The sequence below is a fragment of the Xiphophorus couchianus genome, chromosome 5 (genome assembly GCF_001444195.1).
Source record: "Xiphophorus couchianus chromosome 5, X_couchianus-1.0, whole genome shotgun sequence".
Classification (NCBI taxonomy): Eukaryota; Metazoa; Chordata; class Actinopteri; order Cyprinodontiformes; family Poeciliidae; genus Xiphophorus; species Xiphophorus couchianus.
Window position 1 is genome coordinate 14,955,384 of NC_040232.1, and position 144,179 is coordinate 15,099,562.

Here is a 144,179-nt window from a genome sequence, read left to right on the forward strand (position 1 = left end):
GTGTAAAAAGACTGTGGGCCATACCCAGTTCCAACAAACTTGTGACAATCTAAAATAACTCTAATAGCCCACAAACCTCAGCAACTTCTCTTTTTTTAAATGAGATGAAAAATAAGGAACACAAACGTTCAACGCGGAACCGAGACGCTGTGACAAGGAAATGAGGAAGGTCCGTCTCATTTGCTCATGTCTAAATATTGTCTGTGACAACAGAGACGTTGGCCAATACAGCTTTTATTTCAGCAAATTATACATACACTGTAAAAAATGCATCTGTATCATAACCTAACGCTATAAGAGCTGTGATGACAGTGTGGGGTTGGTGAAAGAGTGGCTACAGTGTCCGAGGTCTTCAAAAGATTTGCATGTTATCACAGTCATAAAACGTGTCAAGACTGCAATGTTGTCCAGTTTCTAAGTGAATTTAAAATCAGAATTACAAACACTGGAAGGAAATTTAAAATAACAACAAAAAAACAAAACAGAAAAAGGGACACTTAGATGGCACTTTTCAGATCTTAACAGTTTAGAAAAATTAAGAATGAAGCCAAATAGTAGAGTAATTATTATAAGTTAGCATTAGCTGATCTCAGGTCTGACTTAATAACACACACATCTGAGCTGAGAGATTTTTATTTTACCCTGGAAGAGTTACCCTATAAATAGATAGATACAGCAGATCAGATTAAGCTACTGAAACAATGGAAAAGCAAACGCTGACTATCTTCTTCTTGTATAAAGCTGTCTAAACCAAAGCTTCCTCTATCCAGTGTATATTCTATATAAAACATTTTATATCCAGCAGTGTTTATATGCCCTAACTGGAAGGTATCTCTCTGCATTTTAACTATCTGACAAATTAAAAGAGTGATGTAAGCCATAGTAACGCCATCTTAAATGAGAACCCCAAACACATGGCAGATCTAAGTCAACGTACTGTAATGTACAGGCTTTAGAGTAAAGCCGTCAGTGATCCTGCCAACTCATCACATGTCCTTACCAGCAAAAAGGCACACCTTACAGCTAAACCCCCACAGCCCATCATGGTGGATCTCAAAAGTCAACACACCGCTGGTAATATGCCAGGTGTCTCTAATGTGGCAAAACTGGACCACGCAAAATCTTTTAAAAACATTTTCCACCTTTATTATCGCACTCCTGAGCATTTCAACTGAAAAACAAGCAAACCCGTGAGAGGAAAAAATGTAAAAATTTAAAAGGGCTACATTAACTCAATTGCATAGGTATGCACAGTGTTAATTTAATGTTAAAGCACCTTTTTGATTTCCAGTCTTCTTTAGGTTGCCCTTTCCATCAGTTATAGTGAATCAGATTTGTCTGTAACAAAGTTTAGGTGTTCTATGAGGATTTTCTCCAAATTTGATGAAAAGACAAAACTAAAACGGGTCAGTGAAGCTCTAAACGCGCTGACAGCAATCCTGAAACAGCTGCACAAGTTATTGGCAAGTACAGGTTGCTTTCTGCATTTGAAAAGATTCACCTGTGTTCTCTGTCTATTGAAAACAGTAGTAGTAGGGTTACATGATAGAAGCCTTTTCTTCCCATAAAGAAAGTTATAAACTGACTCATTTGACCAAATCCTTGTGGAAGAATGTTTGATCATGTGACATCCAACATAAATTTGGGCCACAATTTCAAAAGTTAATTTTAGCATAAAAACAACACTCAACACCCATAATGAAACACGGTGGTGGCAGCATCATGATAAAGGTGGATTAAGATTCGAAATACTAGAAGCCAAAGATGAAAAGGAGCTTTAATACACGTCCAACTAAAACAAAATTGAATAATATAGCAGGAGTCCACAATTGAGAATGGCAGAATCCCTTTGAGTTGTCCAGAAGAAAACTCTGGGCAAATAATGTCAAGCTGTGGCATGTTGAAGGAATCCTGTCAAAGAAGACTAAACACTGTAGCTGCATTAAAAGTTCTTTTCGTAAAATATTAGTTCCAGATTGTGCAGATTAATACAGCTGTTTTTTATCACATTTTCCTCAAAACAGATTTTCCCGTTTATTAGTTGAATTATACAGAATAGTCATAACATATGAAAGTCAATGATTTACTGTAGTCCTTTTTTTACATCACTAAAACCAGCATTCTAACAGAGATGTGTACACTTTTTATATCCACCATTTATTGTCTAACAAATGTGCATGGCTCTGTTACTTTCTTTAATGTGCAAGAAATTGAATCTGCTATGCTGTGTGCTAAAATCACGCATCTGCAAATATAAAAACATCAACATCATATTTTCTGAACTCTAAGGAGCTTTCATCTGTACACACTTAAGACCTTGTTTTTATTACAACTGCAAGCTCTTTTCTTTTTTTTCTTGTTCTTTTTCATTTTGAGTTCCTCAAAGGTTTGGCCTTTGCCTCTACAGACGGAAACAACATTACGCAGTATTAGACATGCTGAGACAAATCTGTTTCATCTCCAGTATTCGGCCTATGACGGATTAGAAAAATAGATAACAATAATTCCCTTCTGCAGCAAAAGAAAAAAAAAAACATGAGGCCAAACAGTGTTTTTTTTTTTATTATCCTTTCTGAGCCTGTGATGATTTGACTAGATCTGCCTCTGACAGCAGCTCACATTTCTGATTGTTTTTTGTTATGATTGTTTTGTTGTATACGTTAATTCATCTGCTGCAGCATGTCTAACCCTTATCTTGTTTTTACCACAAAGTTATCGTCACAGTTTAAAAAAATCGAGATCAAAAGAAACCTAACAAGTGCAATATTCTCTTATCTACATCATCAACGTCCCACCTATACACGGGAACATTTGATAAGGATAAAAAGAGCGGACGGATGAAGTGAAGAAGATGGAGGAATGAGGGGAAAAAGGAAATCTCTTTAACAATATGCCTTCAGGCATCAACACACTCAGGCATCGGAGTGTTCCACAAGGACACGAGACACTGAAAGACATGGACTGTCCACTGAAAAAAAGGTCTTTGCACAAGTGACCAAATCCAAACGAATGGACTGGTTTGTCAGATAGTTATATTCTCTGCTTGGTTGAAATACAAGTGTACACGTATACTTTCTAGTTAAACAGGAGGGAAAAATCTGAAACCGTTTTCTAAAATATAGATTTTTTTTCTTTCCTTCAACTGATAGAGAAACAATACACAGAGAAGAGTCTGTAGGCTGTTAGTATGATGAATTATCTGCCTGGGGGGAGGATTCACCTAGAAACGTGCAATTTGACCAAACATACAGTTATTTCATTTTCTTTTTTCTGTCATTTTATATAATGTATATAATTATGACAAATATTCATCGTTTTCATCATCGTCATCGTCCTCATCTTCATCATCCTCGTCGTCCATACCTGCCTGGTCGTTAAGGACGAATGAATCTTCGTCGTCGTCGGTGAAGAGAGAGTCACCGCTGCCCAGGTCCCCCGAAGACTCCAGAATTACACCTAGAACAAAAAACCGAACAAAAAAGAAAAAAATCAATCACTTACATAAAAGATTGTTTACATAGCATAAGTGCATCACTGATTTGTGAAAATGTTCCCTAAATGTCAATGAACAAAACAATTTGCAAATAGCTAGGTACAGTTTTTATTTAAAATTGAAATCTGATTAGGTTGATTATAAGATTATTTCATAAACCAATTGCCATCTACTATGGGAAATGAAAGCATTATTTATCATTATTGGTTTTCAGTATTGCACTCCTTCAATAAACTCTTGGGTGATTCAAATGTTATGCTCTAAAAAAACTCTTTGTACAGACAGTTTGTATTTTTTAAATTAGCTTAAAAAAAATACACCTTTGTGTCCAAAATGAAAATGAGTTCGACACCAATTATGTATGTGATCTGGCAGACGGCTAAAAAAATGAAGATCAAAGGTAGCAATCAAGTTTGGCTTTTCTTTTGACATAAAAATGAGACTTACAACCACAACGTTTCTGTCCATGTAAGTATACTTACTTAGCTGCAAGCAGCTAGCTGTAAGTAAGTCACTTAATTACAGTTACTTAAAGGTAAGTAAATAATGTTACTTACAGTTAAATTCAAAACTTGTGTATAAATAATTTTTGACATGCCTTGTAGACAAAAATGCATATAAAAAAGATATTTATTTTTGATTTTATATATGATATTCCTTCTACATTGCCTCATTATGTTTTGATATTTTACAGAACAAAATCATGTCTTCAGCCATTACCCAAGCGCCCTGAATATAAATATAGACACATTAATTGGACAACATGCTTTCATTTCTTCCACCAGCTCAGAAACCTGACGCTGTGTTTTCCAGCATTTTGCATACCACAGTCTGCAGGACCGTGAGTGCGTGAGCTCGCCACTTCGTTGCCAAAGCGATCCACACACCAACACTGGCCACTGCTGCTGTGACATTGGTGTGGCCTGTAGTAACCCTCCTCGTCACAGGAAGGCAGATACTGACCTGCAGATTTGAGCAGAAGCACACAGTAAGCAGGAGAAGCAAAGTTTTGGGTGGATTTGTTCACCTGAGGGTGGCTTACCAAGTAACTTCTTCCCAGTTTGTTTTTTGCTGATGCTGGAAAGCTCTGCTTTACATGGGGAATCTGAAAGGGAGAGACGGGGACATTGGTAACAAGCTGCAGAGCTACGTACCTTTTGTTTTGATAACGATTTTCCTCACCATGCTGCGTCCGCTCTTGCAGCTGCAATGAGCGAACCATTGTTGTTCGTTTGTAACAAAATATATATAGATTCTCGTCCTTAGTGAAGCAAATGTTTGACGCAATGTCTTCAAACTGAAAATCTTGAATGCATCGTAGTATAAATTCCTTCAGTTTGAGAAACAATTTTTTATTGTACTTTTTCCAAATGATTTTAATTAAAAATAGATTTTTTTTTCATTCAAATGTTTTCTTAAAACCTTTTGAACAAAAGGGGTTATTTTGGCGAACGTGCAGATATTTTTAGATGAGTTCTTGTTTTTTGGTGAGTCTCCTTTATCTTAACTAAACACACCTGATCAAGATTTTGTTTTTTACCTGGTTGAAAGAACTTCAAAATATAGAGCAATCCTATATTTAGAAGCTGCAAAAGGCCTGAGACGTTTTAGTCTGTAGTTTTATTGAAACATAACGTGTCAATACATTATGCTTGTAGAATTGAAGAAGATTAGAAAAAAATTATTAAGAAAATGGTTACTGGAGTCAGGCTTAATGAGAGGAGTAATTTTTATGACTCAGGTTAAGTTTGACACAAAGTTCTCAGGAGTCACATCTGAGAAATGTTCATTCAGCCCTGAACAAACTGAAAGTGACCCACCTGTATACCTCTGGAAGCCCGTGCACCACTCAGAGCTGGTTATGACTTTGTCGGGATGCGTATCAGATGACTTGAAGAACGCGTCGGAGCACGGCTCGTTCCTGTCCAGATACAGGCTCTTGATCTCTGACTGGTCAAGCTGGAGGTCAAAGTTTGTGTCCAGTCGGGAGAACATCCAACCCAGAGGGTCCTTGCAGATTGGTGACGTCCCAACGTCGAACTCTGTGAGGAAGTTTAAAGATGTGCTATGGACCGTCTACGTGAGCATAAATGTCCTGACTCAGTGAAAGTGTGTTGTGACTCACTGTTCTTCTCCGGTTTTTGGATCTTGACTCTCTGGTGGTTTCCATTCTCGTGCAGCACTCTGAACCAATCTCTCAGGCGACTCACCACCTCCTTCAGATCTGATTCACTGCACACTGTGAAGTGTTATTGATTTAAACTTTAGTCTCATTCTATGACTCATTGATAAGCCTCATTAATATTAACAATAAAAAACGCTTTTGCAGAAACTTTATGTAAGTTTTGTTGCCCATACAAATGACATTTCCAGCTGAACGGTGTACCTTTCTTCTCTGCAGAGCCCTGCTCAGGTTGAGGGGGACAAGGACACATGCCAGGGCACTTTACGGAAATCTTCTTTCCGGTGATGCATGCCTGGTAGTCTAGCTTACACTGATTAAAGGGAAACAAAGACAGAAGCAGCACCAGAATGTGAGAAGAGGAAATTAACAAATAATGAGAGTTATAGGGTGAGAGTTGAGAGAAATGATGCCCGTTTGAAATGTGCCTCTAGTGGAAAGGAGGCCTGGCAGGAGGCAACATAATGCAGTCAAGTCAAGTGTATAGCATCTATTGATTTCAGGAACCAAAAGTGGCATTTGTAGTATATACAGTACACCGTTGCAGTTTACATCTAATGTACAGTGATTGTACATTAAAAATGGATGGCATCCGTAGTCAAACAAATCTACAGATGACACCCATTGAACCTGGTAACTTTAGTTGTCAGGCTAGTCTCCTGTGGAAACAGCTCCCAGTTTGATTCTGAGAGGCAGAAACCCAGTCTAATTTTAAGACTAAGCTTAAAATGTTCCTTTTGATACAGCTTATAGACAAACCAGAGATGTTTCCCCAAGTGGAGGAGTGGGAGAGAAGAGGTAGGTAGAAAGTACCGGTCAATCCAGTGGGGAAACATAGTCCAGAAAGTCAGTTCTCCCTGCAGGCCTCATTCCAGGTGTTGGGTTATCCTCAACTATCTCTAGTTATGCTGCCATAAGCTTAGGTTACTGAAGGATAAACTTTGCTTGTGTTGCCTTCCTGGAGAACAGAAATACTGCTGCCAGCAACTAATTGTTCTCACTGCAATTAACATTTTACGTATTATGAACATAGAGAATAATCCTGCATCAGTTCAGCTGTTTCTTTTTGTGTATCTGGTCTGTATGACTTCCAGTCGGTCATGGCAGACGGCTAAACCGTACTAAGCTGTGTTCTGCTGGAGTTTTTCCTTTCCACTGTCACTATGTGCATGCTCGATATGAAGGATTGCTGTAAAGTCAACAAACACAACATGCTCGTTCCAGAGGAGTGAGTGTTGCAAGTCATTGATTGAAAACCTTTAAGCTAGGTTGAATAACGAACAGAACTGTTTGAAAACTAGGATAAATTGGAACATTTGTGTGATTATTTTGAAATGACTTTCTTGATATGACGTTTGTACTGAAAAGATGCCATCTAAACAAACTGACTTGAATTTAATTGAATTACACATAACCCTGAACACACCACTCCACTGTGAAACATAGTGGTGGCTGAATCATGCTGTGGAGGTTTTATTCAGCAGGGACAGGGAAGCCGGTCAGAGTTGTTTAGAAGATGGATGGAACTAAATACAGGGCAATCCGGTTAATGACTGCAAAGGGCTTAGCATACAGCCAGGATATTGGACATTAAAGAATATTCATCTGCTAGAATGCTACTGTACAGTCAACATTCAGGACTAACCCGTATTGAGAACTTGTGGTACGACATAAAAACTTAGATTTACAGATCCTCTCCATCCTGTCCTGACACGCGTCATCAATGTTATAAAGATGAAAGAACAAATATCTTAGTCTTTCTCTTTATGAATTTTATAGAGAAATACCCCAAAGGAATTGGAGGGTGTTGTCGTGAGAGAGATTAGAGATACTAAGCTGGTTCAGATGTGGTTCAACTGCAACAAATATAAACTAAAAATTGCTTCCCTTGTGTACAAAACAGAACAAAAAAATAACAGAAAGCCCAATGAGTGCTGAAATGAGCGGGTACCTTAGTGGAGTAGGTGTGGCCATCACTTCCACAAACAGGCGAGGGGTGAACCACAGGACACGGCTTGCACTTCGACCCAGCACTCGGTTGCAAATTGGCATCTTTAAAACTGGAGGTGACAACCAAAAACATAAAAAGATAATTTCACCAATCGGTTGTCACACAGTCTGCATTTTCTATCTGCTACATAACGTCATGTTCTTCGCGATGGTTTTAGACTTGGAACAAGGATTTGGTATTTGTATATGATTATTTTTTTATTATTATTATTATTTTTGATTGATTTGCTCTCCCAATGTCCTGGGAATTGTGTTGCTGCTAAGAGAGGGAAATGAGGTCAGTGTGGTGTTACTGTTCTCTGTCCAGTCTGAGGCATCCCAGACTCAAACACACACAAACAAAGCCCATTCATATCACTTGGCAGCACTTTATGTCCGCTGAAAGTTAGTGCCAGCGCCTGGGTAACTGGACCAAGCTGTAATGTCACACAACAGTCACAAGAGAGCCTGGCAACAAGGAGACCAGCTGGAAAAACTAAAGAAAACAGTTGCTTTGGTCATTGAGACAATTGAGAATGGGATGAAATGTGATGAAAAACAGGACATAAATTCAACTAATGTTAATATTTTATTCACTCCTATTTCTTTTTTAAAATGTGCATTTTAGAACTTCATCTCTTTAGAAGATAATGTTACATTTGAAGTAAAGTAGAAAATATACAAAAAAAAATGTTCTCCCCCTCTGAGATTTCTCCTGTCCTTGCTTTTTTAGCACATTTAAATAATCAGCAGGCCATCAAACAAAATTTTATTCCAGACAAAGATAACCTGTGTGATAAAAAACAGTTTTCAAATAATTATTTAAAAAACTAAAAAAACTATTTTTATGACAACTGAAGGTAACATATCTACATATGAAAAATGAATGGAAATCAAAACAATGTCCTTGTGAAAATAGAAAGACGTAATGTGGGGGTGTGCCTGTGTGTGTGTGTGTGTTTACCTAACTCTCCTCTGGCTGACACATGAGGCAGTCTTGTAATCCTCAGCTACACACACCTTGTGACGACTGCATTTGATCTTCAGGCAGGGGTCTTTGGCTGGATCAAGAGCTACAAACATAGAACAAAGTTGTATATGATGAGAACTCTGTAAAGTGCATTTATGTGTGCACACTGCAACAAATTGAAACCTCAGAGTTTCCTAGACAGCAGTCGGCAAAAGCCTGCGAGGGTAAACAAAGAAAAAGGAAAAATCCTCCACGGATACACTTTCCTTTTCCTTTTCCTTTTGTTCTTTTAATGCAGCATCAAAGCTTTTGGGTTAAGCTGTGTATTGTTTCTTTTTACTTTTTAATATCTAAGCAACATGAATTTATGTGAGATCTGTTTGAGTTTTTGCTTTTATTTCAGTCACTCTTTCTTTGTATGTTACTAGCTGTCTCTGCTGCCCTGAACAGAACACCGTAACACTGTTAAATATTCTTAGAGCTAAAAACAGATGGTCCTGGTTTTAGAGGTTACTTTTGATCTTACAGCAGCCTGAATGTGGGAGAGTTGTTCATGTTTTTGACTGATGGATCTGATCCTGTGTAAATTTGAGCAAGTATATTATATATATAAGCTGATTTTACATCTTATTCTCTGGGAGATGGTTTGATCTCGGTAGATACAGTTTTTGATCCAATGTCAACTTTAAGCAACAGACCTAAGAGCAAGATCCAAAGCCATTGGCTGTGGTCAGGACAGTCTGCGAATGACCTCTGCTCGAAAGAACCTTACTGTAATCTCAGAGCAGCTTTGGCAGATTATCCTGCCTCCATCCTCCAACGCACTACCTAATGCTATTGTTTCCCTGGCCGTGTGTGTGTGTGTGTGTTGGGTGTGTGTGTGTGTGTGTGTGTGTGTGTGTGGGTGCGTTTGACGATACACTGATAAGTGAGAGGATATGTTCATGTCCTGGTGTGCCTGGATGAGCGCAGGAGATTACCACTGTCTGTAATACAAATAGCAATGAGATGATCAAAGAATAGAAAATCCTCCTGGTTTTAGCTGCTTGGTGTCATTAAATGAAAAGAGTTTTTCTCTTTTCGTAGGAACTTCTCCATCCGATCCCCACTATCGAGTCAAGATGCCCAACAGAATGCATCCTCTCCAGTCCCCAAGGACCTGATGTTGTTGCACTGACTGTGATTTAATCTGCGTCCACAACCTGAGCAGCTGATTTAAAAATAAACGCAAAAAACCATTACATTTTTGTAAAACTGTATTAAAAGGCTATGCACATCATTTAATTGACCTGGGTATTCCCAAGAATCTAAGGATTTTTACCCACATTCACAAAAAAATGACAGTTCCGGCTGCAGCGCTGTCTGTGAGAGTCATGTGACTTCCTCTGAGCGTTGTGATCATACAGCAGCTGAAACAGCAGTCTATAAATTTGTCAAGGTTAATTGCTAAACCTCATAAACAACTGGAAAAGTCCACTGAAATATGTTATGAGAAAAAATCATCAGAGTCAGGTCAAAACAGAGTGAAAACATGCAAACGTTATCACTAGGACAAACTGTTGCAGGTGAAAACTTTATTAGGGGGAGCAAGTTAACTTGTTAAGAAACAAATGCTAATGAACTGCATATCTAAGGTGAAGTGTTGTGACACAGCTTAATCTGGTTAATCCTCATTTAAAGAGCACATTAAAGTTGTCCTGAACAAACACCTGTTTGGACAAAAAACTTGTTTTCTGGCAACAATAATATAGTCTTATAAAATTTCTGAATTTGTAAGACTTTAGATAAGCATTATATTTTAGCCTTACCCATCACACCCACAAAATAACTTGGAAAGTTTATTAATTATATTCAGGTTTGGATTATTTTTTTTCGTTGTTGAAATGTTCTGACTCCACCTATAGTAGCAATTTTTGCTACCAAGACATATCAAGTTTGGAGTTCAAGTAAGAACTTTAAGATACATCCATAGGCAACATAGAAGCAATGTATCATAGTTGTAAAATATATCTTTAACCTGTCAGCCAGTAATCTATGCAACATTTGATGATCATCAAAAGCTGCTTCTAATCCATTTGCATTATATTTGTAATTCTATGCTTGCAGAAAAAAAATTATATTTATGGGCCCAAACAATTTTTTTCATGACATGTGTTTATCATCTACAATACCATCTTGTGTTATAAAATTGGCATTTGTTTTCAAATTCTGGGAATTTAATAACACCTGCAACTCGAATGATGTTAATGAAACCGCAGAACAATTAGAGGTCAGTGAGCTTCTCTTGGTGTATTTTCCTTTTTTTTCATTGTTTCATTACATAACTAAAGCACCCCGGGCTTTGCTCTTTCTCATTCTCACCCACCTTGATCGAAGGGCTTGGATGGAGTCCATGTTCCAGGCTCCTGAAACACATTTAGTCAATAAACATAATCAGAAAAAAAATGTTCAGAGAATATTCTGAGAAGGTATTACTGTTCACTACAAGCACAACAATATAGGTCTTTCAATGCAGAATACCAAAAATAATCATCATACAAACCTCAACTTCCTTTGGGAGAAAGCATTACAAAGACAGAGAACCAGGAATTAATTTTAAAACATAGATATTGCCTTATAAAATAGGCATGTGGCTATCTAGGAAACAAAACCACACATGCTACTGCATTTTATATTGTTGTAGCAATAAGTGTTTACAGGATTATAAAGTGCTGGTTTGAAACTAGCTGCTCATCATCTTCACTTATGATATGTGTTAACTTTTAAATCTTTGGGAAGAATTTGGATTACTTTTTACAAGAAATTAGCCAATGTAATTGCAAGATTTTCATTCTAGGATAAATATGTAAAATGACACACATATTTCAGGTTTCAATAATTACACTGGCTCTTTTGGACACGTGTCTTTCGACCTTGTGTGATTTATTAAATAGAAGGAATTTGGCTAACTAACCTTTTATTAACAAAAATAAAACATTTTAATCTAAAAAATATACTTCAGAACTCTGTAGTTGTGCATGGAACGTTGAAGGTAATATGAGCTAGAGGAATGTAATTCTTAAGAGTAAATAAAAGCAATGATCAGGACGCACTAAACAAAAACAACTCTTGGTGTGGAGGTTTCAGTCATGAAACATACTGGATTTGGAAATGCTGGATATCTCACATTTAAGAGATGGAACTAGGTTCCCTTTGGCAGACACAGACATTGCTGCTTACAGTTACTAAAACCATATTTTACAGCAACAACTCTTTATTATGCAGTGCATTACTTTGCATCAGAGAATAAATAATGAATCATCACTTATACAGGAAGGGGAGGAAAAGTATATTTAATGTTATAGTTCTTGCAGAGAAATCAGAATCATGTAAAAAAAACAATATGACAATATACTGGCAGGTCAGAGCTTTACAAAATCAGAGATTAGGAATCGGCCACAAAGTTCTTATATTGATCCAATAAATTGTCTGTATATAATCGATAAAGCAGCTGGCAGCTAGTGAAGGTACACGGGGACTCGGGTAATATGAGCTGGGAAAGGAGCTCATTAAGCATCCTTTCAGTTAAACTGTAAGAATTTGTAAGCCTGAAACTGACTCTCAGCTCTAGCAGGAATAAAGATACAGTAGCTCTGGTGGTCTACATGTTACTAAACAAAAGCACAAATTGCTGTTTCTAGCAAAAACCTTCCAATAATGAATTTGTTAAATTTGTTAAATAAAATTTAAGAGGACATCTAGATATTATTTTTAGTAGAGTATTTGATAATAATCCCTAAGATTCTAAAGGACTGGATATTATTATTGGATTTTTTGGGGAATGTCTTTTGGGGGAAAAAATAACAGCATCTGTTTTATTGTCATTTCAGTAGAGAATATTGTTTTTAATTTCTAAGCGTCAGTGTAGGCTCTAACATTATCAGGATTTGGAGGGATATGTAAATCAGTTTATCATCAGCAAAAATTTGACAAGATACAGAGCTAATTTGCTGCATGAAATGGAGGAAAATGAATCCTGTACAACAAAATAAGAAAAGGGTCCAAATAATCATCTCTGAGATAATATGTGTTATCGTGGCCTTTCTAAAATTATAGCCTTTTTTCTCATTTACAATACAATTCAGTAAATAACTGCACTTTGGACACTTTATAATCACTAAGACCAACTAACGTGCTTCCTTTAGCCATAAACACACAGACAACATTCAAACACAATCTTACAAACTATTATTGACAACTCCTGACTTTCTGAGAGGAACAGAGAGCCGAATTCAGGTCCACATGCAGCAGAACTGAAAATGTGGTGCAAGTCAGCCTGCTGACAGGTACACAAGATTTATTGTACTGCTTTTTATTTGCAGGCTGGTGCTCTTGTGGGTTTCAGAGTTCCTGTGCCAGATGCTTCAGTTGATAAACTTGTTTTTAAGCTTGTTTCTGAGGACTTCTTACTCACACAGCAACAGTCTGAGAAGCAGCAAATAAAGCCGGGAGACTCCTCCAGCCAGAGTCATCTGGTATGGGACTGAATGTTGGTTGTACCCTTTCCCACTGAAGATAATTTTGAATTTTGTAAAAGGGTTGCAATATAAAAGCTGGAGAGCAAATTGAGGTCTGTTCTGATCTGCTGGAGGCAACTTTTTTTGGGCCTCCTTAGAAACTACTCTCTGTGGCTAAAAGGACTTCAAATAAAGAGAAGGATAAGGACAGAGTCAGCACTGCTCTGACTTTAACAAGATGGAGAGGCCTTGATCTCAGATCCCACTGCTATACTTTAACATTCTGAGGTTCTCAGCTCTGCTCTTTAACACACATCTAAACGCACACAACGGCTTTCTAAAGTGCACAGGTTGCTGTCAAACTCCCAGGCTTTTGTCATCTGAAAAAATTAGATCCTGATAAATCAATGGGAAAAATTCCCATCCTGAGAATTCAATCACACAAACTTGTTAGGGATGAATTATAGAAGAAAGCCTCAGATTCTTGTTGCTTGAGTGAGCACACGTCTGCTTTGTGCAACTTTTTATCTCATTTCAACAACTTCTTTGCTTCATACCTAATATTAATTAAAGTGAAAGCAGAAAAAATAAAAAAAGTTAGGCCTGATTGCAGAAGGGTTGCAAAGGATAAAATTGCAATTGTACAAAAGTACCAGTCATGAGAAGTGTAAATTCTAAGCCATTTTATGTATATATGCCAGGGTGTGCAAAGGCTTTTGAGAGTCAATGTAACACTCATCATCTGACATGGATAAAAAAAAAAAAACTTTAAGAGCCTTTCCCTCCATGTTTTCCTTTACATATGCTCACTGCTATATTCTTTTAAACCTCTTCAGCATAGCTATGAAATAGAGCTTTATCAGGTGAAACATTTGTGTAACTAGATGCTTCACATAAATCTTCCCTGAGGTAGTGACTCAGTTCAGTGCCCTGTGACTGCAGCCCTGCAGTCTAAATCTGGAATGCGTCAAGGTGAGAGATTTGCTGGCTTTTAATAGAGGGCCGAGCCACAGAGAATCCCAGCAGGTGCTGGCTTCTGATTCAAGTGTAAAAGGGGATTATGAAATAGTGAACGCTCAGTTGTTTAGCCCAGTGTGAGTTCAGACATCTCACTCCAAAGACGTCTTGTCTATCTTTGGGTGCCTTCACTGTGTTCTCTACCACAGAGATAGGCTTTTCTTGTTTCTTCACAGGTCTCCATTGTTTCTGTGTTTATCATTCACAGTCAGTCACTCTCATGCATACTTGCACACAGTTTGCCTTCAGAAGTTCTGAGTCCCATTATTCTCTGACCCCAACATGCTCAATACTTAGGGATGATGCTACTCCACTCTTAACCCTAGTCACTGATTAAAGTTTGATAAATAAATAAATAAAGCATCCAACCCTTCAAATTCCTTTAACTGTTTTCAATACAGTTAAAGTCTGACATCCAGGCTGCTATCAGTGCAGCTTTTCATACTTGGTTATTTTGAACTTTGGGGTTTAAGCATTTTCAATTTTAGGTCAACAGTGACACAAGAACTGGAAAAACATTACATCAGAACAGCGGTGTACCACAGTACATAAATTGTATGTATGTATAATGGAGTACTGAGACAATAACATTCAGACAATTATCAGACTATTGCACAATTTAATATAAGTTTGTGGGAGCTGCAAAGAATTTGACTGTAAGCATATGAAGTGTGAAAAAGCCATGACACTATTAAACCAGAAAAGCTTCATATGCTTTGAATGGTTTCTAAATAAAACCTTAAAGGCAGCCAAGTAAAACTACTGCACTATGAAGCTCAGAAGGCTTTGAAAACATAAAACAATGGCGTCTAAGGAAACTGAAGTAAACCTTTTAAGTTGGGACTTGGGTGAGGAAGGTTTAAAATCATCATATTCACTGAAATGCTCTGCTTCAAATAATTCTGTTATGCAAAAACCTACTTGTTAATATCAGATGTTTGTTTTTTTTTAAGTAAAGTTAGGTTGGCACAATTATTTCTGCCTATTAATCTTTATACAAGAATTTTTCCTCCTAAACTATCCTGGCTCATTTTATTTGAACTCTGCTCTGGATACAAATAATTAGTGGCCCCTTACCACTAGAATGGCTGGGTTTTCGATTTCTCCCTAGAATGGCTGAACAGGGCCAAAAGGCCCTGAGTCCACCCTGACGACTCTGATGGCTCAAATTAGCATTCTTCTTCAATTGTAAATGTGGCCGTTGACCGTCAGGCCAGAATGTAGGAATGTGAATAGTCCATGTTGGGGGTGGGTATCTATGATACCTACAACTCGTCATGAAGTGTTTTTGGAGAGATGTGACCTTTTGCAGCTGATCCATGATGTTGTGCTGCATTATCCAGGTCATTTTGCCGAATGTACATAGAGTTCGCAAAACATACAATCTGTTTCAAGAAATATGCAAAGGTTTTTCTAAAAGAAATTAGTAATGTTTTTCTTTGAAATAAAGCTAAGAGGGTATAAAATGACAGTTTAGAAATAAACTAACCAAATTAATTGTGTTGATCCACCTCAAAAAAATCATGCAAAAAGTGTAAGCAAAAGAAATCTGGGAGACTTTGCACATGCAAATTTGCATGCAGCCTTTTGTGCTGTGGAGGATAAATAGGTGACTGCTTCACCTATTTAGTTCACAAGAACTAATGGCATTTATTTCAGTCATAATCTTGCAGGGGGTGACTAAGGTTCCATCACTATGTGACAGCTGGTCAGCAAACCTGGCAAACATGATTGACATGGCAGCACTGAATGCACATGTGCTTTATCAGGCATGCATTGGGGTGCAGGAGAGACGGGTGGACTTCCTGGTTGAGCTTGCAAAAGAGTTCGGTAACTCTCATGTGAGTGAGAAGAAGGCACACAAGGAGAAACTGCTTCGGCAACAACCTTCCACACCCAGCTCAGGCAAAAGGGCGAAGTGTCAGGTCAACCATCGATGCAGGATGCGTGTCCTGAGGCCGAAACATCATCAGTGACCCCTCACACCCCCACCATGGACTGTTCTCCCTGCTGCCCTCTGGAAAGAGGTTCTGCAGCATCCGGTGCAGGTCCACCTGGTTCCGAAACAGCTTTTTCCCACTTGCCATCAGACTGCTGAACTCTTAACTGGACTGCACTCAAAAACTGGTCTCCACTTTATACCTTGCACATGTACAGAGCTAAATAACTTCTATTTTACTGTCAGTCCTGCACTTTATATTTTATATTTAGATTTATATTCATATTTTATACTGTATTTTATTTTACTCACAACATTGGAACCTCAAACATTATCCTGAGCCATATGCAACGAAATTTCGTTCTGTATACACCCTGTGCATTGAAAATGACAACAAAGTCAGTCTAAGTCGAAGTCGAAGTCTAAGGAACAATTGTGCAACTGTGAGATGCGTTGAGGCCATTACCAGGGTACTTCTAAGGTAATGGCCCTAGGTAATGGCCCTATTTACTGAACAAAAGGGCTTCAGTGCAACGGGCTTCAGGCCAGTTGGACTATCTCTAGCCTGAATAGGTATATGTCCAAATGGCCTAACTCCAGCCATTCTAGTAGCAGTAGGAGCAGAAATTTACTTTAAAAGTTTACGACTCTGCGATGGACTGGGGACCTGTCCAGGGTGACCCAGCCTCTCGCCCAGAATGTTAGCTGGAGATAGGCACCAGCACCCCTCCTGACCCCGCTAGGGACAAGGATGTACAGAAAACTAATGGATGGATGGAAGTTTACAGTTGAAATTAAAATCAGGATTGGTAGGTCAAAATTGACCTCTCCTGCAGCAGAGTTTGTGGAGTTATAAACATGCCCTTAGTTTCGGCTTTGAATGAACTCACTGTTTTCCTCTCTGCTTATAAAAAAATAAGCAGAGCAGAGAGGAAAACTGTGACTTTATCTGGGTGTCACTTCCTTTCTTCCTATAAGGAGCACAGGGTCAACTCCTGTTCTTCCACAGCTCAAATCAATTTCGCCTTTCTGCCCTGCATTGTTGATCTACCTATTCAGCAGAGGCCCCTCTGCACCCACCCCATTCTTCTTTCCCTGCTTACTGTCCACCTATGTAATAAAAAAAATGCAAAGAAAATGTCTGTTGGTTCCTTTCTAGCTCTGCAGGCTGAAACAGAATAATGAGAACATTGCATTACAGAGGCCGGGCCCTCCAGAGAAGTGAACACAGCAGAAAGACAACAAAAGTGCTTGCGGTCTGATTCCTTAATGGCTTCAATGGACACATCGGAACAGAACAACGCAAACACAGGAGAACATCCAAACAAACAAATGAACACGAAAGCACTTCCTGCACCCAAATATGGTCCCATTAACAAACCACAAAACACCCAATGTGAGTGCTGGAATCTGACAGCATTAAACACATTAAATAATTGGAGGAGCACTAACTCAACTATAGATTCAAAACATAAATGCAGCACTGAGCACAAGTATTCATACCACTGACAATTTTTTCACATTGTACAAACATTAGTGTACACTGTCGGCATCTGATGTGATAAGACTGGCTTAAGGTAAAACATTATCCTGAAGTTGGGTGAAATGGGTACGTGGATATTTTCAACATACAAATCTGGAAGATGTGAGCACTTATATTCAGCTCCCTCTTAGCTAACACTGTGTTTAATCCCCTTTAACCTTTTCTTACAGCTTCAAATCTTTTGGCTTCACACATCTAGAGACTAATTTGTTTGCCCATTGTTCTTTGAGAATTTGGCTGGATGAAAAGTGTCTGTGAACTTCTATTTTTGCTAGAGATTGGCTACAGATCTGAACTTTTACTTTGTCATTCAGACAGATAAAAATGGTTTCATCCAAACAATTCCACTGTAGCTCTGGTTGTATATTTAGAGTGGCTGAATTCGAATTTGGTCTCATCTGACCTCCTTCCAAGTGCTTGTTCATGTGGCCAATTTTAAATGGGACTTTCTGTGGTTTTCAGTAGCCCCCTTCACATCATAGTCCCACAATTAATACCAACCTTCACATCAAACAAGGCTTGCAGGCCATATGACCATTTAGATCATGTAGCTGGAATTGCAAAGGGGGTGCAGTTTACAACCTGCAGCCGTCTTCTATGGTGGGTTTCTCCTTGAGGAGTTCCCTTGGGGTGAGTCCAGATGCATTCAGTGCTTTAGACACACATAAAGTTGTTGTGCATCAACTTAAGCATATCATTATCATCATCAGGTTCTACCAGTTTATGATGTTTATGATGTATCTGCTCTCAGCGCTCCTGCTTTGCTTTGTGCTGCGTTACACTAGTTCTGCAATCCCATGTTACACCCTTACAGTTTAAGGCAGATACTGATATTTCAGTTTTAGAGGCATATCAAATACTTCTAAAAAATAACTGAAAAACATAAGTGTATCTGAAAGGGACTAATGGCTTCCTTCTCAAAACAACCAACCAAGTGGCTACTTCTCTGATTAATGCACTCTTTGAGCAGCCTCTTAGTTTAGGTGGATGGCCATGTCTTGGTATGCTTACACTTGTGTCACTGTCCTATATTTCCAGACATACACGTACAGAACAAAAAAAAAGAAGACTTTCTTCTGATTCAGAGCATGAAAATCAGGAACAGAAACATTCAACGTGGAAACGAAACAGTGTAACACGGAGAACGCAGCTGGTCACATCTATTTGTGTCCACTAGTTGACATTTGTTCTAACATTGTCAAATGTAAAAAGGGATGTGAAAATAAAGTGAAGCACAACAGTGGGCTCATTGGGTGTGTACCCACAAGAAAAATCCAGGTGTTTCTCACCTTCGCTGGTCTGATTACACCTTTCCTAAATGTACCCCAATTGCTTCTTGTTGTTTCTAATCTGCTGCTTTAAAAATTTTTTTTTACCAACGTCCAAAAGGAGACCTGCATGTTAAATTCTACTGACTGTTTTTCTTGCTAAAGCTTGTGGCATGCATGCTCGCACAAAATACACGCAAATTCATACCAAGGTGCTCTGAAGTGGAAAAGGCCTCAAGCTCTGTACCTTCCCAACATCATTCACACTCCACAACACAAACAACACAGGACACACACGGACACTAAAAAATACATAAAGAATGGGAAAAAGATTTTAGCATAGTAAGTATAATCTCTTCTAATGAGACTGGCCTAACCAGGGCATTATTTTGTTCTCATGGTAAACCATGCAATCAAGTCTCTGTCATCACTTTTTTCCCTTCATTGCTACAATAATCTTTCTCCTGAGTTTATCTCAGGCCCCAGGTCTCGGCAGCCATTCTAACAGGGCTTACAGTAAGTCAGCAGCCAGGCTTCTATCTTGTGCACTTAGTGTGAGATCCAGTGATGGCTTTTAGAGCAAAATGAAAGCAGCATTGCACTACCTGCTTGCTGTATAAACTTTAAGTTGCTCTACAGGCATAGTTTCTGCACATGGTGACTACCCAAGAGTAATTTGGGGAAAGACTTGACAAATTTTGTGATTGTGAGGACCATATATATTGGTTATTGGATCAGCTTTAGCAGCACTGATTGGAAGTGAAAGCTTCATGGAAAGCAAAAACATGGTAAATAATCTCACTGTAGGACAAAACTGAAGTCAGAAGTTATATAAGTGGGATATCTGGGATTTGTCTGCTGTGTGCTTTACCTCCTAGATTAGAAACTCATTGCAGAGTTTTTCTGTGTCAAATAAACAAACAAATTAACTGAAATTAACAAATTCTCTTCTTTTGATTTTACACTACTGCTTGTCCACTGTTCCATCTTACATCAGTGAGGTAGTTTACTTGAAACAATGTCTTGTCATATAACAATAGATGCAAATAAAAAGCCTGAGCCACTTTATTAAGCCCCCGAAAATAAAATTCTAAGTGGTCAATGTGTCACAGAACTACAGTTTACATTGTGTTTGTGTTTAAAGCTTGTGTCACTCCAATCACAGTCAGCCTTGCACCTCAAGGCTGACTGTGCCTTGAGGTGCAACCTCTACAGAGAGTGCAATGTACAACTTGGCAGTGTTGTGACAGGAGAAGACGCTTTGTTCTATTATGCATGGCGGCATAAATCAGACTGGCATCACTTCCAAGTTTTGCCTACCATGCATACATCTGGCTAGAAAATCAACATTAATATTAGCTTTAGCGATATAATTGTACAAGAAAATGCTAAAGCAATTATCTCGAAAGTTTTATTTGGGCTCTGTTTCTGAAAATATTTCAGCCTCGGCAGCTGTGCAGGGATACAAGTCCAAGTGTCTGCAGTGCTTGCAAAATAAAAAGTGAACATTTTCAAAACCGCTGGCATTTACACAAATACCTTCCACGATGTACTGATATGCTACTGGGTGAAAGAGGAGAAAAACACTCCGCCGAAGACAGCAACTGAAACAGGAAATGAAAGATACTAAATACAGTCTATTGCTAAGACTCAAGCCTCACAGTTAAAGCAAGAAAATGGACAAATTATCATATCTACATATTGCCTTATGAGAGTACTCACAATTCTTGTCACGTAGGAAAAATATGGTTTTCTATTTATCGTTTAACAAATAAGAGTCTTTCTTTTCAAAATAACTGAAGCTCATTTACATTTTTAGTGCATGTGAATTTTTATATCTCTCATGCCAAATTCTCAGTTTAGCTATAAACTTTGGATCATTCTAAGGCACAAATATAATATAAATATGCTTTCAACCATTCCATTGTAGTTCTGGCTGTATGCTTAGAGGTCTGTTGGAAAGTGAACCTCTGCCATAGTGTCAAGTCTGTTTCAGCTCTAATATTTCATTATCCTGTATTTAGCTCCAGGCTTTAGATTAATAAAAGAGGTATATTTAAATTAAAATATTGAAGAATAAACACAAGAACACTTTTTGTTGATGTCAAACAAATAAAATAAATATAAATTCTTAAAATGTCTATTTTGTTTATCTCATTTGAAATATTGCTTTATTTTAGTAATAAGTAAAGAAAAAGCAATATAAACAAGCAAATGCTGTCATCCTTGTACAGCACTTTGGTGCAGTTTTATGCCTCTTTTTAAAGTGCTATATAAATAAATTTGACATTGACATTGACATTGACAAAAAAAAACTGATTTATATCTTCAATGAAAATTTTAGCAGCTTTCAAGGAAAACAATCAAAACAATAAAACAGACACTGTCTATGCTTGGAAAAGAAACAAATTTCAATCTTTATGTCCTCATTGTAGACTGTAGAAATTTTCAAAGACAAAAAAATTAATGACTAAAATAAACAGACACAAACAAATTCTAATTAGGGGAATACTGATTGGTGGTATTCACCAACTTCATCAGAACATGCGCTCAACATAATTTGCAGAGCATGCTACTTTGTTTTCTGTCTGACTTTAAATAGCCAAAATACTTTCACATGACTAATCTATTCTTGTTAAATATGTCATTCGCTGTGTCTTCTGTTTTTGCATCCTTCAGGACACTCATTTTTTTCTTTTTTTCCCCAGTCATGCTGTACCCTTTACCTGAACTAAGAGGCTGCAGCTGCACAAACAATAGAGGTTAGCTAGTCTGACTGCTACTGTGCTGCATGTGTCAGCCTAACTTTGAGTCTCTCTATTCCAGCCATATGATTGTTCCAAAATGGAGAAGCTTTTATTACCACTGGCTATCATCTTTTCTGTATATTGAAGGACTATATCAACATTTTCTTCTATAACTATCAAGGAAAAATCTAAATTGCTATAATTTTATTACCCAGCTCTATACTGATTATGTGTGCAGCCCACACTATTCAGCTTTATGGGTTTTTGTTTTGTTTTGTTTTTTAATTGAACCATGCATTCTTTTCCTTCAAGTTCACATTTATACTTTGCTTTATGTTGGTCTATAATATAAAATCACAGCAAAATTTATTGAAATCTGTGGCTGTAACATGACAAAATGTGAAAAATACGCATGAATAGTTGGGCAAGGGGCTATGTCTGTTTTTCTGTCTGTCTCCTTATTTCAAGAAAAGAGGTAACCATAAATAGAACAGGCACATGGCCAGTAAAATTTACTCTCCAACCTTTTGTTCCTGGATGAGTATTTGCATAATCCAATTTAGGACCAGAGGCGTATCACATGGGTCCACCTGTGCTTAAGGGCTTTGCCGTGGCTAGCAGAGAAAACGTCTGTCCCGACACTAAAGGAGATGAAAAATCGAATAAAAAAAGAAATAGAAAGACACTTCTGTATCTCTCTCTGGCTCTAGAGCTATAAATCCTACATTTGTAGCACACAGGAAATGACCTTCTATTGAGGTTGGTGTGTAGCTTTATTTTCCTCCAATTCTTAACCTTGTTGTTTCTCTGACTCAATTCAATGACAATTTTTTCTCAAAAAGATGGTTTCAAGGCTTGATGTGCATGCCGATCCTTTTGCTGCGCATAAAGCTCATATTTGTTATTGTATGTGGGGGGGCGGGGGGCGGGGGGCGAGGGGGTGGGGCAGAGGAGGGGGGCAGGGGTGTGTGTGTGAGTACAAGTTGAAGCATGCACTCTGTTGCGCTTGTGGAGCCATTAAATGTGTAGCTAGAGGCATGATATCTTTTTTTAGCAGAAGACAGACCATGTGAAGCACAGAGCAGTAATTTCAATAGTTTTCAACAGCAGCAGCTACTTGCTGAAAACATCTTGAGAAGCAGCATTCAAGACGCCCGGTGCACGAAACAAGGATAACAGCACTTCTAAAAAAACCCGCAGCATTTTCTTACTAAATGGTTGTTTAATCGATACAGGAATTAGTGCAGAGGAGGGTGATTAATTGCAGCAAACTGAGCAACAGGACCACATGATCAGAGGTATTATCCACCAGAGTCTGCAGGAGCATTAATGCCCTAAGTGGCCTTAGCATGCCAGGTTAATGGTGGCTGACATATAGTCTGCTGCTGAGGGCTTTCAGCAGCAGCATAATCAGCCAGATCACTTCACAGTAAATCACTGTTATGCTGAGAGAAGAGGCAAATCACTGGGGAAACATATGTAGGCTACAGGTAGGCCTAATCAGACACTCAGCCTGTAATATTCATTTAATGATCCCACAAGGATGCCATCTCCAAGAGGACATGATCTACTTTTCAGTGTTTTAATAATTTCTTGAGATTTTTTTTATATCATTTATACAAAACCAAATATAGAGAAATAATAATAATAATAATATATTCACAGCATCCCTGTCTTGGCTTACATTTCTTCACAGACTGCAGTTCTAAGGGCCATCTTTGTAGCCAAATTGTAAAAAAGTTGTTTTGGTTTATTTATACATAATAAGTATTATGCAATAAAAATCAATACATTCTAATTAAGGAAATTGACTTGCAGATGTTTTGTTTCAATTTAAAAAAAAAACCTGAACATTTTGATTAGAACTAAACTGAAGATATTTGTTCAGCTAAACGTCAGATATTCTCATTTGTGATGTGTGAGGTCCAGCAGAGAACACAACGGCTAACCAATGAGACTTACATTGGTGTACTGAACTTGGGGCTGCCTGGTGATGCAAAATTTTTGTTCTAATTCTATTTCAAATGTTTTTATTGTATTCCTACAGAAAACTTTGATCACCTGACTAGTGCAAATAAAACACAGTTTAACCCCCTGCTAGCGAGACCAGTGAGAGACTGCCAAGAGCTGCAAAATTCTCACAAAAAAAATCATTTCATAGTTTGCTTTGTGGTACAGTTTTCAAAAATATGCCAACTTTTAAATTCAGTCAGTTGATTAATTAATATAAAATTATTTTTTTTAGAATCTAAAAGGTTAAATGTTAATTTAGTTAATATTAAATATATTAAATGAATAACGTGATAGATGTGTTTAGCAGAACCAGAATTTAACATAGGAATGAAAATCTGTAAGATTCTCACGGTATGATGACCTTGAGCAAAAATATCACAGCTTCAAGCTATTTACACAAACATTCAAAACACAACTGTATAACATCATCTGATTGTTGCTATTTATTTTCTAGTATTTCTCTTTTGTACAATTGTAACAAGTTGATATTTGCTAGTTAACTAGCCATGCTATCTGTCAGGCTAGCCAGCCCACAGCTGGTTGCTTACCAGACAGCTACAGGTCAATTCCCCCTTTTGGCAATTAGTAACACCCCCCTCCCCCATTTACCCACATGTTCCCCTTTTGTCTCATCCCACATCTAGTTGTGTATCAATGTAGTTGACTTGGATGACAAATATTTTTTTGATTAATTGTGAAGTGAAATACACAAATGGACAAATCTCATGTTTTCTTCTTCCCTGTTTATCTGTCTATCTTGAGTGGTAAATGGAGGACAGGGCTGCTACGTCCTGGAAGGGTCGCCACTCCACCTCAGGGTAACACAGAAACACACATGGCAGAAACTGGCACACACAATCACTGCACCTAACAGCAACTTAGAGAGCCAAGTTATCACAACATGTATGTTTTTGGATGATGGGAGGAAGCCAGAGTATTTTGAGAGAACCGATGTTCATGGGAAGAACATGCAAAATAAAGCAGAAAGGCAGCAGTGCCATGTGTCATCCTGTGGTGATTCAAACATCAGGTAAATTTTTAGATTATATATTATATTATTTTATGGAATTTAACTAAAATCTCGTTTTACACCCTATTTCTAATTATACAGGTTCTGATTCATGTTTGGGGAAATTCACTCTTACAAAATATGACTCTCTAATAGAGAAAATGATTATAAATCCTCATTTATCAAAGTACACATAAGAAGTTCACCTGGAAATTTCAAACTGAAGTATCCAAATAAGTCAGGTATCAAACTGGCAGAGGTGCAAATAAACCTTAAACAGACATTTTGCGGTATGAAACCTAATTATCTTAATTAGTTTCCACTACTTGACTCACAGTATTTTTCACAATTAATGCCAAATGCCTATTTTTTTTCCTTCTTCTTTTTGACTATAGAAGTCCTCTTACAAACAGTGGACTAGCACAGTGCAGCTGCAGGTGGGGGAGAAGTGGTGGCGCTTACTCTATGGAAAAAACTGATGACTCAAAAGTTTTCTTTAGAACACTATGATGATAAATTGTAATGGTTTTATATCTGTAACTTTTATTAACCACAGTAAACTGCACCTCGTGACGCTTAAACAAGTGTCAACTAAAACTGGCCTTCCAGATCCAATTTTCCTCAGGGTTCCAGTCAACCTCGGTCCGGCCCTGTCTCTACCTATTTGGGCCCTTTTCGGCCACTCACAGACAGCTCCATGTCTCTGCGGCCTTGGCTACCTCTGTTAAGCACACAGCTTAAAAAATAATTTAAAAAAACACACACACACACACACACACACACACACACACGCCCACGCACCCCCACAAGCAAGGATCCTCCCTGAATGGTTGTTGGTTTGTTCACAGCCTGAGTGAAGATGCTGATGAACGTGTGACAAACATAGCAGAGGAACCCGTGACGCGTCGCTGAGACAACGAGATGAAAACGAGGAGCGCATGACCTCAACCCAATGCGTGAGACTGTGAGGAGGGGAAAAAAGGGGGGACTTGGGAGGATGGGGGTTGGGTGATGGCAGTGTGTGGGGGGTATTATCTACTAATAAAACCCTGAAACGTCACTTACATCTCTGAATTTATCCCATCTTCCGGTGAGCCACTTATCATCCAGAAAATTGCCGCTGTCCGAGCGAGCGGAGACGTGCCCAAAGGCGACGGCGCACACACACAGCACGGCGACGCTCAGCATCTGCGGATACACAACAACAAGCGCGGAGAGGAGGACGCTGGATCAAGCTGGAGGACATGGCAACCGCGCTGAAAACAGAAGCGCTCCAAATATGCGACAAAGCCAAATGAATCTTGGTGTGAGCATAATAAAATATATTTTCTTAAACCCACCTTGTCGCAGCAGCTGCTCCTCAGACGGTATGTGCTTGACGCCGCTTTCTATCACAACTAATAGCAGCTCTCTCTCTCTCTCTCTCTGTCTCTCTTTCTCTCTCTCTCTGTCTCCGCACCAGCTCTGTCAGCGCGCAGCAGCGGGCGGGGGCGCGCAAGGCACCGTACGCGTGCCCGGCGCTCTGTCTCTTCAGTGCGGAGGTTTACTACTATCATTCTATCGCTACACCGATTCACTCTTAAAAGCCTATTCCTCGTTAAAGGATACACGGCAGTCGCTTTTAATTGAAAATATAATTCAAAACTAACAGACGAAGCAAGTTGGAAAAAGTGTTGAGATTTAAAAAAAATAAATAAATAAAATAAAAGCTACCATTCACTCAGTAAAAGTTTGGATTTCCTTTATTATTGTTCTGCTTTGCTGTGTTTTGCTCCAAATCCCAGCAGGGACTGGGTGGGCTTTGTTTGCGCCAGAAGTGACTCACATTCCCAGCAGAGATCAGCCGCAGCCAGTCTAACGTGACGCAACAAGATAGCACGGCTTCCACGTTCCCAATAGCCCATCCTGATTGATTTGTGATTGTAGGCGCAGCCGCCCGCTGCGGGGGTTAGCGGGCTCTGGGACATGCAAAGTTCAAAACGCAGCTAGTCTCTACTTATATAGGCGGATGGCTTTGTAGTCTTTCGGCAGACACAAAAGCAATTCATTCACATGACAAAATACAACAAGAATAACCAGAATATCCAATTTAAGAAATACATTAGCTTTAATTCTCAAAATAAATAAATCTCCCTAAATTTTAACCTGCTAATTTCCAATGTTGTAAGTTAAAATATAAAAATAAGTCCCTTAACATTGCTGATTTAAAATTTAAAAAGACACCTTCATTCCGTGGAAAATAATAAAATATTAAACTCTGAAGACTTTTTAACTCCAATATCTCAAAAGAAAGGAAGTGTTTTGCAAGGATAAACCTACAAAACAAATTGCAAAATCCAGAAGGGGACACAGATTGCTCTAAAGACTTGAATAAAAACATTCATGAAAAATTAAATTCACCCCACAATATAAAAGCAGGCTAGTTTTGAATTTCTGCATGAGCAAATATATGCAAACACAAAGTAATAATAAATAAAACACAAAAAATAGAAATGCCCAGGGACCCTGAAGAGTTATGAAGCAGGTTTATCTAAAATATGCGCTCTGCATGTATCCTAAAAACTGATTTGAATAGTTGGGTCCCTGTCTAATAAATATGCATCACAACTCAAAGTGAGTCACTTATTTTCCTCCTCATTAAACTATCCAGTGAACCATTGTCTCACGTATGACAGAATAATTGAGGGCGCTGTCTCCTGCTGTTTGGATGGCTTTTCAGTGACCGTTTTTTTATTTTTTCTGTTGCATTCCAGGTTTTATAGGAACATAAACTCTCAAGGTTTTAGATAGCTACCATAGAATCTATTTGTGTCAGGATTGTTTTAAGGGATTTTTTTTTGCCCCCATCAAAATGATTCCAACTAAGCTCCAAACAAATTTAATATCAACCCTTTAATATGTTGTAGATTTTGTCTGGGGATGTGTACATTTTATTGTGGCTGAAGCAATTAAAAGAATACAAACTCCTAAACAAAGTTAACTGGAAATAAAGCACTGTGTATGAAATCCATATTCTTAAAAACTTGATAAACCAATATATGGATAATGTTGTGTGGTGTTTAAATAAAGAGCAACGTGACGACTTTTAAAATGAATCACTTTCAGCTTTGCGGAAGCTTGTTAATTCCAGCAGTCTCCATACAAAGCAGCAGAGGAGAGAGGCTTGCTGGTCAGGTGGGTCATGCCATCATTATGCATCGTTGCCGTGGAAACCAACCTTGACCGCAGCTTCACATCTTCATCTTCATAAGAGGCCGGGGAAAAGCCAAGTGTGTGTGGGTATGCTGAATAAAATGACAGAATGCAGACATTTGAAAGTCAAATTAGAAGTTTTAAATTGTGCGCGGCTGAAGCCCGGGAACAACAAGAGAGAGGAATACAAGCCGAGTGACAAGCTGAATGGTCAGCTGTGAAAGCACGTAAAAGTACAGGTGCAGGCAGAAAAGAAAGACATTTTATGTGAAGCCTGAGTTCATGTCGAGAGGAAATTTGCAGCATGTAAACAGGACGCTGGTAGTAGAAAAGCCACTGTGGTTAAAAGAACAGGAAGTGTTGGTCTGTTCTGAACTCGGCTTTGCTCTCTTTGATCCACAAAAGATGATTTTATCTTAAAACAAAGCATTTAGTTTGAACTTTTTTGTGGCTCAGTATTTAGTTGTGCTTTCTGTGTCGGTGGAAAATGTGTATGTGCGCCTTCCAGCCCGCAGGGTTCATACATTATTCAGTCTGAGACATTAAAGATGTAGATGTGGTCAGAGACATATGCAGCAGAGGCTGCACACACGTACACATGCATGGGCGTGCATACAAAGAATTCTGTTGTTGCTAATGAAACTCTGGAAACATTTTCCATCCCACTGGCGTTAGAATTTCTGTAATCCTCTCAGTAAAACAATCAAGACTGCACATTGTTTTCTAAGTCTTTGATCAGGCCAGGAGTGAAGGATAAGGTAAATAAGAGAGGAAAATGGAAAAAATGGTAGAAAAAAATAGTGGTTTGCATGGGTAAGCGTGTGCGTGTGTTTGAGTAAGGGAGGCAAGAAACGTGTCTTGAGAAGGAGAAATTTCATGGCTCAGTGACTCTGTCGTTGTGCACCTGCTCACCGGGATGGAGGGAGAGAGAAAATAAGATAAAAATGTGTGGTGAGGTAAGGATAAAGTGAAAGTAAGACAAATCTCTAAAAACAATGAAAAGATTGAAGAAATGAAATGATCACAATCATACTGAAGAAATTACAACAACACTGAAATGTATTTCTGGCAACACAATTCACTAAAAATTAAACCATTAAACACAGACTGTATTCAGGTCTTTATTTCTGTTACGTAAGATGTTTTTGTGCTCACAGCTGATTGCTGTTCCATACAAATTGAACCTAAAGAAAGGCATTGAATTGACTTGTTTAGCACATGTTACCATCCACAACCATATTCAATTACAAACTTCTTTATGTGAACATCTTTCTATCTTTCTTTAGTAATAGTTTCACTTTGCTTCTTTTGATGGAAAGAAGCTTTGTGCTTAAGTCTATTCCATCACAATTTGCTCAGGGTGTAATTGTTGTCACGTCAACATATTTTTCCACCTCAGCTGCAGATCTCTGCTCCTCCTCCTGAGTTTCCGGGGCCTCTGCTGCTTCACTGATTATTGCAAAGGTAAACCAAACTTGGAAAGATGAATATTCTTTTTCATTATCTTGCCTGGTTTCTTTTGATTTCTTTTTCAATGATGTCACACAAAGACACAGAGTATTTACAATGTTGCTTTAAAAGTCATTAATAGATGGGGATCCATTTATCTTAAATGATGTGAAGAAGTTTGCAGTGCCATGTTTCCTAAATTGTTTGAGTGCATAGTAAGTCTAGGGTAAATCTGTAACTTTGAAGAAATGAAGAATTTTTTTAAATTGTTTTTTTCTTGTGGAATGGGAAACATGAATATTTTTTCAAATCAAAACTGACATAAAACAGCAAAAGTGTAGTTCATTGTGTGTAAATACTTAGTTCCTTTCTTCTCTCAGAGATATCTTTGCGTTTTTGACTTCACTTTTTCTCCCTCAACCTCTTTATTCTCTCTTTCTTTTCCTTCCTTTGCTTTATGGCAAGCTGGCTCTGTAATCAACCTTTTCAACCATGCCCATTTGGTTTTATCTCCTGTTTCCAGTTTCCCCCTCTGTCATTACTCTGCTGTTAGCTTTTCATCCTGAGGCTAAAACACTGACCTTATAGTCACAAATATCCTCAAAATGGCTGCTATGGAGGACAGCAGTTCTCTTAACCCTGTCTATTCCGTCTCTTTTCTGTGTGCACTCCAATAAACACAAAGCACTGCACAGAACACATTCAGTTGGGTGAAAAGTCAATTATATTTGCTTGCAACATAGATTTTTAAATTAGTGACACTGATTATAATGTCTAATAATCGGGTGAGTTACCCATAATGGAAGAGAGCATACAGTTTTAAAATATTTCAGCATGTAATTCATGTAACATGTCAAAATATCAAAGGTCTGGATTTACCTGCTTGAGACTTCTTCTTGAAAATTTAAGGGGAAAACCTTATTTTCAGAAAAACATGTTTATAATATTTTTATGTTTCAAGAAAATAAATATTTGAGACTTTAGCTATTACAGCAAAACTTTCACAAGTCTAAGGTGTCTCTCTTGACTACTTGACCTTTTTTTTAGTTTTGTGCTTAATCTCTAGATTTAGTGATGTCACTGTTGTTTTTTCTGTTTTTGTACTCTTCCCTGAACACATACCTTTGTGCAATAAGCTAATGTTGTTCCTTTGTAGCCTCTTTGTAAACTTTATCTTAGACTAAATAATGCGAATGAGAAAATATCAGGAAAATTCATCAAGGGCAGCTGAACTTTACTCCAGCTTAATCAAATCTAGTAAAAGAAATTACAGTGTTGTACAAAAAAAACAAAAAAAATAAATAAATAAAAGTTGCAGTCAAATGGCTCTAAAGGTAGGGCAAACTTCAACCAGAATGATGATTTTTTTTTTTTTTTTTATAGATTTCTACCAATTTTTGGAAAACAGATTTGGTATTTTTAGTCAAACCTGCAGGATAAATGCAATTAAAAATCAGAGAAAATCAGAAATTATATATTGTGCTCTCTTTTAAGTCCTTTTTAAAGCTTAGAACACAACATGATGTACATCAGAGACTGTGAGAATCATATGCTGTTGATAAATCAACCTCTGAAACACACACACGTTTGTTTGTGATTTGGAAAAGATTAGTTTGAATTTCCTTGCTCATTTTACTCTTGTGTATTATCTTATGAGAACATTGTTCTTACTTTTAGTTAACTGGGTTTGTTCTCCACCCAGTGGACACTATGACATATTACACCCATAATTATTTAACCATTGTACTACATTTCCTGCAAACCAGGGCACAACCAGTGTCTCCAGTTGATTTTGATAAGAACAAATTAGCCATTAAACCTTCACTGATGCTATCAAGCAGGCAGGAAAAACAGTTAAATGATTAAGATTTGATGTCTTGCGGCTGTGCTTATCAAATCCTCATTCCTCCATGAGATAAATGACTGTCAGACTGTAACTTATTAAATAAGAAGCATGGATGACAGGGTGCATAGTGAAAATAGGAGACATTAGTGATATATGTGATACAGAATGCAAAAGTTAGACACAAACATGTGAGGTAAAAAGCCTTAATTCATTCCAGTAACATTAATCTTATGTTGCAAAATAAAATCACTGGGTGGCATTTTTTTAATGGTTTTTACATTGCTCTGTTAAACTCATCAAAGTTTTGTGACTTTACTTATTCTCAATTTAAGCAAGGGATTATATATGAAAATACAAAGAACTTTTTTGTTTTAAAAAAACCATTCAATTTCTTCCATATCTAAGCTTTATTGATTGCCAAATGTGACATATATGTAAGGTTTATTCTTGTAGGGTGAAGGGTTAGGATAAAGCTAAAATTAGCCAAAATGCTAATGTTAGCCTAAATGCTGCCAGTGGCTAGCATGTTGTCTTACATTGACTTCCTCCATTTAGTGTGGAGGAACTAAATGAAAAAAAAAATAAAGCTTAAAAGCGTATTTTAAGGAAAAGGCACTGCCTGCTAATGTTTGTACTAATGCTAATGCACTGCCATCTGATTTTTACTTATGCAAAAGTAAAAATCAGATGTTTACTTTGTGGCACTTGGTTACCAGAAAATCCGCTCATCTCTTAGCAACAGATTAACAACAAATATTGTTACTGTTTTAAAAAAAAATCATAAGATTTCCTCTGTTCTTTTAAAATACTACTTATCTGATACTACTTAAGAATTGTGCAGTTGGTAAATTTTGCAGAAAAGTGAAAATGTGTTTTGTTTTGTTTTTTGTCATTGATGGTAAACATATTATAAAACAGACATTCAACACAAATGTAAAAATCTCATTTATACTTTGTGGCAGTTTGTTTTCAGAAAAAAATCCACTAATCTTTTAACACTAAATTAATAACAAAGACAATTATTGTTTATAAAACATAAGCTCTTTTGAAATACTGCTTATTTGCGTAGACACAAAAAATTTACAATTGGTAAATTTTGCAAAAATAAAGATCAGATGTTTACTTAGTAGCACTTGGTTACCAGAAAATGCTCTCATCTCTTAGCAACAGATTAACAACAAATATTGTTATTGTTAAAAAAAAACCATAAGATTTCCTCTGCTCTTGTGCAGTTGGTAAATTTTGCAGAAAAATTAATTTTTTTTTTTCTGTCATTGGTGGTAAATATATTATAAAACAGACATTCAACTCAAAAGTAAAAATCTGATTTATGCTTCGTGGCAGTTCGTTTTCAGAAAAAAAAAACGCTCAACTCTTAACAGCAAATGAATTATTGTCTATAAAAAGTTAGCTCTTTTGAAATAGGCTACTGCTTATCTGCTTAGACACAAGAAATTTAGAGTTGGTAAATTTACAAAAGTAAAGATCATATGTTTACTTCATGGCACTTGATTACCATAAAATCCGCTCATCTCTTAGTAACAGATTGACAACAAATATTATTATTGTTCAAAAAACATAAGATGTGATGCTCTTATTTTGACAGCCTAAAGTTATTGTCTGTTTAGGAGTATCAAGAACTTACTTCCTTTGCTCTTCTGCCATCTTGTCTGTATTAAGTGTTCCGTCAAGGTGGCGTCACTTCAGTTCTAAAGTTCTGCTCAGCCGTCTTCTGTGCTGAGTGTTCCGCCATCTCTGTAGTTCTTTACATCTTTGCCCTCCTCAGTGTTCTGTTGCTATGGTAATTAATCCTCTCTGAATACTATTTGTGTGAGTGAGACACAGAGGGGCAAACAAAATTTTATCTCTGTTTTGAGTCTAACTGACACAAAACAGTATCAGTTAGAATTGTTTTTATTTGAATTTGGCTCGTTTTTTGCTACTTATTCGCTACTTATTTTTTGCTACCATGGTTACTCAAAATGCCAACAAAAGTAATACCCCTCACAGGATCAAGCTACACATTTTGAAATATATATTGATAATTTTTGATATTACTTTATTTGATTAGCTGAAACAAAGACAGAAAATGAAAAAAAATGTTATTGGGTAGATACAGTTTCATCACAAAACTGTAATATTAACCATATATTTGTGAAGTTTATGAAGTAAATTTGTGCACTTCATTATTGTATTTAAATGTATGAAAGTTGCTAATTGGTATGATCATTCCACTGTGTACTCACGTTTGTCCCAAATGAGTGTATGTAAACTGTTCAATAGGTTGTAGTAATTTTTAAACATCTCTCAGAAACTGTAGTAATACTCAATATTTGTTAGTTCATTTCAAAGGTAAAATCCCTTCCTTGTTTGACTTTGAAATTAGATACATTGGTTTTCACATGCATTGTGATTATCCATATCAAAGCAATTCTCTAGCTTGTCCTCTAGATGTCAGTACAGGACTTGAAGAAAAGCTTCCATTAATTCATTTTTAAGTTCCACTTTAAGAAAGAAAACATTTGCTGTGGTGCGGCACTCTTTATCTAGTTTGGTGTTGTTCCACACAAAAATTTTAAAATTTGAACTTTCAGGGAAAGTTTTCTGCCTGTACAAATTATATCTTGGTCTACATGAAACCTTTGGACTTTGGTGCCAGTTCTTCATCCCAACCCAATGTAATCCAAACACATCTGCTCCATCTTTTTTTTTGACCATTTCTTCCACCTTTCTCTTTTTCTTGTCCCACACACAGACACAGACGTGACCACCACGACTCTCCATGGGAGAGTTCCACTGTGCTCTGTAGATTAGATGTCCCAGGGTGATAAACTATTGATACGAAGCTCAGGTAACGCACCTGATATCTGAGGGGGTTGTTGGGGTGAAGGAGGGGTAGAAGGAAAGGGGAAAGACAATAGCATTGTAGGAGGAATAAAACAGTAAGAGGGGGGAAAAATGTGTGAAGCACATCATGGAGTCACATCTGCTCACAGTTCCCATACAGGCCCTTTTTCCACTGGAGTACTAAATGAACGCTGAGACACGTTGACCAATAGCTAAGCAGTATTATGTGATGACTCATGGCATTGGTGAGGAACTGGGATGGAGAGGACAGCAAATACATCGAAAGGGATGAGCAGCCTGCGGCTTTGTCTGTGTGTGCGGGTGTGTGTGTGTGGCAGATAACAAATGAATTACTGTTGGAGAAGAGACCTGTATTTGTGTCTTAACTACACACATCACGGTCCTAGTCTCAAAGGCATCCAACCCCCCCTCATCACTCCCCTGAAATTGCTCTGCTGTCCCCTTTGTTGTACTGCTGCTTGCCTACAAGTATTCATCATATAAACAGTGTGACAGTTAAATTTTAGTGTCAGCACTGTGACAAAGAACTCAGCCTTTAGTTCTGTCATCTTTACCTCCTTTCTGCCTGATAAGCATCATTCCTTTTCTTGACTTTTCCCAGGTGGGGAGTTAACCCAATCCTCCCAATTCTTGTAAATACTGCATCAAGGTTTGGTGTGCAGTTCTCCTGATATAATACACTTGAGCAAAAATAATGCAGAATTTTCACAAAAACTTAAAATGAGAATGTTCAATATTATCTTTTTTTTTTTTTACTAAAAAAAGCCAAACTACTTTCTACTCCTTCCACAATTACATATAAATTATGACTTTTTTTATCACGTTCCTGTAACAGACTGAGTTATGTCCCCTTAAACAAATGACAAGTGCAAAATCTGTTTACTAAAGAGGAAGTATACGCTTCAGAATAATACATACAGATGAACAGTTTTGAAAGTATTTATAAATAAATTGTAAAACAATTTCTGCAAAGTCCTGACACATGACAGAAACAAAATTGCTCAAATATTTGGGGCTTCTCTAGTGTGAATTACTGCCTTAATGTGCAGCTGCATGGAGGCAATCAGTCTGTGATAATGCTGAGTGTTGAGGAAGACTAAGCTGCTTTAATGGTCACCAACCCATCTTTATTGTTGGGTGGGGGTGTCATCATCTTACGCTTAATAATACTTCACAGATTCTTTGTGTGTCTTGGGTCAAGCAAGCTTGGTAGCCAGAGGCCCATTCAAACACAGTGACCATTAAATCCGGTATTGGTGCTTTTGGTGGTCCAGCTGGAAAATTAAATCAGCATCTCTGCTAAAACTTGTCAGAGGAACAGGTGAAAGGCTGTTCAATTTCCTGGATGACATTTGTACTGACTGCAAACTTGAGAAAACACAGTGAGCCAACTTCAGGAGGTGGCATGGCATACAACAAGAAAAAAACATCATTGTAGCCCATGTTCAAGTTATGTCTGTTTGTAGAGGCTCTTGAAGCAGTAATTTCAGCCAACGTCAAATCCTTGTGAATCTCAGTATGACTCTTGAATGAGGTTTTTTAATAATCTTCTCAAATGTGCTGTTATCATTGTTACTTTTTGCACATTTTTTACCACATTTTTTCCTTCCACCTAATGTTTCATTAATCTGCTTGCATACAGCGCACTTTGAACATCCAGCTTATTTAGCAAAGATCTTTTGTGTCATTCAGTCTTAAAATTGCTTCTTTTGTCTTATGCATCAAATATTCTGATAAACTGAATTTTGGGATTCTATTGGCTGTAAGCTTTAGTTATCTAAGATATCAGATATATATATCTTTCCACTTGTTTCTTTAAATGTGCAAGAGCTCTCTATTTCAGGAGAATTTAATTGTGACCCTCTGATCGATTTTGTACCACCAAAAACACAAGAAAAAAATACAGAAAAAATGCACGACACTGTATGCTTTTCTTTTAATAAGGTATGACCAAGACCCTTTTGGTGTTTCGGTTCTGTAATAATTTGCAGATACAATTTCTGCAAATATCAGACTACTTTTTTTGACTTATTAAAATGTATTTTATTGCTCAGCAGGTATATAAAAATAATAATACAAATAATTTGATTGCACATGTGTACTTTCAGTTTGGTAATTTTGGCTCATATAGCAAACAGCTTGGAATCCATAATATAAGAGTTTCACTTTTTGAATTGAAATGATGAAAAGTATTTTTTTTATTTTAAATATTGAGAAGCACATGCATACCAATGCTGTTGGTGATGAATGGTTTAATCTGAAAATTACCATTTATTTATTCATGTGGCTCAGGTAGAAATGTAGCACTTTGGACCTTCTTTTCTTTCAAAGGAACTTGTGACCTTTAAGCTTATCCCAATTTCCAATATCAGCAGCCATGGAGTGACTTACAGAACAGCCTACCTGTGCGGGGTCTTACACCCAGCACTTACACCTGAGTCACCCAACCACTCAGTCGGTGTATGTTTTTTCCTTCTGCCACTCCCTTTGTTTCCATCTTGCAACACTGCAAGTCCCGCCTTTCACCACCCCCTGAAGGAGAGCGAGTTTCACGCTTTCCTCTGCCATATTCGATTCTCGGGGACCCATTTAAACTTCAGCTAATGTTTTTTTTTTCCTGAAGCAAAGCCTATTCTTTGGTTTTAACACTTGAAACTCCGCACAGTAAATTCGGGACTGCAATTTTACCTCTCCTTTCTTTCTCCTGACCCGAAAGTCTTAAAGGTAAGGCCATTGAAAGTGCGATTTACAACAGGTGTACAGCACAGTTTGCCTATAGGTAACACAGCCAAACTGTTCGCCCCCATTCTTCTTCTTATCTGCTACGTTTAATTTAAGTAGTTATTTTTGTCATGAGTGAGGGGAAACTACTTTGTTCCCATGACGCATTTGTCAGTTTGTTTATTTTATTTATTTAAATTGCGTTACAACCACATCCTTGTTGCAGACTCTCAGGTGGAGCCAGGGTTTAGTGTTGCATTCAGGAACTTTACGAATCATCAGTACCCGAAATTTAGCCATCAGCGATTATGTAGTGCTTTTTGTGAGGGGGGGTTGTGTGATTTTTACATTTACCCTTAAAGACTTATGTTTTAGTCCATAACGATCACTGTCTTAAACATTGGTTTATAGTTTGTAATTTTTCTTTGTGTGTAAAAATCCCACTTACTTGACGTAAAAAAAGTATTTTATGTCTGGTAAAGTGCCTTTACTTGACATACAGTAGATGGGTATTAGGATACCTTGTCTTAATCAGGGCTAATTGAAATTGTGTGAATTTTTCCATGAATGACACGAGATGTTTTCTAACAGCTTTTGCCTAAATGTCTAGGTTGTTAGTTTTGTCACTGCATGTATTCGTTTAATGTTGATGTTTGAACGTAACAAACTGATAGCAAACGCAGCATTTTTGACGTCCTAAAGTCATCGGTAATACTTTCAAAACTACGATAGCGATCACCTGATGGTACAAACAAATTGTTGCTTTCCGTCTTGCTGGCCTATGGGTGTGTTAACATTTTCTACCATGCAACGAGAGTCGCATGTCAGAGAAATTAAACTGACACTATAAGTATTTCAAACGATACTAAGATCAGGGTTAAGAAATTGCCCTGATAAGAAATTTAAAAAAAAATATTTTATTTATGGCCTTTGATTTACATTATAACCAGCGAAAATGTGAACGTCACAAAAATCATGTGCCTTTTACAACATAGAATATAGCAACTTTTTTTTTAAGTAAGATATTTCCGCTTGAATTCTCTTTTAGGTAAAATGTTACAGCGAGATCCTGAGATTAGGATACAAATTAACTTCCAAATTATTTCACTCAACAAATGATCTTTAATGAATAATCAACCCGTTTTAATGGTTGGACTAAATGCCACTGAACTGACACATACCAGACCTTTTTATTCAGTACAAAGGTCACATTCATTAATATAGGACATGCAATTTTTACCATTAAAATCTGTGACAAAGAACAATGCACCCTGCCTATATTATTTTTCAAGGGAAACATTATAGTTAAATCCCAACAGTAAGATATGCATTATTTACTATTTCTGATGGAAACCAGTCTTTGCACATGCTAATTAGGTATATGTTCACATATCAAATTCATTGTATTTTAGTACAGAAGTACATGAAAACAAGATGAACAAGCTAGTTGGTTGATTAAAAACAATCTATCTTCATGTAAGTTAAAAATGGGCCTGCCAAGCTAAAATCTCACAATTAAGTCCCTGCTTTTATTAACTTGATTAAAAAAAGATAACTTAAATTCTGAGTTTATACATGTTGTCATGATAAATACTTGAAAGTGCAACCCGCAGTCGCAGATAAAACATTGTTTTTGTGGGAATGATGGAGCTAGTAATCGTAACTCACAACTTAATAAAAATTGTCTGCTGCTGATGCTCTAAATACCTACTAACTTTTTCTTGGTAAACAAGACACAACATTTATATGTTCAGCATAGGTCTTTGGAAGTAGCTAATGTATGGCTGGTGTACTTGACTGCCTGTAGTGACTGAAGTATTTCAAAGGCTTTGGCCATAATCACCTAAAAAGTGTTACTGTCAGTCTTGCTGACTTGAAATGTCCAAGACAAGCAGAAATTGGAGTAAGCTATTCATGCTAGAGTAAAATGTGTAATCCACCTACTTAGTGTGAGCCGACTTTTATCCTTTGGTTATTCTTTGTGGCATTACTTCAATAATAACAAATGTATGTCTCAGAGTCCTCACAAAGCCAATAAGTATTTTTGATAATATGAGTTAAATCCATCTTGACAGGATATTGACACAGGTATAAGATACTTTTGATATGATGACCTAGAGTAAAAATAGCACAGTACCACAGTAATGATAGCTGGATTATTAAGGAAGTTGCGTAACTTGATCTAACTGAATTGCTTTTTCCAACAATTTGCCAGTCAGCTTTTAGCTTGTAGTTTTGCAACTGTGTTACCCTAATAAGAATAATTGGTGGTGGTTCTTTAGTTTCCACGATGTAACCTGAAAGGTCCTCCGTCAGCTACGTTTCTCTTGTACAGGAAACGTGCAGCAGCTTGCCGTCATCCTGCTAATCGACTGTATACAGCGATAAGTGGGGAAAAACAAGTTGGTCTCTCTGGGTTAGGGACATTCACTATCACCTCCCTGAAAGGACTTTGAACTAGAGGATTAGCATGTTGGACAATTTTGGTAGTTTGGAAATCACAACCTTCTTAAAAACTTGTGTACCTTGTGTACCGATCCACATCTAACCCTCACTGCTGCAGATGAGGAAATGTTTTTGAAAAATTGGTTTTGTGATGGAAGAGATCAGGGAAATTATTAATGTGCACCTTCTTCCTGTGTGCCTAATGCTAGCTTGATTGTATTCTAAAATAATTTGGGTTATTTTGCTAACTGACCTGGGTCACACATTGACTGATTCAGGTCTGTGTTAATTTAACACACTAACAAAACTATATTTATATAGCTACATGCAGTCTGCAAATAGCAATACGACTACTTTTTAATCTTCCTTTGGCCTCTCACCTGAAAAACAGTTTGTGACCCAATACTTTGTTAAACTATTTAACTCTTATCCCTGAATCATAAAGCCACCATTGGGGTTATCGATGTTACAAGTGATGCATCTTGGATTGACAATACCTGTTGGACTAGTTCTTGTATTTTGATGACTGGTAGTTTTAAATCAGCAAAAAATATGTTAGGTAAGGACAGTAGATTCATAGATTTACGTGAGTGGACTCCTGCAGCTAAATGTCTAGTAGCTTCTTTCTAGTGCTGTTGTCTGTCTTTGGACAATTTTAATATTTACAGGAGTTATTTAACCATAGACATAGGTTGGCCTGTGGTTGTCTGTCTGTCAAATGCTGATGAAGCTTTAAAAGATAAGGGCATGCTGAGAGATCATGTTGCCATTACAAACAGTGTCTCATGTGTCATGGCATGGGAAAGTCAGGTGTTTTTTCTTTCCACTTCCATTCTGTTTTCAAAACTATTGAAGATGTTATCTGCTCTGGTGTGTCCTCGTCTTGCTGTTGAGTGTTTTGTAGTACAAGTAATTGGACACGCTGTCATATTGCTGACATATATGCTGCCGGTGTTTTAAAAACTGACCCTTGGAATAATTCTACACTGGCATGTTAATTATTTTTTAAATAAAATTTTCATTATACAGTCATACACTGATTGCAAAGCTGACATGATTTCATTCTTATAACCCACTTTGTTTTTGTGTGTACGTGTTTCTACGTACTGTGAAGACACACCACACCTTTGATAAGTCTTGTTGAATTTTTTTTACAGTACTGAAAAGATAGGAGCCTGCCACGTGTTTGATGTCAGATCTGACCTTCTCAGAATACACAAGTAAAATTCACCTTTTGCTACTGTGGAAGCAATTCTGCCCCAAATCAAGAAAACATCATTATGGGGTTTAATTATAGTATGATAAAACAGGTTATACATTTCTTTCTTTTGGTGTTGTAATAGATTTGCTTTTCATTGAGACAAAACAGGAAGTTACAATATGGGCCAAGTATTTCAATGGCTTAAATAGAAAAGGTTTTTAACATTCACATGTATATTGTATGCAGATTAAGCCTTTCTGTTGTACTGTTGGACAGATATATATCATGGAGCTAAGGCAGAAAAACAACACAATTATGTGTCCTGTGGCTTTTTTTTCTTGGTACAAAATACATTTTCTGACTGCAGGGTGCTTGTAGGGTATATTTTGTTTGCTGACAAACTGGTCATTAGTTACACAAAAACTGCCAATTACTGTGAGATTTTTCTGCTTTCTCTTCGTCAGTGAATATGTCTTTCAGAGAGAGAACTTCTGCAATAATTTTATACAAGATTGTATGTTGCTAATGTTGATATTGGTAGTTTTTCTTTTTTTTTTTTTTTTTTACATATATTGATTTTAATTGTTTAAATCCATGACTTTAACATACTTCCATTAAAGAAAAATGTTTAATGGTTAGATACAGTTTGGAAGAATAAATATTTCTTCCAAACTATTAGAAAATTTCACAAAATTTCTTATCAAACGATCCCCTTCATCCACATGAAGCTGCCTCAGGGTAACTAGACCCAATTGTTAGTAATTTAAGTCATGATGCATCAGAGTCCTGGGTAGATGGCGACTGGTTTCTATAGTTACTGTCAACAGTCTGGACTTTCAAGTGCTTGTTGCAATATACTCTGGACAGTGAAAAACAAAATGGGGACCCATCTTGAGTCCTCTTACAAGCCACAGCTGTTTGCAGAGACGAGTCGCATACTGTCCACAAATAGACAACTTATTCACTTCATAGTTTACATACTACAAAATAGATATTTGGGTAGCAGAAATGATAATTCTGTCATTTCATGCAGATAAATGCTCATGCTAGTGATAGCTCTTATACATCTAGTAATAAAATATGAAAGACTTGATATGCTACTGGACTGACACAAAGAACTGATCATTAAACACTTTTGCTTTGGGTCTGAGTCTTGCTGACATATCATCAGTCTCTCAATAGATGCTTTAAGGAATATGCAAAGAGCCTTTTCAGTATTATTCATATGTTTCGAGCTGCATTTGTCACAACTCCAAACTTAAATGTATTTAATAGAGGTTGGATTTGATAGACTGCAGGGTTTCCCACAGAAAACTTGCTAAACCCGGTGCTCAAGGTTTAGCAGTCACCAGTCATTGAGCCATCCGCCATGTTTTTGAGTTAAAAAATGTTTAAACAGGAAATTTGAAAATGTCATTTGATAGTTATTCATTTTTGGAAGACTGAAAGATTAATGCCTTAACACCAACTATAAAGTCTTACAAATGGCAATCATTAAAAAAAAACCTAATAAATTAATAATGCAAAGCCTCATGGGGCAGAGGTAAAGCCTGGTGGCTTGCCAGGCTTAGAATACACTGAGGGAAATCCTGGACTAAAACCAATATAAGATGTAATTGAAAAATATTGTTACATACTTTTTAAATTTGTGTTTGTTGTTGTTGTATTGCTGAATTGTATTGAAATTTTGTTGCAACTTCTAACAAATTGCCCTATTTAGTTCTGTACATCCTCCCATCCATTGAGTTTCCTCAAAAAATTATTTTCCATCACCATGTTTCACTGTGTTGATGATGTGATGTGTTCAGGGACATGTTAATGTCATTTTGCATGTAGGCCAAAAAGTTCAGTGTTGGTCTCAGTTGACTAGAGCAGTGGTTCTCAAACTTTTTTCAGTGATGTACCCCCTTAAAAATATATTTTTAGTCAAGTACCCCCTGACACGGGCAAAACATTTTTGGAATAAAACAGAGGTACAGTGCTGTAAATACCCTGTAAATACTGAATATAAAATTCAGTGTATGAACACACATTTATATTTTATCGAACTTTTTACAAAATAATTTTTCCCAAGACTTATTATGAGGAGCCTACTGATTTTTTAAAGATATTTTGAAAAGCTTCACGTACCCCCTGCAGTACCTCCACGTACCCCCAGGGGTACGCGTACCCCCATTTGAGAACCACTGGACTAGAGCATCTTCTTCCGCATTTGACATTTTCCCTACATGACTTAAACCAGCCTGGAACACATAACTTCCTGAGGCTTTCTTTCTTCAGATTTTCTTCTTTCTACTGTTTCCCAAGTCCCTATTTTGTGAAGTGTACAATTAACACTTTTCCTCTGAGCTGTTTCTACCTGAGCTATGGCTCTCTAAAGCTTTTCATGGACCTCTATCCTATCTCTCTGGTTAATGCTCTCCTTAGAAGGCCACATCTAGGTACATTGTACTATACTCTTTGCATTTTAAAATGATGGATTGAACAGTGCTTTGTGAGCTGTTCAAAGATTGGTATGCTTGATTGTATTGGCTCTGATAACTCTGATTTTATTGGCTCCTTGACTTCATCCCAGACTTGTATGCTGTGTTCCTTGGTTTCATTGATGCTGCTGCTTCTCTGATATTCTGTAACAAACCTATGATGCCTTCTTATAAAAACTGAATTTATAATATTAAAACATTAGATAGCTAAATGCTATCTAATGTTTAAGCATCTTCTGAAATTATCACTTTGGATTTTGTTTTGGGTGTATCAGAATACAAGGGGCTGAATTTATATTCATGTCACATGTTTCATTTTCATTTCTCTCATCAAAAGGCCTTTTTTTCCCTGGTCCATCACATAAAATTTAAATAAAATAAATTGAAGAGCATTGTTTCAACATGACAAAATCCTAAAAGGTAACTGCAGGAAACTGTGAACATTTCCTTCTCATGTGGTGTTTTTTTCTCTTTTTTTTCACTTTTGCTAAAATCAGCATGTCCTCTAAGCTGAAGCAACCTGTAAAATATAGGGACGTTTAAAATAACCAACATAATTGAAACTCGTCATAAGGTGGTTAATCATTAATACAAATGAGAGCCACAAGGAATGAAAGTGGGCCTGTAGGAGCAGTGACATGATAAAGGCTCTTTGTGGTTGTGTTTGTGAATAGAGCGGCCGGAGGTTTAACTGGAGTGACGTTGGTACTACCCACACCATGTCAGCGATGGCCCTGCACACACTGGAAGGGTTTAATCCAACGACGTCAAACCAAAACAGAAGCTTAAAAGTTCTGAGACATAAAAGCTGCACAAATCTAAATGTTGAGTATGTTTGGAAGCAGTTGTTCCATTTTTATTTTCCAGTAACCATATTTGAGTCAACAGTTGTTTTTTGTTAAATTGACCAATGGAGCCGATGATCAGAAAGCTGACAGAAAAACTTTTGATTATTGAGGGAGGTCAAGTAAATTAAATCTGTCTAAAGGAAAAACAATTAGATGAATGATGACACATCTTCTCTGTAAGGCTGAGGTCTTTGTGGAAGAAACAGAAAATGCATAATTTACATTGACACCTTCAACGTCACCCTTTAAATGATTAGATAATGATAAAAGATGTTTTTTTCTCACCCTCGGTAGCCTACCTGTAAACTTAGCATTATTTATTGGGATGCTCAATCCTTTGCATCCCACAATCAACATACTTTAGTTAGACTCATTGTGGTTACACTATCATGATCAATCAATCAATCAATCAAATTTTATTTGTATAGCACATTTCAGCAGCAAGACATTTCAAAGTGCTTTACATCATTACAAACACAGAAACACAATGCAATATAGAATCAATAATCAAAACAAAGCATTAAGTCAAGTTCCATCCATAAATTTGTAATTGATTACATTTCAAATACAATTCTAAACAGGTGGGTTTTTAGTTGAGATTTAAAAGAAGTCAGTGTTTCAGCTGTTTTACAGTTTTCTGGAAGTTTGTTCCAAATTTGTGGTGCATAGATGCTGAAAGCTGCTTCTCCTCGTTTGGTTCTGGTTCTGGGGATGCAGAGCAGACCAGAACCGGAAGACCTGAGAGGTCTGGAAGGTTGATACAAGAACAGCAGATCTTTAATGTATTGTGGTGCTGAGCCGTTCAGTGATTTATAAACTAACAACAGTATTTTAAAGTCTATTCTTTGAGCTACAGGGAGCCAGTGGAGGGACTTTAAAACTGGTGTTATGTGCTCTATCTTCCTGGTTTTAGTGAGAACGCGAGCAGCAGCATTCTGGATCAGCTGCAGCTGTTTGATTGATTTGTTGGACAGACCTGTGAAGACGCTGTTGCAGTAATCAATACGACTGAAGATGAATGCATGATGCCTTTTAGCCAGTGTTACTGGTCTAGCTGTGTTCATCAGAGACTGTGAAACTTGTTCTTTTATGTCAATATACCTACAGTATATAATATATATATGCAGAGAAGGCTTCATGTCAGGCTTTTTTTTTTACTTAGTTCATTCCTTTTCCACCATTTTTGTGTATTGCTGGATTGATGAGAATGTATTCCTGCTGTTTTTCTTCATTCATCATAGAACATTTATTTAGAGGACAAAAGATTTCCAGGTTCTTCCACAGACCTCTCTGCTGCTAATTGCAAAGATGTTCTGTAGGGTTTAGTTGATGACCATTGAGGCTGATTTTGTAGTCACTCCTGTGGGGATTTGAGCAGCTTTTGGATCATGCTCTTGCAGAAATGCCAAATGACAATATGTTTACAGTTAAAATACCTGTAGTGTTTGGCAAACTCCACACATTTATGTTTGTATTTTGTAGAAAATATGGAGAGTTGTTTCAGTCAAAATGAAATCACACTGGTGTTTATTTTGTGGCACTTATTTTGTAAAGCAACTTCATGTATTTCATTAACTTATTTTTTTAAACTCCATTTTAATTTCTGGTCCTTTTTATTTCACATTTTTTATATTCAACCAAGGGGGCAGAGTTTCCTCTGTGTCTGTGGGTTTGGTCAAATGAAGCAAACATCAGCATCTTCATGAGTTTGTAGCTTGTCCTCGGGCAGCTTGCTCAAGTTATACGGGCTTGAGCTGACGTACTGAACCGGCCGGTGTAAGAGGCAGAATATCTTTGGAGTATAGGAACTTGTCTCAGTTTATTTATAAGCTCTTGACAACCTGAAGGGACTGATAAGAACACATGAACATAGCCTAATTCCCCAGCTTCAAAGGGAAAGAAAGGCCTGTCACCTGGCCTGCTGATGTGGCAGAAGCAAATAAAAATCAGATGTTAAATGATGTCGCTCAGTTTCATTAGCAAACCAGCATGTCAGCTTCAAGTTCTCATGTTGCCATTGTCGTTGTCATGTTACCTGTTAAGCAATTTTTGTTACTGGTTACATGAACCCAACTGATTCATGATATGGCGCTGGACAAACCGGGCTTAGGGGAGGGGAACACTGTGCTATGACTGGCTGTTAAGGTTGCAGGGACTAATTGTTTGAATCAGATATGAATTCACTTGGTGACGTTTTGCACCACCAGACTCACTCCAAATAGAATATCCCCCTGAATATAGGAATGTGAGCTTAAAAGAGCCTGAAATAAAAACAGTTAAGAAACAAAAGTCCATGAAATATGTAAAATACCTTTAGAAAATAAGTCTCCCAAATCAAACACCATTATGACATGAATAAACAATAAAATGGATGCATAAATCCTGAAATAAATAAATAATTCCTGCTCGGAGAGAGTTAATAGGTTCTGTATCAGAGTTTGCCAGGTAGTTCTCATGAAAACTCAGTGTGACTTAGCTCCTTTAGAGCCAACTTCACCAACATGGATAACTTTATTGAAATTATGTCTTTTTCAAGGAAATACTAATTTTGTTTATTTATGATGAGCATTGTTCTATTGTTTGTAATTACCGCATTTTTTGTATTTTCTAAATTAAAATGTAAGATAAATTACATAGTGTTGTACATAATTTCTGTTCTTTTCTCCTTTTAAAAAGACTAGAAATTTTATGTAGGACATTATTTTTTAAGTATTTCTTTTTCTGCCATTTTTATGTTCAACATTGCAAACATATAATCTACTTTTTTCTTATCATTTTTTATAGCCATGTTGTTGCTATCGTCTCTGCTGCTCATTATCAGCTTCCTCACCTGGAGTCCCAGTGCAACACGGGCCGCTAAAATCATCGTGGTCCCACCCATTATGTTTGAATCGCACCTCTACATCTTCAAAACGCTGGCGACGGCGCTACACCAAGAGGGCCACGAAACACATTTTCTAGTTTCAGAGGGCCGGGAGGTCCCACCCTCTCCTCACTATCATCTGCAGCGCTATCCAGGGATCTTTAACAGCACAACAGCTGACAACTTTCTCCAGACCAAAGTCAGCAACATCTTCTCCGGCCGCTTGACATTTCTCGAACTGTTTGACATCCTTGACCACTACTCTCAGAATTGTGATGCTGTTGTTGGCAATGGTGAAGTAATGAACCGCCTGAAGGAGGCCAAGTTCGACCTGCTGCTAGTGGACCCCAATGAAATGTGCGGTTTCGTTATTGCTCATATCTTGAGCGTGCGATATGCTGTTTTCAGCACAGGCTTGTGGTACCCTGCAGAAGTCGGAGCCCCGGCTCCGTTGTCGTACGTGCCAGAATTCAACTCACTGCTGACAGACCGCATGTCCTTAATGCAGAGAATTGCCAACACGGGCGTCTACCTGGCACAGCGATTTGGAGTCCATTACATTGTGTTACCAAAATATGACCGGATTATGAAGAAGCATGGAGTAAAGCCTTACGCAGCCATGGCTGACTTGGTGCAGGGGAGTAGGCTGTGGATGCTGTGCACTGATATGGCTCTGGAGTTCCCAAGGCCCACCCTCCCCCATGTCGTCTATATAGGAGGCATCCTCACAAAACCCCCCAGCCCACTACCACAGGTCAGTACAAAGATGCATTCTTATGGTGTGGAAAATCTGTTTCCCCTTGTAGATTTCCTCAATTTTGCTTTTTCGACACACATTTTACAGATCATTAAACAAATAATAATGACAAACAAAAATCTCCAAAGTGTAGCTTTAAGATGATGATTTCATTTATTAAGGATAAAGGCTATCCATACCAAACTGGTCCTATGTGAAAATATAATTGCCTCCTTAGTCTAGAAACTGGTTTTGCCATATTTGGTGCCATCATGCCTTTTTATGGGGGAAATTTGTCCCACTGTTGTTTGCAGAGCTCTCTTATTCTTGATTACTGTTGAATCGTTCACATTTCTCTTAACTGAGGCAAGTGACATCTGAAACTATAAATGTCATTCTGGGTTCTTTTGTGTAATTCTGGATGAGTTGTTGATGAGATCTTGGAATAAGTTTAGTAGACTGGCCGCTTCTGGGAAGGTTCATCACTGTTTTATGATTCCTTGATTTCAGGATGATTGCCCTCAGTGTGTTTTGCTGGAGTCCAAAAGCACCATAGATCCCTTCAGCTTCTTCAAACCATTTTCAGAATAATGGATGTTAATGAGTTTGTTTCTAATTATTAATTGAGTTTCTGTTGATCAGGACATTATGTTCTGCTTTTTGAAAACTTTTAGCCTACTTCATGTCTGTCACTCAGATTCTATTAAACACTTTTCGTAGTACTACAGGTCAGGGAATATTCAGAAATTAAGCTCAGCTGTCCAGAAGAAAAAGAAACACTAATTAATAATTTAACAAGCAGAGCAGTTATATTATCACATACAGCCAGATTGGTGTTGATTGCTCTTTTCTTTTATGAGATGAAATTATAATTTGAAATCAACTTTATACAGTTTCTAATATTAACCTTAATCTGATATTAAATTGTGCTTGATCCTAATCTGCAAAGGGTGAAATACTTTTTACAGCAGCATACAAAACATGCGCTAAAAAGTTACTGATTTGAAAAAGCTACAGTTTCTAAACCATTTGAATTTTTCATCATGCCATTGTTACAGTTCAAAGTTCCTTCATTAAAATGCCAGAGACGGTTCTGCAGTGAGTAGAGTTTGGAGCAAAGCTGCTCCACACTTGCGCCACTCTACTTGTTTCAGAGCACCACCAGCCCATTCTGGTTACATTGAAGACAGCCGGCTGCCTGAGAACTTATGGGCTGCAAGCTAAAGGGCAACACCAATTACTGTTATTAATGTCTTTTGAAAGTAGAGTTGGTATAATTAATGTCTGTAGTATGTCTATTTTAACCAGAGTGCAGTCAATTTAACTGAACCCTGATTATTGGCCAACTGATATTAATATTAAGCAGAGGCATTTTTATGATCCTGATAAATTGGGGACTTAGTTCAGTCCAGAAACAGGCACCTTTACAAGAACAGTAATATAGATTGTAAATAATTTCATATTAAAATAATATGGATCATACCGTTACCTGTCCTTGGATGGGTTTTTGTATGTTAAACAAATTAGTATAATCTTTTTACTTGTCTGTTTTTATTGTTAGCAGCCTGAGTAATGACTAAGAAAATGTGCTAATTTGCTCAAATAAATCATAACCGCATTTTGTTAGTTATAAAAAAAATTAGACTTGGAAACTGATTATGCATCCTCTGACAGATTGCTCACAGAGACTCATTCTGCCTCATAAATATGATCACTTTATGTAAAGTTCCTGTTTAGCTCCGGTGATGTGTTCCACTCTTCAATTTCCAAGTTCCTCATTCAGTTTTGAAGCACACACTGTCCAAAATAGTGTCATTGTTTTGGTATAAATTAATTCACTATATTCAACAAAACGAGACTCGTTAGATTTTCCATCTAGTACACATCCAGTGATACGAGGCCAACGAAAAACCTCAGTTATTTGTTGGCCTCAAGAAAGTCAAGCTTGTCGAAGGGAGATGAAAAAGTAAGAAGTTTTTAAAAGTACACATTTGTACTTTTTAGGATTTCCACATTTGATCTTGTTGGGGTTTATTAATTTGCTCTGTAAGAGAAGAAAATCTTGTTTTTGTAAATATCCACAGAAATGTTTTAGATCAACTTAATGAGTTAAGCTTAATAAATCCATCCATTCTGACTCTGCAGAGGAAGCAACTTTGCTTTTGCTTAAGTAACAGCAGAGTTGCTTCCTCCACAGATTGGGCTTTTTTCACCTCTCCCAGTTCCAGCTGGATCTCTCTGACTCAGGAAAAAAAAACCTTCTAATAATTATCTCAATGCTGAAGCCTGAAACTATCTGCAGAAGGAATATCTGTGACTTTCTGGCTTTTACATAAAAGTGAAAAGATCAATGTACAAAATTAATTTTAACATTGCTCTAAATACAGTAATACTTTGGTATTTCTTTACAAGAATATTATCCTGTGAGAATCTCATACTGGCCTGTAGAGGAACTACATACTGCAACAGAAGTTGTAGAAATGCACACTTCTTACAGGCAGTGCCATAAATATCCAGAGCTAAGTGCTTGTAACCATGGCACTGAAATATAGTGCTGCATGAAGACTTGAGTGTAACTACGCCATTTTGGAAATGTGTTGCCTCACATGCAAAATTTGTTTCTTGCTCCCTCATTGATTAAGGAAAGGTTCAATGTTTTGAAGTAGTACTTTGGAAAATACTTTTTTTCCTTCTCACATTGATTTTTTTTTCTTACTGATATTTCTTTAGTATCATCAGTCCCTGCTGGTTTTAAGTTACAAAATATATTTACAGTAAGGGCAGAGGCAAGAACCTGTTCTTGTTGTTTCACAAAACAAGCTAATTTGTTTCTTTATGTTCCTAAAGTTGTCTAGCATTCAAGTATGATATTTTTAGGTTTTTGTTATATAACACTGAGTTTCACACCATTAGTAACTTATCCCTGTTAATTTTTTTAGGTAGTCCTTTTAGCTTTTCTTTCAAAACGTTGAGTATATTTCTTCTCATTGTTTTTTATCACTATGTATAGCTTATCACATCCTGCAACAGACTGAGGCTTCATGGCCGAAGTGGGGGTTAGGACGGGCTAGAGCTGAATGCATATGGTAAATCTTAAACGGATGATAATGGCAGCTATGGGGAGCAGAGGCGGGCGGTGACGGGAGTTAGTTCAACGTTTGGGCATTGAGAGCGCAGGCCGTCGGTATCTGCTGCTGGGGGTTTTAGGAATGCCACTCGAGGCGAATAGGGAGCATTGTGCCGTACTGTGTGGAGGGAGTTATAATGGAAGTGGACGGAGAACGCGCTCATTGTTCTGAGGAGAACTCTGGGGACAGTGGGACTCTTTTTAAGAGGTCACTAAGGCTGTGTTGTAGGGATGGCAGGGCTGTTCCGCAGGGACACTGGGCCCAGTGTGCCCATGAGGTTGCTCCGTGCCAGGGCCGACCTGAGCTGCTGCAGCTGGACCAACAGTCCCTTTCCTCTAATTGTCCTGTTCTCCTGTGACTTCAACATCCTTAATTAGTCTGTAACCACTGCTCATCAATACAAACTCCCATAACAATTTACCTGTGGTGCCCTCCCGAATGCTTGGCAAACCCCAACCAAGAGGAACAAGGAAAACTTAAAATAAATTCATCTTTTTTTGCTGTAGCTTTCTTTATGCAATCTCTAGAGATATTTGTATCGACCTCTCTTGACATTCTGCTCACTAGGTGAGGTGGGAAGAAAAACAAAAGTTGTTCTTCAGTCTTGGTTGTCTTTGTTTTGGTAGTTTTAAGACTTGAAAGTATATCTCTGACTGTAGACAGGTTTACACCAATAGACATTTCCCCCTCAATTCACATCCATCTTTCTCTAATCTGGCATGTTCTTTTGGATTTCTTGAGTTCCTTTATGTTACGGGAACCAGGGAATTTACTGAAAAATAACTATTTCTTAACACTGAATAAACGGTCTCAAATCAAAAGGTTGGATTTGTCATGAAGAGATTATACTACTGCAATAAAATGGTTCCATATTTGTAAAGGGTTTTAAATAATGTGGGTTGCCATGTATATTTTACTTGAGAAAATTTCTTAAAAATGTTCTAAAAAAATCATTCAAATAAATATCTATTCTCGTGAGCCGAAATGGAGAACCTCTTCAGTTTTCTTTGAGCTCCTCCTCTTATTATTCAGAAAGAATTCATCGTGTAACGACATCCTGTAATATGACAACCATGATTCCAAGTAGCGGGTGTGCTCAGAAATGAGAACAAGTCCCCTGATGAGATCGAGGAACCAGTCTTTGTCTTCCACGAACACAACCTGGACAGAAGTAGTTCCCTGCCTTTATGTCCCAATGGGGCTTACTGCTCAAAGAAATCTAGTTCAATTAAAATTCAATAACAAATCTAAAGTCCCACAAGCTTTCTACTTTGGTTTTACTTCTTACTATATACTATATATAGTTAAACAATGGTGGAACTTTATGCCAGATCTGACAAGTAAAGTTTTAAAAATGTATCCAGAACAGAAATGTTTTTATAAATTCTTTTTTAAATATCACAAATGTGCTAAGAAGCAGTTTTGAAAATATCTACAAAAATGTTTACAATACCTAAAAAGAAAGAAAACTACATTTTGCTGGTTAACTGGTGTCAGTTGAGTAAAAGCTTAGCATTTCGAGAAAGACAGATTACACACATTTGTTTGTCTTTTTTGACAAAGAAATACAGCTTGTCATTTTTCCTGTGAATATTTTGCTGTTCTAAACACAGCACTAGTAAAACAATTTTTATTTAAAAAAATTATAAGTTTTTTGTCATTCATTGCTCTCCATATTTTCAGAATAACTGGAGATATGTCTTTGTTAGTTGACATTTTTACGTATTTTCCCATTCATTGTGCAGTTTCTTAAATCTGCTTGTTTTGTTTCATCATTACGATTTCCTCAATTCTCTCTATGAGCTTTAGGATCTGTGACACTGAATTATTAACCACTATACACCTAAAAGTCCATTCAGTTGGTCAAATCTATTATTTGACCAACTGAAATAATAGATCTTCTTTTGCAACTGGACTTTAAATTTGATATATTGTGCAGCTCTTTTATGCAGTCCTTTTTTAAAATCTAAACTTGTGTAACGTTCACAAACAACATGATCTTTCGTAGACGGTGCATCAGAAAATGTATTTAATTTATTACATAGAGATGATCAGAGTAAAGGTTTTAAGCTAAAATTTAAATATTAAATTTATTCTCAAAAGAAATATTACTGTCGTTGGTACCAACTAGAGACTAAACACTTACGCATTCCAACATCGCATTTGCTCTTCAACAAAGTTATTGATAAAATAACTTTTCTGAATTTGTAAATCTAGAAAAACATAACTGAGAAATAAATCCTCTCCTTATTTTTACTATCACTTTATTATTGTCCCTGTACGGAAATTTTCCTTGTGGTAGTTTGAAACATTTTTCCTTAATGTCATCAATAGTATCCAATCAATCAAACCGAAGATGGTAAATTGTAACATTGTTGCAGCTTCGGCTCTTTGGATGATTGTGAAGAGATGAAGAAACAAAGTTTGGGTTATAGATTAGCATGCTGTTCTGAATGTGTAGCTTATTGTGGCTATTCTGTCTCTGTCCCCTCAGTATTTTCAGGCCCTGGTGAACGACACGGCAGAGCATGGCTTTGTGGTGGTGTCGTTTGGCGCTGGAGTCAAGTACCTCTCCCAGGACATTGCTCACAAACTGGCAGGAGCTCTGGCCCGTCTGCCACAGCGTGTCATCTGGAGGTAATGCTCACATGCACACGATCATCTGTCACAGAATAATGTTTGAACAGGATTTTTTTTTTATACTCATCATTCTTGATGTCACATGACGTGGAGCCCCGTAATCAGCTATATAGCTTGTCAGGAGCATTGTAAAATAAAGGCAATGCTTTGTTCCTCAGTGCCGGGCTATTTGCTAAGGTCAGAGTCCGGACCCACCCACATGTGCGTAATATCTGGAGTCATCTCATGCGCAATGATCTCATTTACTGAGACTTGCCTCTGCAAAATCTAATGACTTCAATTTATAACAAAGAAACAAACTTCATTTTAATTACTGCATCAGGTCACAAGAGTATAAAATGCTGGATTAGTTTATTTTCTAAACTTCCTCTTTGCTGGTGTATAGTAATACACATGAAGACTGATAACTACAGTAATTGCCAATGTGCTTTGGTAAGTATAACTTACATAGGCAAAGTAAGGTATACCTTAGGTAAACCATTGGAATAAAAGCATGAGACCTATTCTGACCTTTAGTGTAAGTACAATATAAAAGAAGAAATAAAAGTTTTTGAGCAAAGAGAGAAATGGAGGGGCTGTGTTTTCTAACCTCTGAACATGTTAATGCTTAACTCTTATCTTTGTATATTTAGAAGGTCGTTAGTCATTGACTACAGTGACACAGATTTCTGAGTTGTTCTGATCCTGTACAGGATTGGGAAATTCATCATTTCCCAATCCCAATCTGGTCTTCAATATAATATCATCTCCCTAGAAATCCAACAGTAATACACATCATTCTTCCTGACCTTCCCATCTGAAATGCTCTGCTGACCTTTATTTAGGAATATTTGTGAGCACGAACATTATCAGCTCCAATTTTAGGGACAACCTATATCGATCATTATGTTTTCTTTCACCTTTTCTTTAATGTTCCATAATGAATTGTATTATAAGCAAGATTAAGATTAAGTTTTGTTGATGTTACATTTGTTTTTTGGTCAGCATATAACATACAATAACTAAGTATCTATGATTAGGAAAAATAATCCCACACTTTTTTTTTCACTCACATTGTTGCTTAGTCTTTTTTTTTTTTTGAATGAGTGAATCTTTGTTTAGACTTCACACATCATGAATAAACACACAAGAAGCAGTGAAAGGACAAAGTTCAAAGTTGACAAACCACATTCCTAACTTTGCAAAGATAGGAAGGACGACAGGGAAGAGAATGCCTTTTCTGTGCAGGAGATAAAAGAAACAATACATGTTAAACGTGTTAGTGTTGCTTGGCTTGTGATTTAAGAAGCTGATATCAATAATCTTGAGACTAGATGTGCTACCCATTATTTTTGTTCTTTTATATGTATAACAAGCTCAGTAGTTCTCATAATTAAGATGCAGCATGCTGTCTTTCTCTATTTTTAATGTAAATATCAGGTTTAAATGAGCTAAAAAAAAATTTTCTAGATTACTATAATTTAGTCAACTAAACTAGGGTTATTTTGGAAACAGGATTCCAGTGATAAAATAACGAGAAGCTGATGTCAGTTACGTAGCACCCAAGGAAGTTGACTGTTTGTTGTGAACATGACCCTGATGAGACAGTTTTTTTTATGGTGCCACAGGAGAGAAGTATCCCAGTCACATGGAACATGACACCTTTTATTGCTCCAATTTACTAAATGTTCCCATATTTACACAGCCAAGCCTCACATCCACATAATGGTCACATATGCCTTATTCAACTGCAGGGTAGTTTTTGTGTGGCAGCATCACATTTTAATTTTTTAGTTTTACATACAATCAAAATTAAATCCATGAACTGATGCATAAATGAAGACAAAGAGAAGATTTTGTTTAAAGGCTTTCAGTGTTTATTAAAACCAAGAGGATGTAAGAGATGGAGGACCAATGTGTTTGAAAGGAGGATCAAACCAAATGAATTGTTTCATTGATAAATGCCTCCATGAATGCCGGCTTTGATTGGCACGACAATGAGACAAGGCTTTGTTGACTCTGGATAAAAGACTTTGAGTCAGGGAGGGAAGCAGACAGAGATGGACAGATGGAGGTTGTTTTGTAGCATGCATATGCATCATTAACGGAAATGCTTTACACGCACACTCTTACACATCCACCGATCTGCTCTGCTTGCTTTCACACAATGCCAAGTGTTAAGAGTCTGGGTCATGCAGTTCAGTCACTCTTTGCCAGTTCAACCTTCTGCAACCTTTTGTTTTCTCAGATTCACCCATTAATAAAATGTGTCTATTTTTACTATTTAAACATTGTGACCATTCCAGGTATTTTTCAGAAGAGCGGCATACTTTGATTAACAATTTGATTTGATAGTGGCAAACATAACAAAAAGTGCTCAGCTAAAAAAATTTTTTTGTTATATTCCATATCCCTCTATCATGGAGGGATAGGGTTACAATCATGATCAGTTCCAATGTGATCAAAGATCTGTTGATACCTGTGGGTACTGTTACTAGTGCACAACACCTGTGTGTATTGCTAAAAGCTCCTGTAAAGTTGTATTGATGAAAATAATTTATATGCTCTGAAGAAACTTTAATTTTCCCAGAAATGCTTTGACTGCCCCAAAGAGAAAAGACTCAACGTTTTATGGACTCATCAGACTAAGATCTTTCTTTTATTTTCTAAGCAATTTGTCAGACAACCTTCAAATACTGTAAACCTTTCTGGCTCAGGGATTATGGTATGCTGGTGTTTTTCATACTATGATGTTTGGCCAATTTAGAATACATAGAATACCAGGAATACTTAGTTTGAATAGCAGGATCATTAGTCGACGTCATGCTACTTGAGTACCCATTATTCTTCACCTGTAGCTTGCTGAAAGAAAGTAAAAAATATATTACTCATTATCTGGTCAAAAAAAGCTACATATAAAACAACAACCTTATATTTTAGCTTTAGATATAAATAATAGTCAAGTACAGCAGAGTTAATTACTTTTGATTTTACATTTTTTAGTTTTAGGTTTTAGAAATGGTAGAAAACATTATGATTACTTTATTTTTGCAATTGTTTTGAAATAGAAAAAAAACAAAAACAGATTGATTATGACATTATTTAAAAATTTTTACCAGGTGCAGTTTGCAATATGAATAATTGTTTTTCTTGTTTACAATGACCCAGACTTTATACATCAGTCCTCCTGATCCAGACAAACTATTTTAATAGTTTGTCTGGATGTTACGTAGTCATAAACATCCAGCATCTGATAGGATGGCCGGGAATTTCTGGAGGATATTTTTAATTTATATTTTATCATTTTTATTTTGTATTCTTTAAATGTTTCAAATACTTGATGAGCAATGTCTTCTGTTTAGTAAGTTGAATTTTGGGTTGTAAGCCACTAAATTGATGAGAGTCCTGTTTGTGTGTTGTTTGTAGACCAAGTTTGTTCATGCTATCAAATTTGTGTCTGTTTTTTTACTTGCAAATCTTTAGAAAATTTGGCCTTTAGATTGTTAATAAAAATAGATTGTTAGACCAACAAAAGCATGTGCGTGCTCTACAATACATCCCGCAAGCTGCACGACAAAATGTCCCACACACCTCACTGGCGATACCATAGATATAAAATGACAGACAGATTATTATCAACAGGTATTAGGAAATTGCTGAAAAGACTGCTGCTATTTACAGTGCTAGTTAATATTAAACCCTAATACTAAAGAGATGCATTCCATTCACAGTTCCTTCATAACTTGGGAGTCATCCAATTCTTTAACTAAATCTTTGTGAAACACTATTTTATGAACAATGTATTTGGATAGGCAGAATTTTTTTTCTTATCCTATCATTATCTAAAGAAAATAAATGGTGGTGAACACTGCATGCAAACTTTATACGTTTTTCACATGGAAAACTATAGATATATTTTTAGGGAGGAAAGAACTTCTGTACATATAATAAAATCCACTCATTAATAATTTAAAAGTTTACACTGTGCTAATTTAATCAAATAGGATTTGATTTTACCATGGATTTACTTGCTCACATGCACCACCTGGTGGCTTTTGGTGGAAAAAAGTAGCTACAAAATGTTTAATATTGATATCAAAATCCATCAAGAAAATGTATATAAAAACATTTGACAAAATGTAACATTTATTGCTTGTTTCATCATTGATGAATGTATGTTTTTTATGATGCAAAGCACTTTAAACTGCATTGTTGCTGAAAATGTGCTATACAAATACATTTGACTTGACTTGATATAAAACAAAAAATCTAACCCGAGTCCTTTACTCACTGATTAAATAAGTTAAGGAGACACTGACAATATCCACAAATCGTTCTGGCATTGTTTTATTGTACGTACATAGCATCTATTAACTGATACATATGCAGCTGAGCTGACAGGCTTGTTAGTGGTTGGTCCATGAGGCGTGTGGTTATGCGAACAATATGACATCATGAGTTATTACTTTAGAACTTGCTTCTGATGTGAGTAATGTATTAATATTTTCCTCTCTTTGTATATTGAGCCTCTGTGTGAATGTATAAAAAGATGTTAAAACAACTGTGAACTTCATTGAATTAAAATGTACCTTGTTAAGAAGTTTTGTTAGAGCTTGCAGAACATAAATCAGTTTAATTATATTGTGCACAATAAGGGGATTAATTTAATGGTTGCTTGTTTGACTGTACACGGAAACCTTAAAAACGCATGTCAAATCTGAGTACTTTCAACAATATTTACCTTCTAGACATTTTGGATAAATACCTCTGCTTCAAATCTGAAACAGAGGTTTATTTAAAAAAAAAAAACAGAAGGAAATGAATTTTTAGTTTGTATTGTTAGGACCTTGATTTGTCTCTTAGCATCTCACATGGCTGACAAAGTTGGCATTATGCAAATAATTTCAGTTACTCCCATTGTGTTGTATGTGCCACAGACATGGTACATTTGAAAAATATTGCAGGCTGGAAATTAACCAAGTCCGAGTATGTCTCTTCTGAATTACTTGCATCAGTGTCGGGTCCTTTCACTATGATTTTCTTTCTTTTCTTTTAGATTCTCTGGAGTTGCACCCAGTAACCTTGGCAACAACACCAAGCTTGTTGATTGGATGCCACAAAATGACCTATTGGGTGAGTGCATGCCATTTATGTTTATCCTGGTTTTGTGTACTGTGTTGCATGGTCCCTGAAAAGAACATATCATCATAGAGTTGACCTGAATTCAAAGTCCAAATAAACAGACGCTGTAAAATACTCTTGTCAAACGAGCTTGACAGCCTTGGCCATGCTGACATCTCTATGAACTATGGAAAACCCCAGGAGTGCATTAGTAAAAAAAATAAATACATAAAGTAATAGTTAAAATAGAGTTATAGCTGGATATCTAGATAGCTGGATAAAGGGACTTGCCCGGTTGTACCTGATAGACGTTTCAGAGACTCATTAGCCGCTTTGGTGGTAAAATCTAAATGTGAATGCTATCCGTGTTCTAAAGATGTGTGAACAAAGGCAGCAAATATTTACACATTTCCATGTTTGACCTTTTCAAAGGTCAGAGTAAGTAACTATGTTGGCACAAAGGGAATACATGCTTAGGTTTGCTTTGTTATTATAAAGAGGTGTCCAGGTATTCAAACAGGCATGTGATAAAATCAAGATTTTATGGAGAACCTTTTGAAATAATGTTTTTAAAAGATATGTTCTACTTAAAATGAACAATCTGTTGCATGGCCTGAGAACTGTACATATTTATATCAAAACAGGACTGCAGGAAACACAGCATGTTAATAGTTACTAATGATTTCAACACCAATGCTTCCTACCATTCAGGCCAACCTCATACTAAAGCCTTTCTGAGCCACGGGGGCTTAAACAGTATCTATGAGGCCATGTATCATGGGGTGCCAGTGGTGGGTGTGCCTCTCTTTGGAGACCACTATGACACCATGACTCGTGTGGCAGCCAAAGGGATGGGAATCATGCTGCACTGGAAAGACATGACGGAGGAAGATCTCTATGCTTCCCTCAGCACTGTCATCAACGACCCCAGGTTGGACTGATTTAGGTCTTCTCTGTTATGTGTTCTCCTTACTTGTACATTTCTTCATAAACACCTCATGCAATACTTTGAAATGTATTAAACTTTTTATTTATTTTGATTTTATGTGATAGACCAACACAAAGAAAATAATTGTGAAGGAGAAGAAAAGTTATTATACAATAAAAATCTGAAACCATTAGACAACTATTGGTTTTGTTCTCATAAAATCTAGGGTTTCATTTATAAATATGGCATATGCAACAACCTGGGCCTGAAACATTTCAGGCCTGAGGTGCTGATACACTCTTCAGGAGGCAGTGGCTACTGCCTCAGGTGTAGCCACTGCCCAAAGTGCAGAGAAGGCACGTTTTAATAACACTGACACCCGTAAGCGCTCCGTTGTGGAGCGAACCTTCTGCTTCCTAAAATGCTGGCGGCAGTCTGTAACTTGTATTTTCACACCACTACTGTGGCTACCAAAAATGATAGCTTTTCAACTCTCCACCTCACTCACATCAACTTCTGCCTTGTGAAATTGTGTTTTACCCATTTCTCTGCGGTTTCCATTGTTGACCATGAAATAACATTGATTTGCTGACTCATTTAAATGCACCAACATTCATGAAGTAGTTTGCATTCGCCTTCCATGGTTGAACATGGGTGTGTAGGGGACAGAACCTGAGGCGGATATAGCAAACGAGTTGCAGCTGTTATTTATATAGTTGAAATTGGTTTCTGATGTGTGTTCTCATGGTCTCATAAATCAAGATTTATTTTGCTGTATGCCATTTTCAGCTTTTGGGTGTAGGTAGACTTAGACCCTACGTAAAGTTCTATGAATACCCTTACATATAGCTAGCAGAACAAACTCCAATGTTTAAAGAAAGCCAAAGGAACTCGCAGCTTTGTAATGTGGAATGGTGTTCTCTGCATCTCTTTTTTTCATAGTAGGAGTTGTCCCCATGTTTTTTGTTAACCCCCAACTCTGCTGTCCTCCTGTTCCCAGGTACCGCCAGCAGGCTCGTCTCCTCTCCCACATTCACAAAGATCAGCCAGGCCACCCAGTCACCAGGGCTGTGTACTGGATCGGTTACATTCTCCGTCACAATGGCGCTAACCACCTGCGCTCGGCTGTGTATGAAGTGTCCCCCTACCAGTACTTCCTTGTGGACGTACTTTTTACTGTTGCAGCTGCCGGCGCTCTCATAGTGTTTTTACTGCGTAGGTTGGTACGTCGCCTCAGGGGCAAGGCCAGTGACCACAGCAGAAGAGTAGATGGCAGCATGACCAATGGACACTGTCACTCTGAGATCATCGCCAACGGGAAGCACAAACGCAATGGTTCCTTGAAAACCGAGAAGAAGATAAATTAGTTTCTGAATGGCGACGTGAGGAAGAAGTTGCCCTAAGGACTCAGTTCTAGGTTTGGTTCATTGCTTTGATAAAAGCGTGGAGCAAAAGCTGTTCTTAGGTCTGTGTCAACGAGGCAACTGCTACTCAGAGCAAGCACAAGGCTGTAGGAGGATACACTGCGTTGTGTGGGGACAGCAAGGCATCGGGTGCTCCGAATCTGTGTGTATGTGTGTGTTTAGATGAATGTTTGTGCTATGAGGCAGAATTAACAGATAAAAAAAACTATAACAGCAGCTACAGCGAGACACTGCAAGTTGTTTTTACGGATGAAATAAAGGAAGGACACATCTATACGAGCATCTCATCTACTCCATGTTTTCTGCTGTCTTCCTCAGCAGAGGGAGGACCACCAAGCCTTCATCCTAGGAACAAAAGCAACAAATCAAACAGCTTTGGATTGATCCTTTGTTTTAAAGTGTCTGGTGATAACTGTAAATAGAAGAAAAATCTATTTATTGCTGCTCGAATGCATTTTAATGATGCACCTTTTTAACCTTGTCCTATTGTTTAATTTATTTCATCTGTCTGTCAGAGATGTGACAGTATGACACTCCTTATTCTGAGATCACATCTCTCTTCGTATTGGTGAAACAAGCAACATTGACAGGAGCAATCATAAATGTGCTCTGGGTTTGTAATGTAGTTGCATTGTTGAATGCACGTGTCTGACTCATCCTTGTCAACATACACAATTTTCCCTTTTCATATGGTAGTGCCAGCTTGTGAATGAAAGGAGCTCAGTGTCTACCAAACTCTGCTTGACCTCACTGTGTGAAAAGGTGATTTTATTAGTTTCAGCTATTTTTTTTTCCCATTAATTCTATTAGCCGATTGTGTATAAGTGAGCAGAGCCACGCAGTCCCATGCAGGGGAGGATGAGTCAGAGCATTACTCATTTATGATTGTTGCTACTGTAGTCCTGTTTCTTCATTCTGCTTCCGTAATCTATTTATTGCAGTAAAGATTTCTTACCCTATTGCCATTTTCAGGGCTACACTTGACTTTGTACATCATTTCTCCATTATTTAGTCGTTTCTTAAATTATGTGTACTAATTTCAACTCATCACAATTGCTAGCCTTAAATTACTTTTCCCACAGTTTTACTTTGATAAGCCTGGAAGACATTGCTGTTGCCGTCCATGTGCAAACCAGCAGACTTTAAAGAACTTATTATAATTTCAATGCTTGAATGAAAGGCTTTATATAAAATCTACAGGGCTCTCTAGATTATTGGCACCTCTACTAGATATTTTTAAGCAGCTGTTGAACAAATTATTCTTACGCTTTACCATAATTTCTCAATATATGTTTGTCATTCTTCAAGATTTTTGTATAATTATTTAGCAATCATTTACCCGTTTCCCTTTAGAGTATGTGTATGAAGTCACAGAGGCCTGTTTCAATACCTGATGGTGTTTTTGTTTATTTTACATTTAATTTCTATGTATAAGAACTATTCATAGGTAACCCAAAACTTTTTGTTTCCCTGGAGAAACAACTATATCACCTAGATGCCATTTTCTTTTTCACAGTACACAAAACTCTTCCAAATGGAAAAGAACATGTTATTTGAGTAAGACCAATGTGTTTTGATCTATGCGAGTAAGAAAATAAGCAGAAGAAAACGGCTACTCATTCAAGCTTAAAAATATCAGCACAGACAGTATTAAAAATTTGAGAAAAAACTCAAACTGTGACAAGCAAGGTCACTTAGGAGAAAAAAAGCATTAAGCAGCACAAATCATGCTACTCATCCCAATCGAAGTTGACCAGTGTTTGTAAACTTCACAATAATGAATGACTTCATACTTTCTAGGAGAATGTATACGTAAAGCAGGGACCCATTTCTCGTGGCCACTCTAACAAATGGGGAAGGGGGGGGGAAACTATTCCTATGTCAGAAAATGGGCTTTAGTTGCACCATATTTAACCCAAACTCATCTTCCCTCTGCAGTGGAAAAGGTTGGTAAGAGAAGAGCTACCAACATTAGTCAGCAGTAAACTTTTCATGTGTCTGATTATGCTACTTACAGTAAAAGATCAATTATTTTCTAACTTTTAAAAAAAAAAAACCTCTTTACCAGGAGTGCCAATAATTGCTGAGTGCACTGTATGTTTCCCCATCTTTTCTGAGTTTTATCATACATCGTTAATCTTATTATGGGAATGAGATTTGTTGATGTTTTTGTTCTATGAAATTAGAATGTGCAAACAATTGTGTGTTTTTAAGCTGTCTTCTGTTACTTTTTTTTTTTCCTTTGTCTTGTTTCTTGGCCTTCTTTAGGAACAGATGGGTGAAACAAGATCAAAAGAAGCCATAGTGTAAAAGAATAATGATTCTTTTACAGTTTCTTGTAATGTGACACAAGCTAAAAGTATACATAGAGCTGGGAATATTTGGGCAACAGCAACCTCTGCTCATTGGCATCCGGTATAGTATATGCTTTCTGCCCAGACTCATATAAGCCTCAATCACAGGTAAAAGCTGGGATCTGTGACACCCTCCTTGCTTTTAGTAAAAGATCCCTGAAATAAATTTCTCTTTCGTTTCAGTAGGATAATGTCACTCTGAACATTTTCTGAAAATCCAACCTTTAGATTGAGAGCATTTATTCTAATGGGGGCCAGGGGTGTGGGAACACTTAACTGAATTATAGCTCCAACAATTTTTGGCACCCCTAATATTTCCTATATGGTTAATTTCTATATTTGATTTACTTCCTTTAGAACCGTTTGTAACCCCAAACTTTTTGTTTTTCTGCAACAAACAAATCTGACACAGAAGCCAATTTCTCTTCAAAGCCGGAAAAACAATGGAACCTAACGCTACACTAATCCAGATAAATAAAAACAAGATGATTACAAGATGATAGCTAATCAGCTAAGTTCTTATAAATACCCAATCAGAGCAATAATTAGAGTATTTTAAAAACATAGAATTGTGACATATGTATTGAAATGAGGATCCAACTTTTATGCAGAGTGAAAAAGACAAAAAGGGAAATAAAAATTAAAATTCTCCGACACCCACAGTTGTAAAACTGCAGCAAATGTTCAGAAGTTGTTCTAAGCATCTTACACAAATTTACCTGGGGTGGCAATAGATTTTTTTAGGGTGCTGTAAGTGTTAAACTAAAGAAAATGTTCATTTGAACAACATAAAATAACCAACTTAAAGGGGGGAAAAACTTGATCTCTCTCTTTCTGTTTCTCTCTTTCTCTGTGAGCTACATTTACACTTGCAACACACATCCAAGCCCTGCTGAAAAACAACAGACTCTTATACTTGAATCAACTTTCTCAATAATCATCTGTCATGATATCAGCAGTCAGGCTCTGGTAGTAGGTGGCGTTGTAGGTGCTACACAGGCTATGAACAGGGTCTGAAGTTTAGAAAATGTTTGATATTTCTTCCTTGTCATGTTTGCAGTATTAATATTGTAGCCCCGACCTGTAAAAGAAGCCGTTGATATTTTTCTTTAATGTCTAGATTCATGTCACTAGTTCTGTGAAGTTCGTATGTCATCAGTTTGAATACTGCCTCCGTTGGTGCACATACTACCCTCTCTCATTGGACCTCAGATGTAAAAATTCTCCTTTGTCTCTCACGCTGTTTAGATTTTGTTTTACCCTCTTTATGGAATTATATCTTTTCTCTTTTTTTCCCCCCTTCCATGCGTGTCTTATGTTGTAAATAGAATGTGAACAAAATACTAACGCTGAATAAAAGTCAAATATTTTGTTCGCAGACCTGATGGAAACCTTCTTTCCTATCTCGCAAACATGGAATGCAAACTTTGGGTGTGGAATGTCGGAATGTGGCGCTATCTTCACTTACAGTAAACCTGCAGAAATTATTCACAAATATTGCTTCATTGCAAGTAAAATACATGTGGTTTAAAAGAAAATGTAGGGCTAAAAATGTTGTTTACTCAATGAAAACAACTGAATGTGAAAGAATATTTTAACCGAATGCAACTTCACTGATAACGAAAGCTAAAACCGAGCCTTTCTCAGTTCGTTGTTGCTCTCTTCTTCACAGACTTTGTCTCTGCCTTACAACAGTTGATCGATTGTTTTATCTGATAAATTAACAGAGAAGCAGATAATTAGGATGCAGTAAATCTTAATTTTCAAAAATGCGTGCCTCTAGATGTCTGAATATGTTCGCTGTCCTACAAAAATATTAAACCTCCTCCTCCGGCTTAAGTCTTCTCTTTCAGGATTATCTTATATTTTAGCTCCATCCATCTTCCTATCAGGTCTCACCACCTTTCTTGTCCCTTGTCCAAAGCTGGAAGAAAGTATCCCCACAGTTTTAAAACCTAAAACTGCTTTGAATTTCTCAACTGTCCCTCACCTGTTTGCTGCATTCCTTGGTTTTCATGATGTTGCTTGTTCACTAATGTTTTCTAACAAACCTCTAGGTCTTCCAAGAACACCTGAGTTAAAGATACACACAGATGGACTGTTACAGACTCCTGAAGACAATTGGTTCCTCTGGATTCTGTTATGTATGTGAATTCCAACAAGCATTTTACTGCTCTGATTCACAGTAAGGCACTACTTTGTGTTGGTCTGTCACGTACAATCTCAATAAAATGCTTTAAAGATTGTGATTTTAACATGAAAAAGCTGGAAATGTTCAAGTTACATGAAACTACATATTCCTTCTCTGGACTAAAAGCTGGTTTCCTTTAATATATTGACGGAACAAAAATATTTAACTTTGTGAGATGTGACAAGATGTTCAGTGGCTGCAGCTGCTGGAGCCCATCTTCGTTTGACAAGGGATGTCTAGGCTTTCTGTCGGGAACTGTTACCGAGCTGCAGGAGGCTTTTGAAGGTATCAAATGGTTGAATCATCTAAAGTGGCCCAACTGCGCACACACATGCACACAAGCCAGGCAGATAGAGATAGGCTTATCTAATGCTGTTTGCTCGTGCTGAGTGAGGCGGGGGTAACAAAACACCCTGCCTGGTACCCTACTTCACTCACTGGCCCTGTTAATTATTCACCCTGCCTGGAGGGCCCTGTAGACCTCATACACACACACACACACGCCTGCACACACACACAGCATGTCAAATGCATCTGCAGTATGTTTAATTTACGTTCTTGAAGTTGTTTTCTTTTGTTGCTGCTGATGGCCAATTCAGACACTCCTGTTAACTGAGACAGGAAGGGGTAGGGCGGGGATTAAAGGTCTGGACTGTTAAAGAGGAATGTGATATCACAGAAAGCACAGAGGGCATCATTCATGACATCCTTCATTCATTCTTGGCCTCATTCCCCTCCTCACATCTTCTAAGTGCCTATTATCTGTTTTTCCTCCTCAGACCAAAGCAATTAAACACTTTGTGCAGAGCTAAGTGGGCGCACATCGTACGGGGCGAGTAAAGTCCCCACTCCTAGCAAAAGATCTGAGTCGTGGATTTACCAATAGTTTGACAACAGGGCTTGCTGCAGTCCTGCAGGAGGCCAGGCTTTAAGCTTTTGTGTGGGTTTGTGTGTTTTATAATGCCCGTGTGGTGTGGGCCAGATTTGAAATTGTTGACTTAACCAAAATGGCCCTAAATGAGTGATGGGTTTCCTTCAGTGCTTATCTGTCTCTGTCGCAGTATATTCCAAGAGCTCTACTTATAGATCCAGCCAGAAATGTGTAATATTTCTTCAAACGGGTTTGACGGGACAGAAAGGCTTTCTCAGCACCGAACTGACCTTGACAATGCATGACAGCAAAAAAAAATAAAAATGACAGGGAAATATTTTGAGATGATTTTTCAAATAAAATTAGAGCTTTTTATATTATAAAAGTCCTTTTAATATTTAAAGATGCATGATGAAACATTTTCCTTTTCGCCTATTTATTGTCAAAACTAATTTGAAAGATTGTTTCTTAATTTTAATGTACACAATAAAGTTTCAAAACTTGACTGTTCTTGTCAGCTGACAAGAACAGTCACTCCTCGTGCACGGAGAAGCTGGCAGGAGGTGCAGGTCACTATGGAGGAGTTGCAGAGACCCACAGCTCATGCAGGTGGGAGAAACTGTCAAAACAAGCGAGACGAGATTTGGTTTGCATGGCACAAAAAAAAAGCCACTGTTAAAAGAAATTCAACAGAAGATCCATTTGGGGTCTGTTTTCTGGCAGTGCAGAAAACGTGTGGAAGAAGGTGCTCTGGACAGATGAAACCAGGATTGAGGATTATGAGCCACATCACAAAATTCTTTACGTTGTAGAAAACTTAAGACTGTCCATCACTTAACGCAGCATGTCTACCATGAATAAGGTGGTTTTAGCATCATCATTAGCTGTAGGTCCTTTTGTGTTGGTGGTCTCAGTTGTTAAAAGAAATGGGCATCTAAATTCAGGATAATCATTAAATCCGTATTTAAAATGTTTTTGCATTACAGTACTTAGTGTTTTCTTGCATATGACTAACAGCACTGGACAGAGGTGTGGCAGTGCGTTAGATATGTAGTGTGTTCTGATACCTTGTTCCCTTCCAGTAGAATTTTGCAGATATAAATTTACAATAGTATAATATAGTAATAGTTACGTCATCATGCAATTATGAGACTCACTGTCATTAATAAGAACACCCTTTCTGTGGATGTTAGGTTGAATGGTGATTTTGAGCTGATTAGGGACGACGTGTAAGCAAGCATGGAGTACATGTCACCCCCTTTACACTCATCCATTATTCTGAATAAGATGAAGCATGTACTGATAATGAAAGCACGACTTCTGGTGCATGTACAACATTTTAAAATAGAATCAAGTCAAATCCTGCAGGCTGCTTTCATGTCCACTAGAGGGTAGTAGCATGTCATAAAAAATATTGAGTTGTAGCACTTAGTTTTTATTTATTTATTTGATTTATTTCTTGACTTCTCTAATAACTGCTTCCCTGGTTTGACTAAATATCTGAAGAGCCTGTTGACTAAACTTCCAACTCAGATGCTAAAAGTGCAAAGATCTTACAGTAGCTGTCATGAGAAAAAGTGTGGCACAACATGTGAAGTGTGCCTGTTATTGCCATTCTGCTCCTGCGCGTCAACAGCTGTAACTCCAATTGAAGCTCCCCTCCTCCTGTAAAACACTCTTTGGACCCACTCTCAGCATGACAGATGTGTCCGTCGTTGGGCAAAGAGAAGCCTTCAAAATCAAAGGGCCTTCAAGTGAAGATTTCAAATAAAAGTTAAATGATTCTTGTGGAGAAACGGGCCCTCTTCGGCTGCTTCAAAGATAAAATTGAGCCAGAAGGCGACGAAGGAAGGTAATAAATAATTGCAGCCAGAAAAATATAATTAGCATGTGCTATATTTGTGCATGCGGGCCTCATATATGGCTGTATAGATAAATAAATCTGTGCATGTGGTGAAATGTGTACTTTTTATGCACTAGCATGCGTGTGTTGGTGCACATTTGTATGTATGTGTTTGTGTCGGGGGTGTTTGGGATGGATGAAGCCCTGTCACTGTGTCTCCATGGAGATAAGAGAAGCCCGACAGGCTGGCAGAGAGAATGACAGCTTTTATATCAATCATGCTGACTTATAACTGTACGCGTGTGGACAAGTGTGTCTGAGCGCTAAGGGGTTAGGGAAGGGTATTAGGCTGGAATCAAAAATAAATCAATGTCATGTGGTTTGTAAGTCAGCAACTGTTGTCAGTTTGGCCTCACCTCTTGCTGTAATCTCTAAACTCCAGTGACCACGCAGCCCTACACACACACACACACACACACACGCACGCACCCCCCCACGCCCACACACACACATACACACACCCACACGCAAGCTCACCCCCACACACAACAAACAGATGCCAGCATGTGTCACCCATCTCTAAGTGCCTGGACAACGCCCAGCAGGAGACGCTCAGCCAAATGTTGCCCTGGATACATCTTTTAAGCTTCTCTGTGATTCAGCTCTCTGATTTACTTTCTGTTCCTCTCTGGATATCTCTTTCTTTTTGTTTAGTTTTTTTTTTTGTTGTTGTTGTTTTTGTTTTACTATACACCCACGACATCTTCCCACTTTCTATCTCCAGCCTCTCCAGCCTCCATCTCCAAGCATCCTTCCAACCCCGGAGCCTGGCTGAATCCGTAAGCTGATGCAGCGTATCTGTGAGGAATTGGAAATTCAATTGGAGAAAATCAGGCTTTTGAGTTTGCAGCCAGATATTTAATTAGGGGAGTGAATTATAGCTGTGTCGCTGCAGGGACGAGGCGCAGAGGTAATGTGACCGAATAAACAATAAATAAGAAAAAAGAGAGAATAATCACAGCTTTCCCTAACATGCTTGAAGAAAATCTTAACACCTACTCCTGCTTTTGCAGAACTTTCCATACTGCCTCACTTAAACCAAGAATAAAACATGTTATTCTGTACTATATGTGTTCGTGTGTTTAAACAATTGTTTCTCTAATATTATCTGAATTCTTTCCCCGGTAGCGGGTCTCAGCCCGAGAGGCCCACAGTCAGACAAAAAGATAAAGAAAGAGAGGGGACTCTGGAGATAAGACGGGGCTGAGATAAAAATCTAACCTCCACTGTGATTAGGTACTGCCCTCGTAGGCAGATCTGCACTGATAAACACACTCACCTAGAAAATCACCCACACACCTTCATACCATTTAAATTTTGTAATATGTTTGATCCTTATCAGTTTCATTTTGTTTCATTTTTTTCTTGGTTTTCTATCTGTTTTTGTTTTATCACACAGTGGCACTCACATTTACTGCCTGCTGTGTAAGAAACCTTAAAAGAATGCTGTATACCAGGAGCAAAATACGTATTTGAGTACATTTACATCTAAATCCAGATATTTATGTGTGATGTGTAAAAGGAAAATACATTTCACCGTCTGACATTTGAGCTTCATTCAAATATTTTGAATATCACTTCTTTCTGCTAGATGTCTTAAGATATTCAATGCTCTCAAATCATGTTATTTTCTTATTAAGCTATCAATTTGTGAAGTGTACCAGTTATTCCTGGAGTAAAGCGTACACACAGCATGATGCTGCTGTACTTCAGTCTTGATGCTGTTTCCAGGATTTTATTGCTAATGGTAGCAGTAATGCTACCATTATCACTACGGCTTTACACTTAAGCTTTAATGAGTGGAGGAAAAGGACTCAAAGTACTGGAGAAAGTAGTATAATATAACTATAATAAAAGACAAACTAGTTCTGCAAGTATTAGGACTTCAGTTATTTAAACCCCTACTGCCAACGAACTTGTCTTTGCTCTCTTTCAGAGGGCAAGGACAAGGCTGCTGCCTTTTGGTTTGTAGATTATTTTGATTGCACATTACAACACTTTAACCACATCTTCCACTCATGGATACAATGCACCACCAATTTTACTGCCCTTGCCTCCTGTTAGAAACTTCAATTTAACCTTAAATAAATACATACTTAAGAAATGTTTATATAAAGGGTGTTTCTCTAGTTGTTGTGGCCTTTGCGCCGGATAATAAGAATTGGGGGTTCGTCCGAGATAACCAAAAACCTTACCAGGTTCTCAGATGTCCCACATCGGTAATCAGCACTGCAAAGAAAAGATAAATGCCCAACCTAACCACAAAAGTGTTAACAATTGTTATATTTGGAACTGATTCGTAAGTCCTGAGATGGTAGTTAGTGTAATAAAAGTTGGAGAACCACTGCTCTAAATCTCTTATGCTCTCATCTCTTCAGCTCCCCCTACAGCTTTTGTACTGAATTTATGTATGGGAACAGAGGTGCTAGTTAAAGTAGATTAATTTATAATCTAGTATAAGGATTGCCAACAATAGTCCTAAAGGCACATTGCCCCGCATGTTTTAGGTGTTTCCTTGCTTAGCACACCTAAATTAAATTGATACCTAATTAACAGGCTTTTGCTTAGCGGTAACTATCTGAATCAGGTCTTTTGATGGAGAGAAACATATAAAACAAGCAGAAGTGAGAACCCAAGTTGGGTATGACTGGCCTATTGAACATGCTCTGTATTGATTTGATTATCTGCTTTGGATGATTATCCTGTCAAAAAAAAACCTAAAACAACTGGCCACTCATTTTTAGTTTATGGACAGATGCTAGTAGACTTTTCTGAAATCTGGTGCCCTGCAGTCTTCATCTTCCTAAAGCTTATATCTCAAAGCAAAGAAGTCCATAGCATCATAGATCCTCTAAAATTCTTAACAGCGAGTTTCCTTTCCACATACATGTCTTATGTTACCCAACAAACCCACCCACCAGTTTGTTGCTGAAGAGCTCAAACTTTGTCTCATCTGATATAAGGCTGAACAGCTGAAATGAAAGTCCCAGGAGGATTTTAGCAAAATTTTCATAACAGAGTTTGAGATGGTAAGATAGAAAAAGGCCATTTTCATGGCATGTCTTCTAAAACAACTAGTTGGCATGTAGAGTGTGCCTAATAGTTTCAGTGGAGACTTAGTGACTCAGTTCTTTAATGGTAAACTTTTGAAAAACAAGGATGGCAGTCGACATCTATGCATATGGAAGGTGTAATGTTCTGTTCTGTCATACTGCCGTCTTCAAAGAGGCCCAGACTGATATCTGTATTACTAAACCTGTCCAATGCAAGGCTTTCAAACATAACTCATTTTACTGCTCAGCGGTAAAGCATGGGATAACGTGGTTATCTTCTCTTATATCATAATCTGTTGCTCCCACACACTGATGCGTCTGTGGCGCATGTGCAGACACACGTCCATACATACTGTCGTGCCTCCATCCAGTCAGTCAGCTGGCTCTCCATCATTGCCAGCTGTAGCCCCAGTGCTCTTTGGTTGGTTGCAGGTTGATGGATGAGTCTCCCCTGAGCAGCTCTGTTAAAGCGCCTCTCTATCAGGCCGCGAGCCCGCATGGACCCTCACATTTGATTAGATCCCAACGGAAGCCAGTTGCTCCCCGTCATCACTCATACAGCACACAGGCACGGGAATGCAGTGGCAACGGCTGTAGCCAGCGGAGCACGGCGCTTGACGCGTTGAGGAAGCCATTTCAGTGCGAAGAAAAGATATTATGTGACTCGTGTACAACTCTGTTTCATATGGGTGGCAGCAGAACTTGGGTGGAGATAGTAGGTGGAAGAAGAGTGTCATTTTCATTCTTTGTAGGTCGTGTTCGAAACATAATGCCTTATGCGCGATTCGATCAATCAAAGTTCTCCACCTAAATGTTTAAAAAATGAATGAGAGTGAAGACAATTACAGCACTCCTAAAGTAAAAAGGCTTCTGGCGCTCTGACTCTCTCTCCCTCTTTCATCTTCCATCTCCTCTCTGTTGGTATTTACATGTCAATGACTTCTGTGTAAGTGCCTTTCTTTCTTCTTTTCTCTTTTTTTCTGTGTGCTATTTACATGTCATTGCCTTTCGCTGCTTGGTGGCACTGCGTTGAAATGAAAGTAATTTGCTCTCTGACAGTCGGGCCATTTTACCAGCTATTACGCTCATCCATTCTGGTCAGTGAATATTAATGACAATGAAATCATGGAGCTGTGAAGAAATTTTGCGAGCTCTCGTGTTAGTGACGCTGGTGTGGCCTCCGCAATCACTGCCCCATTTACTTCCATTTACATTTCTTTAATTTATATGCAGAATTTCCTTTTCCCCTCCCCAACATCTTGTTTTGAAGTGAGTTAATTGTGTCAGCAAGAGTGTGGAAACTGAACAATTCTTTGACATCTAAATTTTGTAGCAGTTTGGATAGTGGTAATAAATGTGTTTATGTTTGTTTTAATGCTCCACAGTCACCAGCAGAGCATTGAAGTTTTCATTGCGCTTTCATTGCACTTCAACTTTATTGTGTTTTGTCATTTTACAACCACACAATTTGATGAGGTGATTTCAATCAAATTTCATGGGCCAACACTGGGTAGCTTATACTTGTAAAATAAAAGTAAAATGGAAAAGGGACGTGACTTTGCATTCAACCCTCTTTACTCTGATACCGCTTAGATAAACTCTAATGCAACCAATTGCAATCAGAAGTCACTTGATTTTTCTGTTCTGCGAATGCGGAACATCTATGAACATCAATTGTATGTCTTGTCTCATACCTACAATTTAGCTACAATGTAACACAACAGCACAGACTATGGAATCAGATAAAGTGTATGATACATTTGTCATGAGATTAAGATCCACCACTGACCAAAAGGACATTGACATGTAAAAGATAGACATGTGAGAGACACTGGAAAGAATACCCATAACTTTGGTACTTGTATGTGTATGTGACCGTATGTATGAAAATGAGATTCCTTGACAAATCTTTCAGTGCTGCCTGAGCTTTAGAAATCACATTTTGTCAATGACATTGGTAGAACCCATTGACTTAATGTATTTTTAAACTCCACTACATCTGCAATGAAACAGATGAATGCACATAGAAATAATCCATGACTCATTTAAATGTCTTGTTTCCAGTTACATAAACACATGTTAGCTTAAAATAAAACACCCTGGCAAGAATACATATCTGTTTTAAAATTTTTTTTTTTTTTTTGCACCTACAGTATGTTTGTAGACAAAAGCAAAAATATCAAAAACATCAGTAAAACTAAAAAAAAACTCTGAAAGCAATTTGTTGTGAATTTCATATAGAATTAAGCCATTTAAAAGCCTCACTGTGTCATGTCCACAGTCCAAAACCTCTCATAAAAAATAAAACCATCCTTCCTTGAGGTTTTCTTCTATTTCTTTTTCTGTCGCTCTGTACCTTTTATCAACCACCAGATATACAATGCTAGTAAGTGGAACTAGAATGCTGTGTTATGAGACAATAGTGATCATTCCTTGTTGGATTTAGTTCTACACTTTGAATAAGCAATGCTTTCATCTTAACATGGTACTCAACCCATGGTACAATTAACACTGGTGACACTTGGGCTGCACTTGTTTCTAGCTACTTATGAGAAGTTTTGGTGTCAGCTCTTTACAGGGTAAACAAAAATGTAAAGTAATAAAGGCATAAATAAAGCAAATAAGATATGATAAAGAGCTACGAAGTCAAAACATCCAAAAAGGGAGTAGTTCTAGTACATTTATTTTTGCTTCAGATACCCTACCATAATGGTCTCGATACAAGCACAGCGAAGAATGACAACGAAAGGTGAAAGTTTTCTGCCACTTCACATGATGCGGTAGCACCAAAAGTTGAACATTTTTCAACTTTCTTGTGTTGCGTTACCTGCATGCATAGAAGGAGATGTGACATCACATTTAGTACGCTGTGTTTATGGAAACAAATACTGATGTTACACATGATGGCATATATGTCTTCATAATGAAACAGCTGAACAATTTATACCAAGAAAAATTGTGACCAGCTCTATCAGGGTTCTTGGCAGTAAAATTTGTAAATATGGCTGTGGCAACTTTTTTTCTTTTGAAGAAGACCAACGTAGTGAGTTCCTTGTTAATCAACATCACTTACATGTAAGAAGCGTTGCGTTGCACAAAGTGTGATTAAAGAGTTAGCTGAAACTAGCAGCTCAAAACATTGGAGGGAGCAAGCAGTTATCAAATATTAAACATGCTTGTTTTCCCCCACTGTTTACATTTGATCTCACAACTTCCCGCCTCCTCCAGTGCAAACGTGTCACAACCAATGATGTAAAAGTTGGAATAAATACAACATAACTGTTCAGACTGAGGTCACTTGGAAAATCATCAGATAGGGCAACATGTGTGACTGAGGATCACATATGAAAAATGCCTGGGACTGATTTTATTGATTTATTTTTTATTTATACGTATTTGTGTTGTCGTCAAATATGGGTTGAATATGGGAAAAAAGTCAGATTGAGCCACTCAGTGTGAATGTAACCATAAACATTTTGTTCTTTTGAATGACCTGAAGAGCTGCTAATATCTGGAGGTCATTCAGAGTTGCCATGGTCCTTCTTGGGTACTTCTCTCAATAATGATCTTCCACACCCCTATTTTACTTAGGGGTCTCTACATAAAAGGGGCTCTTAAAATAAATGCACAGCACAGAGAACATTTGTATTGGGAAATTTTTTTTTAAATCGTGCAATTTTTCTTCTACTTCACATTTATTTGTTGGGGTCTATGAGAAAAGATGAGAACAAAGAACTTAAACTCAATATATTCCACAAAATCACAATTTACCGTTGTGATGTATCAAAATATGAAAAAGTTCAGGGGTAACTAATTTCTGAAATTTCAATGTATGAGATCTGAAATAATTTATGGGCCTCAACAGTTTGAAAACCTTTGCATCTCCAGTAAATTACTCCCAGTAACAACCATTTCATGGTGAAAATTAGACACCTCCCTTTGTGGGAGTGCAGACAAGTCTCAACTGATAATCCAGTTTAAAAATAAAGGCTAATTTCTTTTTAATCAGTGGACTGGACCAACAGTGATCCAAGGTGTTGGATCACTGTTGCAGAAGTGATTTGAGGATAGCTGCACACGCGTCAAGCAGGTTTGATGAGGAGGAGGAGGGACCTGCAGTGTCGGCAGCTCACATGCCTGGATGAAGAAACGTTAACACACACTTGCACACCAACTCTCTGCTGTGTTGTTTTTTTAGAGTTCCATGGGTCATTAATGATTTAGTCTTACTGGCAGGACAGAAATAAAGACTGCTTATCACTGAAATATTGATGGAATTTTATGAATTATTAATAGGGCTGATTTCTGAAATAAAGATGCAGTTGACCTGCTATTGTCAGAGGTGAAGGGGATCAGTCCAGCAGCTGTGTTCTACGGATGGTGTCGATGTTTGTGTTTGCTTCAGGTTTCATATATATTTTACTTTCTTTGTGTGTGTAAGTAAAAGTGTGTCTCCGTGTGTCTGATCCAACACAGAAATAGTCTGTTGAGAAATGCATTTTTGAATGGGAGCAGGTTTTACTCTGCTCATTCATTCTTTTTATGGCTTTACCTTTGAACTGTAATCCAGATAAATTGTTAGAAGTCACTGAGTCACAGTCTGAGTACTACATGTCGCAATCATGTTTCCAAAACAACCTGGATATTATCATTTGGTTCTGAAAAGCAGTCTCTGACTGAGAAAAAGAGATACTGGATATACATTTTGAAAAGGATTTTAAAAAATACTTAAGTTTTAGCTCCCCTAAGATATTTTGTTTTAACAAATTAAAGTCTTTTTACTTGACCCAAATAAAAAGCCTTGATTATTTTTATAATGTAAACTCTTTGGAAATTCTCCTACATTTCTGTGTTTTCCAGGTCTAAAAAAGAATTAAATATTTTTCAGTAACAGTTGCGGTCAGAAGATTACCATTTATCATGGGAATAAATATAACATTTAATTTTGGGCTTTAATTATAAGGAATGGTGTTCTTAAGTTGCAAAAGCTCACTTTGTCTCCTGCTAACATACTTCTTGTCCGTGTAACTGAATACCTTATATATTACCTTTATATTTCTTTCATCTGACCATAGAACTTCTCAAAAATATATTTGTCTTGTTTATGTTGTTCAGCAAAATTTGCTGAAATCAGCATGTTCAAGTAAAGCTTGAACATGTTGATTGTGGATCTGTGGCTTCCTTCTTGATTGGGATCCTGCAAGATCATAGAGTGAGCAAGACTTACATCGCCAAATGAACCAATTTCCATTTAAATGAAGGTTAAATTTCAGATTTTGGCAAAGTGACAATGTATCCAGATTATCTGTAGTGTACTGCATAATTTCTCAAGCTGCATTTGTTGAAATGATTTTAAAAGAGTTGACAAGATTGGTCATTTCTTTCCCAATATGACTTTCCAGTGAGTAAATCGTTGTCATTCTGGCAAAGTGAAACTACCAGTTGTACGTAGTCTATCACATCTAATATTAATCTGCAATAACTTAATGTAGATAAAACAAAGCAGACCTAATTAATAAATGGAGCAAAACAGCTAATTGTAAATGACACTCTACTTGTTGATTGTGTATTAAAACAGAACCACAGCCTCTACAAAATAAAGCAAATTCAAATCTAAAAAGTTATTTAAAAAATTTGTTTAATTTTCAGATGGCAAGAGAAGCGCTGTTTCTGTGATCTACGTCAGAGACCATATAATATTACCTAAAACTGGCAACAACAGCTGAAGTTTTGTAGATTCTCTGATCCAACCATCTAGCCATCACACAGTATGACAAACTTTATCATATCCTTAAGTCTGCACATTTTCCTGCTTTTGACACGTGAACTTCAATGGCAAAATGTTTACTTGCTGTCTAATACATCCCAACTACTAACAGGTGCCATTTGGTGTGCTGCTGTCTTCCCTGTCAGTGGCCATAATGCCAACCTGGATAAGTGTTCTCTCTTACATCAGGGAAGAGCAAAAACATGGTATCAATATATTATCAGGATCCAATTATCAGTGACCTTAGCTCAGTTCATTTTAGCTTCCTTTCTAATTAAGGCTGTCATTGTCCCCTCTAAACTCCTCACCCTATTCCATTTCTATTTTTACAATAAGCTTATTAATGCACTGATTTTTTACCTTCCAATCTTATCTCTCACTGGATTTGTATTTGATGATGTGTTGGCAATGTGATAGATCGACAGAGAAGTTAAAGCGAGGAGTTTGGCATGAAGATGGAAGCAAATGAGACAGTAATACATGTTAATGACTCACAAAAATGAGACCCTGGAGGTGAACAAAAAGGTTCGGGTGACAGGAGAAATGGCAAGTGAATGTGCACTTCAGTGAAGGACAAAGAACAAAAAATATGAATATTCTTCAATATTAGGCCTGCAAAAAAGTTTGCTGACTTGTCCTTTTAATAGGTCATGGATGGACACATGATCTTTTGTCAAGGGAATGTAGAAAGGCAAAGAATAGAGAGATAAGAAACTTTAGGAAGTAGAGATATGAGATAGTCATATCTCAGGAATATCATTGAAAACATTGCATTTTAAATTAAATGAGAAACAGATTCATTTCACACAGACTGTCATATTTCAGATCAAGACAATGGCTGTCATGAAAGCCTGAATCTTCCATGGGTTTCTTAAACGTGCATGAAAGAATCAAAGCAACACCCCGGGTATGTTTTTGATGAGGGAATGTCATTATAGTAAAGTTCCATAAAGTCCCTTTAATGGAGTTATTAGTTTTTCTAATATGGACAACTACCACACACTTAGACCATGTGCTAGCCATTTGTGTGCCCCAAGCACAAATGCTTTGCATAATCTTTGCATAAATTTTGCTCCAATACCTGGTTACAGCACTCTGAGAACAACCAGCTTCTTTAGCATAAACCTATTGTGGAGTGTCATCCTCTGTGTAAATGACTGTCTACCAGACAGCTATCAAGCCTGCAGTGGTTCCAATGTTTATTTAGGTCATGACATGACCATGACATAACAGTTCTATATTAAAAATCTGATTTTTAATTCACTTTACACAATAGTCTAATTTTCCGAGAAGTTGAACTTTTGTGTTTAATCAGCAGCACACCATAATCATCAAAATTAAAATAGGGAAAACTTAAATTGGTATCGCTCCACTTGAAACAAATCTAAGCTTCTGGTTTTGATTTGAATTACTTTTTTATTACCTACTTCACTGATACGCCCTGCACTTGTGTTTGAGCAATATAAAACTGAGTCATAACTGTAAGAGTTTGTCTTACCCCTATTTAATATAAAGTAAGCCCACAATATATTGCTGAAAGTCAGGGTTTTGAGTAGCATAGATCCCAGTGGAAGGGTGCAGCATTTGTAACTTTGTGCAGCACGGTAAAGTATGTGTTTCTAAGTGATGAGGATGAATCCCAAGCCACCAGCTAATGGTTCCCATAGATTTATTGGAAGCACTGGGGGTACTTAGTTTTAGCCTCATGAGACAGGTTGTAATACATCATCTGCTCAACCAGGCTACATACGTCAAACTTTACATCAAAACTCTTAGAGAGACTGTCGGAATTTACATGGGAATGTGTTTGAAAAAAACAACCAAAAAAATAAAACCCTTCTCAAGCACAGTTGGTTGTTTAGCATCCAGTTCTGATTTCAGATGATGTGAAAGCCTTATGTCAACCTGTGAAGTCACAGCACTGAGCATTTGGAGCTTTCAGGTGAAGTAGTTGTCTCTCCAACAATAGTGTTTTCATAACCAGCCAACTGGGAGGAGATCTAAAGAGGGAGGCAGGAGCACTAATCAATAGGAGAGGGCGGACTGGTGTCAAACGGCAAAAAAACAAACAAGCCATTATCCTGACACACACTCACACACAAGAGATACATTGGGTATTTATTTTAAGATAGGTCTAAATGCATGTATTGCACAAGGTGAGATTGTTGTTAAATTTGTAACAAAATGTGTGCATGTATGTGAGGGAGAGACATTCTGTTTTTGGTCATTCTTCATCTTTTTATGCTAACTCTGATTACAATAGCATAATGCCTAATTATAAGTGTGTTACATTAAACCCTAACCTAAAACAAAAGCATTTAGGCTGCAATCCAGCCTTTATAAAGTCATCAGACTCCAGAAAGACAAAATCTTCTTATAGTTTTGGACCAAACAAATGCAAGTCCACACATACTCAGTGTTAGAATTCAGAGAGATACCCGTAAACTTTTAAGAATAAAAAGTACCATAAATCAACTGCTCCTTAGTGAGAAACCAATAATACATCATATTCAGAAGAGTCAGGTGTTTTTCCATTAAAGTAGGAGTATTAAACATCTCAAAAACAGCATACTGACCAATATATCTAAATGAGGTGTTTGGCTAATGCTCTGGCTAATGTGCTGTTTTTCAATGGCTTAAAAAATAAAACAGCAGAAATAAGAAAACCATGTCTCCAAATTAAAGATGATCTTATTGCTTTGTAAGCTTCTCATGGGTAAATTTAAACATCTGAGTTAAAGGAAACGTGCGGCTTTGTTTTAAGGCAACACCTGAATCATACTGCTTTGTTGTGTGATATCAAAAAGAGAACTGGATCATCCTTGGATTCCTGAAAGTCCTAACTTCGTCTATTCTAACAATTATATTTAAGTATAAGCACCAAAAGAATGTCTGGACAACATTCTGAACAACATTCAGAAAGGGCAATGGTTCTATGTCCCAGAGAAGAATGTGTACCAACACCAAAACAAGAGAAGAAGACCTTATGAAGATGCTAGCTACAGGAGGTATGACAGTGTTATCCACAGTGAACACAAGATTTGTACCAACATGGGCTGAAAGACAATGCAAAACAGAAGAAGCCATTAATCCATAAGAAACAAAGCAGACATATTGCAGCCTGCCAGTAAACTAAGGAACAAGGACCTTCCTTTTGGATAAATGGATGTTTTGCTGCAGGAAGGACTGGTGCACTTCACAAAATAGCATAAAGCTTTTCTTAAAGCACAAATCATCTTTCAAGTGAACATACCACTAGGTTAGTTCTAGAAAATGTTTGGAGGTGACCTTCACAAAATCCTGATCTCAGTCCCATAGAAAATTTCTTGGCATAGCTGAAAATGTGTGTGGGAACAAGGCAGCTCACTAATCTGAATTAGTTACAAACAAACTGCTGTAAAAAGCGTGTGTAAATAGGATTTTTTTTTATTAGCAAGCAGAAATGATTTTTACTGGGCTACTAAAGTGTACGTAAAGACCCAATACATTCTCACTCCCGACTCGTCATATATTGACGAGTTGGGACCATGCATATTGACGCATGGTCAATATGTGACCATGCGTCACATATTGACGCAAAGGGAGTACCCTTCACGTCAATATGTGACGACTTGGGAAGGTTCCTTCAGCGTCACATGTTGACGAGAAAGGAGTACCCCACGCGTCATCATTTGACGCCGACACACCTTTCCCTGCGTCAATATATGACAAGTAGGGAGTGAGAATGGGTTGAATTCATATATGTCATCACAAGCTGCTTTTCTATTGACCATAAAGTTGTGAAATTGGAATTATGAAAATAAAGGTGCTTAATGGAAACACTGCAATTTCAAAGAAACTTACATTTTTTTGATGAAAAGTTATTTTGCTTTAGGATTAGGTGGCTTTTCAGCCATATTGAAATTTGTGTATTTTGCAAAACTGCAATGAAAACACCTTTTGGCATGACACAAGTCATGCCAGTTTGTATACAGCAGCAACATGCTTATTTGTAGGCATTAATCTCTTTGGAATATGTGTAGCTGGTTCCACAAGAGGTCTCACAGGATCGCACAGTTCATCAAAAGTTTAGTTTGCCATTTTAAAGTGTTGAATCCATTGCTCTGCAAAATTACCATCTGCAATTTTCCAAAAATGCTGCATACGTAGAGGCTCCAAAGTTTAAGGGACTTGTCACTCCATTGTCAATGCCATCATCTCCTCTGATGGCAGATGATGAGCACTATTGCTGTGGCTGAAATACAAACATTTTTCAAGCAAGTGGCATGGTACATTCATTGATTAGAGAAAAAAAACTTTAAACTTTCCACTGGCACAGTCATCAGTCAGAGTTGGGCAAGCCGATTTCTCTGAGCCTCTCTAAAACTAAATTCCTTCATCTCTCCTACTTGTAGACCCTCTGCTTGCATGTTTGGGTTCACACTTTCAAAATGATTAAAAATTGAGCATGCTTGTAAAATAAAGTTGATTTGCATGAGCACATTACAACTCACTCCTGTTCACCCCTCTGACTGCTCTGCATCTGTGTGGGCATCTGTGCAAGAGCCGTTCACATGCTAACCGGTATGTATGTGTCAGCTTTTTTTTTTATCAGTGTGGGTGTACATTTTCCCTTTTCCAAGAAAAACATGGTTGAAATAGAACACATCAAATGCGATCAAATGGCATAAACTCTGATATTACTTGTATTGATCGAATCTATGTGGTGGCACTTGGAGGCCCCCAAAGCATGAATCGGTGCATGAGCGTGTTTAAGTGATTTGTGCTTTGTCTGATGTCTATGCTTGTCTGCATTTGTCTACTTGTGTGAATGTGTGTTAAAGTTTGTTCTTAGCAGTGCTGGTGACAGAAAAAGAGAAAAAGAGAAGCGTTATTGATTTTTAGCCTAGCTGTGCCACAGCGAGAGAGATCTGTTTGGGTGGAACTGTGATTACCTCCCTTTCCCCATGTCCCTCTCTTCTGTTACCTCTCTTCACTTAGCATACGAGCAGGCGCTCTCCATCCGTACAATCTCAATCGTTGGGTCTAAACAAAGCGTATGATGTGCTCTTGCTGTCGTCTATTTCTGGATGCCAGCATGTCTGGGAGAGAATATGTTTCAAAGTTTCTGCAGCTTAGAAATGAAGTGTTTATATTCTAAGTATACCACACTTTCCACACAGGGATTTGTGGGTCTGGGTTTGTGTGTCTTTGCATTCGTGTTGCTGTGCATACACTTTCTGAAACAATGACAGCAGTATGTAAGGTTTTAAAAGATTTTGGAGCGTATCAGTTGCTTGGTTACCAGAATCTGTTTGGTAGGTTGCAGTTTTTGCATCTGATATTGCAGAGACATTCATGTATATAGTGCTATGAAAAGGCATTTGGCTTCTAGTAGGTTTCTTTTATTGTTGCTTTTTTTGTAACATATATTTCAGGTCTTCAAGTTCTAATATTGGACAAAGATAACAAGAATAAATACAAACAACAGGTTTTAAATTCTAATTTTATTTGCTAAGGGGAAAACATATTCATACCACCCTTACTAAATCTGATTAATAACTTTTGTTGAGAAGCCGATCACTAGCTACAACCAGACCTACTTGCTATCAGACCAATAGAATCAAGAAACATAATGGAAAATTCTAATTGAATACATCTGAACTAGCCTAAAGGATCTTAAAAATGCCCTGATCCAATAAAATTCCAGAAGAAGAAATTTTCAAGGCTTTGTGACTTCAGTGAACCGCAAGAAATGCCATTATTCAGAAAATGTGAAACCATGGAACAGAGGGGAACCCTCCCAGCAGTGACCAGCCCACCAAGAAACCTTCTGGAGCATATTAATAACTAAACCAGGAGGTCACAAACTAACCCAGGACATCGTAAAATACAAAAGGCCGCTGTTTTATAAAACATTATCTGGCATAAAACAAACATTACATTTATGAAAAAGAGCATTATACCAAGAGTCAAACCTGTTGATGAAAGTGTAATGATATGGCGATATTGCTTCAGGACTGTGATGACATCCTGTCATGGAACCATGAATCCTGCTTTCTAGCAGAATGTCTGACCATCTGTTTGCAACCTTAAGCTTGAATGCACTTGGATCATGCAGCAGGATAATGATCCAAAGAAGACCAGCAAGTCTGGTTTTGAATTGTTTAAGAATTGTGTAAAGACTAGTGAGCCAAAATTGATCAGTGACATAATGTGGATTGATCATTGCCACCAAGTTTGGTCCAGTTTTGTTTTGAGGGGTAATAGTTTTTTTTACATTGGGCTACCTGGGTTTGTTTAACTACACCAGCATTTTAAGTATGACTGAAAATCCCCACAAAACAGAAATCTATAAAGGGGCAAATACTTTTTCACTGCCAAAAGTATGCTGCAAAACTTAAGCCAGTCTGTTTAACACAAGGGAAATGACGGAACCGAAATCAGTGTACAACAGTTTCTCAGCACATCTGTCTTTCTCTCTGTTCACCAGCCTCTTCCCATGCTATTAAATTGGAACAGACGGCTACACAAAGCCAATCTGTGTTTCTCACTATGCGTAGTCAGATAAACAGATAAATGATTAGTTGTAACAGAGGAGAGGGAGTCTTAGTGTCATCATTATGAGTGAGAGAGGGATCAGGATTAAAAGAGCAGCATTGTGTCTACCAGATTATTGCTTCAGTACAAGTGTGTGTGCATTCTGCATGTGTGGTTGGCTGGTTTTCTCATTACAGGATTAAAGAGCATCTGGTTCAATGTTCCCACTCAACCCTGCCATTCAAAATCACCGGGGAAATAATACTCTGTTGTCTCGCTTAGGTGTGCTTGAGTGTATGTCATCCAGTTTCCTACGTACCAGCCTTCACACATGCTGTACACATGACTGTCCTTGCATGCCATCTGGGAGATCAAATATGGATTGGATTGAATTGAACTGGACACAAGCAGAAATGAAATTGCCGTGTCTTGAGGCTGTGTCAGGGAGAGTTGAGACGATGTGTGCTCTTGGCTCTCAGAGCAAAAAGAAAAAATAAATTCAACAACCTCTTGACTCAAATACATTTCTGGTTATATAATAGAAGATTCAGCAGGATCTGCTGGCAAAATCAGACAGACAGACAGACAGACAGTTTTTGCTAAAAAGCAAGCTATCAAAAAAGATCACTAGTGTATAGTAAAGCTCTTTTGATGAGGGTCCAAACATCTGGAGATGAAGGGCATTTTGTAACACATCCAAACCTGACGTATTATTTAAGATGTTACACTATTACATATCTTGCACATACTGGGACAAAGTGTGTAAATGTAACAATTTTTCTACTGCATAGAAATAGAGCAAGCACATTTTTGCTTGGGTACTATTTCTCATATTTTGGCAAATGTTTTTGGGTCAGATTCAGCTCTGCTGCCACTGTCTAGCCCAAACACAGCGTCCGTGTGCAATGTCAAAAGTTATCTGACGCCTTGAAATTGGCCTCTGTTTCTTTAAGAAGCTCCTGCTCTTTCCGACGTTCCACTTTCAGCATGACATCATAACAATGTCTTCCCTGATGCCATTTACAACCATTCTTAGGAGCGTTGGACTGAGAAGTAGCTCATATGGAGATGAGTGTGGACAGGGGTGTTCTGTGAGGCAGAAGTTTGGCTGGTGACTGCAGCCAAATGTCTGCTGCAGTCTCCAGCAGCTTCGTGGAACTATGCAGCGCTTTGTGAGAGCAAGCGTTTAGACTCCCTCGACTGGCTGCCACAGGAGGTTTAAGGATTCCGCAAACATGAATGAAAGAATCAAAGCAGCACTCCAGGTTTGTTTTTGATGAGGGAATAATATTATAACACAATAAGAAGCTAAAAAAAAATGTATCCTACATAATACCTCCCTTTAAGAAAGCACTATTATTTTTTTTTCTCATTTTCACTCACCAACAGTAAATAAATAAGAGTAACTACCATTTCATTTGCAAAAACTGTATTTTTGTTGGCAGTCTGCACAGCAGTGATACATCATAATGATCGCTGATAGTGGTGTCATGCTAAAATCAGTATTTTCGTTTGTTTGTGTACTTGGGAGTGTTTATTGGTTTGCCCCTATTAATCAGAAGCTATCACTTGTGGCTAATGGAGATAGATTATCAAGCGCAGAGACGTGACTGTCTCTGACAAAGCCTGCTTTCTGTGTGTGTTGCTTTGTGCTGCCGACATAACACAACAACTGTGTGACTGTCTGCTTGATGATTGGAGCCACTACGGTTTGTGTCACCTATGCTCTGCAAAGATGGTGAGGGTGTGTTTGTGGAAACACAGGGGTTAAACACAGTCATTTATTGCCATCTGTGTGTGCGTGTGTGTGTGTGTGGGGGGGGGAATATAATTAGTTTAGACAATGCTTGCACTCACTCTTCACATTTATTCTCTAAACACGCAAGGTTTTAAGAGCACCTGTTCAAGCTACTTCAACATGCCCCGAGGTAGGAAAGACTTTGCCTGACTTTAATTCCTCAGAGATACCTTTACTATCTTTGCTGCACAGTGTAAAATATAAGCAAAATACTAATATTATTTCTCTTCTGCTTACTTGAGGAGTGTCCTTGCAAAGCTTCCCACGATACTGCTTGCCCATTTTGCATCATGGAAGGGGATTATTCAGTCCTGCAAAATTAGCACATTGAATAATAATTTTTTTTAAAACTCAGCAAACTCAAAATCTCATTAATTCAACAGAAAAATGAATGTTTGCATTTGAGCAACAAACTGTGAATCATCCTTAGGTGCACACGATCCCTTGCAGGTGCCCTCTCTTAAAGAAACACGCACTTGTGTAAAGCCATTTTACTTTCATTAAGCGTCACTCAAAATAAATGAGAGCTCTCATTTTATTGGGTTCTGCCAGACTTGATTTGAGTGCCTCTTCAGCATAGAACCTCACATCAACAGGTGCATTGGACACTTGGATCTCCCTCATCCTGACACCAGTGATAAGAGAGCGAGAGGGTGAGCTCTATTTCACCCATTGCTCCTACATCGCACTTCTGCTAAAATGTGTGCATTCACTCCAGAGGTAATTTATTTTTTTGCAGTAGGGATGGAATGCAAAGACAATGTCATGTGGAACATCAAATGAAGATTTGCACACAGCAAACACTAAACTAGGGTTTTTCAAAGTGTGGCCCAGGTAGCATTTGCAACCACAATTCAGGAATGATACAAATTTGTCCAAAGTAAGTGGTAAGAAAAGATTTAAAAACATTTATGGCTGAATTTTCATTGGTTTTGTAAGTGTCACTAAAATGATTTATGTCATGAAAAAATTTATGTTTATTTCTAACAGTTAGGGTAATGTATTTTAAGTTGTTTGGTTCACGTTTTAAGATTTGTGTAAAATGATTGTTTATTATTTCGTGTCAAAACTATATTTTTTTGTTGAAAGTTATCGCGAGATTTATGTATATGTGAAAGGCTGTGAGTCTTAAATAAACAGAGAGGGAGCAGAAGCCTGGAACACAGCTACGTGTAGCAGCCTCATGTCCTGTAGCTGTCAAGGTATTTTGTAGTTATGTTTGTAATATTTTGTAAATTTATTGATTATAGTGTTTTAATTACTTAATATTTTAATTTAGAGTGGACGACGAAATATTTATCTGTTAAAGACCTCTGAAGTGGCAGGCGGCCACGAAGTAACTTTTGTTAAAGCATGTGTCACCTGTCTGTCTGTAAATGTATCTATGTCTAAAGCTTTGTGTTTTATTTCTATAGTTTTCACGGCATTTAATAAAGAGCCCGTCTAAAGAAAGCCGTGCCAGTGTTGTCACTTTGGAGCTACAGGTCTTATCAATAATTAAATACAAATAATAATTAAAGACAAACTAAAACTTAAACAGAAAATGTTAACTACAACACAGTGTATATGGCAAGTTTTTATTACTTATGTGTATTGTGTATTTAGTTTATTGCTACGCAGGTTCAAGTGAAAATGTTACACTAAAGTTTTTATGGCTTTAAATAACTTTGGACCACAACTTTTTTAAACTTGAAAAATGTGGCCCCTTTGGCAAAGAGTTTGGACACCATTGCCTCAAACATTATGAAAGCACTTAAAGTTTTAAAGATGTTCTAGTGTCACACCAGTTGTAACAGCTTTATGTACTGTGGTGTGTTATTTTTAGTGTCACTATGGATTCTTTCCTGCAAACAGTAAAATAGCCTTAAGTTCCTCCCTTTTGAAATAATGTATTGCCAACGGCTTTGGATCATCTCTTTTAAAACATTACCCCCTCTGCTCATCCCCACAAGTGACCATGTCTCTTAGCTCCTCTCACTTTTCTGGAATTTTTCAAAATTTGCCAGGTGTGGGATTTAGCTTTCAGAGAGAGGTTAGTTACATTTTAAACAGGCCATTCATACTTGCAATTAATCTGGCAACAAAGCTAAACTAAAATAATTATGCAAAGAAGAGTGGTCAAAATTCCTCTACGGTGTAAAAGAGTCATTGCCACACTTGATGGAAGATTTTGCAACCAAAGGTGACATTATCGGTTATTAGGTTTAAATTGAAACAACCTTTTTACACAGAACTAGAATGAAATGAATAGCTTCTTTACATTGTTAAAGAAATTGTGTGTGTGTTGTTTTTTTTTTTAAATTACTCAGGTTAGTTTTATCTGAAATTTAAAATATGTTTGTGGGCATTGCATGAGGCTGTGGTTAGAGTGGACAGTGTATACAGAGGTTACAGACTTTGATGTGGCCCTCTTGAGTTCAACTCCCATCCTGGGTCCCTTTCCCACATGTCTTTTCCCCTTCTCTCTGTCCTCTTCCTAGTCTGATAACTTGCACCTGAAACATTTATTTTTTTTTTTAATATATTGCACTTTATGTTTATTTTTGTGAATTTGTAAGCCAAAGCCACCCTAAACAGCCATGTGATAAACCTAGTTTCAGTTTTCATTTTCTGTTTTATGAAACTAACACCACCTGGACCTATTTCATTCCAGGATCCACCCAAAAATTGATGATTCTAGAAGATGCAGTAATATAAAATAGGATTTAACTGTATTGAAGAGGCCTTAACGTGACAATAGATTTACACACACTAGTCACACCAGGAGCATCTTGACTATGCATAACATCTCAGATAAAACACAACGTAACATATTTAAAATTGTGAAGATTCGGCATCATCAGGCAGAGTACAGGCTGTCAAAATATCCATTTGACATTCTACTCATGGCTGCACAAAGAAGAAGAGTATTAAAAAGTTCTCCAATGTTGTTTGGATCACTAATGGTATTTTAAGGTCATCTACAACAACAATCAAGTTTTCTCGTCTCTAAGCTAACAAAGTAATAATAATAATATATCTAAAAAAAACAACCTCCTTACTTATTGTTCTGTTGTCTTCTTTCAGCTATTGATTGCCAGCTGTCTTGAGGGTATAGGCAGACTTAGTGATGACCTTTAAAATCTGTGTGTGTGCTGTAGATTGAGTATGTTTGTGCGTTATTACCTCCGTGTCCAACCTCAGCATGTGCTCTCTTTGTGTTCTGTCATGTTATCATATTTTCTCCTGTTCTCTTCATCGATTACCTGTCATCAGGATGAAAAGTGGACTTTTGTTTCTCGGAGTTAGCAAATAGCATGCTCTCCCTCCTCACCCGTGTCACTCTGTTTCATTTTGTCTCCCTTCTGCTTGTCTGACTTATTTCTCAAATACAGGATTTCAAATGTCAATCTCTTCCGTCTTATCTCAATTTTCTTGGACTTTTACATTCTCTTTCTGTGATATTTAGTCACAGTGGTTCTTTATTTTGTCTTTTGAACTGTAAAGTTGTTACAGGGGGCGGCATCACCTTTTTAGTGCACTTAACTGTTTGCCACTTTTTTCAGTTCCTCAAATCCTGTAGAGTAAATCTGACCTGCCATCGCACATTTGTTATGCATGGCTTCACTTGTTTGTGTCTGCTTTCGCATGCCTGTGTGTGCACATGTTTTTTTCCCCCTTTCCCTGCATGTTCTTAATATTGCTGGTATGCACGGCTAAGCACGGGGCAGTTCTCTTACTGGGATGCTAAACAGTAGCAAAAAAGAAGGTTAAGTAGGAAGGTCACCTGAGCATACCAAGGGAGATATCCATCACAGCAAAACAATAAATTCCTGTGGACAGCATGGTTATTTATTTTTATTTCTGTGCAAAGGAAGACAGTTTCTGTAGGTACGCTGGCAGCCAGCCTGAGGGCAACTTGACACATCCACTGCAGACATTTTAAGGCGAACACAGAGTCCCAAAGTAAACAAACTGACTGGGCGAATCTGTTTGAAAAGTTGCTTGTTTGGTTGCTGGGACAAGATTTGCAGCCTCCCTAAATAAGAAGAAACTCTGTTAAAATTAGAGGAATTCTAATCTGCATGCTCTTACAGAGTTTTAGTAGAAGCGTAGAAAAAAAAGCATCAAAAGTCATTTTCTAGTGCATACAAATTGTTTTGTCAGTGCAGTGGCTACAGTGTAGCTAAGGCTACCAGGACTCTAGGGGGCACCATAAAAAGAGGCAAGAGGGAAAAAAAAATAATTTCACCATGTTTTTTAAACTAGTAGGTGATAATATGATTTCCTAATATGAAAATGTCTGCACTAAATTAACTGCACATCAAAAATATTAAATAACTCTAAAAATAATGACTCTTTGCTTAGTTCCGCCCACTCCTTCTCCACTTGTTGGCTTGTTCCGGCCAGCGCCAATGGACGATATGGGATACGGCGCTGGTTGCTACACCGCATGCGCCCCCTTCCTCTCACCTCTATGTTGTTCCTCACTGACGTTCCCGCTGTGCGCTCTTACGCAAATACGTATCTTCAGAAAGCATCATGTCGAAGCGTCCTAAGTTGCCTGGTGCCCAAGGAAGAAAATAAAATAAAAGAAGAGAAAAAAACGTGACAGAAATAGAGGTAAAGTAAAACTAATGTGATGGAATTACCTGTAGCTTTAGGTGTTCAGCAGTGTAGTGTAGCAGCTAGGCTAGCTAGCCAGTCAAACGCGAAGCTAGTCAGTACATAGCCTAGCAAGTTTGTTTTATTGCTTTCAGCTGTCAGCTCAAACTCCACATTTTTATGATAGTTAACACACAAGCCAAGCAACACTAGAAATCAAAATTACACATTTTTTTGCATTAGGTTACAACTGTGCCAAAACATTTAAAACGTGAAACAGAACAAATTGCCTTCATACAACACAACTTGCAAACAATGCAGCACCATTGCTTGTCACTGATCCCAGCATCTTTAAGCAGGTTAAAGCAATCAAGACAAGTCAACTGTGTGAGCTCATTTCATAACAGCACGCATTATACTTAGCATCATTATAACTTTCCCATATACTATTGAAGTGCATTTCTTAGACTTAGACTTAGACTTAGACTGACTTTATTGTCATTTTGCATGCACAGGGTGTATACAGAACGAAATTTTGTTGCATACGGCTCAGGACAATGTTTTGAGCTTTCAATGTTGTGAGGTTACTCCAGAATAAAATAAAATACAGTATAAAATATGAATATAAATCTAAATATAAAATATAAAGTGCAGGACTGACAGTAAAATAGAAGTTATTTAGCTCTGTACATGTGCAAGGTATAAAGTGGAGACCAGATTTTAAGTGCAGTCCAGTTAAGAGTTCAGCAGTCTGATGGCAAGTGGGAAAAAGCTGTTTCGGAACCTGGTGGACCTGCACCGGACGCTGCGGAACCTCTTCTTCATTGAATCTCAGAAGAAAATCACTTTGTATTTTACATGTGTAGTGAAAATAGGAAATTTCTTATGTTTTTACTTTCATTTATAGACTCAAACTCCTCTTTTTCTCTTCAGATGCATTATTGAGATATTTAAATCACACCCTGGGACCTTCTGCAGCAGCATCAAGTGCTCATTCATCGAACAGAGATATAGGCTGCATGCACCAACAGACCCTAGTGATTGGGTATATCCTCTGAGTGATCAGGTCAGAATATTTTTGGTTGGCAGATAATTTGTGTTTTGGTGAACATTTTTTAAATAAGAAATACATTTCAGTGTTGAGTGTACATAAATGAGTGAAATGACTGTTGGACACAGGGGCAAAGGGACACCACACAGAGTCTTGTGTAGGTGTATTTTTTTGATCTTTTGTGCATTTATTGTTAAGTCACATTGTTTTGTAATGTTGAGCAAGAAAGGTGAAAAGGGAGATGTCTGTTAATGAAGGAATGAAAGTTAAAGAAATGATTCCCCTTAAAAAGGCTATAATATTATATGCAGTTATACTGTAATATCAAATGGTAAGAACCCCTTTGGAGCCAGTAAAGTTGCTTAGAGTTGTATAATTTGAAGAAGCTACTGCAAACATTCCTACTCAGCTTACCTAATTGTGTACACTTTTCACATGATTCTAACTGAGCTGTTTGTTAACCTGATACTAAATATTTTAAATATAATGAAATTCTGTTCCCTCTTCCAGATGTATTCTCTTTATTATTTCCCAGGTAATTATCTAAAACATTTTAGAACAGCAGGATAGCCGATTCTGAACAAAATCTATAACCTCAATCAAACCAAGTCTAAACATAATTTCCCCCTGTGTGTGTGCGCGCTCTGATATTCTACATAATGTGCTCCATGAGCTGCTGGGATACTAAAATGTTAGAGCCTCTAATTATCTCTGAGGCATCAGCAGTTGACTGTTGTGGATCTTTTTAATGACAGTGAAGCAGCCAATTATTGCAGGATGAACTGTCCTCTGCTTCAACAATTCGACACCCATATTTTACCGGTCAGGTGAATAGGATCCCCTAAAAAGATCTTAAGGCATTAAATCTATCATGTCAGATTATATGTGATATGCCAGGACAGGGTTCCAACATTCAAATGGTCATATCTTCTACATATTTTTTATTTCTCTGTGTTTGACGTCATTAGAAAGCTTGGAATACACACTTTCAGGATCTGTAAATAACTCAAAACGCCCCTGGGTAGAATTCTCCTGGTTTTGTCATGCCTAGTCACATATGCTTTCTTTCAGGTCCATCCATCCATCCATCCATCCATCTTCTTCCGCTTATCCGAGGTCGGGTCGCGGGGGTAGCAGCTTCAGAAGGGAGGCCCAGACTTCCCTCTCCCCGGCCACTTCTTCCAGCTCTTCCGGGGGAATCCCGAGGCGTTCCCAGGCCAGCCGAGAGACATAGTCTCTCCAGCGTGTCCTGGGTCTTCCCCGGGGCCTCCTCCCGGTGGGACGTGCCCGGAACACCTCACCAGGGAGGCGTCCAGGAGGCATCCTGACCAGATGCCCAAGCCACCTCAACTGGCTCCTCTCGATGTGAAGGAGCAGCGGCTCTACTCTGAGTCCCTCCCGGATGACTGAGCTTCTCACCCTATCTCTAAGGGAGAGCCCAGCCACCCTACGGAGAAAACCCATTTCGGCCGCTTGTATCCGCGATCTCGTTCTTTCGGTCATGACCCAAAGCTCATGACCATAGATGAGGGTGGGAACGTAGATCGACCGGTAAATCGAGAGCTTCGCTTTTTGGCTCAGCTCTCTCTTCACCACGACGGACCGGTACAGCGCCCGCTTGACAGCAGACGCTGCGCCAATCTGCCTGTCGATCTCCCGCTCCCTTCTTCCCCCAGTCGTGAACAAGATCCCGAGATACTTAAACTCCTCCACTTGGGGCAGGACACCCCCCCTTCTTTCAGGTCTTGGTTTCAAATTCTGTTTAAGTTTGTTCTCAAACATAATACCTTTTCTTCATCATGGTGGATTTTATAGCTATTGTAAATTTGAACATTTCATAAACCTATCTCCTGCAATAGTCTTTTCATTTTATTTCATATTTTATTGACTTTATCTCTGTTATCCTTCCTCTCATGCTGGTGCTTTCATCCATCAGGTTTTTAAACATTTTTTCTGTTTGCCCATCTTCTCTAACAGTTCTAATCATTATGGCTTACCTTGTTATAACAACCCATAGCTCCATATCGCCTTTCAAACTATTACATCTTTATTGACTGTGCAGACATGCCCACATATGCCTGCTAGAAGAGCATAGAAATGAAAACGTATATAAATATGTGCAGGATCATAGCTGGTTTAAATTTGTCCTCCAACATTAAAATTTAACCACCTGGCAGTATGTTATTACAGACCTTTCATGTTTCTAAAAATGATAAATAAGAGACATATTTAATATGAAATGACAGTGGTGAAGTAGCATCTGACTAACAGACAAAACAGGAGTAAAATCCTACAAGGATTTACATTGACATGAACCAACCGCTTATCTTTGCTTTGATAGCCTTTTAGTTAGTTCAGGGTTTCCCCCAGTGTATTGTAAGCATGGGTGAGGGAGTGCCTGGTGTTACTTGCACCCCAGCCAGGCTAAGCGTTGCTTGTTTATTTGAAATAGGGTTAGGCCATTTTCCCATTTTTCACACTCTGAATTGGCTTCGTGTGCTGCAGTGTCTGGTAATGCACTTCTGAAGTTATATACTTTGGCACAAACCTTTCACTCAAACTGGACGATTTGGAAGGTGTACTTGCAGAGCAGCTTCACTTATGCTGGCTTTTATATGAACTCTCCATGAGGACTAATTTCCAGGGAATATGGCTGATGTCAAAAATAAAAGCTTCACCACTTGCTCAGCCTGCAGGTGGTCAAAATGTCCTGAAAATATAATTCAACATACTGTATAGCCGCGCTTTTAGTGGTTTGTGTTGAGCATGCAGTAAGACTGATGTGAGCGCACATATTTCTGTAAACAAATAATTATGTGTGGGGGGGTCTCCATTTATGTCTGAAACATGCTAGCTCAGTATGTCTTCTGCCACATACTTGGTTCTGTGTGTACTCTTGAAACTTGATAAAGTTGATGTAAATAAACCGAACAAGCAGTCAGTAAGGACTTTTGCAGTCAGAGTATTCCTTATACTGCATTTGCTACCATAACCAGCAAATCAACATACTGGACCAATGTGCAGACATTATTAAACAAGAAATACTTTTGCCCTAAGAAAATTTAGTTCACCAGATCAACAGAAATAATTGTCGTTGCTAAGATGGTGATTTTTTTCAGCAAATTGATTCATTCTCCATTACAGGTGTTATTTTTATTTATAATTAAGTCACCCAAGGTTATATGGGGCCATACGCAGAATATGGTGTAGGAGCCCTTCTTCCTGTTAAGAACATCCCCACCACAGCATCTTAATACAGATTTGTCGGAATCTAGGAGAGAGAGCCAAGTTTAATTGGCTAAGCTTAAAAGCAATTAGTGATAATTGGTTATTATTTGCTGAGATGTATTTGTGAACAAGCTAAACTCAAAAATTAAACTCATAGCATCAGATTGTAGCTGTGGTAACACAACAATTAAACCATGAAGATAAGATTTAGCAGGTCTCAAATGAGACCGCAAATCTCAAGAGATTTTCTGTATAAATAAATGACTAATAATAATAATAAAATAATCTTTGCTCTTTTACAATGTAAACTTGCCAACTCCTATAAATCATACATTTAAATTAGTATTTATTAGTGAAACATGAAAATGACTATAAGGTGGAAAGACAATTAAGTAATGGGTTGTTTTTGTGCTTTTATGTCAGAGCTTTCTAGTTTGTGACTGGTGGTGTGTGTATATTTCCCCTTGCCTTTACTTTCTTATTACATTAAAGAGAGACCCTTCAATATTTTAGATACTAAGTACACATCATATATTGGAGCCAGACCCTCATCATGCCATGTCTTCACCCAGAGACTCCAAGCACCAGAAAACTGCAGCTAGATCTTCAGAAACCCCAGTGGTTACTCTTATCCAGACTACACCATTCTTATGTCTCTGCTTTGCCCTCTATGGTGCCATCATACTTCACTATCATCTTTGCAAAGATTTGATGTGTTTGCTGTCTGTGTGACTGTGTGTTTATGAAGGCAAGGCCCCCTGTGTGGCCCAGCCAAAAGACAGCACAGTTTTCTTTTTTGACCTCGCTCATACCTTCCCTCAGGGGCTAACGATCCAATCAGAGCATAAGCCTATTTCCAGACCCTGCCCTTGGGAGCAAGAGAGATCCAATCGGATAAAGGTTCATCTTGGATCAGAATTAGCAGGGGAGTCGGATAAGGGACCACACCGACTGTAAAAAACGTCCAAAGAAATACAGGAAAGGATGACATAAATCTCTTATACTGCATTTGCTACCATAAAGTTTAATCAAACATCACATTTAATGAACGGTACTTACCACATTATGAGTGAATAATTATAGCATTTCATATACTCAAGAACACTCAACATGTGGAAGTTTAGAATACACAAAATTAAAGGTAAGTACAGATTGTTTTATGGATTTGTGCATTTGATTGAATGCAACTCATCTCCCATGATGATTGAAAGCTAGCTGGACAGCAAGCAATTTCAAATGACAAAGAAAAAAAGCTTCTTCTCAGATTTAAACAATAGAGCCACAGTAAAGTAATGTTGTTGTTCAGTTAAAATACACAAATGTCAGCCTAATAGTTTAAAAACATTTTTGTAAGAAACAAGTAAAATTCATATTTTCTTAATTCCTTTTGACCTTACTCTTGACCTGAATTGTTATAACTTGCCAAGCTCACCATTTGAATGCACAATGTCTAAAACATTAACGATGAGAGGAGTCGTTGTGGTTTCTGAATGGGTGCTGCAATATTCAGAGGGAGAAAACCAGTAATTCTGCAGGACTGTAAACAATTGGAGCTGAATGTATTATAATTCGCTGAGTTGATGGATAAAGAAGCTCTGACATTTTTGAGATTCTGAAAAAAAAATATCGTAATGCTACCCGATTGTTGCAGCCTTGCTGCCAATGCTTTCAAACTTTATATATATATATATATATATATATATATATATATATATATACTAAATTTGAGTGAACATATTTTGGTATCACAGTATTTGAACAAAATTTCAAAACATTTTTAAGAAAAATACAATTACATAAAGGTTGAGGGTGGCTATTATGTAAAATTAAGTTACATTTTTTACCAATAGCGACTACCCTATCTATGTTGAAAATTTCAAATCAATTTTACTAGTATTCCTTCTCAATAATGTAAACATTTAGACTTGTGATCTATGTTAAAATTTAAGCCTTTGTAAAATGTCCCTCATGTCCCTGCTAAAGAGCAGCTTAGTTTGCTTATGCATTGGGCTGGCTCTGCATGGGAGTGATGGATAAAATTGGCATAACTTACCCTCAGCTGAAAAGTAATCCAATGCTTTGAATATACAATTTTTTTTTTATTCATTGTAACACCAAGTATGTTAACAAACCCATCTTATTTTCCACCTCTAGTGTCGATGCTGTTAAGCTTCCTCCGTACCTCTTCTGCTGAAATTGTGATCTATGAGGCATCTTCTTCTGTTTAATTGCTTTTTGGCCTCAGGATGTAATAACTCTGCCTGGTGCAACATGCCGAAGTGTCTTTGTGCATGTTGATATGTCTGTTAAACAAAAGATGTGTTCAGATTGGGCTAATGTGAAAAGACGCAGTGCTGTGGTTCATAAAATCTAAATCTGCTGAAACTTTGCTGTTGGATCAACGGTCCATACTTCAGCTGCTTCCTGTCAAATTACTGCACATGCCCTGGAATCATGTCAGAGATATGGGCAAATAGAGATGTTTTTTGGATTTATAAATGTATTTTAGAAAGCTCTGACTGCCAAAATGATGCATGCATGTATATTTGTGTGTTTTTCTGTATTGCCAAGGGCAACAAATGTCCTTTATCACTGTCAAAATGCCAAATAAGTGATCAACACCTCTCCACCTGCTGTTGTGATATCTATGCCCACACATATACACACATAAGTCAGCAAGCAGACTGTATTTTAAACACCAAGAAGCAGCTCATGTACAGTGTACTGTACATCATATTCATGTGACAGGATGGATTTAGTTTTATTTTTTCTAAGATTTGTTTTAATCTGTGCAGTATATCCTGTTTTTACAAATGTGCTGTCCACATTAATGCATTTGGCATTTTATCACCAGTTAAAACGGTTATTTTCTGGTATAAATGTAGATTTTCACCTCTGTGACACACACACACACACACACACACACACTCACTCAGCTGTATTGACTGCTGTCTTGGAAAGCCTTAGGCAGTTGAGTGGGTTGTATTTCAGTAAATTCTCTCTGGCAATTTATTATGTCTACTTTAGACAGTGATACAATGAATTAATTAGCAGTGGCAAATGAAAGAGAACTATCATGAGACCAGGCACATGAAGAGAGAGAAAAACTGTTTTATGGACATGGAGAAGCACTGATAGGCTATTGATAAGGAATACAATGAAGGGTGTATTCCAAATATACAGTTTAGATCACATTTTCTAGATTGCTGTTGCTTTAGATTACAGTGAGGTAAATCCACTGCATTTTAAGCACTATGCCTTTAAAATTCAGGCCATTTTAAAATACAACACATTTATTTTCTAAATCAGCTTTGTCCCATTTAGACCTACATGCTGGTTGGAAGCCCACTGCAGCTGATACTGGTCAGGGGTATACAGTACACTTGGACAATTTGTCACAGACCCAACACAGAAAAAATACAAATAATTATTTACACACCTAAAGTAAATAAAGAGGTATATGTAGATGCATGTTTTTGGACTGTGGAGGAGAACTGTGGTAACCAGAAACATTATTGAAGTATACAGAGATGATCTGGAACTTTCTTGATTTCAGATTGCAGCAACTACAGTCTTTATTGGGGTTTCAAGTCGCAGAACAAACAAAATGGTTCACACGTGTGAATTTGAAGAAAAAAATAATGTTTTTGTTTTATTATTTTCAAGTAAAAGTCTGAAAAGTGTAGTTTGCATTTCTAGTAAGCATCCATGAGTCAGAACTTTGTTGAGCCACCAGTATGAATTGAAAATTGATTGAAAGTTTTTTCAAGTTTTGTCACGCTTTTTAAAATGGATTTAGGGCTTTGACTAGGTCATACTAAAACACGAATATGCTTTGTTTAAACTTTTCACCTGTATGATTATCATCATCCAGCTGGAATATTCTGCTAATGAAAAGTGGCTCCACTGGATGATGCTGCCAATTCCTTGTTTCGTGGTGAACATAGTTTGTTTAATTTGATGAGTATTTTCTTTTTCTTCCACTATAAATAGTGTTTTGCATCTACATAAGCATCTGACCAGCCTACATTCTTCTATAGTTTAGCTGTGACCTGTACTTGGCTTGTGACTCTTTATTTTCTCCATCACTGCTATTAAAGCCAGATTGTGGACCTGCACAACCAGTAGTTCTCGTCTTAACAGAATTTCTTACCTGAGTTGTGGATCTCTACAGGTTCCAAAATTATGATGACCCCTCTGTTTAATGATTTTCTTGCTCTCCATCTGCCTAGATGGATGTGAATGTTTGTGTAGCCCTTCATGTTGTTAAAAGCAAATGGTGAGTTCCATTTGTAGATGGAACTGGGAAATTCTACAGAAAAATAAAATGTAATGCCCTCTGTAGTCAGAATTACCACTGGGGAAGTGGGAGCAATTTCAACTACCCCCAGTTATTACTTGTAAGACCAGCTTAACGTTTCAGTATGCTGTATAAACTGTGGTGGAAACGTGTTTATTTTGCGAGACCCTCATATAAAATGCGTCTGAAATCAGTATTACAGGTAGCACCTGGTACTATAAACAAAATGAAAGTTCTGTTTGCATGTGAAAAAGAAACTTTAAAGTAAAACTCACTCCCCAATCAACTTTTTTTACTGATAAACTGCATGCCCAACTTTAGGATGGTTTATCACATTCGGGTGGGAATACTTTAGCAAGGCAGTATGAACTATACAATTCTGCATAAATACAAGCACTATGACCTTACTAATGAGTGTGTTTCTCCGCAATTGAACGTTGACTGAACTGACCTGACCAATATTCACTGTAGTACTTTTAAGGTGATAAGATAAATAATGCAGCACTATACTTTCTTCTTGAAAGGGATTTCAATTGTGTACATTTTGAAAATCAGAAGTAAAGATACTTTTAATGTGGTGTCAGTCAAACGAAACAGGCCAATCCTGCCAAATGTCCACAGGACATTTCCTGTCTTTAGGATGCATTTCTTTAAAATCTCTTTAAGAATCAGGCTCAGTCTCCCCAGTCTGCCTTCATGAATACATGGCTAAGTCATGGATTTTTTAGCACTCTGCAATGAAATTCGCTCTGTTATTGATTAATAAATTAAGGTCTTTTGACATTTCACACAGGACCCTTCTGGCTTTGAAAATTATTGCTTAATTACACTATTGTATTATTAAAGGCTTTCCATCAAGATTTTAATACGTCCTTTCATCATAAATGTATGCATTTGACGTGAGCATCTTAATAAATTCCAGAGTGCTTTGCTGGTGATGCAAAATCAATGTAATTCAAGCTTGAATATTTAGCGGGCAAGTAAGACGTGAAGCTTTGGAAACCTCACTTTTAAACACGCATACCTTTTCATTTTCTCCTTCTTACAGCAATTACCAGGTCCTTCGTCGTCTGCACATGAACAAATGAACATCAGGCACGGCCTCTCAAAACCTTTACGGTATTTGAAGTATTTTTCTAGATTGTTGGATAAGAAATAAAACCAACTTAATAATAGCTTGGTAAAATTGAATGAAAGTTGTCTCATTTATTTGTAAGATAAATGAAAAAGAGATAGTTATCTGTGTAGTGGTGTGTCATAACAAACCAGGCAGATTCATTACAACACCAAAAACAGATACTATGAGCACATTTATAATTTAGATATATAGGTCAGATTGGGGCTCATTAGTGGTTCACTTCAAGTGCCCTAACTCTGCAGGGAATTGTAATCATTTAATATATGTTCATGAATAAGATTTGCTGCTAGTGTGCTTGCTGTGGCTGCAGCAACTCTCTGTCCAACTGCTCATGCAAATATGGTAAATTAATGACGAAGCGATGCAGCCAGGGTGGTGGTGGTAAATAATTCAAGTCTTCTGAGCAGCCTTCCTTGGAGATTTCTGACTTCAGAGGGGAAGAAGAAAGGGACAGAAGCAGGGAGGAGCGAAAGTAACTGAGCGAAAGATTGCAATACATTAGATGATGGGAACTAATTGTGAGTTTCCCCTTCTTTCTTCCACTAACTGTTCTTTGTGTCTTTTCCTTTTGAGTTCAATCCCTTCTAGTTTTTTGCTCAGTCTTTCAGTTTTTTTTCCCCCTCCCAGTCACCCGCCTTTTATCTAAATGCTTTACTGTCAGCTGTAGCTTGCACTCTGAGTGTGTCAGTTCTTTTTATTTGAGTTCAGGAGCTGAAAAGAAGAGGAAAACAGAGGGTAGAAAAAGACAAAATACAGAAGACAAAAGCTCTCAGAATTTAGCGAGAATATCACTGTTAAGCTTTCAGTAATGGAGTTGGAAGTCAGATTTCTTTGTCTCTACCTTTCTCTCAAGGACTTTTGCCATCAGGTTATGTCTTCTAGTATGGGGAACAAGATTAATCACCAGTTTGGGTGCTAATCCATCTCTGACACACAATACTGCTTTACTGTATGAGTGGGAAGTTCCTTTTTGGCTGACTTCACACAGGCACAGTAGTATGTAAGTCCTGCTTCTAGGATATTTTATTATTAATTCAATCTTCTATGTTAAAACATCGCAGCTTTGCACTAGCGGTGTGTTTCATGACTCACTTACAGCTTAAATAATGCTGCAGATGTACAGAACCTTTTGTTTCAGTGTTGTACCTGTCACCCATGCGAGATAACTGTTAAAAATGTAAGAAAAAAATTCTCAGAAACCTAAAATATTTTATAAGCTAATGTACTTTACACCTATCATTCATTTATGGTTTTTGATGATAAACACCACGACAGTCACAAACACTTTTTGAAATGAATATTTCCTGTATCATGAGTAACATTTGTACAAAAGAGGTTTGTGGAAACAATGATGCAATTATGAACCTCCTATCATGGATTATTTTGTTCTTTTGTATCAGATAAATCAATCTGCGGACATCATGGGCACTGTGTGCTTTACTTGTGCGCTGCTTTACCTGCTGTCTGATGACTCTGGATGTTTTGTTTTTTTTCCTGCAGTGAGCCTTGATATAGCCACACTCTCAAGTGCTTGTTTCGTAAATGTCATGTTAGATTCGTTTGTTGACGTGTTTCACCCCTGAGGTATTTTTCCATCGCAACACGCAAACTTCCCCATTCACTCTCAGTGCGTTAAAGTTCCTCACCACTTTGCTTAGCATTTGTTGCCACGTGATTGTGCAGTGTAAGGGAAAGAGGAGATAAGCTGCAAAAGCAGGCTGAGAAGTGACATACAGGTGACCAGTTTGTGTGATCAGCAACAAGGGACAGTGATCGACGATCACTGATAATGCAGTTTTTCACGGAAATTGGCCGATTATGATCGGTGGCTCATCGATCGGCACATCTCTAATTAAGACCTATAAATCCTCCTGCCTTTTGTCCCCCTGACACATCACCCACTATTTGAGAAGTACTGCATTAGATCTTTAATCAACAATTTGGTCTGAACTCAACACATTTTCTTCATCTTCTTTGAAACTTATTTTCATTCTGTTACGTTACCATCTGCAACTTTTCATTTTATGAGAACTTTTTGACATGCATAAATTCAAAGTGCATCTTTTTTATGATTAATAAGTAAACCAGAAAATTAACAGCCAATTTGTGTGATCGGTATCAGTGATCGGCACCCATGAGTGATTCACATCTGCAGCAATAATAATAATAATAATAAAATCATTTCCAAAAAATTAACCATACTTTAAAACTGACTGTTTATCATCAGTCAGTTTAATGCCAATAAATCATCTTGCAACTTGCCCTTTTTCACCTTTTTCCTCCGACTTGTCTGTTGACCTCAGAGGCCAAAGATGACCTAATTAGAACGGAAAATTCAGAATGCCTGCATTATGCCCTTTGTTCAATCTACTTCACACTTTGAAGCCAACATAGAGTCTTCTTTTGACCTTGCCCATTTAGTTATGGTGTGTGGATGTGTTGAATTCCATACATGTGTAAAAACGTATGGATAGTGTGTTTATAGATATGCATAGTGTGTTTAGTGTGTGTGTGTGTGTGTGTGTAGAGAGAAAGAGAGTGAAGAAAATTGGGACATATGGCAGTGAATTCCCTGAGATCCCACCCAAAACACTGCAGTATTCAAGGCATAAATCACCTAGATTGCTGAAACAAGGATACCGGATAAGGCTGCACTTATACCTGTGTAAATATGTGCGCACACACCCCTGTATGTCCACGCACACCTTTCCCACAAGCCTGCGAGTCTTTCTTTGCATTCACCCTGATGATCATGATTGTTAATGTGCATGCATGTACAATTTTGTGGACATTATGTAGCTTTTAAACTAGGTTTGTTGACATTCAGACTTGCACACACACACAGTCTCTTTGTGTGTGTAGTGATTTGCGTACCAGCATGCTATAATGGGGCTGCACTGCAAATCCTGCCCTCCAGCTCAAGTCCAAACTACCCCTGTCTTTCTCTCGCTTGCCTCTTTTGCAGGTTCAGCGCAGGTTCTCTAATGCTATCAGTCAAACCATATGGTGAAAGCATCAGTGAAATTGCTGCTGTTTCAGTGCTGCCTGGCCAGCACTGAAAGCTCAAATGCACATGCACTGGGTGGCTTCCGTACAGACCCAAACAAAGCCATATGGCCCTTTTCTTTTTTAATTTACCGTAAATAACCCCAGTTCAGCTAAAGGACAAGAGAAACCAACAAGACCTGTTATGTACAGGCTATGGATTACAGAGAGATGGCTAAAAAGGAGCAACAAAATGCTAGTACTGTTTTTTGATCTGAACTCAACAGATTTTCGTCATCCCCTTCAAAACCTTTTGCATTCTGTTATGTTGCCATCTGAAACTTCATTTTATGAGGACTTTTTGACATGCACAAATTTAAAGTAGCATGCAGTTGTGAAGATTTGTTTTAAGAGTATCGGAAAATTAGAAAAGAATGTTCTCTGGTGCCATTAAATAGTGCAGCTAATTCCTTTCTGATGTCACCAAATTAATGATTGTGTATAGTTTATTCTCAATATAAATACAGCTGTTCTGTGAAACCTTCAGAAATTTGTTTGAGAACAATAAGGAACAAATGGTGTCATAAAAACTAAGGAATACACCGACCGACCAGGAATAAAGTTGCAAAGAAGATTAAAGTTTGGTTAAGTTATATAAACAATATCCCAATGGCATCTCTTGAGAAGTTGCAAAGATCAAGTTATCAGGTGCAAGCATCTAATGACTTTACAATTATTATTTATCTACTACACAAATCTAACCTTTAAAAAAATGAAAAGAAACCCATTGTTCAAAGAAATCTGTAACCTATTTAGTTGAAAATTTGACACAAGCCATGAAGCGGAAACCTTATAATAGAGGTTGCACCAGCTAGTTGATTTTTACATTTGTTATTTGGTTTGTTATGGCTTTTCATGTTTCAGGTCGACTAGCCACAGTCATGAGACAAAACAAATTTTTCTAAGATGAAAGATTAGAAACTGGGTGGAGAATGTCAGATAGTTTAAATTGCATAAACAATGTGTAACCAATTTCTCGAAGAAGTACTGCAAACCTTGGCAAAAGCTACCAGAATAATGTGCGTCGTGTTCAAAGTTGGACTTTTTTCACGTTGAAGCTTCTAATCTAGCAGCTTTACACTTGCATAAAAACATAGTCTAACATCTGGAAACATAGTTCAAGCTGCATTCTGAGATTCTGACAGTCTATTCCTGTTATTGTTGTCGCATATTGTCCATCCTACAAAGTCAGAGAGTTGCTGCCTGGAGTCACCAGAGCAACCTGCTTTGCATCGAGGGTGAGCCGCCTGGAGCAGCCGATGGGTGTGCTAAATTTAACTGTACCATAAAGCAAACATCATTCTAGAAGAAATGTAGTTTATAGTGGTTTCAACATGCACATTTGGTCAATCAACAGGCAGAAATTCTACAAAGTTTTTGTGCAACTTTGTGGACCCTTGTGACAACAGATCATCACTCTGCTCCGATGCTGACAAAGAAGTCGAGGATAATGTTCTGGGGTTTGTTTCTATTTTTATGTGACTATAACCAACAAGTTGCTGAGAAGCATTCTGTCCTGTGTTTGAGATATGGTGGTAGTAGCATGGTGCTGTGGAAATGCTTTTTGTCAGCAGACAGATAAGCTTATGGGTTAAAAATTAGTAAAATTCAGAATATCCCTCAAAGAAAACATGTTGGACTGTAAAGGACTTGATGCCATGCAGGAGGAAATTGATCTCAATACAATACATGAAAGTCAGTGGTTGTAAGATGTCATACCCAGAAAATTCTAGTTTTAAAAGGGTGATGTAGTTTTCAGGCTTTCCTTCTATCTGAAACAACTTTAATGTTGCCACTTATAGCAAAGTTAAAAATTAATCAACTAATTTATTGCCCAACTTTGAAGCATGGATTTATCCTGTCTCCATGCTTTTTACTCACAAAAAGGGTCAGACTTGTACCCAATGAGGCCTGCGTTCATACAAAACCAGACAGGACAACCGCATTTCTAACTGCCTGATCCGGTACTCATGATTGTGCACTCAGGAGTGTGTACATGACTGGGTGTCTGTTTTGTGAGAACATGACTGTAGATGTTTCTTATGCTCCAAGCCATTAGAAGGGGCTCATATAACCAGCCTTTGGGCTTGAGAGAGACACATGCTCTATAAATACACACCACTTAAGGGCCTGTGGGGGACGTTGTATACACACACACGCCCGCACACGCCTACACACGCACACAATCACACACACTACAAAGCAGTACATCCTCTGCTCCCTATTAAGTCTTCAAATGGATGTTTATGTTTTTACTTAATAGCAGCAGACCTCAAAACTATGCTCTTCAAATCAAAAACTTCAAAAAATACATTGTACTTCCACAAACCCCTCTTATTGCTTACCTTTTTATTTCATAGTGCACTCCTGTGTGTCTTTGATCAACAAAATGAATACAATTTGTCACTTGTAAAAGGCTTCTGAGAGGCCAGGGTGGCACTTTTAGAGTATCACAATAAGGTTTGTTGTTTCTCTAGTCATAATTCACCACATGTACTGAGAAAATTCTGCTATAAAACCATTAAAAGTGGAACAGATGCCCTTTTTGTGTCCTTGTGTCCCACGTGTTTCTCTCCATCTGTGTGCATTCACACGCATTTGTGCACATGTTATGTCCATGCTGTCGATGCATGACTGTACAAATCCTTTGGCATTTGTACTTTTAGACTTTTAGCACCTTGTTTTGGCAGCATGTTCTCTATTTTCATCCAGTACTCCAGTAATGGCCAGAGTAGTGTTAGACATGCTCAGATACGTAAACACAGGCACACACACCCACATAAACACACAGGTGTCTGGGCAAATGCACACATCTGCATACACTTTAAAGTTGAGTCCTTCTCTGTGTCGATGGTCTTCAGAGATACAATGTCCTCTCCTCACCTGGCCCCAGGCATCTAAGCCCCATTTCTGTATCAGAATGTCAAAGCTGTTCTTTTCTGCTGCCCATTTAGAGAATCCCAGTAGAATTTGTGCCTGTTGGTGGGTCTCTCTGCCAGTCGAATAGTCTGTTAAAGCTTGCATTTCCTAATAAAAGCTCCATCTGTCATTCTGTCAGTCTGCTCAAACTGCCTGTCCATCTGTGTGCCTGTGCATATGCATGCTGGTGTCTCTTTGCCCTTTCTTTGTCTCAATTTCTCTTTCTGTACATTTATCAATTTTTTGCCAGATTGTCAAATAGTCCCATCAGCTTGAATACCTAACAGTTTAACTGAGGAACTATTTATGCCGCTGTCTGCATGAGATGTATCGAAATGTTTCTTGACCTACACAAGTTATCATTCAGTAAATGACCAAAAAAAAGATGTCAAGAAGCTGATGGTAGACGTCTTTGTGGCATGGTGTAGACAGTAATCATCTTACTTTGAATGTGAACAAAACAAAGGAGATATTTTGAGATTTCAAGAGAAACAAGATTAGGTCAAACAGTAGTTTCCATCATAGGAGGAGTTACATAAGTGGTGGAGGAGGATAAATACCCCAGGGTTAACCTGGACAACAGACAAGGCTCGAGTTGCAGCGAAGCCATCTACAAGAGACAGAGCAGACTATGCTTCTTGGGGAGCTTGGGTTATTCAAGGTTTACTGCAACATGCTGCATATCTTCTATAAGTCTGTTGTAGATGGTGCAATCTCTTCTCCAATCATCTGTTGGGGTAGCAGCATCAGAACCAGGGTCTGAAAAAGGCACAAAAAAAAACCTGATAAAGAAGGTTGATTCTGTTATGGTACATCAAAAGATTATTGTGCAGGATTCTTCACAAAGGCAATACAATTATGGACAATCCCAAGCATCGTCTTCATGAGATTGTTATGCAACAATAATTTCTTCAGTCAGATGCTTCGTCAGAGTTGCTGTAAAACGGACTGCTACGCGAGATCCTTTCTTCCTACAGCTATCAGCATCTACAGCAACACTTTAAAGATAAATTAATATGAGTTTCAAAATGATTTGATTTTCCATTGGGGTTATTTATTTATTTTCATTTAATTAGAGGATAACCCCTTGAGATATAGCGTTTCAATTTCAAGAAAGTCCTTACAAATAAATCTGAATTGAATTGAAACATTCAGTACCAATTTTGTACAAACCACACACAGGTGAGAGGCAGTGTACACCGAGGACAGGTCAAAACAGAGACAAATAAGACAAATAAAGCATGCACATTCTCACAACTTAGGAGAATTTAGGAAGACCATGTTTTTGGACTGTGAGAGGAAGCCAGAGTACCCTGAGAGGACCCACGCACGCACAAGGAGAACATGCAAACAGTTCATAGCTAAATGTTATGGTTTAGCCATGAACCGCAGACATGCCGTCTATCAGAGAGTTGCTCTGTGCAGAGTAATAATTATAAGCTTTCACAAGCAGTGTCAAGAATAGACGCATTAAGTTTTGGAGCTGAATGATTTAGCAGACGGGGATTCAGCAGACCTGTAAGCAGTGAATTTTTTTAAGATAAAGTGAAATATCTGGGCTTGAGTCCATCAAAATCAGTATCTTGATGTTTTCTATTGTTGAATGTTGCTGCAAACATCAGAAGAGTTGACCACACCTGCTGAATACCCATGTCCCACCCCTAGTAGTGAGGAACAGACCACATAATGGAGAAACTCACTACCTGGGGTAAAACTGAACCACACATTAACTTCTCGGTGCACGGCTTGCCAGTGGAAAAGTGACTTTTTTAATTCACTCTTACATATTCTGTAAATTAACATTCCAGAAAAGTGCATCTGTAATTGATGCACAAACAGGCGACTTAACATCTGAAACACCAGCAAAATTTCTTTTACACAGGCTCACTGTTATGATAATCCACTACATTACCCATAAATTATTGATGCCATGCCCACCTGGTTCAACCATCATTCCATATATTCAGATTTTTGTGCAAAGTATTCAAGATACACTCCATATATTCAGACTTTCACTCAATATATTCAGATTTTCATTCAGTATTTCAAGGTTCACTCCATATATAGATTTTAGATGTTTAGCACTTATCTTTGTACTAATTGGATAACCTCTTTGTTGGGCAATCCCATTTTTAAAAAATGCATATCATATCCAGAACAATTATTTATATTTCCTGTTCATCGTGCTACAGATCAAAACAACCAGAGACAATTTTAGATTTACATCTACAAACTATATATCCCCTAATTATTTTTTGGGCTTGTTGATTTAAACATTGCATATTAAATTAAGCTCAGAAGTGTTTGAGACATAGCAGTAATAATAATAGTAATAGTAATAATAATAATGATAATAATAATACATACAATAAGAAACTTGGGTAAAAATGATACAACTTCAGCTGCTTACTTATCTTCAGGGTCCGGAGTGTTTTGAGCTGATCATAGGTTATTCAGGAAAACACTGTGGACAGAATGGTTATGTGCTGCGGGCTGATGCATAAGCAGACAAACAAATTCAAACCTCAGGGCAAGTTTGAATTTTCAATTCACCAGATGTGTGCATTGTGGGAGGTAGGCCAGCACAAACATGCGAGCTCATTAAACAAACCAAGGTTAGACTTCAGACATAGCTGTGAGCTACTGAACTATTGAGCCAGACCACACATTGGTTCACTTCTGTTGGGGCAGAGGGGGAGGAATAGAGGTCTGTACTGTACTGGTACACCTTAGGATGCACTTTGGGGTTTCAACACAGATGCTTTGTGTGTTTTGAGAATCCATGACTTTATCTTAAAGAGCATCCTTAACTATATAAGTTTAAGAAAAGCTTTTGGGCTCTCATGCACCTGGAACGAATCCTACATTCTGTCGTGGCCATTTATGTAAAGGTTTTGTAGTTTATAATTTCTACCAATTTTGTTTTGTTCTTTGTGTAGTGGAAATATATTTAAGTTAATTTAGATTCAAAATTTGTAATTCATTTTCATATTTGGAATTATTTAGATTACATTGTTAATTGTTAGACCCGCCCACCAATTTGAGCGATTAAGAACACACCGGGTGCTGGGTGCGGGGTGGATTGTTTGGTGGATTGTTTGCTGGATTGTTTGGTGAATGTCTGGGGTGGACGGGAGGTTTTGGTAGAATGATTTTTTGACCACTTGAACATTTGAACACTTGAACAGTTGAACACTTGAACATTTGAGCACTTGGACATTAAATGGAAAGTATTTTTTTTTATTTCAACTAAGTTACAAGACTTTTTTATTTCAACTTTAACAATAAATGAATCGGCAAAGTGCGTACAAATCCCAAAACACCCGTTACCACCCACAGCCTTTATTGGAGTTTATTTTTGCTTTTTTTTGGAACGAAAGGCTGCGACATTTAAGTCAAAAAATCATTATATTTTTATTTTTCTTGGACTGGCTTGGAACGTTTGGATGATCGAACTTGGAGGACTGAAACTTCACGTAATGGACTTGGAGAGGACGCAAAGTTCGTGAGTAAATGCGGTGCTTTGTTGGAAAGAGCAGAGACTGAACTGCAAAGTGAAAAGTTTGTTTTGGACAATTTTCTTTTGGATTTGGAGAAACGAAATTTGTGTTGAAAATGGATGAACAAGATGAAGAATTTCAAAAAGAAAAAGAACTCTTTAATTTAATTAAAAGGCGCAGAGCTAAACTCGGCGTGCTGACAAGAAAAAGAAATGACATTCATGCTTTAATTGATGCTGGAGAATCAAAATCCTCCATTGAGGAGCATATGAAAACTTTTAATAATTATTTAGCGGAGTTTATGGACTTGCAATCTTCAGTTCAAAGACTGCTTAGCGATGAAGAAAAAGAAACTGATCACGGCGATTGGTACGAACCAAAGCTGATCAGTTTTAAAGAGTTCTTGGATGACATCGAAAATTGGATGGATGGCGATCGAGATGCACAGAAGAGCGAAGCATGTTCAGCATTGAACGTTGAATCAAAGGCGGCATCTCATGACCGTAACGTTGAGCCGGATGACAGCGTCTCACAGACTGCGCAACAAACGATCGGCAAAGACTCTGAAAGGCTATCTGGGTCCGCAGCTAAACCAGTCAGCACAGCGCCCAGTATAGTGAGTAAGGCTTCTAGTTCGCGGAGTAAAAGTTCCCGTGCGGCTTCAATGGCGCTGATGGAAGCCGAGGTGGAAAGAGCCGCTCTGAAAGCGGAGGTGGATGCGCTGCAAGAAAAACATGCGCTTGAGCTGGAAGAACTTCAGTTAAAAACAAGAAAAGAAGCATTGGTTTTGAGAACCAAGCTGGTGAAGGCGGATGCAAAGATGAAAATCTACAACTCTACGCAAGATCAGAAAAGTTATGTTTCCAGCTCTGGTGTCATAAACCAGGATACATCAGTTTCTGCGATATCTACTGAGTTCATACCCGCTGAAAAGGCTCCAAGAACGCAGAAACCATTGTCTACTCTTGTACCTTTGCCAATGCCCCAAGATACACCTATTAATGAAACATTAAAAGTGAAACCAGAAGGGGAAAGCCCAAGACGAATATCTTCTCAGGTTGATGTTCATAGTAGTGCATTAACAGAGATTATGATGAAGCAGAATGAAATCACTGAGATGCTTGTAAAACAACAAAGACTGTCACTCCTGCCATCTGTTTTTAGTGGAGATCCTTTGCATTTTAGGTCCTTTCTTAAGGCATTTGAGCAAGGAATAGAAACTAAGACAGATAACATGCAGGACAAGCTTTATTACTTAGAGCAGTTTACCACAGGTCAGCCTAGAGCTTTAGTGAGAAGTTGTATGCACATGAGTCCACAAACTGCTTATCTGGAAGCAAAAAGACAGCTTGACTGGAACTTTGGTAACAGATCAAAAATAACATCTGCATTTATAGACAAAGCTCTGAATTGGTCAGTCTTAAAGTCTGATGATGCTGCAGCTTTAAGAGCTTATACATTCTTTTTAAGAAGTTGTTTCAACACAATGGATGAAGCTGGGTTTATTGAAGAGCTTGAAAACTCAACCAATATGAGAATTCTTGTTTCAAAGTTGCCTTTTAGACTTCGTGATACATGGCGACTAATTGTGGTTGACATAGCAGAAAAGTATGATCATAGAGCAAGGTTTAAAGATCTTCTTGATTTTCTGGAAAAACAAACAAAAGCTGCATTAGATCCTGTTTATGGAGAAGGTCAAACTGCAAAAGAAAAGATGACTTTAAAACCATCAAAGGTTCCTTTTAAAACTAAAAGCAGCAGTTTTGCCACTTCTGTTGCTGTGGTTTCTAAACAGACCAGTGACAAACAGGTCCAGTTTAACCATGAGGTTACAAAGCTGGTTCGAGCTCGATGCTTATTTTGTGATGGAAATCATTGCATGGAAAAATGCGACTCATTCAAGCAGAAAGCCAACAAAGAAAAGGTGACATTCCTTAAAAGTAAAGGTTTATGCTTTGGTTGCTTACAGAAGGGACATATGAGTAAGAACTGTCCACAACGTCTAACATGCCTCACCTGTAATAAAAGTCACCCTACTGTTCTGCATATTAAACCAACAGAGCAGCAGTACCAAGCATTTAAGGCTGAGGGTAAAGAGTCACCAATCTCAAATGCTCTTGTATCTTTGAATGTTGGTAGCTACACTGGGGCCGGGTCTAATGAGTGTGTTCTGTCAGTCGTCCCAGTAAAAGTAAAGTTGGAAAAGGGGACAAAGATTGTGGAGACTTATGCCTTTCTAGATCCAGGCAGCTCTGCAACATTTTGTACAGAGGCTTTGATGATGCAGTTAAATGCATCTGGAAAGAAAGTGGAAATCATGCTAAAAACCATGGGTCAGGAAAAACCTGCAAGTAGCTATAGATTATCTGGTTTGGAAGTAGCTGCTTTAAAAGAAAATGAGTACTTGAAGTTGCCTGATGTTTATACTCAACAGTCCATTCCTGTCACTAAAGAAAACATCCCTAAAGAAGAAGACTTAAGAAAATGGTCTTATCTGAAAGTTGTTGAGTTGACACCAATAGATGCCGGCATTGGGCTGCTCATTGGTGTAAATTCTCCCAAAGCATTGGAACCTTGGAAAGTAGTTAACAGTGAAGGTAGTGGGCCTTATGCTGTGCTAACACGCCTTGGTTGGGTTGTTAATGGTCCACTCAATCAGGGTAGTGAAGGAAATGGACATGTTGCTAATTCTATTCAGGTGAACCGTATCTCAATAAGCAGTTTGGAAGAAATGCTGGTCAGACAGTATAATCAGGATTTTATAGAGCACAAGTGCAATGAGCGAACTGAAATGTCTGTAGAAGACAAACAGTTCATGGATATCATGTCAGAGTCAGCGGTGCTTAAAGATGGTCATTATTACCTGAAGTTACCCAATCGTAATCCTGAAGTAAAAATGCCCAACAACAAACAGGTGGCCCAGCAGAGGGCGCAATGTCTGTTAAAACGATTTCAGAAGGATAAGTTATTCTTTGAAGAGTACAAAGAATTTATGCATAATGTTAGTGTGGAAGGGCATTCAGAAATTGTACCACAAGATCAAATGGAACAGGAGGAAGGAAAGGTGTGGTACGTACCTCATCATGGGGTCTACCACCCCCGTAAGAAAACACTGCGGGTTGTTTATGATTGTGCTGCAATGTTTGCTGGAACATCACTGAACAAAGAGCTGTTACAGGGACCAGATTTGACTAGCACCTTATTAGGTGTACTCATTCGTTTTCGGCAAGGTCCAATAGCCCTTATGACGGACATTAAAGGGATGTTCCACCAAGTCAAAGTTGCTCAGGAACATGTAAATTACTTACGTTTTCTCTGGTGGCCCCACGGTGACATCACAAAAGAGCTTGTTGAACATAGAATGTTGGTCCATATTTTTGGTGCAGTCTCTTCCCCTAGTTGTGCCACATTTGCACTTTTAAAGACTGCTGATGACAACCAACATCTGTACCCAGAAGAGGTTATTAATACAATCAGACACAGCTTCTATGTAGATGACTGTCTCAGGTCTGTACAGACAGTTGAGCAGGCCATTTCTCTTTATCAACAGCTCACTGAGGTGTGTGCCAAGGGGGGATTTAGGCTCAATAAATGGGTGTGTAGTGAGCGCTCTGTCCTCTCGCAGATCCCTGAGGAAAACAGAGCAACAGGTGTAAGGATGCTAGATCTTAGCCGGGACCAGCTTCCCACTGAAAGAGCCCTGGGGGTACAATGGGATGTTGACCAGGATGTTTTCACCTTTAGCATTGTAAACAAGCACAAACCACTAACAAGACGTGGTATTTTGTCCATTGTCAGCTCTATTTATGACCCTTTGGGTTTCTTAGCTCCAGTTATTCTCCCTGCTAAACAGATTCTTCAACATTTATGTAAACTGAAGTTTGGCTGGGATGAGACAATTCCACCAGAAATGGCACAAGTTTGGAAAAAATGGACCAAAGATTTAGTTCTTCTTGACAACTTTAGTGTCAGAAGATGCATCACACCCAAAAGATTTGGGGAAATAAGAAATGCACAACTGCATCACGTTTGTGATGCCAGTGAAACTGGGTTTGGTGCCGTGTCTTATCTTAGGCTAACTAATAGCAAACAGGAAGTGTGCGTTTCCTTTGTTATTGGTAAAGCAAGGGTAGTACCATTAAAACAAATCACTATACCACGACTTGAACTTGCTGCTGCAGTTTTAGCTGTATGTCTGGACAAAATGCTGTTAGTTCAACTTGGACTCAATCTGAGTGAATCAGTCTTTTGGTCTGATAGCACAACCGTCCTGCAGTACATTGCAAACACAACAACACGGTTCAAAACTTATGTAGCTAATAGAGTTTCCATCATTCGTGATCTTACAAAGGTTACTCAGTGGAGATACATCAGCTCAAAGTTGAATCCAGCTGATGCAGCCTCTCGAGGCATGAAGGTTGGCTCTTTTTTAAAGTCTTCCACCTGGATCAGTGGGCCAGAATTCCTCACAAAACCTGAGATCCAATGGCCAGCAGTGATTAAAGAATTACCTGTCCATTTGGAAGCTGATCCAGAGGTTAAAGATCAAGTTCTGACATGTGCAGCTGTGCTGGAAGAAGTGTGTCCCACCACCAAGCTGCTAATGTACTTTTCCAGTTGGACAAAGCTAAAAAGAAGTGTAGCATGGCTCCTGAAACTAAAAGAAATGCTATAAACAAAGAAGTTGCTAACTGCACACTGTGGAAATCAAATGTGTGATAAACAGGACAATAAAACAGATGTTCAGCTCACAACTGATGATCTGTCCAAGGCAGAGGAAGCCATAGTGAGAGTTGTGCAGAGAAACCATTATGGCAATGAAATGGCTGCCCTGAGCTCTGGTGCAGTGAAGAAGTCAAGTCATCTGTACAAGCTTGATCCTGTTGTTAGTGATGGTGTGTTGAGAGTGGGAGGCAGACTGAGCAAAGCAGCCTTACCTGAAGAAACAAAACATCCTGCAATATTGCCTAAAGGAAGCCATGTTTCAAAGCTCATTCTTCAACATATCCATGAAAAGGTTGGACACAGAGGAAGAAATCACATGCTTTCTACCCTTCGACGACAGTACTGGATCCCTCATGCTAATTCAGCAGCCAGAAAGATCATCAGAGACTGTATGGTGTGTCAAAGGCAACGACAAAAGCCAGGTGAGCAAAAAATGTCAGATCTTCCTATTGACAGAATCTCAACTGATCTTCCACCATTTACTTATGTTGGTGCTGATTACTTTGGACCAATAGAAGTGAAGAGAGGGAGAACTATTGTAAAAAGATATGGAGTTCTCTTCACATGCCTAACCTGTCGTGCAGTTCACCTTGAGGTGGCACATTCTCTTGATACAGATTCCTGTATAAACGCCATCAGGAGATTAATCTGCCGCAGAGGACAAGTCAAGGAAATCCGGTCGGACAACGGAACCAACTTTGTCAGCTCAAATCGTGAGTTGAAGCAAGCCATGTTAGAGCTAAAGCAAAGTAAAATCCAAAAATGCTTAGCACAAGATGGCATAAAGTGGACTTTTAACCCTCCTTATGGAGCCCATCATGGTGGTGTATGGGAGCGCCTGGTGCAGGAAATAAAGAAAATACTGTGCTCCATCACAAACCAGCAAGTCCTAGATGATGAAGGCTTGCACACAGTTTTATGTGAGGTGGAGGCTATATTAAATGATCGCCCGATTACACCTTCTTCTGAAGATCTCAATGATTTAGAGGCTCTTACTCCAAATCATTTGCTCCAGTTAAAAGGTAAGCCTGTGCTGCCACCAGGTTTGTTCAAAAAGGAGGACCTGTACACGCGGAGACGTTGGAGGCAAGCCCAATACGTTGTGGACCTGTTCTGGAAACGGTGGGTGAAAGAATATCTCCCTATGTTGCAAGAGCGACGGAAATGGAACAAGACTCGCAGGAACTTTGCCATTGATGATGTGGTGCTTGTTGTTGACGAGGCTGCACCAAGAAATTCTTGGCCTATTGGACGCATCACAGAAACCATGGCAGATGCAAGTGGATTGGTACGACGTGTGCGAGTCAAGACGAGAACAAATGAGCTGGAGAAGCCGACCAACAAGATATGTCTCCTGCTGGAGGCTGTGTAGAGACGACAGCAAATGTTTGTCTCCAACTGAGCTAAGTTCTGGAACCTCTGGCTCTACATTTACACTGATACTCATTTACTGACATGCTGTACATCTCATTCTACTACCTACACTTTTATACACACACAGACCATGCACATGGACAAGAGAAGAACGTGGAAGTCATGGAACATTGACTGTTTTTACCTTTTTTAATTTTTCACTAAGAAGACATATGGACTTAAAAAAAAAAAAAAAAAAAAAAAACATTGTATACTGCATAAGGTAATGTTTAAATGAAGTATTTGTTAATAGAAAATATTGTTGAAGAGCTAAGTCTGCTAATGATATTAATTTTGCATTTGTTAATGGCCACTTATGCAGATGTTAGATGTAATTCTTGTACATGAATTAGGGGCCGGGATGTCGTGGCCATTTATGTAAAGGTTTTGTAGTTTATAATTTCTACCAATTTTGTTTTGTTCTTTGTGTAGTGGAAATATATTTAAGTTAATTTAGATTCAAAATTTGTAATTCATTTTCATATTTGGAATTATTTAGATTACATTGTTAATTGTTAGACCCGCCCACCAATTTGAACGATTAAGAACACACCGGGTGCTGGGTGCGGGGTGGATTGTTTGGTGGATTGTTTGCTGGATTGTTTGGTGAATGTCTGGGGTGGACGGGAGGTTTTGGTAGAATGATTTTTTGACCACTTGAACATTTGAACACTTGAACAGTTGAACACTTGAACATTTGAGCACTTGGACATTAAATGGAAAGTATTTTTTTTTATTTCAACTAAGTTACAAGACTTTTTTATTTCAACTTTAACAATAAATGAATCGGCAAAGTGCGTACAAATCCCAAAACACCCGTTACCACCCACAGCCTTTATTGGAGTTTATTTTTGCTTTTTTTTGGAACGAAAGGCTGCGACACATTCATTTCATGGATTTAGTTTTACTTTCCCAATATGCAGATGTTAACATTTCAAATGCAGCCTGGACTTATCAGTACTAATCTAACCAACTAAACAGGATCCTAGAAGACGAAGAACTGAATGTATGAGTTTGTGTCTTTGCTTTTGCTCTCATTGTCGCATTCTGTGAACCCAGCATGGTATGTATGCATTTGAAATATTTGTAAATTTTGATCCTTCACTTTCAGCTTTTTGTCATGATTCTTAACAGCAATGTGAATATTCTACACAAATGAAATAACTTTATCCAGGGAGACAATTCCTTCCTATTTCTACAGCTCTCTGCTCTGCAGTGAACCATCACTTTCATAAAATTAAACTTTTCTGTACACATCTCCCATACATCAGACCCCTTCACACCCCCATCTTACTTAACCTCGGTTCTTCTTTCCATTCTGTCTTTTATTAACTTTGAATCCTTCATTTCTCCCTCTGCTGCTTTCTCACTTTTAAAGTCACTCTGTCTCATGATGACATAGTGTAATATCTTTCAAATGAGGAATGACGCTGTGCACAGTTATGTCATGATATCTAACTTAAGTGACCTTAGTTGCCCATTTCATGTAATTAAGTTCTATAAGTCACCTTGGCTGCATCATATTTAGAGTTGAAGTTTAGGCATCAGTAACTGGCATAATTTTTTTTACATTTTCTTTATTTCCAGACAAACCGTAGTCCATATCATTTTAGTTTATTTTTATTTTAAATACAATAAAATAAACCATCAAGAGAAGAATACAAATGCATCTCTCACAAAACAATTATTCATATGTTTAAAAAAGCTTGTATATGCATAAATGTACGTATGTGTCGCTATATGTTACACTTGACAGAGCTATACCTATAAAGCTTCTACACACATACTTCATACTACAAAATACTTCACTTTACTCACCATATCCATGTTACTAAATATAAAGAAAATGAAAAGTTAAACTTCTGATCGCCCTTAGTTGTACTGTTCATAACTACACTCTTTTTAAAAAGAATTTTAACAAAATGCCTAGCACAAACTCAGAGTAGCTGTTTCAGGCCAGCACTGTAGGAGAGACCAATGTCCCCAATAGCTACAACCATTATTACTAACAGAGATGTCAAGTTTATTTTTATTTATTTACAAGTAAGCATAATCCAATCACATTTTTAAATTGTGTATTTTGGAAAAAATAATCTTAGATTGCTCAACAGGCTATGGGCCTTTCATAAAAGACCCAGATACAGATTATTTTAATTGTGCTTACAAGAAGTTTCTGTGAAATTGATTTCATTTCATTTAATGATCAGCCATCCAAGAGGCCAAGGTTGTGTATATCACGCCGAGCTCACACAGTTAACTCATAACAACACTAAAGCCGCCATCTACTTAAGAGCTTCCTGGGTGGGTTTCTGAAAGCTTCAGTACCTTAAATAAATTTTAATGACCCTTTTTTTATTTAAATTGACATATTGGAATTACAGTAAATATAATCGAGTTAACTCAATTACCTATATTATTCAGAACTATGTCATGTTAAATAATGCAAAAGTACACTAGACATGCTTCAAAACAACAAAAGGCCAGGAGCAGGATTCTTTACCTTTTGCTGGAAAGGATAAATGTTCAGGCCTTATAATGTAATTTTTCTTAGTTTTTTTTTTCTTTTGTTGGCTCTAGTGGCCTTTATTTGATAGTGCATTGACAGGAAAGTGTCAGAGAAGGGTGAAGACATGCGGCAAAGGTCACCAGGCCGAGAATCGAACCTGCGACAGCCGCGTCGAGGACTAAGGCCTCCATATATGGGTTGTGCTTAACCCCTGCGCCCCCACAGCACCCCGGCCTTGGAAAGTAATTTTATCACAATATAAAAAAACACACAAAATCCTCAGACAGAACTACAACAAACAGAACTAATGCATAGTTTTCAAAAATAAAATGCATGAAAATCAATTCAAGAAGCATTGGATTAACGTAAATATAATTAGGACCCAATCTGTATATATATAAAACTTTTTCAAGGCCTGAAAGGAATGTTTTTTTTAACACTTAAGACTTTAATTTAGCCTACAGAAAACCTTTAAAGGGTCAATTCAGAGTTTGTTGAACCTCGACTGATGATCGATTTGATCATCTTGTTCAAACTGCGAGTTATTGTTATTTGTAGAACCTTTATCATTCAAAACAACACAGACACGGTATTTCTTAGCAAAATATGTGCCAGTCTTTTCATTTCCATCTTAGCTTTTTGTGTTTTTTTCTGAACTGTTGAAGCCATTTTTCAGCCAACATTCCACAGACAACCCTGTGGTAGGTCTTGTCCTTGCTACAGACGGCTAGAGAAAACTCCAGTCACCTCAGCACACATTTCAAGCATTATAAAACCTTTTATAAAAAACATTTGAAAATGTTAGCCCCAATAAATGCACAATTTTCTAAAACTCAATACCAGAAGAAAAGCCATGTTTTGTCTCCTGTTAGTAGAATGTGCCTCAGACACACTATCCCTGCTATCTTATACTTCAGTGTTCTTAATCTTTGTTGTTGTGTATGAGATTCAGTCCTGAGCAATGACTTGCTTTGGGAGCCCAGAGCATATAAATTGTATTTTGTAGTTTGTTTTTCTTGCTTTCAACGTAGCCCATATGTCTTATACTGCAATGGTTCCCAGGATTGCCTGTGGCTTGCTGTTTGGCAGAGTGTTTGTCTAACAGTTGGAAAGTCTTGGGTTTGATTTCCAGGTCCTCTACCTGCCAAAATACCCTTAGGAAAAATAAATCTTGTGTTGCCCACTAATGTGTTCTGCCAAGAAAACTGGTAGGGGGTTTGAGATCTATCCAGGTACACGCAGAAACAGGTGCATGAAAGCCTGAGAGAAATAAAGCAATCTTGTGTTTTGATTTATAATGATTGACTGTTTTGATTTATAATGATCAAGTTGGACATGTATGAATACAATAGGTAAAATGACTGTGTGTAAGTAATCACTGAATGATTCTGAAGTGTACGAATCATGATCGGTAATGACATAACAACAATGAAATGATTAGGGGTTGATGATTTACAATAAGTGAAAGAGGTGATTAATGCTTATGATTAATGCTTAATGGAAATCAGCACATAGTTTTTAATATTTAACTGTGTTTAAAAGTTAATCAGAGAAAAGCACATAGTTTTTAATGTTAAAAGGAAATTTTAATGTTAAAAGGAAAAGGGGAAAAAGGAGAAGGGGAACTTGTGAGTTCCTGCTGTCGCAAGCAGTTCTGAACAGATGGCCAGACGCACAGGATGGGTGGAGCGGTATGGTTGGCTAAGATCAACACGCTGAGGGAAGGATGGGACTTTCCGTCCCAGCCAGCAGACAGGAGGGGCCGACGGAGGTTTCCGTGAAATCAGCAGATGTTCAGGAAACCACGTAAACTAACACTCCCCATACACATACATGGTAGAGAACTGTATAAAAGCAGACGGAAAAGGAGAAGTTCTTGTTCTTTGTCTGCGGCACCGAAGTAGAGCTAACACAAAGAAGCAGATCGAGGAAACAGCAGACCACACCCTGGAGCCACGGGAAAAGCTGAAGCTTCGTGCCGCCAAAGGGAGACAAGTTCCAATCGTCCAACCCGGGTTTCTGATTCGATCGTCGGTCTTACCTCAATCCAACATTGCAACAGACTTGGAGAAAAGACAAAGGTCCCGGAGGGATAAAAGAGTTGGGTTTTCAAAAGCAATTGAGCCCTCTCCACTTTGCTTCTATTCTAAAGAGGAATTTTCCACACAGAGGACAAAGACTCAGACCAAGGTTTTCGGACGTTCCTGTTGCTAAAGATCCACCACCAACTGGGTATGAGTTGAACTTGCTTCCTAAAAAGCTATCTCAGAATCTGCGACATAGGTTAGGGAAAGAGACAGGAGGGTATGATTGTACATGTTGATTATATTACACTGCTCTTGAATTATATACAATTGATTATTGATTTGTATGTCACATATCCCTGCTTAAGCTTGCTTAATAAATTCATACTCTAAAATTCTAATGAGGTTGGTGGACATTGGAATTAATTGAGTCATTTATTCATTTTTCAGTTCTTTTAATAAGGGTAAAACTAATGTACATGGTTCTAGAAAAGAGGAGGCTTCATAATTTCCTTTGGCGAGAGTAAAATAACGACCCAGGGACTTACATCCGAGTCACTAAATTTAATCTAGCCGGTTCCAAGAGCAAGTTATATTTTAGAAAGCGAGCTACCGTTAACAGGAGTGGTTATTGGAATTATGCAGCTGTGAGGGCTACTCAGCTGACTGTTTCTTAACTGAAAAGGGTCGTAACTTCTGGATTGGAGGTAGTTAGAGCTAGACGAATCGCTTTCGACACCAGTTTGAATAGATTATCTCTTATAGATCTCATTTAGGGTAATACCCAGGTCTTAGAGATTTTCCGGACCTGTTAGACAGAGAACTGGTCAGTAGTCAGCCCCGGAGGGTTGTGATGAAGTGGGCGGGGCTAGCTATTGCAGGATAACGGACAGTTCATTGGGGTCTGATTATGAATAGAAGCTCTACGCATGAACAAATAAGTAAATCTATTTAGTGTGTCTGGAAGGTTTATTGATAGACAAACTGTCTAAATTTAGTAGTTGCTGTACATTTGAAGTAAACATCCATTGTCCATACTCAATTATCCATTCAGGGTTTTGAGGGGCTTTGTGTACCTCTTGCAGTCAATGAGCAACAGGTGGGGTACATCAGGGCAGATTGCCATTTGAAGTAAACATGTTCATCACAAAGAATATTTCACCTTTTTGTCTTTCTGCTCTTCATAGAATATCTCTGGGATATTCAATGAATATTTAGCTGGTTAGCCAGGCTTTCTGCTCATGTAGTTAGCATGCAGTCAGCTGTTTAACAAACATGTTGCATGTATGTTGTCAACTTTAGCATTAAAACATCATATCCTTTATAAGAGGAATAAGTCTTAATGAACCTTTCCCACCCAATTACTTCAATACACTCTGTTTCTTCTTTCCAAAAGAAGGTTCTCCTGTGTTTCAGTGATTGCAGAAAGGCAGCATACTCTACAAGAACATGAAAACTCCAACCAGGGGTGCAAAAACTAAGTAACCTCATTTTGTTCCTGCGACTTGTTCTTGAAGCGTATTCTGGGAAGAACCTCTTTTTTGTGTGGTGTCAGAGAAATATGAGGATGCTGTAGTGGTAGAGATGGCTTACTAGGAGTTTTGCACTTGAGATCTTCTAATCTAAAGTATGAAATGTCCTGACCCGAGAGAAGTTTGTTCTTGGAGCCTCAGGTAAAATAAATAATTTCTCTATTCTTGTAGAGTATTGGCCTTCACATGTATGACACAAGAAGATCACAACATGGAACTAGGTTGGTAAGGGAAGAACTCAAGAGAGAACAATGAAAACCAGGAAATACAGAGAAGGTGTGATCAGTGACGTGTAAACCAGGTGAGTCCAATCAGGGGAATGCAGAGCACCTGAGGGAGAATAAAGAGCAGGAATCTTGGTAATAGAAACTAAATAAAGGTAATAACTATCATAAGTAGACCAATATGTGGAAGAAAAGACACAAGAAATAAGAAACCAAACTAGGGAACTAATTGATTTAGGATTATTTGTCAATTAATGGAATATTAGTCTCAAATTAAATCCAATTGATTAACTAGATTAACTCATTAATCAATATCTCAAAACTGAACCCAAGGAAAATGAACTATCTACTAAAACTCTAACAATAAAAAACAACAGAAAAATGAACTGCTTATGACTATGCCATAAGTAATCCAGAAATGATTTAAAAATCACAACACTAACACATGGTCATACACAGTTGTTGACAAAGCTTTCTTTCTGTTTTTCTTTCTTTCTTTATTTTTTTTCGTTTTTACAAAAACGTACACTTAGACAATTGCTTCTGTCTGTATCTTTCTCTCTCTTTTATGTCCTGTAAATCCATTAGCCTAAGGCTTTTTTATGTCTCACTTGTTTCTGTAGTGTGTTTCTTCTTGTTAAAGGGGAGTCGTTCCTGTCCATTGTTGATGCATACCTGCTCAGAAAGAAACATCACAGCAAAATTGATGACTAGCCTGCTGGGTTAGATGACATGTTTACAATTGGCATTAAATGATCAACTGAATTTGATTGCAATATAATTCTATTGTAAGTGAATCCAAACATGAATGGATGTATTTACAGATCGATATATCTGGAATGAATTGGATTTCATATATTTGGATATGAACTGGATATGTTTATGTCTTATAAATTGCCCTAAGATGACTTTTATGGTGGACTGGTGTTTCCTAATTAAAACAAATGGATTTGTTAGAATCAGTTGAGAATAAGATATGGGGCTCTTACTTTAACAGCAAGATAGAAACAAACTAAACAAACTGTCATATCTTGTCTTCCAGGAGAAGGGGATTAGCATTTGTTCCTTATTTCATTTATACAGCTATTTTAAAAAAGCTTCCTCCCCCATTTCTTGGCTCTGGTTTCATGGAATGTTTTTACCCATTGTACTTGTTCGCAGTCACCCAACCAGTGCCAAAAAATTTGTGTAGAAAAGCTTGTCTTGTATAGTACTTTGGTGGGAATTGCATCAACAAAACAAAGTTGACCACTGTAATGTATTTGAGAGAGGTCTATGGTTTAATTTTTGCTTCTCTCCCATTCTTACACACTTTTAGTGTTTTAAGTGTTATTCATATAGTTTTGTCTTAGTTGCTTCAATGTGAGTTTCCACATGGCTTCCATTTGTTTTATTTTGTGTTTTGTCTTGTACTTGTTTAGATATTTTCCTTGATATTTTTTTTGTTTTGGTCCACTTCATACCTGTTTTTCTCAATTTCTTGCAATCTAATCTGCATCCATTTAACAGAGAATGAGATTCATTCATACCTAACACTTTGATGTCATTCAAAGAGCTACTCTTTTTTTCTTTTTCACTGTTATTATGAATGTATCTCATATTTAAAAGTCATTTCAACAGATCAGGGCTGCTGGGAATGTATGGTTTATGTAAAATGTTTTGAAATAGTACTTAGATTATTGATTCACCTAGCTTGCAGTCTCTTGCGTATATGCTGATTTACGTCTGAATGTGCAGCATTCTGTGTTCCCGGCAGTATTTGTCCACATAGAGACAGCCCATTCAAATCCAATTAAAGCTACACACACTGCTTCACAGCATTATTCATTCATGTGTCACTTATTCTAACCCTTTACTTCTTTCTGTTTCTCTCCCCTTCTGCTGCCTCTCTATGACGGAGTTGTAACTGAGTCAGTGAGCTACATCTCTTTCTTTTGCGAAAATCTTACATCTTACAGCTTCAACATATTCAATGCAACAGCAACTCACCTGTTATTAAAATATGAAATTCATAAATTCACATGGAAAAGCAGCTGATCTACTCTGAAGTCAATGGCTGATGAACCTTCTCTGTCTAACCTTAAAGACTTGGATAAACTGTGTATCTGGAAAGTATTCACAATGCTTCACTTTTTCCACATTTTCTTATGGGACAACCTTGTTCCAAATTGCAATTAATTAATTTCTTTCCTCAAAATTAAATTCTTCTATGCAGTTCTTTTCAAGCTCCATTAGGCCATTTTCAAATCTCTCCAGAGATGTTCAATAAGACTCAAGACTGGACTCTGGCTTGGCCACATTTACAGAGTGATTTTGAAGCCAACTTTTGAGATCTTGTTCATGTGCTTTGGTTGTCGTCCTGCTGATAAATGAACCGTTGCCCCAATTTGAAGTCAAGAACATGTTTTCATCCAGGATGTCTCTGTCTGTTGCTGCATTCATCTTTCCCTTTATCCTGACTAGTCTGTCAGTTCCCGGTGCTGCAAAACAGCCTCACTGCATGATGCTGCCTCCATCATGATTAGCTGTAGAGATTGTATTGGCCTGCTGATGAGTCATTGTTGAGTTGAAACCTGGTTTCCTCCGGGTACGACTCCAAAGAATGTACAATTTTAATAATGCTGTAACATAAAATGTGAAAAAACGAAGCGCTGTGATGCACTGTATTACTATGCTTTCCAGTTTAATATACTGAACATTAATTTTTACCATGTTGGGCCTCTTCTTTTGCGGATTTGCAAAAACAATTATTTTGAAATGTAGGTACATAATCCAAAGTCAAGCAAATCTCAAAAAGTACTACAGAGTGTATAACAATTATGAGTGCAAACTGTTTTTCACTGGAAAAAAGTAGTTTGCCTACAGAAAACTTAATATAAGACTGAATAACTATTACCTATTCAGATTTGGTATCATTATCTTTAAAACCAGACCGTATCAGAGAATAAAGTACAAAATGACCATGCTTTCTCCAATCCAATCCTGAAGGTGAAAAAGAGTCTTAGGTTTCAACTGATTCACCTCAGCTTTCTGTCGAGAGCTGACAACATGAACATGCTTCAGTCAAAGCATCTAAAAATATATCTAGAATATGGATTGGAGACATTTCTATACATGCACAAGGCTTTAAGACAAGCCTTCCTGTCAGCAAAGGCTGTGAAGAGCGATCCTTTTTCTGCAAATATATACCATCAGAAATGAAGGGCAGGCATGACACAAAGATGTTTATCTAGCTTATTTTTCAAGTCTATGGAATCTGAACTCATTTGGGAGTTACATTTCTGTAGCTGTAATTGTGGCTTTTCGTAGCTGAACAGAAGAACAACCATGTAGAAGGCACACAGTGTGGTCTCTACTTAAATCTTTGTATGCATTTGATTCTAAAATATAACTGATGTGATTAAAACCATGGAAATTTAATTGATTCAATTAATACAAAAAAGAAACCCAATTATTACATTGTAGATTTCCCCTTTAACTACTGTGAGAGCAAACATTGTGAGCTATATAAAAAAAAGCTGAGTTACATAGATAAGATATCAGAATAATTTTTTTTACAGCTTGAGTGGAGATGAAACAAATAGACATAAGCATCAGTAATTTGATCATTTAAGTATTACTTACATTTTAAATATTTTGTTAATTAATAAACTTCATTTTCATAGAAAATTAAAAGTAATCAAACTTAGTGAAAGTATATGAAATAAAGAGTAGATGTGGTAAGACAAAGCTACATGTTCATTCTTTTTAGTTATGAAAGAAAACAGAGATCCAGCATTATAATATTGACACTAAAAGATTGTGTGGCAGCTAAAGCCGGCCTTCTTGGAAGCTTTAACTTTTTCTGATCAAAATTCTTTCCTATGTAGATTCTTTGGAAACATTTATTTTCTCTTTGGAGTTTCCTCCTAAGTGTTTCACTTCACTTTACTTGCTTTCAGAGTTAGCTGGATGAGCTTGTAGAATTTGGCATGTTTGAATTTTAAATTTCAAATTAAATTGGTACAAAGATACTGGAGCTGGAGTAAGTCCAGCTAACAAAAATCTCTGAGACCATGAGGTGACAAAAGGGATCTGGTGTTGAGGCAACTAATCTTTTAACGATCATTAAAATATGCCTTGGGACACCAATCTGATACTTGGGGCTGGATCATGACATCACTGATGATTTTTTGTTGTTGTTTTTGTTCCAAAAGGAAGTGTGACCTTTTCTTGAAATGTTGTTATTCTAATTAACTTGAATAATTAAAATAAGATCTAACTTGACAATGTTTATTTGACGTGTTTGGATTTGGTCTTCACATGTATAAATTTGTATTTTTATTGTACTTGGTAATAATGTACATTGAGTAGCAGATGTTTATCCCTAATGGCTCGCTGGATGTCGTAACAGCGAACCAGCTGTAAATATACAGCAGAACCTGCTTGTTAAGCAAAAATGCTCCCATGCCAATGATATAGCGCCTGTCTTGGCAGAGTAGGATGTGATTTTTCCAGGGTTTTACATTATCACCACAAAGCAGGCAAGCAGAAGAGCTTCTTGTTGCCAAATGCTCTCCCTCAACCCATATCTTATGGTATAAAAAAATTCCTGTTTTGCCTGACTTGACCAAGTAGAACAATTATTCAGAAAGCAACAGCAACAACAAAGATCAAAAACACATTCATTGATGCCAGTAGTTATACTTGTGCAGCTGGAAAGTTGAAGAATTCAGGGGTACCTTGCCGTGAAGATGTATTTACTTAACATTTTTTTTGTCATTTATTTTTTCTGAAATAAGCTACAGTACTTATAGCATTAGGAAAAGATAATCAGAGTACAGACAAAATTTCATATCTCAAATAATAATTGTATTTAAGAGAGAAAAAAACACAATTCAAGCTGTTGTTCACTGCTGCTACATGCTCATCCTAAAGCATGTAAGTTAATGACTTGATGCAATCTGCTAGGTTTCATTTGATACAAAACTTTGTAAACTAATTTGATTAATTAACTGAACCTAGTGCACTGGTTATTAAGTAGAATCAATTAGAAGGTATATGATTGAATTGTAATGATTTTTTTGTAAATGCCTTGAGATGATGTGATATGAATTATTTCCATATAAATAAATTGAATTGAATTGGAAAGCTATTCAACTCTGATACAATTAGAAATAATTGCCCTCTAAAACAAACAACCCGCTGTGCCAACTAATGTGCATATACAGTATATGACGGTTGTGTTTTGAAATGCTGCATTTGTTATACACTGGAGTTATGGATATACAGTACAGATCTTCCAAAAAGTTCAACTTTTGTAATACCGCTGAATATTTTCAAACATTTTCTGAATCATTAGAATGTTTTTGGCAATAGTCAGGCAGGCCTTTGTATTGTTTTTGGACAGCAGTGGTTTTCACTTTGGAACTATTTCATGGATTATAGTAATGCAGTTGTGTTTTCACATAGAGTGAGGTTGACTTTGTAGTAATAACATAATTTAAAAATTGTATTCTGTATATGCTCAACAATTGCTGGTTGAAAAAGACATTGGTAACATTTTACTCTAAACTTAAAAAGATAAGTAATCCAGTTCCTCTCTAATGGTGGTGTTCATGCAGTTCCTTTAATTATTTCTAAAGTGTTAGATTTGTGATCATGGAGAAACAAAGTGATAATTGTAAGAGATGCTTGGAGATTTTAAGGCAACTTAAGTTAAGATTTTCCAAATCTATTTGGAACTTGGATTTGAACTTCATTTTGCTTTGGATGAATAATATAATTATCCTAACAGAATTAATAGACAACAGATTTGTCAATGAGGTAATGAGAAGGTGCCTAGCTAAATGGGTAGCAAGAACACAGAGTGTAGCTTATCTGCAACGATTGTAATACATATTCTTAGATTGTTTATTTCATTTTTATGCATGTTTCAAACGTCATTGAATTTATGCTGTTTTTTCTTCTTGATGCTTGGAATTCCACATGCTTCTACAAGGATTAAAAAGCAGTGCTAGTCATTACTTCTAGGGTTTTATCCATTACCTGATGCTCAAAGCTTTTTCAAATGAGCGTAAAATGATCTGTATCTTACCATCTAACTGCTTGGTAAGCATTTATTTTATGGAGTGCATTTGGACAGCTGGGTTAATATTAATGTGCATGTGTGTGCACCCCCTCACACAGGGCCAACTGTGGGTGTACTGTTTCCATTAATGTCAGTGCTAAGATGCAACTCAGCTTTCTGAATTATGTAAATGAGGTGCTGTAAATTCATGACAGAATCAATGACTTTCATTTTTATCAAATCAATCAGGCCTCCATCACTCCAAACTCCACACTGCTGCAAGACACACACAAATACACACCCACACACATAATGCAAGGCCCTATATTAATCCTGCCAAGACCAGTCTTAGAGTAATGAGTTTTGGAATGATGTGTATACAGTCATAAATATAATTTTTGCTTTTAACCGTTGGCTGATTGATGAGAGTGTGCATGTGTGTATGGGGGGTTGTGTTTTAGGGTGTACACACTAGTGCTTGTGCGCGGGGGGGAGCGAGGGGCATGCATGTGTGTGTGTAAAAGAGAAAGAAGAGGAAAAAATCTGATTTGATTGTTTCAGTTAGGATACTTTCAAAGAAACATCATTTTAAAAAAGTTCTGAGTTCATTAGTGTCAAATGAAAAAAAATTCCATCTTCATTCAAAATAATTCTAACATTACTGTTGCTTATAATAGTGTTGAAGCTACTGGCACAAAGTTTCTTATATTTACAAGCATGTTGCAGAATATAAAAACACATTACATGACCTAAAGCATAAAAAAGAGATCAATTTGTGAAGCTTTAAGACTTTGAAGGCTATGTGTAATTGATAATGTGCACCTGTAGCATAAAATTGATTGTATAAAATGTTGAGTCTGCCAAGGCCTAAGCAAAATATGATCAGGAGTTTATTTTGGTATTTTATGCACAATCAATGAGTCTTACAATGTTGTAAAACCTTTTTCAGCTTGCTTAGCAATTAAATAGTGACAGGTGCCTTCATCTCAGCTACATCAAGCATTGAGCCTGCAGACGGAGGGACTGCAGAGTTTAGCCCGATCATACTATGTTATTATTGGTTGAATGCTACATTTATTGTACAGCTTTGTAAATTTATTGCTGGAGGGCACACAGTATGTAAGATATATGACTTGGAAAAATATCCAAAACACCTTGAGCATTCTGAGTTAGTTTTGAACAAAGTACGCATGCTACTGTAAGATGACATTTATTTTTTCAGAGTACAGAATTCTAGGAATATTTCATTCACATAAGTTGTTTTTTTTTGTAGGGTGCTACATTACTACCCTACAAAGGCAGACTTCTTTGTTCTTTTTAATGTGATCTTAAAAAGCAAATAACTGTCATCTTCAACAATCACGTTAACGCTATGTAACACAATTTAACCTCTCATTCAGCGCATTTATGATGATATCGCCGTCTGTAAACTATACATCTAAACATCAATCTCATGAAGTCCCTTGAATTTGACTTTCTTATTGAAAATTCATTTCTAAAAGTGCACAACACAACACTGACGTTGATACACCAGTTGAAACTATAGATGGAAGGGCTTCAAGTGAGATCACTGGGGTAAGTGGAGGGTGAGGATTGATTTTGTTCAAAACGAATGAGAACTACCTTACAAGTTTCAGCCTCACATCTTTCACAGAGAAACTAAAAGGACAAGACATTAAGATATCCGAAGTTTATAATCCAATAAGGCAGTCTTTCCTTTTAGATAATATAATGAATGCTACATTCAATTGATGAACTCTGCTGCTGCAGGGAGAGCAGGATTTCTTTTTTTACGCAATTGATGTATTGTATAGCTGACATAGTTTAAGAAATAAATAATATCTCATAAAGCTTAGACACGATGAACAAGCAGCTCACTGTGTATTAAATTTAATGCCTCATAAATAGTGGACCATTCACCGAGGTAAATGATAAGCAACCTAATTATTTTTGTGTATTAAAATTCTATCAGTGCCATTCATGAAGCATGCAAGTTTTCTTATCAGTTTCAAAAATCTATCAAAAACTATGAGCCAGGTAATTATTTTACCTGACCAATGAGCCCTAATTGCTCTGATAAATAAATGAGAGGAATATATCATGAAATGCTTTTTTTTATATATTCTTAGAATCACAATATTGACACTCCAATTAAAATTAACTGATTATTTTGGAACTAGCTGCTCAAAGAATAAATCTTTAACCTATTACTGATCAAACTAATATTCTTCTTTGACTAATTAGGTAGAGTCGGGAACAGGAACAAACATGAAATGTAGCTACTTAAAGGGGAATTCTGAAAGGAGCTGGGAATAAACGGAGAATATGTGGGAATAGCAGATTAAAGATTAAATTGATCAAAACGTATTTTTCTCTACGTTCAAGGTTGTCAGGGATGATTCAGATTATAAATAACTGCCTGAGGGTGGGAGAAGATGAGCAGAAACGAAAGCAAAGCTCGATGAAAAAAATCAGTCGGTAAAACATTGATTTTAAAATGAATCAGGCTACTCTTTTTGACGGTCCATTGAAGCAATCAGGAAGTAAATCAAACTGTGTCCAAACATTTTACTGCATGGACCAAAATCTCCAAGTTTGTTGTAATTGTGGACCACAAAATATCAAATTTTTAAGAAATGCTATAATTTTAATGTGATTTTGAAAATATTTTTAACTTGTCTGAAATGATGATTTCTGTTTTTCAACAAAAATCATAAGACCCTTTTTCCATCCATCCATCCATCCATACATACATACATACATCCATACATCCATCCATCCATACATACATACATACATACATAAAACAGAGTCAATTGACTTCTAATTTTTATATCTAAAACACATTTTGTGATTAGCAACAAGAATAAGATATTGGTCTCTGTGAAAATGCTTCCTATTGTCACTCATGTTCAGTATATTAAAAACTATCAGTGGATATTTGTCCTCCTACGTAATTCCACTTCATCACCACATCGTGAGGCCATCAGATGCTGACCACAGAAAAGTCATGTAGACACTGCTATTGCATATTGACCCCTACCAACTCCTGGCAGCAAAATTGAGGTTGTGACTGGATTGTGTGGGACTCCACTTCAAAAATTCAGACATGTTGAATCATTCTGTTCAGCGCTCTGCTTTATTTGCCTCCTTTGTCCTTTGCATCCATGTCCAAGAATACCTCAATATCACGTTCCCATTTCTTTCAGATATCTAATGAAGTCTAAAAGGGCGCGGCATTGATTTTGCTACAGAAGAAAGACTAAACTTATCAGTTTCCTCTTTTTATACTACCCTTGTAATAAACTATAGCTCATCTGACATTCTCACCACTGGCCTCTCAGTCATGAGTCAATCTGACATAAATTTTTCATTCTTGTCTTTGAAGTTATGAAAGTTTAACATCTACACTTTCATAAACACTTTCAATTTGATCATCAAATTGAATAGCATCAGTCAAAACACATATGGTGTAGATTCTTTTATACAACTATTTTTAAAGCTACATCATAATTATATTTTCAAGATGCAAGTCACCAAAAGTTGAATCTTGACAGCTTTTTAAAGCTATCAGCTCTTTGCATGTGACAGACCAGCCTAATATAAGGAGAAAAAGAAATCCTATTAACTACTAAAGCAGTCAAACACATCTTCTTTTGTGTAGTAAAGCATGAAGCTGACCCTTGCTAACAACATTGTTTATCTTTAAAACTAGTTTCCTCAAAAGCTAAGCACACATTTCAGAAGTCAATTTATTTTAGAAAGTTACATCTCTTTAAATGATAACATATTTTGAAGAAACACTTTGTTGCGTCTATACATTTAAAAGTAAGCCATTTTACTTTTAAAAGGGCTTACCACACACAGAGACTGTGTGTGTATCTCCTTTTCTATTGAAGAAAGGTGACAGGTGTGTTGTTTGTAACTATGTGTATTTGTGAGAAGGTGCTGTTGGGTTGCAATCATTTCCTGTCTCCTGGCTTAGGGAAGATGTTGGCATGACAACATGACACATGGGAAGGGATGGAGGCTTGACAAAGATGGAAAAGAGGAAAGCACTGCTCTTTCTAATTTCCACAAATAGACAAATAGAATGTTACATTGCAGTTGTGAGAGTGAACTTTAAGCTAAACATACCTTAGAAGTCCATCTTAGAGTTAGGTCTAAAAATATTTGTGCAAGATCTAAACAGGAAAATGTGCTGAATAATTAAATAATTAGATTTTCAGAGTAGCCTCAAGCGATGAACTCCCCCAAATAGTTGCTTGGTTATTTATAATCTCATCACTGGGTTTAAGTAGGAAGGGCTGCTGTAACCATGTTCTGCATCAACCAAGAAATAGTCAAAGTGAGTGACTATAGTTAGGCAATATTTTAGAATGACAGTTTTTTTCTTAAACCTAACCATTGGATACGTTTTCAAGTGAGTGTCTCAGCATCATTGCTTTTTTAGTGAATTATAAAGCATAGTTTCATGTGAGATAAATTGAGAGAAAACCTCAGATTAATTTTAGACATATATCTAGGCCTGTCGCGATAAAATATATATGAATTAATCACACAATAAATTAAAACTATCGACCTCATTTTAATTACCGGCTTTATCATTTCTTCTGCCCTTTTCTCTTTCTGTTGATGACATTGAATGATTGTCTGTAGCCTTTACCTGATTTTTATTTTAATCAAGAATTACAGCACATTCCATTGATTGTATTTATAGACCGAAAATAATGGGAGCTCTTTGTTTAAATTCATTACAACTAGGAAAAAATAAAATTTTCCAGTGTTTCACCTCTTGATCACCAGCTTCTTCTGTTTGGCGATAAATTGGATAAGTCTAATCTTTGATAGAGTGATAGATGCATCTCTATGGGTGCGTCAATATTTGATCATTTTAACCTAGCAGTTTTAAAAGTGTATAAAATTTGTACTAAGATTTGAGAAATTTTATATGTGCAAAACCATGATTGAATATATTTCCTTGCTTCTGAATGACCAAGCTAAGATCAGCCCTGGTTATAGGACATTAATGTAATTTAATTCTGCTGGCACATTGATCCTGTCTATTGGACATGTCCTTCTAAAACATTCATGAGATGGCAGAGGCTGTCATTGCCTTGTAACCACAAACACCAGTGGAAATTTTCTGGATTGCAGTGATTTGATTGGCGCACCATTTTAAGCACTTTGGCAAGACATAAAAGTTTTTGCTTTGTCTTATTTTTTTCTTCCAGTATAAATGATATTAATTTGGGCTTCCTACTCACGCCCTTTCACAATTGATACAGTAGGAGATGTCAGTCAGAGACATCTCAAACTGTATTTTAAAAATGTTCATCTGTAGCTATCCAATTTACGGTTTTATGGCAGCACTTATGTGAAATATCAGTGAAAGACAACATAAAAAAACACGCAGAAGGAAAATGCATTTAAAACAGAGAAGGGGGAGGCAAGAAAGCTGGGGGATTTTATCACCTGAATTATTAATCAAGATAATTCAGCTCCTACTGATAAAAATATTGGTCCCTGCCGCATACACACTGAACACATCTGCTCGCGCAAAACGCACAGAAAACTTTTATCTTGCATACTCTATGGTTATCTCTTTAAAATGGGTCAAGAAAAAGTAAAACTGGAGACACTTCTCATTGCTTGAGAACAAGAAAAAGAGTCACAGAGACATGGGTGGAGGAGGTGAAGAGATACAGATGAATGTTGGGGGAGAAAAAAAGAGGTAGAAGGAAAGTAGTTTGCTATTAAAAGTTTTCCCTAAAATTTGCAAGATGGCAAAATGCAGTAACCTAATATTTTTAGCTGTTCACCAAAAATATATATTTTTTTCATACCTCTAAAAATCCTCCCAAAGTACAATGTTTAAGAACTACATTACTCCCAATGGAATTTGTTGTTTTCTGCATTGATTTCTTCTTCCTCTCTGTTACCAAGACAACAGACATACAAAATTAATGTTTGGTTCTGCTCCAATTTGCCCTTGGCTTTTCTCTCTTATAGGTCAGAAGGTCTGAGAGCATCCAGTAATATTATAATGTATAATGATGCACAGTGATTCAACTATTTTAAAAACTAAAAGCAGAGTTTACTCTGCAGGGAGGATGCAATGCAATTTAATCTAACACTAAGAAATAAACAGTGACTCGGCATGAGAGACACTGAGAGGAAGCGAAGGATGAGGTGGGAGCAACGCCCACTGATGTGACAGATGTGAGGTAGATGATGAATCCTAGAAATGGAACAATCTAATGAAAACCAGAGTTACTTATTTGCATCGACCTCTTTTCACTTTAAATGTATTTATCCAGACAGATAGGTGGCATTCAAAACTGTAATAAAATGACAAGCTAATCACTGCTTTAAGCTCATACAGTTGTTAACCTTCTCTTTAGCCTCCCACTAATATGCCCTGGAGCTATACGCTAATGTACCAAGCTCTGTTTTTCTGCAGAGTATGCTTCTTGTCAGTTTTTTTTTTTCTATTTCCTTTTGCTACCGGCTTTGTGATAATTACATTTAAGTTTTGAGAGATCTAAATGGAATCAAGTTGAAGTAAGTGCATCACAATAAGAACTGACAAGCCATGACACCATCAAAATTTGGCTATATTGAACTTTAAAAAGGAGAAAGGCCTCAACACATGCCGTTTAATAATAAAATGTCTAACCAAATTGTAAGGCTTTTACATGCGTCAACTTATATCAGATGAAGGTCATGCAGGACCCGCAGCATGACAATATCGCTTTAATAATGTGTGCAACGGCTACCAATGTGGTGTCTGATGCGTTCCGTTTGTGTTTCGTTTCCCTGTAGGAGGCTATTTTTAACACTGCACACATGTCTCCAGCAGTATATGATGGCATATAAGTCATACAAATCAGCTCTGTAAGCCTTATTGCTGCAGTGTGAGTAGTAGAGTTGTCTGCCATCACTTTAAACATAATTAATAGATGATTCCCAAAAGCAGTGCACAGGATTTTATTTAGGGACATCAGAGTAAATGGGTGCTTGATCAAAACTTGTACATTTTTAAATTTCTTTGGACTGAATTACACCTTTTGTTATAGGTACACAGTATTTATGTTGATATTTTCCAATAACTGTACAGTATTTTCATTCTGGGCTGCACAGTGGCGCAGTTGGTAGCACTGTTGCCTTGCAGCAAGAAGGTCCTGGGTTCGATTCCCGGCCGGGGTCTTTCTGCATGGAGTTTGCATGTTCTCCCTGTGCATGCGTGGGTTCTCTCCGGGTATTCCGGCTTCCTCCCACAGTCCAAAAACATGACTGTTAGGTTAATTGGTCTATCTAAATTCTCCCTAGGGGTGTGTGTTGTGTGTGAATGGTTGTTTGTCCTGTATGTCTCTGTGTTGCCCTGCGACAGACTGGCGACTTGTCCAGGGTGTACCCCTCCTCCCGCCTGGAACGTAGCTGGAGATAGGCACCAGCAACCCTCCCGACCCCATTAGGGACAAGGGTGAACAGAAAATGGATGGATGGATGGATATTTTCATTCTGCATTTTGTTTTTATGTATTGTATATTTTATGTGAATGTAATCTTATCGATTGCCTGTCATTTTGCTGCTGTTGCACAGATATTTCCTAGTTGTGGGACAATAAAGGATATTTCCGTTCTCTGCTCGAGTGCCTATTCTACTGTGCGCTCAGTGTGCATCAGAAGTCCTTTGAAGTTTGCAAAAACGATCTCCATTTTGACTGTTTTTAACAGTGCTGTCTTCCTAATCCAATGGGATGAAATGAAGAAAGTAAACCCTAACTCTAAGAGTTAGATTTTGAGGAATAGGATAGGATAATTGTTTTGCATTGTTAATCATTAATCTAAGCTTCTGAATAAAAATAATGCCTTTAAATAACACTTTATATTGTTACAGATGTTGTAATGCTTACTGTCAGTAAGAGATGAATAGTAAAGGATATAAAGCTACATAATATTAATTCATACAGTACAAAAGATATCTTAATGATGTTAAATGAATGTATCTAAACTGTTGTCTCTGAATCTGTATTCTACAAGTAGCAGAAATTAGTACATTTTGTAGACATGTAAATGTTTACAATGAATACTTCTGTGATCAATTTTTGTTTTAATGGTATCAAATTCATAATTTTTAGGCACTTACCCATAATCCTGCTGTGTGGTTTTGTGGGATAAACCTGAATGGACCATGTGTAAATGTTTAATAAGACTTCAATGGGATTTCCACAGTATGTAAATGAGTGAAAATCATTTGTCATGTATCATAAGCTATTTCATTCCTTGGATGACGTTTCACACAATTCTATTGAGACCATAAATAATATGTCATATTTAAAAGTTATAAAAACGCATGGCATGATGCAGAATTTCTCAAACCTGCAGCTTTTTCAAACATCTGGCTAATCTGGAATTCCTTTTACACATTTATATGAATACTTCAAAAGTGCTGTGGTATTTATATGCAGTTATTTGACATTTAATTTCTGCTAAACATTTTATTTTTGAGCATGTAGCGGTTGTAGTTATAAAATGTTTGCTAAGGGTAATCTGCATATTCCAACTTCAGGTTCTTCTAAAATGACATCTGCAGAATGCCTAGTTTTATTTAGAATGACAGAATTAAATTGAACACAGAAGATTTAATAGTGACTATTGCAAACTTTTGGGCAAGTATATTTCAGAACCTGTGACATACAGAGCTAAGAAGCAACAAAAAACAACTACAGAATATCTTTATGCAGCTTAATGTATACATGTGTAACTTTACATTTATGCTTGCAAGAAAAGGTGAATTTTAATGTAGCATTTCACTTATACACACATATGTTATGTTTCTGTATCTTTGCTGGTAATTTCCATTGCATTCTATTAATTTCTACAGCCTACTGACCCTTACTATTAACCTAACCATTACCACTACATACCTAACCCGAGCCCTATACTTTAGTGCTAAGCCTAAACCCTAAACCAAAAACAGCCTTTCTATTTGTGGAGATAAGGCATTGGTCACAACAACATGGTATGTGTAAAGAAAAATGTCCCTTACGATGTATCAAATACACACACATCCTTGTTCTATACAAACTGAGGATATACTCTAAACCTGACTAGTAAAACAGAGTACAACTGCAAAAAAGTGAGGACTGGGAAAAGGTTATCATTAGGGGTGTGTCATATTGTCTTGTTTATGGTAATACCAATGCATTTTTTGACACCAGTGAAAAAATTTATTTTGCGATATCAAATGAAAATTTAAATTTAGCCCGGCCTGTCCTCAGCCTGACCAGTAGGGAGCATTACCACACAGGATGGTAATTTTCCCTATTTTTTTGTCAACTGCCATTAATACAAAGAAGAAACTTGTCCACAGTCTGAAGTGGACTGGATTTCACATAATTAGCTGATATCTGCGAGAAGGCAGGGATATACAGTAGCTTCTGTAGTGTTTTGGCCATTGCAGCAGGTGTACCTGCCATTATCCGGTTATGCGGAACTCGGCTCAGTGTCTGCTCGCCTCTCTCCTCTTCACATAGAAAGAATAAACCAGTCAGCCATGGCAAAAATAAAGCTTTCTGAAACACAGACGTCTTTCCAAAATCTAAATAACTTGACGTTTAGTGAAAGATTCAGGACCACTGAGATGTATAAAACAGGAGAGTTTCTGTCCATTTTGTCAGCACCCAGTTGACTGAGGGCGCAAGCATATGACTCTTGGAAAAATTTTGAAAAACACAGATCTCTTACCTTCCATTTCACAATTGTGTGCTACTTTGTGTTGGTCTTTTTTTCTAGCACCCTTGATTAAATGTTGATGTGACATGAATGCATATTTTTTTGCTGGTGTGTTGGATCTTTTCCAAAGATTATTTAGTATTCAAGAAGTGGAGTTTATATGATTGAAAGACCATTGTTTTTTCTTCTTTGGATTTGTCCATTGTTCTTTATTCTGTTTTGCACTACTGTATGCTTTACTGAGCTTAACTCATTCTCATTGATACTCCACTCTGCATGACTCTGATCTACTCTTCTTTTAAGAGACTTTTAATGAACTCGTGGAGGACAGCCAGTCGAGGCTGATGGCAATCCTATAACAGAAGATAACAGTTTAACTGCAACAGAACAGCCAATATTTAACAAAATACACAAAACAGAAGAGCAAATACTTAACAAAAGTATGTGCTGTGCTATATTGTGTAACTAGAGCAGTCTCCTCAAAATTATGACAAATTTGTCTTTGTCCATCCATCCATCCTTCCATCTGTCATCTTCTGCTTATCTAGGGTCAGATCACGGGGGGAGCAGCTTAGCAGAGGCCCAGACTTCTCTCTCCTCCACAGACCTCAGCCCTCAACCAGAGAATAAATCTACTGTTTTCTGGCTTAAGACCATGGTTTCAGATTTAGAGGTACTGAAAAAACCCATTCAGGTAAGCTAACACACTCAGATAGTTGGTACTTTGTGGAGTCAGCAGAACCATTGGTAAAAAACTGAAGGGGCACCTATTTGTTGACAGTTGCAGAAGCCACTTCAGAGGACTTCTGGAGGCAGACTGCAAAAAAAAAAAAATACTTGCAAGTCTCAATTTATTTTTGTACTTTTAGAAAATGGGTGCACGGACAGCATTTGCTAAAGGTTCTCCAGGTGATACTTTGAAGGTTTTTAAAAGGTCCTCTTTCCACCCCGCTGGTTAGAAGAACAGTTGTCACATATGAATGAGACAACTCTTATCTGTCCAGCTCCAGATTTATTGTGGGGACGAGTTTCTTATCCGTTGAGTCTCCAGAACAAAGAATTCTGGGGGATGTGGTTCCATTAGTTTGCTTGAGAAAAAGGACGCCTGACAATGGCATTGTACCCAACCATTGAAGCCAACTCACCACCACCAGGTACAAGGTCAGTGGACAGCTCGGGAGCCTGCCTTCACTCGAGTGTCCAAGATATGCAGCTGCAGATCACATGAAACAACAACAAAGTCAATCCTCAAACTGCTGCCCAGGTGTCCTGGTGCAAGAAGCACAAGGACAACCTTATGCTTGAACATGGTGTGTTATGGACAATCCCTGATGAGCACAGAAGTTTAATATCAAAACACTACTTGAGTTAAGATCAGATCCAACAACAGTCAGAATATACACATGCTCACAAGGGCGGAGGGAGCATGCCCTCTTGTTCCCTGGGGTGAACCCCAGCGTACGGACACCTAGATGGGGTAACAAGCATGACCCTGTTACAAACACCTCCACCACACTAAGGTGGTGGCCCAGGTAGGGGTTGTCCTTGTTTCTACCTTAATTAGTAGTTTTACATTTGAAACCGTATTGACTGATGTATTTGAGCCTGTACTTTAGCAAAAGTGCTAACATAATAGCTTATCACACAATACATTGAAGTTGCCATTGGCTGTATATAGGAAAATAATAAGCAGAACACCCACAGTACAGATTTTTATGAAATATTTGTGTACACTTTTGGACAAAACTTTTACTATATTGCATAGATATTCACATTTTGCCTTGTGTTTTATTTATGTTGTATATTTTCTGTTTCCTATATATTAAGCTGCTGCTGCCCATTAATTTCCCCATTGTGGGAGCAATGATGTACATCTCATCTTATGGCCCCAAATGGGCATAGGTTGGGATGAAATGGCAGTGCACTGGTAAAAAGTGCAGGTACGAACTGGCCGAGGGGCAAATTGAGTTAGTGTAGAAGTTCAGATGTTTAAAACAAACACATTGGCTTGGACAGAGTCACATTCTGAATGTTTGCAATAGACACTTCATTTATGCTCTGACAGATCAGTCCGTGTTCTGGGAAGAAAGAAGTGACAGTTCAAGGTGACAGCTAGCTCCAAACAATCCAGTTTGCTCTGTGTGATGTGAGCTCCATGTACTGTATTTTAGTGTGTGTGTTAAAAAGAGAAAATGTGTTCGTTCTCATGAGGCTGCCACCTCTTTTGTAGCACTGGCCTAAGTAAGGGCTAGCTGGCAGGTGTCCCTTCTTCTTAGTTGTACAATTTATCACCCTGCTGGTGCCGGAGACCTTTGCCCGAGTGGAAAAAACCCAACATCCTTGTACCTCTGTCGGTCTCTCTCTTTATCAATTAAAGCAGCAATAAAATCATTTCGAGCTAAGACCACGTAAATATGAGGTTTCTGTTTTTGTTTCGCCCTCCCTCCATGTCAGTAATATAATCCAACAAGAAATGAATCCTAATAATAAAAAGTGCAGGCATGCTGAGCAACCATGGAGATTTTAAATCTTTTGTTCTTTTTGGCTTGAAAATAAAACGGTTTCTGGGCTCAGCGTGACGCCAGCTGTCAGAAATAAACCACGTCTATCAGGATCACTCCCTAGATATCATTATTTTAGTTTTTTTCAATTAATTATGAGAGCGTGGTGAGACGGTACTTTAGATCTCATTTCAGGGTCTAAATTGGTTTGTGAGCATAAAAACCTTTATTGAGTATGCCCTGCAGCTCTGCACACACATCCCCACACACACGCCCGCGCCCGCACGCACACATAGAAAATGGTAAGGCGAGTGAGTTTCGATACAGAAGTTAAATGTGTAAATTTGGAGTTGAAGATCACATCATTTTTGTTGGATATCGATCTGTTTATCGTCAGGCTTTTATTTTAAAGCTCACTTCTTTTCATTTGGTTATCTGGACAAAATTTTCTTTTCTTGGGAAATTTATAATTCTTTACTCTCTCCTTGGTAACAGCAGCTTTCTCAGTGGGGAGCCAACTTACCACCAGCTCACCCACATTACCCCCACTACTCCTCCTTTTCTATTTATCCTCTACTGCTGTACCAAATCAGCTTAGAGGGAGGATGAGAGGGGTGGATACCATGCTGAAAGGCACAGGCATAAATAGGCCTTAAAGTTAAGAAAACGTCCAAATCTTTGTCTTCCACCTTATCGTCACATTCTTTGGCTGTTCTCATCTTTTCCTCTCATTGGCAGAAGGCTGAAGGAACAAGAGTGATAAATGGATGGTGTCCAATGTGCCCCCATACCTCCTCTTGCTCTCTTTCTGCTTCTCCTCAGCTCTCTTCCTCAGTGGTCTCAGCTCACCGCACTTCCAGCACAACAATGAGCTCATTCCTGTCTGCAAGAAAGGGAATCACTGGAACAACCAGATCTGTTGTGCACGCGCTCATGCACCTTTAAATGTGTTTGCATGCCTGTGGACAAAGACTTGCATACACAGAACCTGGTGAGGTTGATAAAATAGGCCAGTGATGGTATATTAATGTGCAAATTGTTCTTTGATAAACTTGGGGAGCCACAGCTGCACACTGAGTTTTGCGTACATATACAAGCCCACTCACAGCCAGATTCTATTAGTGTTCACAGTGACAAAAGTCTGGATGAATTAACATCAGTGGTGGCCGGAATCAACACTTTACATGTGCTTATGCATCAGTAGCATCTGATGGTGAGAACAGCTCTTTATCTCATTTTAATCATCAGACACAGAACACATAAATAACAGAACCATTGTTTTTAAGTGAAGTTCTACAGTGTAAGGATTATTGACAGAGCCATCAGTGCATTTGAAGGGACCATAAAATTAAATAAAATTTACCAGTTTCAAAACATTGCTTTAGGTTCAACAGATAAAAATGTTTTAAACAGAAAAATCTATTTTCCTTAAATGTCAAGAAGTAAAAATGACAAAATGTTTTGAACAAATGAAAAAGTTAAAGAAAAGAAATAATGACATTAGGATAAAAAAAGAATGAACGGAAGGAAACAAGGGAAGAAAATAAATGAAGAAAAACAGAAAAGTGCACAATAAGTAGGAATGAATAGATGGACAGAAATATCAGGAATTGGAAATAAAAAGAAAAGAAGAAATGAAGCAAGGACATAAAGGCAGAAGAAGGGTGAAAGAACAGATGGTAGAAAGGAAGAGCCATATAAAAATAAGGAAAATTTATTAAAATAAGGAAGAAAAGTAGGGAAAAAAGGTATATTGACAAAGAAAGGTCTTAAAGACAAAGAAACAAAAAAGAAGTGCAGATGTAGTAAAACATGGTGGTCAATACAGCTTTTGATTAATGGCTGCCCTGCAGTCAAAAGCCTGTCGAGATCATTCCTCCTTCTTGCTAACATGGCATAGGTCCCGCTGGAAAACTGAGATCTAAGGAAATGCTTTTATGTTGAGCAGCAGCATTTTTACAGATCACATGAACTCCTCATACAGATGTACACTTTTCAGTTTACAGGTTTCTGTCTATGTAACATTTTCGTGTGTATTTAGACTGTATTAAGAGTTTATTACAATTTATATTTTAGGGCTACATCCTCTTCTATAAGTACTCTCCAGTTGTGGACTTTTTTTGACCTCTTGCTAGCTAAGCTTGTCACCGGACTTTAATTGAGGAACAATTGGTGAAACCAATTCTTCGATGTTTCCATTCATCTCTTGCTGTATAGCTGTAGAGGTTGAAGGCCTGCTAATGATTCTCTGCCCAACCCTGAGCCTGTATTTGCATTGCTTTAGCTTAGCACATGGCTAATAGCAAGCCTAAAGGCATGTCAGCCTCGCTAAGGATCGAACACCAATTTCCTCAGTGCCAAAGGCAAGCTTACCACATCATTAGGAGCACAGGAGAAAAGGTGCAGGCCACCCATTCTCTATATATCCCACTGCACTTCAGATTGCTGCACTGTAGAACTAAACTGCTGTTGCCTGGAGGTGCACTGAGAGCTGCTATTTATTTGGTTGATGAGATTGAACCTGTTAGTGCAAGAGCGGTGAGGGAGAGATGCTAAAACCTCCAAAGAACTGGCTCTTTCCTCAACTCAAATCTCTTTTAAGGGGTCAGATGCAGTAAATTGCAAGGATAGCACAACAGAAGGAAACAGATTATGAGTAAAACACCTTACACACAGACACAGCTCTTCAATGTATTTTACAGCTTCCAGCCAGTAGGATCTGTAAAATTATATTTGATGTAAATGTTTTTTCAGATCAAGAGAAAATCCACCTTTCCAAAAACAAGTCTCCATGGGTGGGCAGTTATTTTTCCAAAGTGCCAGAAAACCTACTGTGATGGTTTATTGACTATTTTTTGGCCATGACAATAAATTTAAACCATAAGTTGCATCAACCTTTGGGAACAGTAAACATTGCAGTAATGATAACTGAAATGTTATATTTCTAACATAAGCCCCTCACATTCTGCTCAACCTGTCACCAGAATATAAAAATGATTTGAAGATTGCCTGAAAAATTATGGATGAGCATAATTTTTTCAAATATTTTAGGAAGTCCATTAATAATTTCCTTAATTTTATTTATCTTTTTTTTGTTTGTTTTTTGTAGTTATCTGGTCCACACTCCTTACCAGTTGGAACAATTAATGCTCCATTAAATTGTTTGCCAATTTTCAATAAACTAGTGGTAGGACAAGAAGTACTAATCTCAGTTTTTAGAAGACACCGTCACACCTACTGTAACAACCACACCTCCTCACTAAGATGAGAATTTATGTTGTCTCCTTGCGAAGTTTAACTTTTAGCAGCTGACTGAAGGGTTCGGCATGGTTGACTTGAACTGTCGAAATTGATTCTCGTTTTCAAACTACTCAACTTCCAGAAGCCAGTTTTTCAGGCAAAGAACAAGAATTGATAGTTTTGAGGAACAATTGTCCAAGGCAGTGAGCAAGTACATACTGAAACATTAAACTCCCCTTAGCTCGGTTCTGGTCTAATGCAGCAAGATGATGTCTATTCATTTTTTTGGGTAACATGAAAGTCAAGTGAGATTTTCCAGCTCATCAATCACTATTTCCTCCTCCTCTGAACTTGTGAACTTGTAATAGTCGTTCCTCTCTGCCATGAGTGCTGTGGTTACTGTAGGCTGCTGTTGTAAATCACACATGACAAAATATCATGACAAATAGTGTAACGGGAGGGGTTTCACAGTAGCTTGGCTCGGAGTGTCTTGTAAACCATGAAAGGTCCGTGCGAAAACAAACATCCGATAACCACATGATCATGCATCAACAGTTCAACTTCGGTCTAACCATGCTGAGCGCTTGGATCGCTCTTAAGCTAGGACTCCTCGGCAGAAAATTTCGGGTAAGATAGGAGCTCACTGAATGAACTCTGAGAATCTTTGAGAATTCTATAATATTTGCTGCAGGTATGACTTTGGGTGCAGTGTTTATTAAGTCTTATTATTTTTATCATCATGGTGGACAGTATTTAGTACAAGTATTGTTGCGTTTATCATTTCTGTTTTGTTTTGCTTCTTACATGTATTGGTCCATTTCCTCTTTTGTTCTTATCCCTCTGTTTTCTCATTGGCATGGCTTGTCCAATCCACTGCCTGAACCAGATATGGCCTGCCGTACCTTTAAGTTAATAAAATCATGAGAAATATATAATTTCCCTCCTGTTGTAGTGGAAGTATGCCTAGGTTTACACACCTATAACACTACAAGGCTACCAGATCCATTGAAGTACATGTGTAGTACACATGTGTTGTAGATTCTGTCTTTTCCTCTATCTCTTTTAGCCTCTTTTAACTGCTTACAGGCACATCCTGCAGCTTACATAACCATGTTTATCTGTGACTGCAGACCGTCATACATAAACAGACTGAAACTGATTAGACTACTTTTTAGGGAGTGTACAGATTGCAGAGACGAATAAAAAGCTAAACTTGCGCTACAATCCTTGCCTCCCTTGGTTACATTCATAAGGTGAGCTCAGTGTGGCGCCAGCGCTGGACGGTGAATGTAATTCTGTATCTGTTCCATTTGTATGACATGTATGGCTTGTAACTGATAATTTTGTAATTTGATCATTTTTCGGCATTAAAGCCTGCTTTTATGTATAACCAAATCTCATTATTTCTTAAGGCAATTTACACTCAGGGGTTCTGGTCGAGTCCTGAAACTGGTTAATGGACCTGG

General features: G+C 37.7%; 3 protein-coding genes and 1 long non-coding RNA gene across 5 annotated transcripts; 3 read left to right on the forward strand and 1 right to left on the reverse strand.

Moving 5' to 3' along the window:
• Window positions 1-218: 218 nt before the first annotated feature.
• spock3 (SPARC (osteonectin), cwcv and kazal like domains proteoglycan 3) lies at window positions 219-26,143 on the reverse strand. Of its 2 annotated transcripts, XM_028017112.1 has the most exons (12): window positions 26,007-26,143; window positions 25,732-25,854; window positions 11,177-11,185; window positions 11,000-11,039; window positions 8,629-8,737; window positions 7,627-7,735; window positions 5,880-5,988; window positions 5,619-5,732; window positions 5,314-5,535; window positions 4,536-4,598; window positions 4,319-4,456; window positions 219-3,456 (listed from the first exon to the last, which is right to left on the reverse strand). In XM_028017112.1, the coding sequence occupies exons 2-12, from the start codon at window positions 25,852-25,854 to the stop codon at window positions 3,296-3,298; spliced, it is 1,197 nt and encodes a 398-aa protein (XP_027872913.1). In that variant the 5' UTR covers window positions 26,007-26,143; the 3' UTR covers window positions 219-3,295. The 2 variants fall into 2 exon arrangements, with proteins under 2 accessions (XP_027872913.1, XP_027872914.1); XM_028017113.1 differs by lacking the exon at window positions 11,177-11,185.
• On the forward strand, window positions 25,861-26,378 carry LOC114144372 (uncharacterized). The gene is made up of 2 exons (XR_003595476.1): window positions 25,861-25,972; window positions 26,145-26,378. It is a non-coding gene; the product is annotated as an uncharacterized LOC114144372 (long non-coding RNA).
• Window positions 26,379-36,527: 10,149 nt separating this feature from the next.
• Window positions 36,528-64,272, forward strand: ugt8 (UDP glycosyltransferase 8). The gene is made up of 6 exons (XM_028018210.1): window positions 36,528-36,745; window positions 46,504-47,336; window positions 52,941-53,083; window positions 58,122-58,198; window positions 58,898-59,117; window positions 60,115-64,272. Exons 2-6 carry the CDS (start codon window positions 46,506-46,508, stop codon window positions 60,479-60,481), a joined length of 1,638 nt encoding a protein of 545 aa, XP_027874011.1. The 5' UTR covers window positions 36,528-36,745; window positions 46,504-46,505; the 3' UTR covers window positions 60,482-64,272.
• Window positions 64,273-111,818: 47,546 nt separating this feature from the next.
• LOC114144077 (uncharacterized) lies at window positions 111,819-114,575 on the forward strand. The gene has a single exon (XM_028016542.1). It carries the CDS (start codon window positions 111,899-111,901, stop codon window positions 113,432-113,434), a length of 1,536 nt encoding a protein of 511 aa, XP_027872343.1. The 5' UTR covers window positions 111,819-111,898; the 3' UTR covers window positions 113,435-114,575.
• Window positions 114,576-144,179: the final 29,604 nt, after the last annotated feature.

Coding starts and splice junctions, on each gene's coding strand:
- spock3 (XM_028017112.1), bottom strand. CDS start 25,854: ATGCTGAGCGTCGCCGTGCTGTGTGTGTGCGCCGTCGCCTTTGGGCAC. Junction 8,738..10,999: donor ATCCAAGCCCTTCGATCAAG/GTGGGTGAGAAT, acceptor CTATGTTTGTAG/CTCTTGATCCAGCCAAAGAC. Junction 5,989..7,626: donor GCCACACCTACTCCACTAAG/GTACCCGCTCAT, acceptor CCCTTTAATCAG/TGTAAGCTAGACTACCAGGC.
- ugt8 (XM_028018210.1), top strand. CDS start 46,506: ATGTTGTTGCTATCGTCTCTGCTGCTCATTATCAGCTTCCTCACCTGG. Junction 47,337..52,940: donor CCCCCAGCCCACTACCACAG/GTCAGTACAAAG, acceptor CTGTCCCCTCAG/TATTTTCAGGCCCTGGTGAA. Junction 59,118..60,114: donor ACTGTCATCAACGACCCCAG/GTTGGACTGATT, acceptor TCCTGTTCCCAG/GTACCGCCAGCAGGCTCGTC.
- LOC114144077 (XM_028016542.1), top strand. CDS start 111,899: ATGTTTGCTGGAACATCACTGAACAAAGAGCTGTTACAGGGACCAGAT.